The sequence below is a fragment of the Diplotaxodon limnothrissa genome, linkage group LG2 (assembly GCF_057381915.1).
Source record: "Diplotaxodon limnothrissa isolate DT_005_m linkage group LG2, D_limnothrissa_male_GT1.1, whole genome shotgun sequence".
In the NCBI taxonomy this organism is placed as follows: domain Eukaryota; kingdom Metazoa; phylum Chordata; class Actinopteri; order Cichliformes; family Cichlidae; genus Diplotaxodon; species Diplotaxodon limnothrissa.
In genome coordinates, this window is record NC_140597.1 from 4475352 (window position 1) to 4619530 (window position 144179).

General features: G+C 39.0%; 2 protein-coding genes across 7 annotated transcripts; both read right to left on the bottom strand.

The window, feature by feature from the left end:
- Positions 1-5829: 5829 nt before the first annotated feature.
- Positions 5830-72853, bottom strand: fam13b (family with sequence similarity 13 member B). 6 transcript variants are annotated; one of them, XM_085360151.1, is made up of 24 exons: positions 72621-72853; positions 56691-56838; positions 54978-55190; positions 49293-49505; positions 47715-47892; positions 46018-46162; positions 33317-33441; positions 19948-19992; positions 17316-17411; positions 16828-16975; positions 14422-14519; positions 13635-13686; positions 13208-13328; positions 12673-12744; positions 11821-12094; positions 11411-11552; positions 11064-11145; positions 10206-10400; positions 9372-9586; positions 8391-8474; positions 8194-8289; positions 7729-8099; positions 6958-7059; positions 5830-6177 (listed from the first exon to the last, which is right to left on the bottom strand). In XM_085360151.1, exons 3-24 carry the CDS (start codon positions 55141-55143, stop codon positions 6054-6056), a joined length of 3144 nt encoding a protein of 1047 aa, XP_085216277.1. In that variant the 5' UTR covers positions 55144-55190; positions 56691-56838; positions 72621-72853; the 3' UTR covers positions 5830-6053. The 6 variants fall into 6 exon arrangements, with proteins under 6 accessions (XP_085216277.1, XP_085216287.1, XP_085216268.1 ...); XM_085360161.1 differs by having other exon boundaries at positions 17331-17411; positions 56691-56843; XM_085360142.1 differs by having other exon boundaries at positions 56691-56843.
- A 2388-nt stretch (positions 72854-75241) lies between these two features.
- Positions 75242-84212, bottom strand: cxcl14 (chemokine (C-X-C motif) ligand 14). Its single transcript, XM_085366018.1, has 4 exons — positions 83906-84212; positions 82050-82155; positions 78380-78493; positions 75242-76524 (listed from the first exon to the last, which is right to left on the bottom strand). Exons 1-4 carry the CDS (start codon positions 83967-83969, stop codon positions 76509-76511), a joined length of 300 nt encoding a protein of 99 aa, XP_085222144.1. The 5' UTR covers positions 83970-84212; the 3' UTR covers positions 75242-76508.
- Positions 84213-144179: the final 59967 nt, after the last annotated feature.

A 144179-nucleotide genomic window follows, 5' to 3' on the forward strand; every position in this document is an offset into this window, starting at 1 on the left:
GCTGGGATTGAAATGATGGGACGAGGCGTGAGTTTCTCAAAATGGGCTCATTGAGTGCAGCACGGAGAAGATCTTGGAGAACGCACGGCTGCCGTGAACACTCAGAACAAGACCTCTGAGTGAAAAACTGGATTACATCTGGAGGGGCTAGCTCGAACAACACCTTTGAGCGCAAATTCAATCACATCTTGGGGAAGTGCACTGCGGTCGTGAGTTCTCAGAACCTGCTCTTTGAGCAAAAAGAACGACAACATCACAGAACGTAAGTTTGGATAACATCATAGAAAGCTCACGGCTCTCCAACGGGAGATTGAGAGACCAGTGTTGGACTGTTAGAACAGCTTTGAAATTCATGAGTTGTTCGCACTAAAGTAAAAAGCACCATCACTTCATGCAGATACCCTCCTTCCTTTCCTTCGGGGTCAACCTTCAGGATCAATAAAGTTTTATTGAATTGAATATTATATGATTTTGTCTAATCCACAAAGACTGTGCAGCTCCTTCTGGCCTTCTCTATGTCTCCATCATTACATCTCTTTGTGCTCTTTGCATGATGCCATCTTCCTCTTGACAAAGCAGCATATAAAACAAAACCATGATCTTTTTTAAGGGAAATTATTTCCTTTTATAAAGAAGCAAACCTTTAAGGAGAAAAGACATTCTTAATGTCTTAATTTCTTTTAAAGGTGTGCGTTTTAAAAGCAGTTGAATGAGTTCGGATGAAAAAAGAAAAGGGTCCATGTGGGCGTGGTCTTGGTTTTGTTGACAGGTGCAACGAGCCTAATTAGCTACGGTGCCGAATGTAGCAGTTGCTATTAACAGTTAGCCATTGAACTATTTTAATAATAATATAATTAAGAAAAAGGATTTATCAGGAAACGTGTGTGCCGCAAGAAGAGCCTAGCGGGAGGTGAGTTTGAATTAATTTTCGTTCCCGTCACTTGTTTCCTTCTCTACCATGCTTTTAACTTTAAATGACCACACCAGGTGGGATGCAGAGAGGCGCCGTATTGTTGCATACTGGAATAAATAAACAGACTTGTTAAGTACTCGTTTTAGTAGTTTGTAAGCTAAACCTGCTAAGCTAGCGCTAATGGCGGTGTTCTGAGAAACCATCCTACTCTGACAAAACGTCCTACCCGTATTATAGTTTGACGGTGACTTGCGACTAAACCTAACCATAAAGAATGGGTGAGAGAAAAAGAAGTTAATTTGGCGTTGGTGTTGTGCGCATGCGCCGCGTCTGCGCAGAAACATTGGGTAGGGTGTTTTTCCAGGTAGGATGGATTCACGGTGTTTTTTGTTTTTTTTTACAATTGGAGGACAATTTAAGCTTAAAAATATTGAAAATTATATTAAATGTCACTTAATGTTATAACGCTGTTATGTATAAATCAAATAATTAAGCAACGAATTACATTTGTTGAGCTCAGGCATCAAAGGTACATTTTTTATTTCAAAATGTCAGTGATAATATTAGTGTTTTCTCAAATAGATGCGAGTTGTGGGATCTCATAGGCTGTGAAACTTGGAGGACACAACTTCTTGTACTTTTAAAACATGTTTTAAAAACAATAATGGTTGACTGTGTGAGACGTCTCAACAAAATTAGAACAAAGGGCGGTATATAACTTATCTTAACTGGTATGTTTGACTTGTAGTTTGCAGGAAAAAGGGAAGGAAGAGTGTATTTGTGCAGCATATGTGTTCTCTAGCTTCCACTAGAGGTCACTGATTACTAATTTGTAGTTCACCTAATCAGGTTAAAAGGTTTCTGTGATAAAGGGTTGGTCAGATTTTTCAGTAATCAGATTACTAGTTTACTCGCATCTATTTGATGTTTTGAGAAAACACTAATATTATCACTGACATTTTGAAATAAAAAATGTACCTTTGATGCCTGAGCTCAACAAATGTAATTCTTTGTTTAATTGGTACCCAATCTCGGGTGGGGGTGATGATCTCTCCCCCTGACCTGGCGTCCTGGCTCCCCCTTGCCGTAGCATGTGTTTTGTACCTCGTCAGTCTCTAGCAGTGGGAGCAGTCCCTTCTTCCAAACGAACACTGAGAGCTATTAGTTGTTTTGCCATCAACTGTGGATGTTGGGTATTGAAGATTTCATAGGTCTAAGGTTATAAGATTCCCTTACTGTATATAGAATGGAACGGGTGGGAATCGAACTTGCAACTCCTGCTCCAAAGGAGTGTGGTCTTACTACTACGCTATCCATTTGTAGATGTATAGAGCATAGAACTACTTTTATGGGAACTACAGCCTGCAATTGGAGAACATCACACATAATGTTGAAGAAGAAAAATTATCAGAGACAAGTGACATTATGTCTATGCATCTGTTTACGCTATAAATCATATTTGCGTGATAATAAGACAAATTAAATACTTATTAAAGTAATTAAAAAAATTAGCATAGATTGATGAAAAATGGCTGCAGAGCTGGTTAAATTCTAATTTAACCTAGTACAAAACCAGTCTGTAACCTGGATGGGTTTTAATGCTAAAAGTGGTAAATGAGTCATCTTAAGGATTTGTTTGTTAAAAATGGACATAAGTTATTTAATATTCAGGGCAAGTTTGCAGGGGACATCCTGGTCCCAGTATATTTCATTTAAAAAATAAAACAGTCGGGAGAAGTGGTGTGGCAAGCTTGTAAATTTTATTTTCATGTGTAAATGTTTGTTACTGATTGTATTTTCTCATTTTCGTCAATGAAGGAACAACTGAAAAAGCATTCACAAAGTAAGAAAACAGTTACAGATGCATACGATATATTAATGCGTTAAAACGCATCACGTGTAGGTCGACTGGAGGAAATGGGAGGGAGCGTCTGATGCCACATCCCTCCTGAAATCTCGACTGAAGGAATTTATAGCAAAATCCCATCTCAAGGATGTCCTGAGGTTTTCTTCTTGACTTCAGACTGTTTGTAGTTAAAGGAAAAACATAATTTCTGTCTTTTAAACTAACTTCTGGACAACTTTTATTTAAATCACTTTAAATAATCAGTTAGTAAAAATGTGTCCAATCTCTAAAGTATCTCCAGGAGGACCTAGGAGACGTCTTTGAAGAGGAGTTTTGCTCTGAATTCCTGGTGTGTAAAACAACCATGCACGTCAGATGGGTAAGTGTGAGATGAAGCATACTGTACACTGACAGAATACATTTACATTTGTGAATTTTACCACTCTGCTACAGGCACAATGAAAAACAAGTCGACAGAAATAAAAGCCCTTCAGATATTGACGGTGGATCGCTTTTCTTCACTTTTTTGATGACGATAAAAACTGGAATGTTTTCAGATGATACATCTGTCATTGGCTTTTCAATCCCTGCTAGTTTCACAGACTTATTGATACGTTGGATTTCAGCAGTGCCGGCGTGACGCAGAGGTAAAAACACACTGTCCAACCCCGAAAACATCGTACCTCAAATGTTCACTCGGGATCAAACCCACAATGCTTTTTTTGTGTTAAAGAGAACACAAACATATTATTGCTGCTTCTTCATGGCACAAATAATGGAAACAATTTGACTTTTTTTTCATATGATTATGTTCTTGTTTGCCATGCAAGCTCACTACAGTACAGCTTCTATATTAGCTTATATTACACAGAGCAACAAAGTAATTCAGAAAACAGAGCAGGTTCATGTGCGTCTCGCCACAGTGCCAGACTAACGTCTACAGCTGGTTTTACAGTTAGTGAGTACATACAAAAGGATTATTATTGTCGTTACCACACAAAATAATGGTTATGATACTACAAGCAGTATTCATAATATTAATAATAATAATAAAAAACACATTCTCAGGGCATCACAAACAATAATAAACCAAAGGGGGCCAAACTTAATGTTTGAAATAATTTAAACATTTCTTTTGACATTCATTCCTTCGGGTATTTCTTTTTTTTAATTTTTTTATTAAATGTACAGTATAATTTCTGTATAGAAGTAGTGCTTCATTTCTAGAAATACAAATGGAAAAAAAATTATAAAACACAAAAGGGCTGCATTCTGTGAATGCTGTGCAAATAACATCTTTTTACATCAAACTTTTTAACTTCAACTGTCCCAACTTCTCACACTCCTAATAATCTTCACACAACACAAAAGGTTCACCTCATTCATAGCTTTGAATGCCCACCGACAGACAGACTGCAGCCTCCTCTGAACCAGGCAGAGAATTGTGCGTCAGCTTTGTCCTGTGCGCCTAAAACATGCAAGTGCAGATTGAAGAAAAACGACAAACAGCTGACTGACGAGCTCGCAGCTTAAAACCAAAATTCAGTGACTGTCGGAAACTTTTGTCCCACACTTTAAAGCACGCTGTGACGCCTCGACTCTTACTGGAAACAATAAAAGAAGAGCTCAAATCAGACTTTGTTCCCCTCACCTGCCCTACTTTGACCTGCCAGCAGGAAATCAAACTGCAGACCGGAGGTCAGAGGCACACCTAAAGACCGTTCACTCGTTAAAAACACCCTCAGCTCTCTCAGTATTGAGGACATCATGCTAACATACAAATGATCTGCTCAGCTTCAAATTTCAATTAAAACCTCCAGATTAGTCACAAGACTACTAATGCCCGCTGCCAACATGCTTTTGGATTCTCAGATGAAAAACAACACAGACCTATTTATCACCCATAACTCAGGAACTACAATGTGGCAAACTGAACAGGAGACGGATGAAACACAAGGAGCCAAGTCACAGCTGTTTCCTGTGAGCATCTTCTGTTTAATGAGGCCTTGGGAACTGTCGAAAGACTTAAAGCAGCATTTCTTTTTTTCTTTTTGCAAGATGCTCCCACATCACTGTTTTTTGAAATGCAAACAAAAAGTAGAAGAAAACGCCTAAGAATAGAAAATAACGAAAAGAATTAATACTTTTGTTGGAATAAATCTTGTACGGTGTACATCATCTTTTTAAAACAAAGCGGCTTTGAAATCTTGTGGATGAATATTTAAAATCAGTCAGAAGGTGAGGCATCCAGGATGTAAGGATGTTAGACTATTATTATTAAAATGACAAGTGAAAGAGGTTGAAGCGCAGTGCGAGACGTTCCAGATGAATCCGAAGTGTGTTGAGTGAAGAGTGTCTAAAATGCCAGTCCTCGAGCTGTCCGATGAGATTCCTCAGAAACGCAAAGATCGACGACAACAGTAATGTTCTTGAAATCAAAAAGTCAAAATGCTTTTGCCTTTTTCTTCCTGGTCAGAAAACCAGGAGGTGAGAGACGAGTGCAGAGTCTTGAGTCAAATTGGTGAGATGATGATGATGATGATGATACACACAGTGATTAGTTTCTCTTTGTCTTTTTTATTTAAACTGCTGTTTGTTTTCAGATGATATGCAGACTGAGGCAGCGGGGATGGATGATGGAAGTTGCTTTAAGTTTGACCAGCGGCCGTGCTGCATTCACATCAGGGGGAAAAAGTTGTAAGAACGCACATTTAACTTTAAAATGCTCAACTAAAACCTAGGTTTCAGATATTTGGCAAAGCACCTCGGTTTGGCCACACATTAAATGACGGCTTTACTTTTCCAGTGTTTGTCCTCACACACTTGCAGGCATTTGGCAGATTGGATCACTAACAAGTTTAAAAAAAACATTTGAGATGTCATTCCATTTTTTAATTTGAGGAAATGACACTTGAAGCCGCCCTAAAATATTCTTCTGTTTGATATGTGGCAGAGTCAGTTATGTGTTTCTCTTTGTGAATATTTTGGGTGTTTCTGTACCATTTTAATTTTTGTGAGGCTATTTGTAGCTTAGCTACACCATATGTCGTATTTACGATTTCGGTGGCACTTTTATTTTTTTACTTTTTAATAAAAGCAGTCAGAGCTGACTTAATTTCCCCATGATGTGGCTGCAGGGTACCAACAGGAGGTCATTTGTTGTGTGTTGGACTGTTGGCTGCAGTCTTTGTTAAACTCTCCAGGCGTGATGACAGGCTAGACGTCCTGGGCGTAGCGTCGCTGCAGTGATGACAGCTGATGTGTGCGGGGATAGCGGATATTTGAGGAAGGGGTCTAGATGGATTTGGAGGAATCTTGCTTGCTGATGAGGACCTCCAGCAGGCGGAGTTTGGCCTTGATCCTCTTGTACTCTCTGTACGCCTCCAGCATCGGCACCCGGTCCTCCTTCTGAACATTTCTAAAAGGGGAACGAGAGCAGACAGAGTTGTGAGGTTTCTGTTGTGAGGTTTTATGTTTTTATTTTTCAGCTCTCAGCACTTTTGCAGCTTCCATCTGAAACGCAGACTTTTTATTAGTTGAATTTCCCTGCCGTTCAGTTTGCTGGTCGCTTTCAGCCATGTCGGACCTGTTAAGTTACTGCTGAGCATGGTGAACCTGATCCAGCTGCTCCTTCACTTCAGCTAATTTGTTTTGGCAGGAAATGCAGTGTGTTTATTGCCAAGCAGGTGGAGCTTCAATAAGGATATTTTTCTTGACTAAAAACTGATCTCGGAGAAACTTCTGCTCTTTCTAGTCAGTGGATCACTGTACCGACAGTGAGAGGATGTGACATCTCGAACATATCATGAAGGTAAAAAAACTTTTTTTGCCTCGCTATATGGTTCTCACACCCCGCCTGGCTTTCATTTTCACAGCTTGGCCAAATTACCTGCCACACACAGGCTGAGACTGTTTTTTCGATGATCTATCCAGACAGACAAAGCTCTAACACAAAGACTTGCCTGTCAGAAGGTGTGGTATTTATTTTTTCACAATAGAGAAGCTGTGAGAGACCAGAAAAGAGCTGCATGGAATACAGAAAAGGGAGTCCGTCACAAATGTATACATCCTACATAAAGGTTGTCCTGATTCAGTGAATAAACAATCTCTGCTGAGTTTAAAAAGACAAAGCTGAAATCATTGAACATATGTGATGTAGCTGGACTTCATTCCTTAAATAAACGTGTGTCCCACCTACCTTCCATTATGCTGATAGAAATCTTCTTCAAACTCTCTGATGGTCTTCCTCAGTTTCTTCTTCTCTGCTCTGGCCTTCCACAGCTGTTCCAGCAGCTCTGGCCTGGAGGATGATGGGATAGAAGAGGATGCTGTAACCACACGTAACACTACAGTGGTGTGGAGACATGAGAACAGCTTTATTCTCAGCAACATTTGCTCTCTTTAACACTAATAATCACTTAGCTTATAAACCAGAAATTAAAACTTGAATTCAGAGAGAGAAGGTGACCAGTGTGAGCAGGAAGTGACCTAAACAGGAGTCACAACCTATAAGAAACACATCACAGTTGGACTCAGGAACCTGAGCTGATCAGAGGTGTGAGTCTATGTATGTTAATGCCAGGCATTATCCTGTGACACGTTAAACAGATTACACCTCAGCTGCTGAAACCTGTGTGAAAACTGTGTCACACTTCCTGCTTGTATCTGCACAGTTTGCAAAGCAGAAGGATACGTGAACATTTCCTCTCCAGGGTTTAGTAATGAACACAGCAGGCTACACTTCTCCTGTCTTTGAGATGAAGGCAGAGGCTCAGTGAACTTGCAGCTACACTGAGAGGAACAACTGTAGACCTTTACATTTGCAACAAATATGTATTCAAATTCACAATATCACCCAAATTCAGTATTTCTAAAATGATAAACAGCTGAGCAAAATTTCAGCGTAACAACACATCAGTTTTTAGGCCCTAATGTCGCATGAATGCGTCTGCGTGTGTTTTGCTCTCACATGGATGAGGCGTTCGAGCTGGACAGACGCAGGTCGAGCGCCAGCCTCCCCGATCCCTCCTCCATCTTTTCTCTCATTGAACAGTCGCTCTGTCGGTCAGACTGGTTCTGGCTGCTCACGGGCCCGTCACTCGAGGTCATTGGGTCGATGGCCATGATAACCTCGGGGCTCTGCATCTCACCACCGCTGCTCTCTCCCTCTTCCTCCTCCTCCTCCTCTTCTTCTTCCTCCTCATCCCTCTCCTCTTCTCCTCCACTTTTCTGCTCTTGCTCCTCCTCCTCTTCCTCTTTAATTTCTTCCCAAAAGTGAGCAGTTTCACCCTCAATGATTGGCTGCAGGGTTTTACTCCGCCTCTTACTAGATGGAGATACCTAGAGGAGGGAAAGGAAGGTAGATGCAGTTGATCCGTTGTCTGCTCCATGAGTGCTGCTAACTTTGTGTCTCTGGTGGAGATTGTGAACTTACTGCAACAGGTGTAATGCTGACTCTGGTGAGCATCTGTTTGACCAGCCTGTAGCGGTCGTACAGAGGTTTCACTACCAGCCGCTCCTCTCTGGTCACCTAGAAGGACAGGTGAAGCGACAGACCTGGTTAGAAGGGGTTTCTTTTTTGCTTTTTAAGGCAAAGACAAATCTTTGCAGAATTTAGGTTTTTGAACGTACCGGTCGACCGTGCAGCCCTTCGTAGTGCAGCAGATTCTTCTGCAGGACAGTCTTCTCACAGGTTAATTGCTCTTTTGTCATCTTCTACAGAGATGCACAGATATTTAACACTCAACAGTGTCTTTCCTGGTTTTAATATTACTAGTCATTAAATGTGAGGAAGGGGAAAAAAAGATCGACTAGTTTAAAACACAGAGACGTAGAAATAATGTACGTGTAGTTAAAAACATAAGAATTTTTTGCTGAAATGTAGGGCCTCACAATCAGAGCACAGGCCCGCGTCCACATGCCCGAGCACAATGTGCTTGCACATCACCGAGCTGAGGTGAGCTGTCGCGCGCTTGTGGGTCAGTTTATTCTGAAACAGCTTTCATACATTTGCTAATTTTCTGCATCAAAGTGCTGCAGAATCTTGCGTCGTCACTGCTTACTTTCCATCTTGCTTGTTTACTTGCTTGTAACTTCCTGTCGCAGTGCAGAGCCCTGTTAGTGGCTGATGGCCTTGCAACACCTCTGAACCAGCAGGTAACTGCCATTGTATGTTAATAAAACAAAAGTAATACATTTAACTAACTAGTATTTAAACTGGTGATGGGAGAAGTTCACAATCAAACTATTTAAATTACCCTTAAAGTTATAGTCAAACAATATACCAGCAGTTTGTAAGTTGTAGTCTATAAATTTTGTGCATGTCCATCAAAAAGATTTCTTCTCTTCCTGTAGAACTTAAAAGCATGAATTGAAATGTAAAAATAACGTTTTTGTCAATAAAACTGGACATGTTTAGTTCTGCTAGGTATGTAAACCTACACCAGACCTTTTCTAAAGGATTTCATGAACCCCAAAAAACTCTATAGGTTATATTCTGTTCTTTTTCCCCATCTTGACAACTATATATCTGATCCACATCCTTTTTATTTGTCCTGTTGCTGGAGCCCTGGATAAGTGCAGTGGCTCTGCTGGAAAATATCTGGTCCTTACCTTGATATCATCCGGCCAGCCGTCCTCCTCCCTCTTGTCTTTGACTCTGCATTGGATCAGCTCCAGTGTTTCCTCCCTTGTAGGCCGCGGGCCTTTGAGCTCCCCTGCTGCGTCATGAGCACTGTGATCCAGTGTGGATCCAAAGCTCTTGGGCAAGGTGTTGCTGCGGGGCCGAGTCTGAGGGCCGAGCTCGGTCTCTGCACGGTGTTTGGCATCTGGGGAAGGATGAACACATGAGGTTGAGGAGAGAGGAAAGAAATAAGGGCAGGGATAGAGAGAGAGGGAGAGACGTAGAAAACAGAGAAAGTCAGTTAAGGCATGCAGGAATTTATCCGTCACGATTACAATTAACCCATCAGAAATAAGGAGAAAGAAGACAGTGTGACAACACACAAACACACTACCACACAACATACAAAGCCAAAGACAGAGAGCAAACTTTTTCCAGACAGTAAAATCACTAAATTCAAAAGGCCCTGATGGCTGTAAAGGTGAAACACTTCTGCACCTTCAGCACCGCAGCATTCTTGTTTAAAGAACTGATACCAGCAGTTAGACATGTTTTTTTGCAGTTTGCCAACATTTTTAACATGTCAGAGACCCAAAATGTCTGGCAAAAAAGAGAGCTTGTTTTGTATTTTGAAATCAGAACCATAAATGTGTAATTTCATCATGATGCTTCACACTTCTCACCACCTCTCCATTAATTATCCCATGCCAACAAGCTGTTTCAGCAGACACCGAAACAAGGAAGCAAGATGCTCTCACAAAGCCGCCTCGCTGTGACTGTCAGTAGTGTTTGAGATGTCTACTTACTGAGGGGTTTGTACTTACTGAGGTGAAACGGTCTAGAGCTGAGTAGGCCTGAGTAGGGGTGGAGCGGGGGGGTGAGTATGTGATGGGGAGGTGAGCAGATAGAGGAGGAGGAGGAGGAGGAGGAAGGGGAGGAGGGAGCATGGTGGCATCTGTGTGAATGGATCAAAGCCTGGTGCCTCAACGTGCTTCTGGGCAAAAGGTGGTGCTGGCGTCCTGGTTGGCCGATCAGTCAATCAATCAATCAATGGGTCGTTGGGCAGTAGGAGGAAGGAGGAAAGTGAAGAGCGGATTCTCACATTATTGATTTCAGTTTTGATTTGAAACAGTGACAAATGTTTTGGCCGCTGCGTTACTCCATAAAGGAGAGCCGGCACCTCACAGGAAGGAGGTGGACGGGCGTCCTGCAGGGTTCGTTCAGTGTGGTGAAACAACGGGAGGAGAAACATCCGCCGGCAGAAAAGAATTTCTATACATTTTATATTTTAATATCTGATTTTGGACATGCTGACTGGCAGCCAAACCAAAAGCTTCTGCAACCACAGTTTGGGATTTCTGACCAAATATTTTCAAATACTTCCTTTGTGTGTTTTCCGCTGCTTCACCTGACTGAACTCACCCTGCAGGTAATGAATGTGGGTTCACAAGGACGCACCAGCACACTGTAGGGTGGGAGCCACGCATGTGAGAGCCACGTTGACCCTGAGCACGTGCATGTCTGCGTTATGTCTGTCAGACCAGCATACATGCCATGTTGTCACAAAAGGTCAAAGGTTGAAAGTGGGGTCAAAATGTCCAGCACAGAACAGGATGGCATACAGACACTCTAACCCCGTCAAGCACACATGAATGCATGCCGACAGCAAAAAGTAGTTGTACCTTTAATCTGCCTGCGGATCTTGGTCAAGTCAGTCATCCATTTGAGGACCTTGGGGTTAGCTGCCTTATCTGCATGAGAAGGCTGCAGAGAGGGGGGACACACAGAGACCAAGAGTTGGCATTTCACCGAAAACATCAACAACAGCTAAGACACAAATACAAAATTACATTTTCAGAATGTGTGACAGTGTAAGCAATTAAACAATGTGTTGGTGTTTCTGATGCAGAGGAAGATGACTGTTTGCTATAACAGCCTGAAGAAAGCAATAACTGACTGGCTCCTGCAGTTTTTTCTTCTTCTTTTTTTTAAATTACTACCTAAAAAACCATTAAAGTTCTGATTTTACCTTGTAGTTTCTCTCCTTCTCAAACTGCTCTTCAAACTGTTTGATTTTCTTCTTCAGATGCTGAAGCTTTTTGGTGAGCTGGTGCATCACCGAATCTCCTCCTCTCATCGCCTCTTTGGAACCAAACGATGCTCGCCTGGGCCTGAGGATAAATAGTAGACTGGTACTTGATGGCTCTTTTTGACTCCAGCTCAGCCCTTAAAGGGCTTTTTACTACAAGCCACTTTCACACACACTCTAGCCCCTGAGCCACAGCGACCCCCCCCAGCATGACAGAACTACCAAAAAAGAAAAACAACCCAAAAAAACCCTTCGGGTCTCAGACCAAAGATAACGATTTGTGGGTGTCATTATAACCATTAAACCCTCCCAAAACACCAGTCTTACAGTGAATAAGCTACACATCATACCTATGTACTTTGGTGGGTGAAGTGGCGTCCAGATCCTGCTGGAGAAATCTCTGGGCACCGTGCACACCAAAATCAAGAAAGCGCCGTGCCAGCAGGTGAGGGTGGGAGCGGGAAGAGGAAGGGGAGTCATCCTGCCCTCCCTCTCCCTGTTCCTCTTCACCACCCTCCTCCAGGGGGAGCGGAGGGAGAGGAACCATGCGACCGGCCAGCGGGGAGAGCTGTGCCTCTCCGCTCTCGTTGTCATCCTGCCAGGATTTAAAAGCTGGGACGGGGTCTGGAGAAGACGGAAAGAAATAAAGAGAGGAATCAAGCCAAGTAAAAAGAGGACAAGAAGGAAGGGAGAGGCCAGATGATTAATCCCTCTCTAGCAAGTGCATGAGAGAGAGAGAGGTGTTATACATATCATGATGGACAGATATGTACAGCAACATTTTATTTTGTTTACTTCCATACCTGCTGACTCACGCTAAGCCTGATTACCGGTGTATTTACAGTCAGTGCTATGCTGCCAAGTTGAATCGAGGAGGAAGAGAGAGTGTAGGAGGGGTCGTGACCAATAAGAGCAGCAGAATCAAAGTGTAAATTAAAAAAGTAAGAGGGAAGAGTGAAGAAAGAAAAAACAAGTTCGCCTGCTATCTCATGAAATCTGATGGAGGGAAGAATGTTACAGGGAAGGATTTATCACGATCAGCGTCACCACGCGCACATTTGAAAAGCCGAGGCTATTTTAATTATATTTTAATATAGTTTCTTTTATTGTTGTCACCCGTGACCACCATTAAAAACAATAACAAGGACGAGTGAAAGGAGGGAGGGGTAGACTGGTGAATGGGCGCTTATGAAATGACTTACCTTGGCCTTCCTTTTGCAGATGCATCAATGAGAAGTCGATGGGAGGGAGGTGGAGATGGGAGGGGGGTGACGCTGTTTGGATGGACGGAGGAGAAGTAGAAGGACGAGGAGGAAGAGGGACAGGGAGAGAGATAGCACAGAAGAGGAGCAGTGAGGTCATTCATAACTTCACTCACCAGCATTCATCCAATGTGTGTTGTGTTTAATTGCAAACAAATGCCACCAACGTCAGTTTTTCATCACTTATATGAGAGAATTTATCCAACTGAGCAGGTTTGAATTGAGATCTCAGCGACATATTTAAGCTTAGAGTAAAAATATTCCATAATTTTTATATTTAAGTAAGAGTAATTCATACAACAATCTAAATGAAATTAACTTTTCCCATTATGTCACTTTTATTAGATAAAATAAATTAATTTAAAGTTTTAAAAGTCTGTTCCTCTGCATAACTTCTCCAATGCCACTTTAATTTTCTATGAATATTTATGCTGCACTGAGCAAGCTGGAATTCCCAGGATATGATGGAACTCACCTTCCCATTGGTTGTTGGGAAAAAGCTGGAGGTGGGAGGAGTCTGGTTGGCATGGTGACAGGTGGTTCCTGTTGGGCTGGCTGGTGTTGGCGTTGTGATCACAGCAACATGAACTGGAGTCCTGGAGGAGTAAAAAAAAAAAATCAATAAGAGATAAAAGAAATAAGGAAAATGGACCAAATAACTGAAGGTAAATTTGCAAGTGTTTGAAGGAATGTTGGCCTAACGTGTTTAAACATTTTCCCCTAGCATCTGCTGGTTTCCATGGGGTCACTGACTGCTCTGTAGGCCCGTGTAATTAAGGCCTTAACAGATACTTAAAAGCTTTACTGTGAAGGTCCAAGCCAGTGGATGACATAACCATGGCTGTAGCCATTGTTTATATACAGTCTATGAAAGGTGTACATTTCCACATCCTGTCACTTACACAGCTTATGGTGACAGTGTGCTCCATCGTCACAAGAGGCTGATTGTCCTGCCTGAAAATGAAGATTAGAATGAAATAAAATTAGATAAACACTCAAAATTAAACCATAAAGGAGATAAACACATTAACACTCCACCAGGGGATGTACGTTTTCAGTACTCTTTGGTCCAATAACAAGAAGTACTAATATGGTACCCCTGTACAGACTCATCTGGATAAGTGTACTTTTATAAAAGCTGTCCAATCATATCACTCTCACCATATTTAGTCTTCCTGAAACCTTGCCTGGATAACAGCTGACGAAGAGTCACACCACAGTCACACAACAAAGAAATCTTTCCGCTGCACGAATAATTCGACGAGGAAAAAAACTCACAAAGCTGTAACCAAAATCAGTGCTTTGTGTAGTCAGTATTTTGCCTGTTTTAAATAAATAGGTGTGAAGCAGCATTTGTCAGTTTTAACACTGCATGCCACATTGATGGCGGTGTACTCACTACAGCTGTTAACAACAAGCTGGGGGTGTAATATCATCATATGACATGTAAAGATACACAAGAAGGAAGCAAAAGTGAATAAGTGTTGGGAGTGAGAGAGACTGAGATAAAGATGCGTTTCAGATGCAGCATAAAATGTGAGCTCTGGTTGAAACAGCGTGTCAAAGCAATTTGCAGAAGGCAAGTGTCTGATCAGCACGGCAACACTGCTGCCTCTCGTTTGCTTTGCATCGAAACTAAACTCTGAGGGTAAATCCAGGCAGCTGGTGTTTGTGAAGTAAACAGCTCACCTGGCAGTGTTTAAGTTGTTCTTTGCATCGGTGACAGACTCTGCATCCAGGTCCATTCCTGAGCTCTCCTCCAGGGTGGGGACAGAGTCCAGTGAATTCTGGAGGAAAAAAGACAGGACAGCAAGATGTTCTGTTTAACTTAAACAGGAATAAGCAGAGCACGAGACAGGAATGGGCAAGAACACAAACTGAGCTACACACTGGAGTCTAACAGAAATAAGTAAAACACTGTAATGCTTCACTTCCTCAGTTAATGAGACAACACAGAGATGTAGCACTCCAACAGATCAAATGTTCACAAAATACCCAGAATACAGTGAGGTAATCATAAATGCATTAAATAAAGCTCTTTCACCTTAAATAGTTAAGAATTTAATGCTCCTTAAAAATTAGAGGTTAAAAATGCCTCTGCTCATCTTCAACAACTCTGTAAACCTTGAAAAAGTTACTGGACTTCTTGAAGTTTGTGAGGCTTTTCAGTCCTGAAAACAAAAGGTGGAGAGTCCCACGTATTTAACATGGGGGTTGTTCTCTTTGGAGGTGGTTTGGAGAGTCGTTGACCCAGTATTAATCACGTCATGTGCATTGTCACGAGCCAAGGTGGGAAAAAAGGTGTGGCTTAATACCATCAGGGAAGTTAAGGGTGAAACTACTGTGAAACCTTGCCCCACCCTATCATGTGACCTACTGACTCACATCTGAGGTAAGTTGTGAGTGAGATTTGAAAAACCTGGGAAGGGTTCTCAAGGCAGGTTGGCTTTTGGCTCAGCTAAATACGTTTTTTAGGGTTTTCCACTAGCTGGTAATAACGGGTACCACTTCTTTAGTACCTACTCAGCTTCCGAGCAGTCTGAGGCGAAAACGTGACATTAACAGACCGCATGCCACCGATTGGCTAGTCAGTGGCATCACTCGATGAGTCATGAGAGCGACATGCATTTTTGTGTCAGATACAGAAGATGTCACAGGACGTTGCTATAACAACCTCATGCACATAAGTTGGTAATCAATTGTAATGGAAAATGACTGAAACCAAGCTGAGTAGGCGCTACAGGAAAAGGAAGAAAAAGCTACCATTTCTGTTCATAGATCTTTTTCATTTACTCCTCTTTCAAGCCATCTGTCTTTTCAGTCCAGAATGTGAACATTGGCATCGTTGAAAGAGAGTTTGGGAGTTTTGGATGAGAATGAAATGTCTTCACAAGCTTAAAGACGTCCAGATACCTTCTGTTTCCCCCCCTCAAGTTTCTAAGACTAGCATCACCTGAATGACTGAGAACCTATACAGACGACTCTGTAGGAACACAAAAGTCCTCATCATAAATGAGAAGACAGCGTGTATGTTATGTGGACATACACATATTGAACTCATTGTTAATAGCACATGGCACAACTATACAACTTTTTAAACATAAAACCAGTGTAAATACATGCATGTCTGTGATGATGTAGTACAGTGGAGCAGCTGTCATTCTTTGGCTCTTGGCTGATCTATTTAAGGACTTGGATCAAGATTATTGTTTCTGTGACAGCTTCTCCTCCAGCCGTGGCTCTCATCTCCCTGCCTACCATGTTGACCCCTCCATCTGGAAGCTAACATGGTTCTTGGGATAAAAGCCAGTAAGGCTGAATGGGGGGCACTAGTAACAGGGTTTTGATTTCCAATGAGACAGCTTCAATAAAAATGTATGTGATGTGCACAGGAATACAAAGAATATGTGCCGTGTATGTCTGCCTAAAACTAGATATTGAAAATAAAGAGAAACATTACTACTCTTCAGAATGTGTTAAACAGATAATGCATCTCAAAGCATCATCATCTGGATAATAATTTTATCAGTTCGTATCTATTCTTACCAAAATGTGAAGAAAGCAAGGTCAAGAATTTCCAAAGCCCTTGAAAGTAGCTCCTTGTTTTTTAATATAGCATCCTGGCATATGATAGGTATAAAAAGTGGCAAATGTGTTCGCCAAACCTTGAGAAAGAAGCTACTCAGCACTTTTTCCAAGTACAAAATGACCTTATTAACATTTAGTTATGACTAAATGTGTCTGCGTGTTTGTATTTGTTAAACAACCCTCTTGTTTCTCGCTTTCCCAGTAAATTTCCAGCTATTGTAGCGATCAGAGCAGAACAAAGATGGGCCTGTGCTGATAATATCAAACACATTTCGCCTTGGAATGAAGCGACACACTGAGATGGGAAGGAGGTTAGCTATGGGAAGCATGCTCTGAGCCCACACAGCAGCTTGCTACGATTTTCTTTTGTGTCTTATCATCTGATGTCACTTTCTGTTTGAACACAGGGGAGCTGCTGTTCGGCCAATGTTACAGTAACAGGCAGCGCGCGCAACTAAAACAAAGATTCCCTTTCTGGTTATCACGTCATGACGTCCCCCCACTGACCTGCGCTTCTCGCTGATTTTGTTGGATGTGCTGCTCAGGCTGTGTGAGTGGGGTACCCCCTTCTGTGTCGCAGGCACTGTCTTCAGGGTCAGTTTGTTGCTCCTCGTCTCCATCACAGCCCTGGTCTGCAGGCTCACTGGGACTCTCCCTAACATATCACAATGGAAAGATTAATAAAGCAATGAAAGTACCCTTATTTAAATATAAATTCATAACTTGTATCCAGGGGAATGCTATGCAAAGTAGCATAATGCTAAAGTAACCTCTAAATGTGTTTATCTGTAACGTGAACCATCTGGCTGGCTTTGTGCCTTTGTACATGAGATTTGCTATCTTGGAAATGCTTCTTTAGAGTTATCTGATGCCACTTTAAAACACTGAGCAATCATGTTTGTACCAACAGGTGCAACTACAAAGTGCAACAGACATTTAATTCATGCGTGCATAGAAACTTTGTGGTTTCAGGTCTGCCTGTGTTGCACTCTCACCCCTGGCTGTCGTACCTGCTGAGGTCTTGGTCGATGGAGTTTTTCAGATCAAAGAAGTGCTGCTCCACTGCAGCCCTGATGGTCCGCTGAATAATACTGGGAAACAAAGCAGAAATACAAGTTAAAATGATGTTTAACACTAACCACTGTCCAAAGAGTTCAGACTACCTTTAAAGAGGATAAGCAGAGTTTCCAAGGTTTACATAACTAATTTGCATGAGATCCAGTGACCATGTTTTTTTCCTGTTCATTCAGTGCAACAACTCCACAGAAAAACAAAAATAGATAACCTGAAAATAACATTATCCACCTGAAGTATCCACATAAAACGAGCCACAGCAATAATCCAAACACCCAAGATGCTGGGCATGTTTCTCTGACTTCTATCGAGCAGAGAAAAAGTCTGTGACGTCAACAACTGTTTTGATAACCAAAACGAAAATACTTCAACCATGTTGCAAATAGTCAAAGCTGGAGACCGATAAGTTCCATCTGTCGTCCACCTGCCAGAATCATGCGCACTATTTAGGCTTGTGTATGTATTTATTTCTGAACTGCAGTAGGACACGATGTATCAAAAACCTAAAAAGATAAAAACTGATTTGCAGAGTAACAACTACCCAACATTACAGCACTACCATCACTATTTTTTTAATCCTTCAGTTAAACATGTTTTTTTTTAGTGATTAGTATACATGCTTTAAAAACGCTCACATAATGCCTAAAACTGTTGACATCAACATGACATCCTTAGTTCAGTTATACTGACGAGGTTAGAGGGCTGTTTTTCCAGATTTAATTAAGATGTTTGTTTTTAGCACTACCTCTGTGTCTGGAACCTCTGCTGATCAATTAACAGATAAATGGCATTTATATGTTCATCTTTATATAGTAATTAGGTACATATAAGAGACATTTATTGAAGTTTAAGAGTGAATAATATTCATCATTTTCACTCAGTGCTTTTTTCCCCCTTCTGAGCTATTTAACAAGTCCTTATTAAGCCAATGGTGCGGCCCTGGTCTAAAAGGATTAATATGGAGTCAGGGAGAAAAAAAGAGGGGATGTTAGAGCCTATAAAAGGTAACATCGGCAGTCACACGCTGACCTTTTCTGCACCGACATGCAACGCCTGATCCACCGGCTCTACTGAGATTCCATCTATCTGGCTTCAATTACTGGACCATGTTTGTTTGATCATAATGTATTCCTCCCTCATTTACTCTGGCTTCATGCAGTCTGTGAGTTTTGTCACTGTTCCAGCTTAGACGGCAGCAGAGCCTAAGTTGAATGGGAAAAGACCCAACTCCCCCATAACAACTGTTCACTCACTTCATCTGCTTTCATCACGTGTTATTCCAACTTTTCCTCTATTTTTCTATCATATAACTTCTGCTCCTTAAGCTGATCCTCAAAGTAAATGTCCAGACAGTGACACCAAGTTGTCCCAGGTACTGTAGATACGCATGAATTTAACACATCGAGTACCTGATGCTGGAAAAATAGCTGTAGGGGATTTTCTGCTATGTCCATTTAAGGCAGAAACTCATAAAGCTACTGAGCTGAGATAAATGAAATGTAGGTGTCAATATATGAACACATACACTCAAACTTCGCCTCCACCTCCAGGAAGCTCTACAATAATAACTACACTGCACATCACACACAAACAGCCACTTCCAGAAATAAACACATAAGCAGTAAAAGATGATGCACTTGCACTCTTTCCTACTTACATAGACACAGAAAGAAGCACTTACACTCACACAGCGTCCAAATTTTTACCTCCCAACAGGGAAACTCGGTGGGACCTGCAGGGTCCCTCTTTTTAAATTTAAGGGAAACTTTTTTTATTGGCATGTGCGTTATGAAAATAGATTAAACTGCTTTTTTAAAATCTGCACAGCAAAAAACTGTCTCCCCATCTCCATCATCATGTGTTTCTTCTTCTTTTAAAACCATCTTTACTATTTTCTGTCAAATTGGTGGGCAGCTGAACATGTGACAATTTAAACTCCTTTGACTGCTGGTAGTGAATTCCAGCTTTTATGTTTAATTCCTCATTGTTTAAGTCTAATAAGTAAACCCACATTAAAGCGCTGTACAAAGAGAAATAATTGTATTCTGCGTCCATGCTGAGCAGCGTCGAAGAGACGGCCTGACTGTCATGTGATTGCAGTTCGTGTCCTTGAGACCGTCAAAGTGCCACGCCATGCAAAACGCTTTACTTTAGCTTCCTAATCAAAACACAAGGCCGGCTCTCCTCCTTCCTGCTCGTCTCTTCCTCTAAACCTTGTACAGTTTTTAAAACTCACTTGTCTCAGCAGCGGCTGCACATCAATCTCGATTTCTATTATTTTATTCGCCTCTTGAGAAAACGCTATTTGACTGCCTCATCACGCTTAACATATAATATGGCTCTGTCTTTCTCTTATTGATTATTTGCAGTTTCATTAATATTATATTCTAACATGAAATGCCTTTGCGGGATATAATATTAAGAATTATTGAGTACATATTTTATTACAGCTTATGATGTTTATGATAAGTTGTTGTGATATAATGCGTATGTTAGCGTGAGTTTATGTCTAAGTATGCCATTGAGAGTGTGTGTGAATACGTGGAGACTTACTCAGCAGAGTCAGCAGGCAGGATGGATATAGGGGAGAGGTGGGAGCTGTAGAGCCAGAGAGAGGAAAAGCACAACAAGGTTAGAACATCACGCACTCCTCGACTCCTGTCCCGCACTGACCTTGGAGGAGGCGGGTGTCGAGCCGCAAGAGTCAAAACAGGGAAGAAGAATGTTAGCAATGCTGTTAACAATGAGTATGTCTGTGTATTCTATACGTGCATTAGTGAGACAGAGCAGGGATCGAGCACTGAGGTAGTAGAGGTGAAATCAATGAAAAACATGTAAAAATTAGCACAGTGATGTCTGAGATGCCCTGAAATGACAATTTCAGCAAATGTATCACGCGCACAGTTTTAGTCAGTGGCGCCACTCTGAGTGGGCAGATTGTTATTTAGGCTACAGAGCTCTGCTTGACCCTGCTGATCAGATAGACAGTTGTGTATGTAATGTCATACTTGTTCTTCCATAAGCAGGGAAGTGTGTGCGTGTGCATGTGTACACGGCATGAAACAAGAAGTTGGCTGTGATGTGTCTCATCACTTGATTCACAAACACACCCACTGACAGGCACGCCAGGATTTATATAACACACACACACACACACACACACACACCTACCTAAGACGTGTCGGTGCTCTTGGACTTAATGCGAACGACCTTCTGCTGTGTGTGTGTGTGTGTGTGTGTGTGTGTGTGTGTCAGTCAAGGGGGCAAACTCGACTCATTAGAAAAACAACAGCTGACGTTATGCAAGCCTTTCATGTGTATGTGTGTTCTGGGTCTGTCTCTCACACACACACACACACACACACACACACACACACACACACACACACACACGCACTTAACGCTACAAGAAGTGCTCAGGTTGATCGATAATGACTGAATTATTAATGGCAGATAGGAAACCATAATGCCCTCTCTTTATTCTTCTCCTTCTTGCTACTTTCCCTCTCTTTTCTTTCTCTGGGGTGTTTGTCTTCCATTAGCTATGTTTTAAATCAAATCTGCTTCTGTTTATCACTCTATTGTTTCTTTTCATTCATGCTCACTCAACCCCAAAAAGCCTTTTTAGTTTCATTACTGCATCTCTTGAGCTCTCCTTTCTCTTCCGCTTTGCTTCTTTTTTTTTCCATCTTACTGACTATGAAGGCAGCAAACATCCGACATTCCCTTCCTGAGAATGTAGCCTTGATCATGAGTGAGTGTGAAGGCAGGACAGACAAAAAGGAAGGCGCTCATATTGCAGACACACACACACACACACACACACACACACACACACACACACACACACAGCTTTGCTTCAAGTAGTTGGATTAGAGCAGCTCCTAAAGCCTCGACGGCAGACACAGATAAGCCCTTAATAACATTTTAAGGAACCACACCTTTTACAGCTATTTGTTGGCATTAATACTCTAAACCCTTTGTTAGTGACCAAAGTATAAATAGTTCAACTTACATTTAGTCTCTACATATATGATGACCACTAAACTTTGTATTATTCAAACAGATTATGACTGATTTTTTTGATTTTACTAACTGCATTATTATCTACGTCTTAAAGGTGCAGAGACGAGCGCGTCAGAGTAAAAGGGATGCTTGCCAGAATCACTCAGATCAGGTTAATCTGCTGCCTCCTCCCTGGATCCCTCTGCTAGAAACATCTCTCCCGCAGCAGGGTCAGTGGACACAGTCCAACTTACACACCACCACAATTAGCACTCTTGTGTAAACTTTGTAGTCTTGGATATAGTAATCATCACAACTCAGCTCTTAACTTGATATAAATCAATATCAATAAATCAATATAAATATAAAACTATCATGTACGTTTGGCCATTTTTCTCCAGTTGGATTACATGGGTTTCCATTTGTGAAGAGCAATATTTATACATTCATAACATATTTACTGCTGATTTACCACCAAAGGATTATCTCAGTCAGCACTGCCACGGTCTAAACACGACTGTTATTTCCATCTGTGTTGAAAGCTATCCTTCCATTTGCTGCTGTGCGTGCTGCTGAGGTAATTCAATCATTATTCAACAAAGCTGTTTTAAAAAAATATCTCCTATTGGCTTTCAGTAATGGAGAAAAACTTGTAAGATTGAATATTATCTCGCAATCACACATTTTATACTTGCAGCACGGGGCGTGACCTTCAGGTATTAGGAGATAAAATCATTGAGAAATGTGGATGAAATGTGCAGTATTTACTCGACTCTATTTTGAGTTTGTGCAATTATCTGAAATCTAAAACATTACAGTACCCTGTGTGTATCACAAATTTAGGACACCGGTATCAGTTTTGTACAGATAAGAGCATGAACTGCAGAGGTGAACCACTGTGCTGTGTATTAGCGCCATCAAGTCAGCTGACTGGTGACTAAACAGCTAAAAGATTGTGGGTTACTGCAAAGTAGAGCAGAGGGACTTTGTATTATCAGTGATGACACTAAAGAATAAAATAACTAATCAGTTACCCACTTTTATTATTTTCAATGGTTCTTCTGATGCAAAGGCAAGAATATACGAGTGTGTGCGCGTAAGGTAAGTTAGAGGTGAGATATGATTTTAAAGATGTGCTGTTGTCAGCAAACCTGACTCGGCTCTGCTCTGGCTGGGAGGTAATAGTGACTGCAGCAGCCCCCGCACACACACACATACATATATATTTATATATATATATATATTTATATATATATATAAACCAGCATGTTCAACAAAACATAGCTCACTGCTTAAGCTCGTTACCCACTTCGGACATAAATACACCTTGCCTGCATAAGCCTTTCCTTCCTTAGCACAACCTGAAACACACACTCACTTGCCCACTCTTCTTCATAAGCATCATCTTACATCTCATAAACAGCTCTCCTGGCTGCGTCTGAAACTGTAAACATTTATAGTCCTTCGTGGAAGCGCCAAAAATCCGTCACAGATGTTTGTATTCAGATCGCAACCTAAACACAGACCAGGTCAAAGATGTAACATCTGTTTGTTTCACTGCCTCCATGATGCTCATTTGTTTCCTTCCATCATTTGCTTTGCGCAGCTCAGATTCATTCATTTTCTCTTAATTGTCCCGCAGCAGTTTGGCCATCAGAGAATACGGATTTGATTTTGGTTAAGTTGGCCCAACAAATCCTCCTCATTCCACCATTCACCAGTCACGAGGAACTGATGCAACATTGTTAAGAGCTTGCACATTTACAGATACCCTCACTGTTTTGATTATTTTACATCTAACTATGCATTATATATATTTTTCCATATTGATGGTTTAATTCACATTCTTTTCCATGTCAGAAAAAGCCAAAAATGAATCAATGATTATTTTCTTGCTAAATAGATTTGCTTGTAAAATGTGAGGTAACAGCATTAAAAAGAAAAAGCTCAAGGTCACATCTTCTAATTGCTAATCATTAGCTGAACGGCATCAAAATCCTTACATCTGAGCAGAAGGAAACAGGGGTTTGGCATTTGGCACATCAAGACTTGTTTTACTTTAATCAGTTAGCAAAATTTCTGTCGATAAACTTCCACACGCCTAATTACTCCCTACTAACTTGCCTTTTCTTTCCTTCTATGGTGCAAAAAGTGCTGACACACTGTCATCATGCACTCTTGTGTCATTTATATTCAGATTACATAACTTAAAAAAAATCTGCTGTCAAGTATATACTTCCTCTGGACTCCTATACAGCTCCTCTTTCTTCTCTCTGGTAAATAAAGACTGAGCAACAAGCACAAACTATCTTCCTTCCCCTCCAGTTTTCCATGTACAATGATGTTTTAAATTCCTAACATTTCCACCAATTCATACCTAAATCAAAACTTCAACTATTCTTCCTGCTGCTTCTTACAGTCATTTTCCCTCAAACAGTCCACAACGATCCACTTTTCCCCACCTCTTCTCTTTATTCACTTCATCAATCATCCAACCACATATTTGCTTTCTCCTTCATCCATCTATTCATCCATGAAATCTTTCATTCCAGTCAGACTACAGGAGTTACATAACCCCTGATGTTTACCTCTGCAGCAGAATGTCACAGGCCATTCTCATTTTCCCAGCGGTGTTTCCTCTCACTGTGATCTACTCTTTTTGTTTAGCTTTGGGGTTTTTATGCCACTGGATCAAGCCGGTAGGCGGTTCAGTTTCTGTCAGTTTCTCTGTTGAGTATCTTCTTTCTCGTCTTTCCACTGTACTCAGCAAGCCAACCTGTAGGTTATTGAAGTCCAGTGTGAGAAGCGAGCTTGACTTTTAGCCAAACTCTGCACGATCTCTGTGTTTCTCTTCTTTTTGCCTGTTAACCAATTGACACATCTCCTGTAGCAGCAGTATCCAGCTGTTAAGCTTGTTCTTCCTGAACCCTCAGTTTTTCCTTCCTTCTTCGAGTACCTGGCAGGTCTGTAGATCAACCTTGTATTCAGAGGTTATCCCAATTGAGCACTTTGAGGTGTCAGCGTCAGTACAAGCAGGTCTAGCAACAGAGCCACGGTGTCAGCAGGGTGCATGCTGTAGCGTCCTCTAAAACGGTGTGTGTCTTGAATTTATGAACAAGTGTGGATGTGTGTGTGTGTGAGTGAGTGAGGTTGCCTCACTCTGCACTCTGTCTCCAAAAGTGCTGCAGTAAATATCCAGAGCTCTGCTCAAATATATGAGCTTCTGATGTAACCAGGCAACAACCCCAGGAGGACCAATGGGATGGGAGGGGCTGAATTTGAGACCCAATTGTAAAGAGGGAAGAGGGAGGGAAAGCTATGTGGGCCAATCTTACGGCAGAAACTGGGAAGAGGGTTGATTTTTTTTGTCCACTCAGTGCCGAGTATGAACTCAGCAGTTTACAGTCAGCCCCGTGGGCTGTGTAATGGCGCGCACGCACAGACAAGATGCACACAAACTAACAGATGCCTGTGTCTTTTAAAACACCCTGTATGAGCTTTTTCCAAAAGAGAAGAATTAAAACATTTAGAAAATACAGACTAAAAAGGGACAGAAACAGTGTACGAAAGAAAAAGGGTGTGAAGGAACAAAGAGGCCAAAATATTTATACCAGTCAAAGAAGGAAGAGTTAAAAAGGAACAAAAGAGAGAACAAGTATGACACAAATGGACTAAAGGTGAAGACTCCTATCAGTGTGCTGATTCATTGCCTACAAATATCCCTGATAATCATGACTCAGACAAAGCAAGTAAAACTGAATGGGAACCGCTTCGATCAGAAATCCTAAAGAAACTTCTGTGGGTTCCCTCAAAAGAGAAGTAATAAAGACAAAAATATCCACTCGCCGATCAGCCAAACTAAACTGACAAAGTCAAAAATCTAAGAATTTTCCTGGATGGCTTTATCGGTTTTAGTTTTCTTTCTTTTAGTCTATTTTTTAGTTCAGTTAACTAAAATGTGTTTTTTCCTTATTTTGTTAATATTTTTGTTATCTATAATTACCATGGTTGTATATATTAAGTTATTAAGCTTTTTTAAAAGATGTATATTGAAGTTTTAGAGAACTTTCGAGTCTCGTAGTAAGAGCGGAGAAGGAAAACAATAGACTAAAACCATTATAGCCCCTGAGATTTAGAGGCACAGCGCTCACTAAGCATGACCTCAGCAGAAAGACAAAAATCATGAATCATCCTGAGCAAACAGCTGCTGGGTAAAAGGCAATACTAAATACTAAATACAAGACTAGGTACATATTTTACAAAAAAGAAAACCAAATACTGATTTTGTCTGTTTAAGCAAAACGTACCTACAAAAGTAACTACACTTAAAAAATAAGCATTTTCCATTTGGGAGCTTCAGTGTGACTATGAACACAGTGTGTTTATATCAGACAGTGTGCCTCTGTTCTTCTGTTCTGGACAAACTGTAAGGTGAAGCTTCTGGAAGTTTCCATAAAGAACAGTGAAAGTTAAAAGTTGATGATTTTACAGTTGCACAAGCAAAATTTAACCCTCACATACAGCAACTAGGAGAAGTTTGATCCAAATTTTTGTTTTCTGTATGATTTTTTAAAAGGAAGTTTCGACATATTAGATCCGTATTGACACTTTGTGTTCTGTGCTTATGATTCAACTGATCCTTCAATTAGTTAGCACAACTTCAATGATTACAGTTTGGATAAATTCTTTAAAAACTTCACTTTAAACTTGACGACTGGGTATTATTATATATAACTCTAACCGCCGTCAATTTGAAGACCATGGACTTGCAGATTATTGACAGACTACAAAAATTTAAAAAACTTTTTCATGACCATCATAGATAAGAAATGTGCAATACACCAAATCCGCTCAGTGGTGTACAAATCCTGCTAGTTCCAAACTTCCTAAAGGACCCAACTTTAGATTCTGTTATTTCCATGTGGGATACACCTGTCTACACACAACGTTCCAGGAATCTCTCAAGGGAAGAAACAGACGAGGAGAATGTGTAAATGTTATGAAGCGTTCTTCATGAATCATTAACACTACTTTGACTTTCAGCCTGCCTGGTATTACCGCTGACTTTGGTGACGCCTAAACTAAAACTTTATCTTCTATTTATAACATACAGACACAACAGGGGCAGCATGTTGACAAAGAAGCTTCAGAGCCAATCAGAATAACTGTTTTATCTATTGTGATTTAGAAACGTGAGCACTCTTTGGAAAGATAGAACAGCTGTCCCCGAACTGTGGATGAGCACTGATAGCACGTCAATGAGCGGTACAATCTGGGTCAGCTGGTATATCATTTTACACACTGTGCCCGAAGCTACTGCCAAGGCCACAGTCTAGAAACAAAGGGCGAAAGGACCAGGAGACCTGTTTGAACATTATTAATGGGTTCACTGGGTTGTACTGACAACAATTCACCAAGCCATAAGAAACCAGTCCCATCAACTTAATGCAGTGATATAGAAACATATAATTAAAGCCAGAAACACACTGCTGCTGAATGGCATGTGTCAAAACAGCAGCTTCTAATGTTTTCTATGTATAATTAGAAACCCTGCTGTGACTAGTCACACAATGATGTGCGTGACATTTCACACAACTGCAATAACCCTTCACCTACACTTATAAACTTGGTAAGGTGTGGCTCTGCAGACTGGCTCTACAACTAAGAAATCAAAGTTCAAATGGTGGATGCACATGGGATTTTGTTGTCCCTCACAGACAGGTTATTTAACGTGGTCCGAGTCACACTTGGCCGTTGTTCGTGTCACTTGATGCACATCATATGCCATGTTGCAGTGCTGCTGTGGCTGTGTGTTTTCTCCTTTAGGTGTTTCAAGCTGAAGGCTTGTGTTATCGTTTCCAGCTCACTCTAATCTCTGTTCCATGAGTGTCACAGTGATATAGATGCATGGAGAGTGGAGCTGACAACAACTGTGCAACAGCTTTCTGTCATTAAATTAACTGCAATGACAGTTTTGTTTAGCTCTATTTGATTGCGTTGTACATTTTTTTATGTCTCCTATTACTTTCCCACTGCCTTGACCTGCTGATCCAGCCCCCTCCATGTTCCAGACCTCTTTGTTAGAGTAATCCTCTCGTGCTGAAGAAAACACACTATGACAGTGTTGACTAGTTCTGTGTATCCTTTTAAATGTTTTGATTATGTACTGATCCCTCACTTCCTGTGTGCATTACACTCCTTTTGCTATAGAAACATACATCACAATTTAAAAATGCTAAAGAAAGAAAAGAATCTAAAAACAACTTGGTCTGTGTGCATATCTACCTTTTTTCTTTTGGTGTCAGCTTTTGAAAATAAAGCAAACATGACCTATCCATATACAGTCCATGTACAGGTCACGCAGAGATCTTATAGCCAACATATTCGAGTAATGGTTACCTTAAGCATGGGCAGGGTGCAAGTAAGGAAAACCTAACGGAGAACAGCATCAACACATGTCAATACTTACTGAAGGGTTGTTATTTATAAAATTTCTGGAAGCAGACTGCAGAGCAGAGACAGCCCAGAACAGGTTTACCTTATCAATTTGTACCAGGAAGCAGCAAAGCCCTGGGAAGCAGAGCTAATTATGTGTTGGATTTGAACACAAAAATCCGCAATTATTTTTTTCGCTTTTGAAAAACAAGACAGGGTGGTTTGAATTGGGACATTTTCTCTCCTTTTTATACATGATGTGATTCTTTCAGCATTTGTGATAGATCGTGCTATCACAAGCTTTCAGCTCTGGATGAGGATATAAAACTAACCATGGTTTCTGTCTCTTTCTGTTCCTCATGTGCAGAGAGTTTAAAGGCCCTTTTACACTGTGCAAACTCGAGGGAAGAATTGTAAGGGGACTGTGGTACAATTTGTGCCTGTTAATCCAAAACAGTGGCTATGAATTACACCTGATAAGGACTCCAGCGGTCAGTTTGGAGATCATTTTGGACCAGTGCAATATGGCATAAAACGATACAGAATACACAACCAAGCTTTCAACATCCAATTCACACAGGTAAAAAAGTAAGTGACTGTTTGTCTCGATGCATGCTCAATCATCCAGGTAAGGAAATCCCCAAAAGCTGATTCTGTTCATCTGAACGATGGGTTTTCAGTTGGAGAAACAGTTCATCACTCATCCAAGTGACTTCTTCAGTCTCAGCTCACTGCAGGTTTCCCAAACATATAAACAGTTCCTTTGCACATTGCCCAAAACTAGGACCAGACCAACACAGATCAGTTTCATGATTATTAATATCCAAATTGTTGTGACCATTGACAGTTTGGTCAAAGCCAGTGTAGGTGACCCAGAAGGGACGAGGTCAGACATATATGTGTGCGTGCACATGAAAATTGTTGGCACAAATGGACAGAACAAGGCTCTCCAGCCTGGTATGGTGTCCCAGTGAGATATACGAATCATTTCCACAGTCACACAAAATAATCTCACGTGTGATTTTTATGTACACAGATGTAATCTGCTTCACGAAGAGCTACACAGGTCAGTCACGCTAGACTGGTACGACGCTCTAAAAAGTAAAAAATTGAGGCCAACTTGTCTTCAAAGGTAAAATTGAAGACAAACGTTTGCTAATCTTTTTAAAATCTACTGTCAGGCTGACATTTTTCCTCCTGAGGTCTAGTATTGCATTATCACTTAGATTGAAAATCAATAAATCGTTCACAAGTAGGGACATTTTCCAGTTCTTATCTCACTGTGGCGCTTTTAGCTGCCTGAATCTCCATTCCCTCCATTAATCCATCGCTCTCCTCCCGCTTTTAGCCATAGACGTGCTTTCTAAGGGTGATGCTTCTCATGCCGCCAGGGTATTTCAGTGATCCCATGAAAAATACTTTCCACACATGGAGAGAGAACATAAGCAAGGGCAGAGAGGGAGGGAAGTAGTGATGGGGTAAGAAGAGAGATCAGAAGAGAAATTCCAGGGAATATATATATAGATCTGAAATGAGTAGAGGCTGTTGGAATCTAAGGTGTGTGTGTGTGTGTTGGCTGTCAGAGTCTATTAAGAGGGCACAGCAACAGCCACAGAGGACAGCCTTCCCTGTCTGTCAAGTCTAGACAAACAACTGAGCCACCGTTAACGCTGAATCACTAGATGGGAACTTACCTTTTTGGAGCCTTGTCAAAGCATATGGCATATACATATATGGAACAGCAAGCTCAACTCAAAAAAAGGTTTGAGGACAAAAAAACAGCCCAACCTGATTTTCAACAAAAACATTTCTGTGTATTTTAACAGAAAATTAGACAAGTCTCCAAATCTGATGTTAAAACTTCATGTAGTTCTATAGAAACGACACTGTTTATCGTCCACATCTCGTTGTGTTCTACCTAGCAGTGCTTATCCTTAAATGGTTTAGGGAGTTAGGTTTGTAGTGGGATCACTGGTGTAATTATGTGGCAATGATAAATAGTTAAAATGGCTCATGGATCTGTCAGGAAGATCCTTTGGCAGAACTTTGCTAAGGCCCCATAGAGGTCAGGACTGGCTCTGGATCAAGCACGTGGGTTAAATTAATAGACTCGACTGTAAGTGTTTCCAGCTTGCTTCCAAAAACGTGGTGGTTATAATCGTAGAAAACAAAAAACAAACCCATCCAATCATAACCAGTACCATCCTTAATGCTCAAATTCTAAACATTTATGCATTTAATTTAACAAGCCTATGAAAATGTCAACTCTGAAAACACAAAAAAAAAATTTTTTTCACATAACCAGACTCGAGAGGACTAAATAGGACTAGGAATTTAAAAAAAAAGAAAAAAAAAACAATCTCTAAATCTGTGCATTATTGAAATGGCTCTGCGGAGTACCCTGGATGCTCCATGGTCTACAAATACCACAGTAATCCCCCCCAGACCAGACAAGAGGTTAGTCGAGGTCAAAGGGATGATGGCTGCAGGCTAGCCACGGCTAACCGAGATTTAATACCAACTAAAATCAATCCCATGTGACTTCAGGATCAAAACCATCTGATGTGCATTGTTTAATTTAAAGAATTTACTGCATGTAATCCCCCCTTTGTTTTCACTGGCAGTCTGTGCACTGTGGTACAATAGCTGCAACCTTAAATCTTCCTCTAATAAAGCTCACATAAATATAAACACAGTCACGGAAAACATTTTGTATTGAACCACAAACAAAAAATTAACTGCTAATACCAAAGATACACACACTCATACTCCAACTTGATCCCTGCTGTCATTGCTGACCTTTTATACTATAACACAGTTAAATATGTTCACAGTGGGCTAAAATGGGACCACAGCACAAACAAGATATCATCCAGTTAACTTCAGAAGCATACACTGACCTAAATACATTGCAACTGCAAAAACACTAAATTGTCTATATTAGTACACATCAAAAGGGTCTGACTGAGAACATAAAACAGACTGCTTTCTTGTGTGGAGCAAACTAGAAGTAACTAATCTGTAGGCGTTACGATCCAGATGCTACAAATGTGCTGTAAAAGATGCCCATTTCTGCTAATATATAAATAAAAGAGGAACTGATATTTCACATGAAAGAAGTAGGGGTGCAACGATATTCGTATTGATATTGAACCGTTCGATACAGTGCTTTCGGTTCGGTACGCATATGTATCGAACAATACAATTTTTTTCAATTTTTTTTTTTTTTCAAATTTTTTTTTTTTTTTTGTGTCCCGTTTGGATCTATAGCCATCAGAATTGTTGTCTTGAGGCCAAGAAAGATGCCAAGAGGATTTATTTTAAGTGGATCATCATATTGGTCCATTTGATTGACCTTTATTATAATTATGAATTTATTTTATTTTCAGTTGCAAACGGGACAGACATGACTGTGGGATAGGACAGGGGGAAAGAATGAAAGAAAGAGGGGGAGAGAAAGAAAGAAAACCAAAGGGGAGAAAAAAAAAAAGAACAATACAAAATTTGTAATTTATTTTATCAACTTTCCTTCTGACGATGCTGTCTGTGTTGAGCGCTCAGTGAATCTGCATTTGACTACTCCGCCTAGGCTCGAGAGTGCAGCCTAGGCGGAGTAGTCGAACGCAGATTCACTGAGCACTCAACACAGACAGCATGGTCAGAAGGAAGAGCGCAGGGCAAGCTAGCGAGACAGAAGTGGACCTCCCCACCCTCATTCAGATCTGGCGTTTGGAATTATTTTGGTTTTCATGTGACATATGACCCTGAAGGTAAGCGAGTCATGGACTAAAGTAAAACAGTATGTTGGATGTGCCATGCAATGCTCAATTACATGGGTGGGAGCTAGTGTGTTAGCGCAGTTAGCTCGTTAACGTGTTGGCCGTCTAGCCCCTCTGTATAGGGTAGCTCGTTAACGGAGATTTGCCGTGTTGTGGCGTTAAGGTTATTTCAACGAGATTAACCTGAAAGCACTAGTGGGAACACAACGAATATGACTGCACATTTACACCGACATCATCCTAGTGCAAAGACAAAAACAACAAGCATGCTACTAACTTTAGCCGAGTCATTTAGACAGCTGTTAGCACAGGATTCTCCTTATGGAGACCTGATATGTTTAATATGCTGCTGAGAATATAGCCCAGAAGAAGCGGATAGTATAGCTTTTATTTTGGAAAGAGCCATTTCTCTGTAATAAACTCTCTTTTCCAAAGATGAGTGATTCCTCAATCAGATACAGGGCTCGCAATATCGCTAGCCCGACGTCCCGGGGCTATCTCTGCCCTGCCTGTCGGGCTATTGTAGGAAGGAAAAATATATGTCAATGCTTTTGCATTCTTTCAGAAATGTAGCTGGGTAATTATGTCATTGGGTGAGCCACTGTCAATATGTGACATATTGAAATCGTGTTTGAATTTGCGCTTGTTTTTTTGCTTTCACTTTGCAATCGCGCGAACTGTGTATAGAGAGCGACAGCACTGATCTGTGAGTGATGATAATTTGTGCACCAATTCCTCTGACATCGTCTTATTAATTGTTAGCTTACTATGCAAACATGACAAGTGAAATCTCCCGCAGCTTAAACATGTGAGAGGTTGATCGCGCAGAGAATCGCTGAGCTTATGTGAGTGCGGCAGGATATATATTTCACTACGATGACCTGGATGATTGATGACCTGGATGATTGAGAACCTTCACAGACAGATATATATTTTAGTTCTGCTGAGCCAAATAAGACAGGTCAGGGTGAAGAAGTGACAGCCAAAGAAAAGCTTACCACAAAACGGAGAAGTTATGACAAATGAGACTATAAGGCAAAAAGAAAGTGCAGCTTTATGGTTTCATGGACAAAAGAATTTCTGTGGCTGCAATATGACGAGCTAAAAAACAACACGCACAAGGGTTAGGGTTAAATTTAAAAACTGTACTTTTGTGTTAAAATATATATTTATAATTTTAATAAATGACAAATTAAAAAGGCATGAACATTTTTTTTGTATCGAAAAAATATCGAACCGTGACACCAAAGTATCGAACCGAACCGAACCGTGAATTTTGTGTATCGTTGCACCCCTAGAAAGAAGCTATTTTCCACATGTAGGCATGCAGGTGTGCCTTGAAAGTTTGGCTTGTCTTTTGGTGCGCCTTGGGATTAAAATATTTGTTTGTCTTTTTAAAAATCACTGTTTCTAGGGCATCATAAAATGAAATAACTCGATGAGTGAATGAGCTATTGTTCCTACACTGAGAGTCCATTACAGACCAAACAAAATCTCTCTTAATCAGACTGAGACGAGCAGCTGATAAAATGACCACATTGCTAGTTGGCCTGAAGGGCTGTCGAAAAATAACACAGAACTGGAACGTCTTGGTTTTTAATCCAAGACATGTCATGCCCTTTATCACATGTCATATCCTCTGCCTAATATGACTCTGACACATCATGTGATCTAATAACAAAGACAGAGATGTGTGACCGCACCTGACTGCGGGGTTGTCATCGGTGTGCGTGCGTTGCGGTGAATCTGAGGCAGGGCCGTCCTCCCCGTCCTGAGGCAGCTCTTCACATTCTGCCTCACACTTCTCATCATCCAACAGCTCTGTGATCTGCAGACAGAAATATAAAAGGATGTAAATGAGGAGCACTACAAGTACTAAAACAATTAGATTTAAAAACAGGATTACATTACGGAACAACAAAGGTTACAGCACAGGTAACCACCTGTACTGCGGGTGTAGCATAATCCAGAAATGTTTATCAAAGCGGTTTCTTAAAGGGTAATGCGATGCATGTTTATTTTGCAATAAAGATTTCGGGTAGTAACGTGAAACTTTATTTATCTGTATCTCATGCTGAGTGGAAATATACACGCTGACATTAACCAGCCTCACGATGGAGTCCAATGAAGACGGCCAACTTCACTGTTAGGTTTACAGTTATAAGAATAGCATGTGAACATATCCTATATTTTTATTTTTCAGGGACTTCCAGTGATTGCAGAGATAAAATCATTTCATATAAAGCTGTATATACTCTGTGTTTGCAAGGCAGAACCAAGATGTTACCGTTTGTTCAATTAGATATCCAAATATAGACGACGCTAATGAGTAACACATTGACAGCACAGATGTAGTCTTCAGGAGGGAGGGAAAAAACATTTCTTTGACGGACAGATGGAGGGGGCGATGAGTGGACAAGAGAAACGAGAAGGAGGGAGAAGGACGGGAACGAGGGTTTAAATTCGGGCTTGAGGATGTATCATTTTCTCGTTGACGTAGCAATGTCCCGATGCATGATAGTCACATTCCAAGACTGTAATAAGGAGAAACCAGACCACAAGGTATGCAGCACGTGGAGCTTTGCTGTTTGATATAAAATAAATTAAAAATTAACAAGTGAATGCATTTTTCTTCTAAATGGCAGATACTCAACCTTTTTTAAATGTCAGACTGCATCCACAGCTGTAAACACACTGAGCACATAGTTGACATGTATGATACGTGTGGGTCTGTGTACTCTGCAAATATAGAAAGGTCACAGAAATGGGTCAAAAATTGATTATTAATATAGAAAAATAACCACCAGAAGACATTTTATTTAATTGCGGAGGTTTCTGGATGTTAACTCAACCATATCACACAAACTCTGTGAAAAACTGAACACGCAACACACACACCAGAAGGAAAAATCACCGTCTTGTTTTTCCTTTGACTCACAGAGAGCACATGTCCTATTGTAGGTGCAGGAAAATCCTTTGATTGGCCTGCACGAGCCACATATTCAAAGCTTTTACAGAGAAGGAAACAGGGTGATGGAAAAAGACGAGCTGATGCTGCGTGTTTCTAGTGCAACCTAAACTCGACAACAAACTATTGAGTTTCTTTTGCCGCAGCTCCGGTTTTAAGGCTAAGATCATGTAAGAAGGTGTGAATACGATGAGGAAAAGGTCAAGCGAGCGAGCCGAAGGGAAAGAAGAAGAGTGATAATGAATCTGCCAGTAAAAAGAAAGAAAGGGAGACGGGAAGGAGATGGATGTAGGAGAGAAGGTGGGAGGGGGAATAAATATGTTGACAGAAATAACTCATCATCATTCTGGTAGGTGACAGCATGTGAACAAGCTGTACTTTATGCTCCAGTTCAAGGATTTCTTTTGTTGATTTAGTAAAACATGACTTTTATAAACAGATATTTTTTCCTGTGTAAAATCATCAGCTATGTCTTCAGGCTACACCTTATGCTCACATTGCATTAGACACAAGTTTGACCTCAACTACAAAAACCCAGAAAGGAACGTGGACTAAAAGGTTAAATCAGATTCACTGTCATGAGGAAACAACATCACCCTGTTTGCCCTTTCCTGTGCCTCTCTCCTTTGGTCTTCTCAGCATCTGCTGCTGTCACTGTACTGTCACTATGGAAACACCTCTGTTAAAAAAAGCCCTGATTGGCTGTTGGGAAATTCTTGCATCGTCACATGTGCAGACCTAGGAGGATGACTCACAAGATTCCCTGAAGTAAGAGAGCGTGTGTGTGTCTAAGTGAGACCAAGTGCAGAACGTAGACTTTTAAACAGCTTCAGTCTCAGTTTTTATGACAGAGCTTCAATTGAGAAGTGAAAATATCCTTTATCCCAGCATGCAGTTAATTATCACCCCGTAGCTCAGCTTATCTTTACGTGTAGGTGTGTGAAATACTGATTAAATTATATGGAAGCCTGACAGACAATTATTAATCTCCTGACCATCCTTTGCTATTAACACATAAAAAATACAAGTGATGTTAATGTTTCACAGGAGCTGGAAAAATAAGCAGCAGCTCAGCTCATGGTGATGTTAAGAGAGGACTCTGTTCATTTCTGCCTTTACATCACATCACAATCATACTTGGACTTTTCTAGAAGCGACCCTGAATTGGATACGTGGAAGAGAATGGATGGAAACCATGCTACCATCGGGAAATATTGTTTTGATTTATTAAAACTCCAGTTTTGGATGTTTATATATGAATGCAGAAAATTCATCTCTTATCTTAGACATTTATATATAAGAACCCAACTTTCCAGGCTTGCTTCTTTCAGCTGCTTTTCATTAAAACGTTCTCCGCTGACCCGGACATACACATAATTATCAACCAGAGAGCTGAAACAATAAATATAGAAACTGTCATTTAGTAAACACCTTCCTGATGTTATAATCCAAATCAGAATATTTTGAGTGTAAAATAATTTCAGATTATGTGATTGCCACAAACAGATACAAACACACACAGCAGGAAATCACAGAAAGACGGGTTAAACATTAAAATTAGGGCTGCTCAATTAATCGAATTTTAATCACGATTACGATCTGGGCTTTCAACGATCATTAAAAATGACTGAGCCGATTATTAGCCCCTCCCTCATTTATCCGCGACACCTTAAAGGCCGGTCCGTGAAAATATTGTCGGGCATAAACTGGTCCGTGGCGCAAAAAAGGTTGGAGACCGCTGATTAAGAGGACCCGAGGGAAGCTCGGAAAGCTAAGCAGAAGTTATTTGGAGAGTGACTGCCGTTGGTTGAAAAGAGAGTTTAAAAAAAAAAAAACTTCAGTGGTGTTGCACACTATTTTATATTATTTTTTTAAAGTCATTGTTAACCCTTTAAAGTCGGTCAGAGCAGCACGCTCCGTTTTGCGTAACTATTTTTAAATCCCTGTAGAACCTGAACCGTGTAAGCTAGCGCAATAATTTGTTTTGCATATGAAACCGGAGGAGTTGTACTTACATCTGATGCCATCAGCTTGTCCTAGGTCACGGTTTCCTTCCACATATAGCTTTGCAAAAATTGCATAAAAAGCGCTTGCAGGAACAAAAACATAATATTCCAGAAACACGCTTTGCCGATCCTATCAGCTGTTCGTAACACTTCCCACAGTGAAATGATGCACATGCTGTTTTCTTTGCAAATTTGCATCATAGGATTGTTTTTTGTTTTTCCTGCAGTATATAAAAATTGCTGTATCTCCAAAATAAAACTATGAAGACACTCAAAATAAATTTCCTGTGGTGGGAAACTATTTTTTGCAACTTTGTGGTATTTAAAGTTTTGAGGGATAAGCCTCTTAAATTTCTCCAAGTAGAAATATATGTAAACAAAACAAAAGCGATTTTCAATTTTTTTTTGTAGTTTATTGCACTTTTTTGCAATTTATGTAATTACTATGCACTTAATGCATACATATTATTAAAATATGGGCTATAACAGTTGTATTGATGTATAGCAACTTGAAATGCTCCCACAAATGGCACTACAGCATGTAAAAAAAATAATATAAGCTCTGGTGGACTTGGTTCTATGGTAGGTCTTAAAGGGTTAAATAAATATCGTCAAATAATCGTGATCTCAATTTCAGTGAAAATAATCGTGATTATCATTTTTGCCATAATCGAGCAGCCCTAATTAAAATTATGCAAAACTCATGAAAAATTCTCTGCACGAAAAATTAATATTGAATTCAATGAACATGAACTGGGATTAAAGATTTAACAGAAGCATATTCTATCCAGGCTGCTGGTCAGTGACATGGAAAAATTGGTGTGGATAAGCTTTAAATACAAAAGCCCCTGTGTATCCACATTAGCGGTTGACATCATGAACAATGAATCTTGATTGTATAACTTCCCCCTGGGCTAGATGTGTTCATTCAAATGGTATAAATGGAGTTATGAATATGGTCAACAATGTGCTGAGTAAGTTATCAGAAAGCATTTGAGGGGTTGTAACAATATTAGAGGATAAGAGAGGTTAAATCCCCCTGTCAAGATGACCTTGCTTGGTCATTCATTGGGTTGGTTAAACAGTTATAACCCCCCGCCCCACCCCCATTTAGGGCTGTGGAAATCTTTAATCGGGCTAACTTATCAAATTAATGTTTAAAAACAGAAGATGCAGTGCTTTTAGACATCAAGTCCCAGTGATGATAGACAAGTGCGCCTCTGTGTGGTGTGTGTGTGGTCGAGTGGGTGAAACGATGGGAGAGAACACTCTAGAACAAAAGGTCACGACATTGGCCCTTATTTAGCAGTCTAATCCAGAGTTTCAGGATGGAGAACAAGGAACAAGCTGCACTGACATCACTAGCTTGGCTGTCAAACTGTCTGTGGGCCAAGAACACAGAACAATCACAGAACAACTGATTGGGATGGGCATTACCGATCTCAAACTGTGGCCTACATTTGCGGTTTCCAAGGGGTCATTTGTACGTTCAGAGCGGTATGAGACTAAAGAGAACAAAGACGAGAAGCAGTTCTTTCTCATTTTCAGATTTATCTACTGCAGAGTGGAAGCTGAACTGTGAAGTGGACTTTTTTTAAGGTGCTGGAAGTGTAAAGGTCCAAACTGTTCAACTGAATCTCCTCTCAGTGCTTTATTGCTCATTCTTGCTTGCAAGACTGCACTGTTTACTTCCAGCAGTACCACTGGAGAACAGCCCTCTGGCCTAATGTTCCTGCAGTGAGTGGGCAGTGTGATCTAGATCTTAGTGAAAGTAAATAAATCAAGAATGTAGCTGTGTATTCATAAGACGTTATTGAAAAATCCGTAGATCTTTGTGTGTTCATACTATATATCTCTCCACAGCTATTATACATCTCCTCTACTGTCCAACTAGGCCAACAGATCCTCCTTAAATAACTCCACATTCAAACTTAAATAGGCTACCACTCAATAATTTATCACTCGTGTCAGAGGTCCAAGCAAGTGTGTGTCCTCCATCCTAAGCAGGCTGTTCACTGCTGCTGAACACCTTGATATTTATGAATTTACTACATCCACCCAGTTGGAGTTACTGTTCACAGTTCTGACCACACCTGTGCTTTCATTAAGACAGTAATTAAGTAGACAGACAAGTCTTTCATGCATGGAACACATAATCCTAGATTTTCCTAGGTTTTAAAATTATAACCTTTCATTCACTCAACTGCATGTATACACATTGCAGCTGCACTACAATGCAGCTATTGATTATTTTAGTAATAGAGTAATCTCTTCCATTCCATTTTACTTATACAGCACTAAATCACAACAACAGTCACCACAAAGAGCTTTATATTGTAAGGTAGACCCTACAATAATACATACAGAGAAAAACCCAACAATCATATGACCCCCTATGAGCAAGCACTTTGGCGACAGTGGGAAGGAGAAACTCCCTTTTTAACAGGAAGAAACAGGTTCAGGGAGGTGCAGCCATTGATGGATAATCTATTGATTAATGCATCAATTAATCGAGTAATCAGATAAGAAATACTTGTGATAATATATGGTCTAGTACACCCAACACCCCCCTTTAGACTCACCCCTGTTTGCTACAGGTATTGCTCCAATGTAAAACAGGACGGCTGCTTTCAGCTAGGGCTGCCACAAACGATTATTTTGATAGTCGACTAGTCACCGATTATTTTTGCGATTAGTCGACTAATCAGATCATCATCCATTGGACGTAAAACGTACAGCTTATTGCACCAGCAGCATCTGCTCTTATATAACGATCATTAGCTTACAGCTTTAAGTGTTTCAGGTCTGTGCTAACTAAAAATAAAGACAAGATGATAGTTTATTAAATTTTAATGAAATTTGCAGATTGTTTCGGTGAAGTTTAATAAACTCCTTGCTATCTAAAATATAACAGGACACCGGAGTAAATTCTCCAGCATCTCACACTTCTGATAATCAGCTGTCTGCTTGAAGTTTATTCAGCTGTGTAAAAACTATAACTTTAATCTCAGCCAAACCGATTTACTCAGGAACAAATAAAATACAAAAAAAAAAAAAAGCCAAACAATAACATTTTTAAGTTATCTAAGTGACTTATATATGTTTAACCTGAGTAGCAAAAGACGGCGGTGGATTTGAAAACGATTTGCCGGGAGTCCGGTGTTCTCACGGCGCTAGTGACCTTGCCCCCGGCTAGCTATCGAGCTAGTGGGTAACAGACGTCTCCGAAAACGACAGAGCGCTTTTGAAAATATGTGGTGTCTTGATAAACTGAGCAGATATTTGAGGTTTACACAGCTACATTCTCGCCTGAAAATATGTTAAACGTTTATTTTGTGACCCAGAAAGAAGAATAAGAGTAATATTAAAACTAACTAGCTGCCGCCATTGTTGGAAACTGTTGGTGTCACTACCCGATCCGTACTGGAAACCCGATCGGTACCCCGCATGCGCAAATCTTACGTCACTTCCTCTCTTTGTCAACATCCAGTTGTTCAGTGATGACACGACGAATCCTACTTCCGGGCCTAAAGTAGTCTGCGTTTATATCCCACATGTGGTCTCTTATTGGAATTTCTTTGTCAGTGACATTAACTGGAAAAGAGTATGGACAATTCCTAACAAGTATCTGGTAACGAATAAAGTGAAGGAAGTCTCATTTAAAATGCTGCATAAATTTTATCCTGCTAATCATTACATGACAAAGTTCAAAAGGGACATAAATGTGAACTGTGGATTTTGTGGAAGCCATCCTGAGACTGTGCAACACCTCTTCTGGATCTGTTCATACGCTAGAACATTTTGGAAAGACTTCAGTAGATTCATTGCTGGACATCTCTATAAAGACTTTACTGTGAAATGGGAAAATGCTGTATTTTGTTTCTTTCAAAGGCAAAAAAAGAAGATGTTTACTTTATAATAAACTTGTTAGTTATCTTAGCTAAATTTTATTTTCACAAATGCAAATACAGTAACAAAAAACCTAATTTTAAACATTACTATAATGATGTTTTATGTTACATAAAATTGATTAGTGGATCACTTAACAAAAAGGCTATGAAAACTATTACTATTTGTAGTAATTACAAATTATTTGAATGTTTGTAATTCTTTGTATTACACCCCCTGGCATATGTTAATTTTGTTCTGATTGTATACATGTTCTGTATATTGTTTCTTAATAAAGTTTAATATTTAAAAAAAAAGAAAAAGAAAAAAAGAAAAAAAAAGTAGTCTGCGTTTAATATGGCTTTTGTGTTGTTAACATGTTTAATGTTTTGTATTTTCTTCTATTTAATCTCAAAAAGCTCCTAAAACAGTCAGTGATCACTGTTGACCTCCCTCAGCTTTTATTACCAATAATCATTTATTTAAGCTCAGTTTTTAAAACCTTAGGATGTAACTGCAGCCCAGCCCATGCAGCAGTATATGAATGACTAACCTCGTATTGTGGCTGGATTATCTCAGTTGTTCTCCTGGCTGAAGTTTGGTCCTTTTACAGCATCCTGCCATGCGATTACATTTGTTCCTGACCACCGAGAACACTCACGTTGACTTTTATCGAGTGGAAAAAAAGTTAGCTTGTTTATATTATGCTAACATAGCTGTGTCACTAGCGGTCACGTAGCACATCATTATATACCAGCTAGCCAAACTTCAGTAACCCTACAAACGTCCCTGCTGTTTAGTTTTCTGTCTTCATTACACCTGGTAGAGCAGAACGCTGATCATTTTATTAAAGATGGAAGACTTTAGACAGTTTTTCAACTCTCAGTAATGCCATAGTGATCGTTTGATATATGGACCTGCAGCGGAGTTTAGGTCCAGACACGGCTAGTGACGTCAGACTGAACAACCGGATTGCGACATTCAATATATTTGAATGATACCGTTAGCGCCCAGTTAGCTCCTAGCATTTCTCAACAGCTCTGCCTCCTTTTCGACTGCCCGGGACATTTAAACAATGGACACCTCCGTATACAAACAAATTCATGCTTTTCTCCTCCACAGAGAGCGTCCCCCGATTGAACAACAGCGCCGTAAAATACGAAGAATGGCGCCTAATTACAGACTTAATAATATTGACTTAGCAATGTGTCACGTGAAGATTCATCAGCCGGATTAAGTGTTTACTGACAACTGACAGTGATAGCGCACATCATCATCATCACTATTCCAGTCAATCCTCTCCACACAGACAAGCATAAACACACTCGACTATCACTAAATCAAATTTAACACACGTTTGTAATGACGCCAATTCAGTTTACAATAGGGTTCATTCGCTCGGTCAGCAGGTCCCGATCCGTAACTATCTTTTTATTTTTCGTTTTTGTCTACATTGTTCTGAAATGCTTCATTATTGCAAACATTTTAAGATATACTTATTATTCTTAACATCTTAACAGATACTCTGACCCATAACTATCGTAAAATGCTACGACCGGAAGTAGACACCTTTCGCGCATGCGGGGTACCGATCGGGTTTCCGGTACGGATCGAGTAGTGACGATTTTGATAGTCAACAGTTCATCTGCACATTTTAATATACGTTAGTGAAGATTTTTTTGCTGTCTTAAAACAAACAGTGGTGGATGGAGCAGCTTCAGAGTTCAATTTTCCTCATGTCAGCGTTTGTTGGACTCTGCCAGCATTTTTCCAGTAAAGGTTTAAATGGTGATCACAGGAACAGCGCTGCTGTTTTGGATGCAAGTCTCGGTAATGGCTCCTCCTCTTTTCTTTTCGCGGTGTGTAAACAGCGTCCGCACTACACGTTAAACTGTGCCAGCATCATCATCACTGCTGCTGCTGTTGTGTCATCAGGGTTTTTGTTTAAAACTGTGTGGGCTTAATGTTGTTAAACTTTTTATTCTGCTCCTAAATCTGTTGGTACTGCAGGTCTGCTTTAAGTCGCAAAGCGCTCACGTTCCTACGATGACAACGGCACAAAAGCAGTCAAAGAAAGGAATTTGTATCGAGAATTTTTTGTAAGAGAATTATATGAATTACTCCATGAATCGTTGCAGCTCTGCATTAAACAGAAATGACACCTGGTGCAATTAAAGGGTCATACAGCAACGCAGCAGGGAGCAGAAAAGTAATAACAGAAACAACTACCCACATACTAAGTCTTCTCACAAGCTGCCTAACAAATGCATTATAAAACATCTGTTGCTGAAGCCTTAACTTATGTCCACTTCGGGCACAGGGGATGTACAAAGGGATCTGAGGTCTTATTGAGACATGAAACAGAACAATTATGTAACAAGAAAAGAGCTCAAGAGGAAAAGGTCTGAGGTTCAGCAGTCAAATTAACTTCAAGCCTACAAGCCTCATTTAATCTGCAGAAATATCAACTGTGGCCCCAGTACGCAAGGCACTGTGCATCACAGATATTATTATTCCGATGGGACAGTGTGCACACTTTTTATGTTTGTAATATTGGTACTGCAGTGTCGCTGTCTGTCTAAAAGCTATGAGTCACAACAGAGCAGCATTTTAGTGCCACAGGATTGTGGTTGATTAGAGCAATAATATATTTTCAAGCTGGTGTGTATCCAAAGAAAAATGTGGGCTAAGGAATCAAAACACACTATCAGACAGTCCAGCCAAGCCAAGCTAAGCTGCACCAAAAATGTCACAAGCCATCTCAGTAGAGAATCCAGAATATTTTTCTTTCATATTCCAAGCAGAAACCCTGAAACGAAGAAGTGTGAACTAAAAAACAAACCTTTTATTATCCTCGCAACAGCAACAAGCATCAGCGTACTCTTGTTGTCACCCAAGCAGAAATTCAACTGACTCCGATTGTGCGATAAACAAGCTAAAATCCATCTTTATATTCATCTTTGTCAGACCTATTCCCGCCTTGTTGTGCTCCAAAGGTGAGCACAAACACACCATAAAAACAACACCTGCCTTCCACCTTTCTCCGCTCATTATCGTTCATGTACTTCTCTGTTACGCTGCTTTTACAATGTCTCTCCATTTCTTAGGATGAATTGGCTCCTTTTATGTGTGCTAGCTAGGCTCGACCAAGCATTTTCAACTTACTCTTTAGTTTGTAACCAGGCTTGATTCAAGGTCTCCTGTGTGAAAGCAGGTGTGTGTGGGAGATAATCCCCTTCATGAGAGTCATCCCCGGTGTAGAGCAGGGACTGGAGGTGTGAGTTACATGGTTACATCATCCTCCTCCCCTGTCTCACCATCTCTACCTCCCTCCCTCTCTCCTTCCCTTCAGTTATTCCTCTTTTGTCTCTGCACTCTTGTCATTTCTCCCCTATCTTCCTGGCTGCTTTCTCTCCCCCTCCTTCTTCAAACCACCCACTTTTTTGCCCTCTCTATTACATAAGACACATGGATCAGTGCACAGAAATGTCTTTACAGATTTGCTTCTGTCTTCTCATTCTTCATCTGCTCTCACCTCCTCTCTTAGATTATAGTCTCATTCATCTGACAAATCAGACAATAAAACCGAGGTCAACAGCTAACAGAGGGAATGATATGACGTTGCTTGAAAGAACTTGTGCTTTATGTTGTTGTTGTTTAGAGCGCAATTACAATCTAATTAGTTGTCTTTCGCAAGGCAAAGGCTTTAAACTTTTCCTTGAATAAAAGGAAGGATTTGGCAGATAATAACTCCAAGGACTCAATATTACGAGGCAAGTGGAAGCAAAGTCTGCAGTGGTTCGGTTAAGAGCACACTAACTGTGTGAAGCGAAGAATAAAAGATAAGGAGAGGGGAGCAAACAAAGCAAGCAGCTGAAAGGTTTTGAATAGGTGACACAATGTAGATATATAGCAAAGTTTCTCTTTTTCTTTTTGTGGTCATACTTTCACAATGACAGGCTGCCCTTTCACTCCAACATTTTTAGGCTATCTTTAAAGAGTCCCTGCTGTGGCAAACAACGTACTCTTAAATTAAAGTAGCACAGCATTTGAGATACTGATCAAGGGTTGCCTCTTTATTGTTGTATTTTTGTTACAAGGGCACAAGGGCACTGTAAAGTTAAAAGTTAACTACGCCTTTCTTTGTACTGTGCACGACAGCAAAGAGAACGAGCTGTTAGAAAGCGGAGGAAAATGTTTGGTTTAGGCTCAGGTGTTTCTATAAAACTACATTCTTGTAATGCTCTGTGTAAAGTATGCAGGGGTGTGCCATTGTCCTTGGGCGGGAACACCAAGATCATTCGGAGAAAAATTTTGTTTACAGAAAAATGCTGTATTGTTTTCCTTAAACGCCACTGCTTACATTTCAACATTACCAAGAGGAAGTGGGTACAGCTGGTATCAGTGTTATTTACATTTCCTTACAGCAAAACTTCAGCCTGATCTTCTAGCTAATTAATAACTCCAGTTAGACACACTGTAGTTTTTGTACATAACAGGTTTGAATCAGTTAATGTGATGTCTTCTAGATTTCTAATACTGGAGTCAAAATAAAGCAGAATTGTTATTCTCACGTTAGCCTTTAAGGTTGATCATTTATTACATCTAACTTACTGCTGCTGATGCCAACAACAAAATTTAATTATTTATAAAAAAAAAAAAGACCCCAGCGCAAGACAGAACATGCTTGTTAGATGGAACAATCACTTCAAGCCTTTTTAAATTCTTTTATGCTGTTGGGTGACATTTATAAATTTCATCTTTCGCTTTTCATAAGATTTGACTGCTATCTCTGTGCGTAAGCGCTGAAAAACTTCCCCTCTGACCCTGGCACGGTTAAATGCCACATTTTACAGCCAAATGCCACCAGAGAGGACGAAGAAAACACAAAGAGGAGGAAGACAAAGAGGAATCTAACAGCTTTTGTGAAAGCACGCTTTTGTTCATATGTAACGATTGATGCCAATAAATTAACTTTTTTACAAAAGTTTTATTTTCTGCAAATAACTTGGCAAGAAATTTTAAATTTGTCTTGTTTTTCCATTTGATTATTTTGTACTTTGTTTTTGTTTGCAGATTTCTAATTATTATATCAGGTTAAGAAGGCATTTACCATCACTCTCTAGATTTAGAGACTGTGTTTGTTTGAGGATAAAAGAAAAGCTACAAAGACCCCTATGGGAGAATGACCGGGGTGAACAAAAAATAGATGAAGAAGACTTTATTGATCCCAGGGGGAAAATAATCTGTTACAGCAGGAGGGAAGACATGTGTGGGCTGGAAACACCAAAAACTGCATTAACGAGTAAGCTTGAAAATAGACGACCTCTCTGTGGACTGTGATAAAATGTTTTGCTACGACAGCACAAGCTATATTTACAATATCTTCACCATTCACAGTCATTAATAAATTCAAAAGCATTTGCAAAATCAAGTGTAGAAAGTTTGCTATGCTAATTATTGTCATATTATTGGACACCGACAGTACGCAAGGCAGAAACAACAATACTGAGAGGTGTGGTGTAAGAGAGATGGGTCGAACCTGTTCATTGATGGAGCTGTAGTCATTGGTGGTGGAGACATCATCGTCCTCTGAGTCAAACAAGCCCTCCTGATTGTCCAGCAGCTCTGCCAGGACTCTGCTGACAGACTCCTGGTCCCGAAGGTCCTCTCCTTCTGTTGACAGACTGCAGATGGAAAATGACAGAAAAGTTTGAGTTGGCTGCACACTGCTTCCCATGAGATTAATAATACTCCCATGAGAATAAACACCCCTCTTTTTTTAACTTCTGTGTAAACGTGTTCCTGCAAGTGCCAAAAATAAAAACTTCTTTCACTCTTTTAAAAAAAATAGATATTCAGCTGTCACTCCATTCTGTGGCTTCATTAAATGTGATGTGGTATATGGCTTCAAGAGTTTCCTTCCACGGACTTTACAGCTTTATAATCTGATAATTTGCACTTGATTAATCATTTCCACTGAAGATGTAACAATGAAGCTTTTGAATACAAGCAGCTAGGGATGCACCGATACCGGTATCGGCCTCGATACCACATTTTCTAAAGTACTCCTACTTGTTAAAAGTCCCCCGATACCGAGGACCGATACCACGGTCTGAGACCTGTCTATGTTTGAGCGGCATGTAAGGGGTTAATCACAGGCGCCGAGTGCCCGCCCCCAGGCCCCAGCTGCAGCTCAGAGCGGGGAGAAAGCGAGGCGAGACATGTCAGCTGTGTGGAACTATTTCAAAGTGAACGAAGACGCGAAAACAAAGGCGGACTGCAAATTGTGCTCAGCGAAATTGTCCAGAGGAGGCTCTAAAGGTAGCGCATTTAACACAAGTAATTTAATCAAGCACCTAAAATCCCAACACGACAACGAGTACAAAGAGTTTACCCACGCTTATTAGCACAGAGGAGCATAGCTGATGCTATAGCAGTGGGACGGAAAATAGTTGGGCATTTTAAACATTCCGCCTTAGCCTACTCCCGCCTCGAGGACATTCAGGGACAGCTCAACCAACCAATAAAGAGACTGCAGCAGGACGTACAGACGCGCTGGAACAGCACGTATTACATGCTCCAGTCCATCATTTAGCAAAAGCGAGTGCTGGGCGTGTCCGAGCACGAACTCCCTGACTATCTCACCGCTCACCAATGGGCTCATATGGAGACGACTGTTGCCATCCTCGCCCCCTTTGAGGAACTAACTAAAAAAGTGAGCAGCTACGACGCACTAGCCTCTGATGTCATCCCAGCTGTGACTGTGCTAGTGAGACTTCTAAACAGAGAAACAGACGAACTAATTTAAAATTAAATTTTGTTTTTTTATAATTATTTATTCTGTAATATGTTGCATACAACATGCTTTTCATTTTAAATAAATGTTCTTAATTCCAAACTAGTCCCTTGTTTGTTTGTTTTTTGTTAAATTATAGGACTAAAGCTGTTCCCTGCAAATTTAAATCATGTTTTTATTAAGTACTCGGTATCGGTATCGGCGAGTACTGAAATGCAAGTACTCGTACTCATACTCGTTTCCAAAAAAGTGGTATTGGTGCATCCCTACAAGCAGCAGGAGTTCTAAAACAAGTAATGTAGTACTGAATATATACTAGTGACATATCCACACCATCCTCATTAAGTTAAAAGTAAACATCTGTAAGATGGAGACGGTAGCTGTGTACAATGATCAAAATTACGATTCGAAATTCTTAAATAACTGCAGAAGAATCTTACTGGAAGATGTCGGGTCCAAAGACGGCGGCCAGCGCTCCGACGTTCCAGCTCTTTTGCTGAAGTGACGCCACGCTAGCCAGGAAGCGGCACAGGAAACGCAACAGACCGTAGTTCAACTGGGGAAGATCCTGAAGCAGATACTTCAAATTTCTACACACCTCTTCTTCGTTGTCGTAATCTAGCAATGTGAAGACGAAAAACCGGATATCATTACTTAAGCCAATATACATTCATTTCTTTGCTTAACCACTTCCGCTTCACCGTCACCGGGGCTGGAGCTCTCATTAGGCGAGAGGCAGGGGACACCCTGGACAGCTCAACAGGTCTAACAAGGCTAAGAGTATTTACACCTATGGCCAATTTAAAATCATCAAACAACGTTAGGTTTTTGATGGACTGTGCAAACCAGCTCCCGGGAGAACCAGCAGGTCGTACTTGCTATGAAGCACAGCTGGCGAGAGCTCGACCCCACAGACAGGATCTCTTATGTAATTATTTTATTTTTAGTTGAAAAGGGTGTAAGCTCTTATTTCAGAATCACTATTAGAATTTCTGTTGTAGTCTGTGTTGCTTTTAGAGCTTGTTCTCAAAACTAATGATAATGTGGGGTGAATTATGGGTTATCGGGTCCTTCTTGGTCCTTCACAGATAGCCTTAAAAAAATCTAATCAAGAGAAACTGCACACACAGATAACATTATGCTCATAACTAGGTGAGACGGAGGGCGACAGAGAGGAAAATGTGCAAAAAAGGCAATCCTTTTTCAAGTGCAGTGGTGCCATTACAGAATATAACACACTGAGAAATAAATGGCATGACAAGGAGTCTCGACAAACACACAGCCAGTCTTCTACTATAATCTGGATGACAGCAACCGGAACAACCATCATTGTGACAAGGGGATTAGAGCAGATTATCTGTGATAAAAACAGAGGGGAAAGAGGACAGGCCAAAGAGCCGAAACAAAAAAGGGAAATGAAACCCATGCCTTTCAATCATTTTTTACCCAAATACACAAAAATCCCTCAAAAATGAAGAATTAATAAGACAGCAGTTCTCTCTGGGACATTGTTAACACAACCTTAGATTTTGAATTTGAGAAGAGTGTGGACAAGCAGAGGCAGAAAGAATGAAGAAAGGAAAAGATAAAGGCTGTGCATCAGCGTAGCAGATATGCAAACATAGAGATAATTCAGGTTCTCGTTATGAAAGAGTTTGTTTCAGCCAGTTTTCCTTACATGCAGACCACCGTACTGTGTACTCACAGCTTATATAACCAGCATCAGCCTACATGGGCACAGCCTTAACAGCTTAAAACAAAATCAACTTGGATGAAGACCCAGAAATGATGCAGAAGAGTGTGCGCTTGTTTTTATAACAGCTATGGTCAACACTCTTTTCATAGGAAGTACATTTACGGACTGAGCAGAACAAACTCAAAGCTCCAACCGGACTTTAGGAGGACAGGGTGAAAAAGGAGGTTAACTGCATTGTACTGGATAAAAACAGACTGTGGTTGAGTGTAGAAGAAATTCGTAAAATAGCATGAGAAGAGGAAACACAGCCACGGTCACACACCTTGATAGAGCTGTAGTATACGTCCCTGTATAGCCGTTGGGATAACGGGCTCAGGAAGCTCCTGCAGGAACAGTCGGAGCAAACTGACAGCGGACGCCAGATCGGCCTCCTTCTCTAGCTTCACCTCCTCACCACTGTCATAGCGCTGACGCAACCAATCCACTCGCTCTGCATTGCCATTAACCAGGAAGAGCCCCTCAAAGTCCAGGTGACCTAAAGACACACATAGCAGCAGTTATGAATATGTTAATTATCAACTCAAACTACTTCAAAACCATTCATGTTAATATACAGTTCAATTTTCAGTATTTGGTTAACTTGGTTTGCTTATTCATTTTTACCAGGATTTTTTAAAATTATATTTATTATATAACAATCACACCTTTCTCATATTTGCATAATTGTTAAGATAACCTCATCAAAGCCCTACTGTGGTTCACAAACAGGTGTTTGCTTGCATGCTTAGGTCTTTAGAGGTCTTGGCAGTAGCTTAGGTGTGGCACACTTTTTTGCAGCTAAAGGTTTGTCAAATTAAGTCCTCTTGTAGAGGTGATCAGGAAGGTATGCCAGGCATTACAGTAGTTTTGCAAGTTATAATACCTACTAGGTGACAGTCTTGCTTTCTGTAGTTTGGTTTGCTTGCTTTGGATTAATTTTGCATGTAAGTAAATTTTTTAGTAGTTGATATCAAAAGCAGAGAGAAACAGAGACACTGGATCCAATCAATGAGCCCATTCACAAGCTCATGTCTGTCAGAGAACTCTTTAACAAAATCAGGCATTACAGAGTCCAAAACCGATGTTGTAATAACATGCTTATTGTCACCTTGTAAAGTGTAACAACCAGGTTTAGCACCAGGAATACTATTATATTGTCATTGGTGTTTTAAAACAGTGAAGATTTATATGCTTCCCCCCCCCACAGGGCATGTTTTTCTGACAATAATAACTCATAAAGATGCAACAAAATACAGCTTGGTCATGTTAGAGTTTCCAAATTAGGAATTGAAAATTACCAACCTGTAAGGGAAGTCAAAACTAACCGAGTACTGTAATTTTGCTGATGCAGAATGATTCAGATCCTTCACTGTTACACAACTTATATAAGATGAACAAAAGAAAGTACAGTGATGTGTGTGTGTGTGTGTGTGTGCGCAAAAACATTTGGTTATGTGGATTCTTCCCTTATCTATCAGAAAAAGCATGACCATACTGTAATATCATTCGCATGTGAGGCAGCATCACATGTGTTTGTGACAGAAAAGATAAACCAATCTGTAAATCTTGTCAAGGCTTTTTAGAGGACATTTTTAGAATAACCAACATTTTTCCCCCTTGTTTACCAAACATATCAGTTGATCTTGTAAAACAATATCCTGATGTTATGCACTGCGATGTCACATGAATCTGCTGCAAAAGATTTTTGGTTCTTTTTCTGGATGTGTAACAACTACTTGGTTGCAGCTACCTGACCAACCACTTGTAAGTTGTTGAAGTAGCGTGTAAGTTGTAAGTTGTTTATACAAATTTGCCAAAAAATGTACTGAAACATATACAAACAAAAGAAAAGGGGAATATTTGATAAATGCATTAAAAGCAAAGCTCCAAAGAAATACATTGACTGCATGCATTTTCACCTGAAAACATCTGTTTAGTGGTGAGTGTTCTAGATCTGATGACTTATCGCTATCACAAATGTGCGAAAATGATCCGTTTTTGACAACACAACAAATATATGGTGTGGAGAAAAAAACCAAAAAAAAACACACGAAATGCTTCAAACTATATTTAAGTGGTAATGGTTTGATGTGTGGATTACATTTGATTATAGCCTCACTCTCCAGTTTCTTATCTGTTAACAAGCAAGATAATCAACTAAGTCCAAATGATGACAGGAATCCCGTGGGACCTGCTCCCTTTTATATCTCCACAAAGCCGTCTACATGAAGAACACCAGAGGTACACCGAGTGACAGCAGAGTTACACTAAAATAAAATAAAACGGTCTCTCTGTCTTTGCTGATCCATTAAAACACTGGGCATTTGCTCAGACATGCCTCTAATGTTTTCAGCTTTTGGCAACTGTCTTCTATCAAATTGACATTTCACGTCATTTTCCTGCTTCAACTACTACCAGGCATCCCAGAGAGACGGAGGCCTTTTCACTGTCTTAGTAACTTCCTGACAGGCAGCACCGCTCTAATTATTGCACCAGCAGAGACCCTGGAGACTTATTGCATAACCTCATGTAGTCAAAGAGCCCCCAAGTTACACAAATCACCAACCTGCTTCTCTGGAAACAATTTGAAGTGGTACTTCATTTCAGCAGTGTTTAAAAAAAGTTCAGTGACAACTTTTGGGGATCCAGAAAAAGCGTATTTATTCAACACTTATTTACTTTAATGTGAAAATGTATCCAGCGTGTCCAGCGTCCCATTGACCTGCTTTGTAAGATCTCTATCAAAGATGAATCCTACTTAAATGATCAGGATGCTTCCTGATAATCTTTTTTTTATTACTTTAAACCATTTATTGTCTTCTCAGGCAATTCCTTCATTTTATGTGGGATATATTTACAGCTGTGGAATTGCTTTTCAATCTCTAATGATACAAAGTACATCAACTGATCTTTACATGCTCTGCAATTTTTTATCTCATGTGAAGTAATTTTGCACACAGTAAGGGTAACGACATACAAGTGTCTAATTGATATAACAAGGGTCAAACCAACAACATATCTTTAGCATACATAAGACTATCTGGCTGAGGTTTTAAAGCGCTATAAAACAAGTACTGATAGTGTAATCTAATCAGAACCAATATACAAGCCCAATTCAGATTTGGATAGTTTAAAACAACAAAAAACAAAACTTGGATCTGGCTAGTGAAACAGTCAGGCATTTTACTTCTCATCTTTCAGACTGAGCTGTCTTAACTGCCAACTTCCTTTTTGTAAGAACATGACAGAAGACTGAAGTTGCTGTTCTGTGATGCTCATACAGAAATGTTCTAGGGAGTTGTAGGAAAATCCAGGGCGAGCGCTTGGTAGGTTACTCTCCTCACTCTCTTCTGTTTTCACAAGTGAGGCTGAAGTTGACAGAAGTGTTATGTAACAGAAGGAAGCCAGCCGTGGAGCTGTCTGCCAGGGCCTTCAGAATTTATCTTATCAAAAACTGGATCCCACAAACAACATATTTTGGTTTTATCATGATGTAAGATACTGTAGCTCAACAAAAGCAGGACTGAAACATCACAGAATCTGATTTAGCTGAACATCCAACATTTTGTACTGAGAAATTGTTTAAATCTTTGGCTCGACGTGTTTAGTTAAATAAGCGGAATGACCTACAGGTGCAACCCCTCGAGTCAAACTACAGCTAAAACGGAATAAAAGGATTTTGACATCAGCCGCAGAGTTCTTTCTACATTAAGTAAACTAACATTAGTGGTAATTATGTAAGATTATGTAATGCCTGTATCCTGCTACAAATTAAACGTTCCATGTAAATATGACTCATAACTTTAACTGAGGGAGATGCAGCTGATCCTTACCAAAAAGAAATGAGGTGAAAGATCTGCTTCAGCCACATGCAAAATTTAAGGAACCTCTTATAATTTAAGCTGTCACTTAACCTAGCTGTCTTAGCTAATTATAGGCTATATTAAAGGCTAATAATCACCAACCTTATTGTTATCTCAAAAATTCTAGAACGCGTAGTTTTAAAACAGCTAACAGATCATCGGAAGAAGAATTGTTTATTTGTAGAGGTACAGAAACAGAATTAGTGAAGGTTACAAATGATCTTCTTATGGTCGATGACAGTGGGCTCATCTCTGTGCTTGTCCTGCTAGACCTCAGTGCAGCATTCGATTATTAATTATTAGCAATTAGAGCATGTTAAAGGTACTGCAGTGATTTGAGTCTCTCTAATAAACTTCAATTTGTTAATGTTAATGGAGAGTCTTCTTCACTAGGGACGGGTACCAGTATCGGTTCTGACATAAAGAGTAGTAACCAGACCGAAAAGCAGCGCACATTTCGGTGCTTTTTTTCCCCTAAGATGTCACACACTTTGGATTCTAGCCAATCACTTTACCTTTGCAAGCGTAGTAGGCGGGCCCAGGTACGTACATTCTTTTAGAGCAGAGCTACAGATTAAAAATGCCCAAGGCGAAGCGGTCAAAGTCTGGCTGTACTTCACAGCAAAAGATGCAAACTCAGCAAGTGCTTTAAGGTGATACTGTGCAAAGGAGGTAGCACCTCGAATCTGATGAAACACCTGGCGACGTATAGCATTTTGTTAAAAGCCGAGAAATGCACCGTATTTGATAGCTTGCTGCGAGACCTCACACCGTGCACATCTACTGCGGGTGTGGTGCCTGTTATGGGACCAGAGTTAGCAACATCCCCCAAAAACCCGAAGAGGAGAGTCCTGGCCCCTAGCCCTGCCAGTGTAGCAGAAATGATGACCGATGATGATGATAATTTACGTTGAGTAGGCTAACCACGTTAATAAATTAATGCACGTAAGGTGAACTAGCAAACACCGTCGTAGTTACATGCGGCTGTCTTCTTGTTTGATGGCAGATACTAAAATAACCAAAGAAAAGAAAAAGTGGGAAACAACTAAACATGAGAGGTTTTTGGACAAAATTGGTGTTTTTTCCATTGTTTAAGCACTGCTTCCAGCCAAGAGTGATACCATATATGCCCCATAGCTGCAGAAAAGGCTAACATTGTTATCTTTTTACAAAAAAACAGCAAAACATAAGAGGTTTTTGCACAAAGTTTGTGTTCTCCATTCTTTAAGCACCGGATCGAGCACTGTTTAAGCACCGGCACCGTTTCAAAAGTATCGGTTTGGTACTGGTATCGGATAAAACCTAAACGATACCGATCCCTATTCTTCACACACTAAGGTTAATTATGGAGTTCCACAGGTTTCTTTGCTAGGACCAGTTCTGTTTACGTTATACATGTATAGTATACACTTTCCCTGCTATGCAGATGATACCAAGCTCTATCTTTCCCTGAAGCCAGATGACACACTAATCAGTTAAACCGCACAAAACTGCAAGGTTTTATTAAAGACATAAAGACCTGGATGACCTCCAATTTCCGGCTCCTAAATTCAGATAGAAAGTGATATTATTGTACTTGTCCCTTCAAATCTTAGAAATATGGTATCTAACCAGATACTTAAGTCTGGATGGCATTACTTTAGCCTCCAGTAACACTGTGAGGAATCTTGGACCCGTTTTTGACTAGGATATGCATTTCAATGTGCATATTAAACAAATATGTAGGACTGAATTTAGGGCGACCGTGGCTCAGGGGGTTGGGAATCGCATCTGTAACCGGAAGGTCGCTGGTTCGATCCCTGGGCTCTCTGTCCTGGTCATTGTGTCCTTGGGCAAGACACTTTACCCTACTTGCCTACTGGTGTTGGCCAGAGGGGCTGATGGCGCGATATGGCAGCCTCGCTTCTGTCAGTCTGCCCCAGGGCAGCTGTGGCTACAACTGTAGCTGCCTCCACCAGTGTATGAATGTGAGAGTGAATGAATAGTGGTATTGTAAAGCGCTTTGGGTGCCTTGAAAAGCGCTATATAAATCCAATCCATTATTATTATTATTATTATTATTATTATTGAATTAAACTGAACTGAACTGCGTCTCAGTCACTCACCGTGCTCCTCAATGTAGTCGACAATATCTTTTACTAGTGCAGGAACCTCATGGCCGCTGATTGTGTGTGTGTGGGTCACATCCTCCAGAGGAACACCAAAAACCCGTGTGGTACTGGCTGAGCTCCCGCCCTCGTTGCCTGGCAACGGAGACACGCTCTTCCTCATGGCCTGCTCCTCCTCCTCCTCACCACAACCCCGCCAAGACCTCACGTCTTATAAAGGAAGAAATGGGTGAGATCAGACATAATGTGAGAGAAAGACAGAATGCAGCCTGGCTTAAAAAAAATAAAATCTTCATCCCTGATCATGCGGGCTTATAGATACCAAGAATAATTATTTAAAGGCGCCAGTAAACAGTCATGCAGGACATACAGGACTGTCTGGCTTTACTAACTGTTAAGTGCCAGTGAGTGGGAGGGGGCAGGGCCACAGCTACAGGGTAGTGACCTGCAAAGGGATTTTGTAAAAAGAGGGTAGGTGGGGGAGTAGGACATCTCATGTCAGTTTTGTTTACAGTCTTCCAAAGACTGCATAATCAATTTACCAATAAATAAAGAAACAATCATTTCTGAGAAGCTTTACCCTGCAAACATTCAGATTCCAATTTTCTTTGACTAAAATGTGTAGTCAATATTCAAAATAGCTACTGACTAATTGTCTGGTTTTCAGTTTGTAATACTGTACCAGTGTTTTTATCCTATAACAAATGTTGCATGACAAATTGCTTTGTTTGCTTCCTGCAGTCTTATATTATGTGTTCTGTGGTCCTCTGTAGCTTCTTTACAGGTGATGACATTCAGGATGGGATGAAAATCAATGCAAAATAAGCAAATGAAAAGTCTGATATTGACGTTGGTTGTTTGGTGAGTAATCTAAATGCAAACATCGACAGATGGTGTCCAGTCCACTCATCACTGGGGGAGGAACATCAGTTTATCAGAAATGTAATCTCAATTTGTTCCAGTGAAACTAATCTTACAGTATTATGTAACTAATGATAGCGGTCTTTTAAATGTAAGCAAGTAATCTGGCCTTGTTTACAATAATGACATACAATGCAATATAAATATAAATGACATACAATATGAGTACATATTTTAATAGTTTCAAACATCAATGTTAAAACATTTTGATTTTCAGGTGAAAATAGAAAAATATCAGCACTAATAATTTAAAATACGTTCAATGCATTCTTTGTAATGAGTAGATAAAGCTACATATATTCAGTGTGCTTCTCTTTTACTCTCTTGATATCCAGTTTGTTTTACAATATCAACAGCTACTATGTTTAACCCTACTTTAACAGATTGTTCGCATTACTAAGTGGATACCTTCATGTACCAATGACTGCTTATTTTACAGCCCTTGGCAGAGTTCATCGGTTGTAGCTAATTAATTCTTGGCTGTAGGATGATGTGCTCTTTGTATCCTCACATCTGGGCTCTTTATAGCACCAAGAATCATAAAGATAATAAAATGAAATCTAAGAAATAGTTTATAAGGAAGTGTGACAATGAGACATTATGATAAACTCGCTTTGGCAAGTTTACCACACTGTTGACTGTATTACATAAGTTCCAAACTGCTTAAAAAAACCCAGATGTGCATCTGTGCATCTGATCTGTGATCATGGCTTAGAAATGCACCGAGTCTATTTTCCCCTTCAATTACGGATGTGGCTCGGTAAGTGTTGTGTGTTTGTGTGCACTCACCGTGTAGCAGTGAAAGTGTGTTCTATCCTCTCCTCCCCTGGCCAGTAAACCACTGAATCATCTATGGCTGCTTCAGGTTGTGGCAGAAGATGAGCCGGTAGTTCCTCATTGACAGACCGCTAATCCCTCGAACAGGATTCCCTTCTAGCTGCACTGAGAAGAGAACCAGGAAGAGAAAAAAGATGGAGGGGAAAAGAACAGGAGATAATGGCAGAAGAAGACAGGATAAGGATGGAGACAAAAAAGATGGAACGTTTTAATTAACCAATCGCAGGTGTGTTGAAAAAGACAATTAGCTACTTCATGTAGTAACAATGGGTTTCATGTGGGCTATAGTTTTCCACTTCCAGTTTCTATTCTCAGGCTTTATATCCATACATTGCATGTTCATGGTTATTTAGTGATGAAAGATGCATTGGGCCCAATACCAAAGCTGGAATCGCAGCAATAAAAACCCACAACAGCGAGTTTCAGTTTTCCCTTCTCTTCTTCTAGTTTTTCTATGCTCCAAGCCCATTTTCTTTTCATCTTTTTTCATTAAAATCCTTTCTTTCCTGTTTCTTCACTCCCCATTCTGTTTTTCTGCTCTTCTTGCTCGCTAATGAAATCTTCAAGGTTTGAGATATCAGGCTGTCTAAAAGTCAGCTGGAGAGCTGAATACAATAATTAAACCAATAAAGATTGTTCTGGAAAGCTGTGCCATAGTGTCTTACAGACCTGTGCCTGCCCGTATGCACAAAGAGTCCCATTTAATGTGTCTATATTAGGTGTGTTCCTATTGACTTCCTGCCCCTTTAGAGTGTGCATGTGTGTCTCAATACTGCCATTGTATGAATGTGAACTATTATTTGCCCAGACAGGACATGGTTGCATGTTAGAATACGTGCAAAATGAGATCTAGCTGATGAGTGTACGTGTCTGAAAGTATATTAGGAGGAAAAGTTTACTTTTGCTTAACTGGTCAGTATGGAAATATGTACCACAAACTGTATTTTATGTTGATGAAGCAAAGGAAAGGCAGGTAGACCCATTTAGGCTCCAGACTCAATAAAACAGTGTATAAATGCACTTTTCCATTTCACTCCTTTCTTCCCTATCTTATTCACAGTTTTGGCTGTGTGTTACACAACCCACCTGGCCTACTTGGATTCAACAGTTCTACAATAAGAGAAGCGCAGTAGTAGAGATAAACAGGAACAGAAATTGGCACGACAGGAAAATACTGACAGATAAAAGATTTGCCTCTCTTTGCAAAAACAGTAAGATTTCAAAATTACAAAAGTACCTAAATCTCATAAACAGTCATCTGGATCATGTAAGTAAGACCATCAAACGGAGCCAGTTACAAACCTTTTTAAGAGCCTTGGCAACAACCATATGGAAATAAAGCCCTGTGCCATGTTATGAAAGCTACAATCTCAAATCAGGAAAACCATGAAAAAACTCCAGTGCACTGACTTAAGCACTAACGATAAAATGAGCTCTTTGCCATTTTTGGTTAATATAAAACCTAAATCGACCATCAGATTACTTGGAATCGAATTTCTGGGTTTTGTGGGACTCAGCTGAAACAGAGTTTGCATATTATAATTGTCAGGCACAGCCATGTTTCCTTGTGATGAAGAAAAGAACTGCAATAAACATAGAAACAACTGTTTTCAAGTTTGGTTTTTAAGGCAGCACACATAATTATTGTCTCTTGTACCATATGGTCTGTTTGGGGACTAAAGTTTTACTTACTCTCCTATCTGCCATTTTGTTTGAGTACCAGTGTTCCCATCTTACTGAACTGTTGTCCGCAAAAACTAAGAGAGTGATATTTAATATCAAAGCTTTCCCAATGACTACATAGGATATTTTACTTAAGTTCATCAAACTGACCTTTCAGTACCCTTGTGTTTGCTCACAGTTATTACTAATAAAGAGATTCTTCAGCCTCCAGTTTTTCTAAGGCCAACTGAACTGGCATTGCTAAGCCTCTTTAAAAGCCAGAGAAAATCCCACTGTTGCAGCTAAAACTCTTGTACTGGGTCAGAGCCCGCAAGCTACACAGCTTTGTTCCCGGAAAACAAAGTCATTATGCAATCCCTAACTACCGTTTCTGAATATTGTTAGATGATTATTAATTCACCAGGCTGAAAGCTTCAATAGCAGAACCAAAAGCTTGACATTAACAGGCAGGTTCAAAACACTTGAGCAATGTCAGACAGAGGAAACAGACAGATGAGGACAATCTCTAATCAAGAGATTAGACAACCAACTAAACCAAAGCCTTGCCTGCTATGAAAATTTACTTTAAAAGATCTCTGCAGTGTTTGGTCAGCAATAGAACTGATTTGTATGCTTCTATCTGATTGTCTTAAACCCATATACATTTTACAACGTCCTTCTAAACATTAAGGGGCATTGTTGAACATGATAAATTTTAAGTGTTTGAGGAGAGAAAAATAAACCTGAATAAGAACGAGGAAGGAAGGTGTTCAAAGAAAAAGACACACACCCAGAAAGGTGTACACAGAGACACACGGCTAAACAATAAGACGGTAAAAAGCCATGAGCTCACACATTTCAATTGGGAGGGACCGTGTGGTCCAGTAAAGAACCGGAATGCATGTCATTTGGGAACAGGCATATTCTTATTGTTTCCCTCGCATCAGCTGCGATAGAGGATGAAATGACTGGAATCGTTTGTTTCACATTTGCTTATTAGATGCCAAAACATCATACTGTTTTGGCATCTAATAAACCTCCAGACGTATGGCTATGGCTCTGCTAGTCTTCTGGCATTTTCCAATTGTACTTTATTGTCTCACTAGAATAAACACGGTCAGTTGATGTGCTAAAGAAAGCACAGAAGATAAGCTAAATTAACTGTTTCACCCTCTGAAAGTCAAACACTGCTAACGAAAAGACTTGGTTAATGTTTGACTATGAGGATTTCTGGTTTTTGAGCTTAAGGTGCAGAAGGAACAGAAACAAATTTGAAATGAATCACTTATGATCAGAACTTTCGAAGTAAAATACGAGTTTGCAGAAACTGAGTTAAGGTGGCAAGATTTTTTTTTCCAGGGACTATATTCACAACTAATCATGTGATTTGAGTCAGTTCAACTACACCTGCCGGGAGAATCAGATTCTGGATCGTGACTCTATCCTTGCCATGTGACTTGTATCACATTTCAGTATGCCAGCACCTGTGTTCACATAGATATGAAACCTGAACAGAAAGATCAGAGGTTCCACAATATGACTATGACCACACAGTTCACTGACATGGTCCAAGTGATAACAGCAGCAAAAAAAAGAGGAAAGAACTATGAGAACAAAAGACTTGTTAAGTTGAACCTCTGATGTGTAAAACAGTGTCTTTTCCATTAAAACAGAGTCCATGACCACAATGAAAATAAAATATTCACAGGGCATTATAAATAAATCAGCAAATTCTCCCCAACGCGCACCATGGTGTGAAATCTACTGAATAAAAGAGATCAAAGTGGTTCAATTCTGCAGTCTGTGATTAGGTGCCAAACTATCATGGTCCAACTAAATGAGGGAAGGACAAGGTGACAAAAAGAAGGTTGGAGGAAGTAGCTGGGCCAGGAATTCTCTTCATAAGAACAAACCCAGAAACTGCTCCTGTTTCCTGCATTTCAGTAGTTCTGTTTTTCATTCTCAATGATGTACTGTCTTAAATTTCTGAGCTTAAAAAAATACTTGCACAGATTGGCTTCCTGGATTCAAAATGGTTTTGTTTGCTCTTCAGAAGATTATATATAGACTTTGTCAAAATCTGAAGAATTAAAAAGGCTTCATTCTCATACAAAACATATACTCAATCTAAAAAACAAAAAAACCCAACTCTATTCTCTCAATTAAACATAATAATGGTATAAGAAATAGAGTGTTTTAATTGTCACTTAAAACAAAGTGCCTGGGAGTTTTTTTAGCATTTATATTAAACCAAAAACTAAAAAAGAGAGAAGCCCTTTGTTGTGCCCTGGTGGCCCACCTGGTAGAGTAACTGCACCTTGCATTAAGGATCAGTAGGCCTTACTGCAGTGCCCCAAGTTCAACAACAGCCTTTGCTTCTGTCTCCCTTTCAAGGTAATGATACAAATTTCCTGTGAATTCGTGTAATAGTTTATTGGAACTTGGGTGTCTACGTGACTCAACTGCCTCACAAATCTATTCCGAATTTCTTGAAGCTTGCCGCTGAACAATTCTTGCCAAGTATATTACTTAATCCCATTAAAGAAAAAAAAAGAAACTAAAGTAAATATTTTGATAGAATAAAAACCCAGTCTTAAAACTTAGTGAAACATAAGACCTAAGACATAACATAAGACAAAAGGTAAATAACAGAAAACTATGTAAAATACACATGCGATACATACATGCAAAGAAAAAAAATCTTCAGGAAAGAGATTTTCATTCTCCTTCCTGAAAGTCTTAAAAGGTAAACGTGAGAAGAAACATGAATCCCCTAAACTTTATCAACTTTTATGGTCTGCCATAAAACCATTATTATGGCCTCATATTTCCACACACACCTACTGTGTTAGGTGCGTTGGACTCAAGTCATTTCTTACATGTATCCATTGATTGTTAAGTCGATAGTGTTGGAATGACCAACCCCAACCCCCAAAAAAAGGTCTGTCACTGAAGGAATGAAGATGACACGTCACTTTAAGCACTCATCAAATATATCAGACATTGGTATTTATCATTCAGGGTGTGTATACTTAAACATTTTCTGTGCCATCTGATTTGCAATCTGAGTTACTGAGCACAAAGTGGCGGCTTTTAAATTGAGACTCGTTTACTCAGACACTACTTACAACATGTCACCTCACAGAAATAGTTTTAATTTTCTGCTACCTTGAGCCCAGTTAGCCATTCGTAATGTTTAACTAATTTGCAAGAACCTGCATAACACGAAGCATATCAAAAACCTGCTAAGCACAGCTAGTGATTATGTTGATCCCAGCAGCTAAGGTGTTTTTACATTACACACAGCTGTATCAGTCTCAGTATACAAAACATTAATAGATAGGGCTTCGAAAAATAAACAGTTTGCATGGGAGAGCCCGTAAAAGAAAGCACGAACACAAAGACAGGAAATACAACAGCTATTAAAACATATATAAATCAAAAACATATAGGTGGTGTGAAAGCTAACCTAAAACCTGTATGTGCACATTTTAAGCTGTCTGGTATTAGTGCAAAGTCTTTTCATTTGCCTTGTAGCACTAAGCCACCCTAACAATACACCCTGTCCCAGCAAAAGGATGTTGTTGTAATGTTGTAATAACTTACTTGTTTTCTTCTTCTTCATCTGTACATTTTAGTGACATGCTGTTAGCAGATAATGTTCACTATCCACCAGACTTACTTCTAAATGGGCAAAATGCATGAATGGCAACAACAGAGAGCAGGGATTTTGGTGAGAAATAAATACTCTGTCATTTAGATTCTCGCTGCTAGAATTACAAATTTGATACTTAATATTATTATTATTTGTTTTATTCTCAATTTGTACAATTTAAGAAAAATATTAAGTAATTTAAAACAATATATACATAGATAGCACTATCCTTTGTGTTAAAAAGCCTGAAGGTTGAATAGCATCTAATTATTACATAGACTGTTCATGGCAAGTGTATAAAGCAACAGAATAGAAGGATTACATATAAATAGATGTTAATATAAATAAATACATTTTCCTACTAAGACTCAAGTAGATACTACTATACTCTATCTAGCTTAATCTGTAGATTAGTTTTAGAGTTGAAGAGTATTATTTAGCATTCAGTCATTTATTAGTACAAAATCAAATATTTTGCGGATAGTTAACATTTTTAATTTTACGTTAAAGTTTTTTTTTATTTTACAACTTTGAAATTATAGTCTATTTCTTGGAGGCAGACAGCAGCAGGTCAAGTCAGGCTGAGAGTCTAAGATACAGACAGATGGGGGAATAAAGAAGGAGTAGAGTTATAGAGAATAAAAGAGCATCATAAAGAGAATGGCTAAACAGAATGGCTGAAAGAATAAGAAGAGGAAAAGCACACGGGAAAAATTGAGTAGTGTATCCACACAAAGACGGCGCATCATTTTTACAATTTGTTTGTTTTTTATTTTTCTTATGCCAAATGAGGAAAACTGGCAATTATCTTGCTCAAACAGAATCCAGTTTGCGTGCAGAAACACTAATGAAGTCACAGAAGAAAGGGCAAGTGAGGTAAGGAGGAGGGGAAAAAGGCAGTAAAGCTGGTGTTTGCCCTTGAATCAGCAGCAACAGCTCACTGCCCTAGCCTAGTTTAGCTGCTCCTTCTGTGATAAATTAATAAGCACATGTCTTTGGGGGACATCTTCTTTTCAGGCCTTGTTATCTCTTTCCCTCGAGGAACATTCACAATCTTCCTGTTAACTATTTTGAAGATGCAGGGGACATCTAATAAAAATAACCATTTCAACACATATTTTTATACTATTTCATGCAACATGTACTTTAAAAACTAGTACAATAGGCTGTCAAATGTTGGTTAGCTTGATTTTCTTTGAAGCTAGAGAATCTGATGAATATGACAGCTCAAGGGGGTGAACAGAGCTAAATCTTGTTTCATGTAACCAGCCTATGCAGCACGCATCATATCATTCTGGACAGTCGTTTAGAAAATGCAACCTACAGACATTTTTGGAAACTGTAACAGCAATTTTCTGATACTTTATACTGATATTTTATGGATAAACAACCATCTGATTTATGAAGGCCTTTGAATTAATTTGTCTTAAAATTTCATAGGACTCATGTGCCTTTCAAGGGAAACGGTAAAAACAAAAAACAAAAAAAAACAACCTTTCTTTGCTTCCCAGAAGGGCTTTGACATTGAAAAAAGCTCTAACGCCTACAGTGGAAACACAAGTGCAGCTCTGTGCAGCCAATGTGGGAGTGGAGGGAAAGCAGCATTTTGTTTGGGACATTTGCATAAAGTTTGATTGGTTGCCATCTGGGTAAACAGACATACAGAATTTATTTTTTAACACTTTACCAATAACCCAAATCAGATTTTTCTTAAACTAAAGAAATGGTTATGGTCACATTTTATTAAATATAACCATCTTAAAAAAGGTCATTTGCACACAGACTGTGCAATCTCCCAAAGAAGTCTATTATACAGTATACATAGTATATATTACTGTCTAAGCATTGGCTATATACTGTGGCTTTACTGTCATGAATTATGTCTGGATGACAGTAGGCCATCACTAACATTCAGCAATGTTGCATAAAAGATAAATGGGACTTTTGATAGTGTATTATCAACTTTTAGTGCAGCCTCTTTATCAAGCCAATCCCAATAGAGCTATTAAGTAGTTGAAGATTTTTTTGTTTAGAGGCCTTATAATCATAAACGTTTAATTATTTCCCTCAGGCCTTCAGAGGTGAAGACTGTACTTTAAATTGTCCCCCTAGAGCTCACACTAATATATCCTTAGAAAACTAAGTAATAATAAACCAGTGGTTTTTGATCAAACGATAGCATCTACAGCAACAAAGTCATGTGGAGCTGGCACATCTAAAGTAATTACCCTCTATCAAGAAAATTATGCAAAAGATTATGAACAAGAACATTAATTACTGTAAAAATGGGGTTTTAAGTCAACAGATCTATTTCAAACTTGTACTGTAAAGTAACTGCAGTAGTCATTTTAACATTCAGGTGTGGTTCACACTAAATTCAGCAGGTGTATAATCTGCGGATAGGTTTTGTATGGTGATATATATCTCATGTCTTGTATGCATATTATGTAAGTAATCGGTTATTTTTTTTGATGGTACTGATATCTATTAAATACATAGTAAATTCGATTGCTATGTCTTTCTTTTTTCTTAGTTGCCATGGTGACAAAATATGCACCACTGGTGTGAAGTACACTTCCTACTGATATACACGACCTACAAATTTGAAAGTAAATGTTTTGTTTCCAGAGCTTCCATATACCTCAACACACTCATTTCAGTTCACCATCAAAGCATTACAGATTAGGTGGTAGCCCGACCTTAGCAGAGCTTGGAGGAGTTACTGGGCCCAGCCTCCTTTGAGGCAGTGACTTTGAGCTTTTTTTGATTTAGCATCGATCTGTATCACCTCTTTCTCTCACTCGTTCTCACATTGATGGAAATTTCCAAATGTCTGCACTCCAACTTTGGGCCAGTACTCTGCCGGTATTTTACTTCACTGTTGCCTTTGTACATTGTGTATGTCTGGCATCTCTGTGAAAGCAGTGACAGTGCAATGGGAAAGTCAAACCCAAACAATGAGGAAGCCTGTTGTCCAGTATCACAGAATGAATATCCTTTGCATTACTATACAAAGACTGAATGAGGCTCAATTAACAGAGTAGTCTACACAGGATAGTACAAGTCTTGTCATTCCCATCTGTGTGTGAGTTCCTGTGTGTAAACAATAGATCAAAACACCAGCTGTGAGCATAAGCTGACAAATGAACAACAGTGACCAAGCAAAATCTGATACGAGTTCAAGCTATAGTTTCACAGAGAATAGAGGAAGTGACATTTTAATTATAGCTTTTGCTGCTGTCTTTTACTTCCTTTAACTGCATCTTTTTATATTTTGAACTTTTTTTAAGTGAACAAATCTACATTGTGGTAAGTAGTTAGGTTAATTAAGAGGGATATTTTAGCCATTACGTTTAGGCAGTTTTGCATTCTCACCAAAAAGGGCAGAGAAATGAGTTTAGATCAATGAGGATTTGCTTCTCAATTATTGCTCTGTGGCCACGAGTCAATGCTTGTTCTCCACATGCATCGAACACACAAAAGAGTTGCTTTTCTCTTCAAGATGCACTTGCTAAATTTTGTTTGCCATTTTTACTATGATAAGAACAGAGGTACAATAGATAATTTAAGTCAAGGCAAATGACAAAAAATGTAATTGAAAAAGCACCATTTTTTTACCCAACTAATTCCACGTGTGGAAAAAGGAAGAGCATGTACAAAAGTATCCAGAGTAATGATGTCATTTTCTTTTTGTAAGTAGAAACCCATCTGGGAAAACGGAAACGCACAACAGAATCTAGCAAGACTGTGTACTTATTAAAGTGTAATGTAAATAAAATATTAAGAGTGGGAAACAGTTCATATCATTGTTTGTAGACTTCAAGGGAACAGTTTCATGATATTATAATCACTTAATTGTTGTTCAACCTAATGATACTGATATTTAAAAACTAATATAAATAATTATTATAATGCAGTTTCCCATGCATGTCTAGTTTTATATAATGCATGGCCTTTGTGTACAACTTTAAACAGTTCTGTGTTTGCTATGATTTTTATAAATCTTTAAAAATATTTCCTTAATTTTACTGATTTATATGAACAGTAATAGAGAGTATCCATCATATTCATGTAACATTGTAACATAAACCCTTAATGTGCCCAGATGAAAATAAACCAAAGTACATTCCATTAAATGAGTTTCCGTGCAAAAGCCAATGCTGAACAAGTGAGCACAGCTGATCCCAGATCTAGGTAAGCAATGACTTGACCTGAAATGGCTCCAGAGCAGTGTTGAGAGGTTTTAATAGCTGAGTTTGATGCCAGCAAACTAACTTTACCCTTCAATCCAAGCCAAACAGCACTACTGCCAAATCAAGAGAGGAAAACTCACCTCTGAGGTCAAGGTCAAATTAATGCATTAGCCATTTGCAAAGCCTTGCTCTAGCTATCACAAGTATAATTCAAGAGGTTTGAAAGCATGCAGTAATAGCTGACTGACTGTTGGCTTTACTGATTCCAATTTGGCTTAAACGGGACTTAAAACAATTTTTACTGATCACCCACCCCAGTTGTGATAAGTCACTTTCATACATTATAAAGAATAAATTATCAACAAAAGTGAGTCACTATTTCTTTCTACAAATAAAAAAAACAAGGAAACTTGGGCAACTAAACCAATTCAGTCTTTAGTTTCGTATATATATATATATATATATATATATACACACACACACACACACACACACACACACACACACACACACACATCACACATACATATTATAGACAGGGTGGCAACTAATTATGCAAACCAAAGCTGAAAATAGATATAGAAACCAATACACTTAGAGATATTTAGCGACTGGGGCTTTCCAAAGCAGGAAGAAAACCACAGGCTTAATGTACAAAGGTCTGCAAATACTGTAGAAAATAGTGCTAAGAGTTACAAATATATTTTATGGTCGTTTGTCATGCTGTATTTACAGTTATATGACCTTGCTCACCAGGCAATCTCTGTGGTTGCTCGACACTCAGCAGATACTGTACGGCTAGGGCACTGTCCTTAAACCTACTGAGAACACGGTGTCAGCCCCAGATTACTTAACCCCAACCAGCTGCTCAGTACAGGATTTCTCCATCTGCCTAATTGAATACTGTAGCCCTCTGCTTTTCAAATGAACTCCAAACTAAAATTAAGAACTGCTTTCATCAAATAACTACAGCAAATAGAAACGAGATCAAAACCCGTGAGAAGTATACTGTTTATCTACTAACAGACTAAACAAAGTGAATTGTTTTAAACTTATAAATGTAATTATCAATTTCTGATTTGGAATTTTCAAACGTAAATACAAATTGTCAAAAGATTGTAACCACTCTCTATTGGCTCATTGTTGCTGCCCAAACAGTTCTGACCCACAAAGCCTGGAGGCTGCAAGGCCTTTTAAGGTATTTCGCACTCAGACATGAGCAAAAAGATCAGTCAAGTCCTTCAAAGTGCAATGAGGACCTTGTTTTACTTCCCCCCCCAACTCCATCTCTCTTTTTCATAGTTTTTCCCTTCATGGCACTCATCACTGATCTTTTAAAGATGATCAGTCAGATCTTTACACAAGACTGATTCTCTAGCATTCTCCAGAGATCAGTTTATACGTGGGACATTTAGTTTATACCAGACCCAAGTGCCATCTATCCCCCTCACCACTCTCCTTGCTGACCACTTCTGCAAAGTGTTATTTCATACCACAAGGAGCTTGATAACTTAATGCATTTTGTGTCAGTTTTTTAGAAGTAGTGACAAACTGTACTTTCACATGACTTCCTGATTTCATAATTGCCTGACACAGCGATTTTTACTGAGCTGTTTACTGTCATTGAGGAAACAGCGATAGCTCCATGTTTGAGAGCACTTAGCAATTAAATACATACATGCCAAAAGGATCATACTAGTCATACCTGTTGATGGAAGTCCTAAAGCATGTACACATGGTATTTATCAAACCAAAGGGTGATTTTCATCATTTCCATCTATTCTCTATGTACAGTTAAAGTTCTGATATTCTTTGTTATTCAAGGTAAATGACAAAATATGAGGAAAAAAGCTTCTATGAGGGTTTTTTTCCCCTCATGTAGAAGCTTTCGTTTCTATAGCCACCCAGTGAACCATCTCCATTTACACAGTCTTTGAGCCAGGTCAGTGACACACAGCATGACACTGCCTTCGGGCAGTTTTGGTTTAATTTACAACAGAGGGCAGTGCTTTGGATTTCCTCAGCTTGTAGCTACATACTTTGATATTGCTACTCCTTTTCATGGGAGTTTGTTGTTGTCCATCACTGAGTACTTAGCCTTGTGCTTACACATGACATACAAACATACAAATGGTGTTTTCACCAATTCTACTAGTTATAAGTTACAAAGCATATTTGCTATATACGTGCTAACATAAACCAAATGAGATTTAATTTTGTAGCTTTCTGGTATTGCTCCAGCTTTAGCAAACTTTGGGGCATATTTAGTTTGGCTTGGGGCCCTATACACAGCATTTAAAAAAAAAAAACATTCAATGACTAGGCAACAATAGTTTCACACTCCAGGCAGCTGTGTGATTTTGACACTGCTGTGTGTGCGTGTGTTTTTCCTTCCATATAAAAACTATGGGTCGTCTTACATGTATGTCTTATCTGACACTGTAGGAGGCTGGAGATTTCTGACTTTGTTGGTATGTGCATACGTGAGAGACTCCACATAAAGGGCTGCAGGTTCAGTTTAAGTACACTTAATGAGAATTTAATTTTTATTTGATTTCAGTATTAATAGTTAGTTATAAGTAGGTATAGTAGGTGACTAGAGGTAAAATAATTACTGTAATTATTAAATTTCCAGCTGTTAACATCTAGGCATCTCATGAAAAAAAAATACTAACTTATCCAATTATTCTTGAATGTGGCATATGGATCCTCTACTCAACCCAGTGAGCTACGCCACCACCCAGTCACTACTCATTCTTATTAGTGGATGACAACTTGAATATTTGAAATTCATACCGATTCCTGTCACAATATGACAAATTACTGCTTTTTCTCCTGTATTTAGGGCTTAATATGTTACACTCCACTCTAAGAGCCTCTAAGAGTAAGAGCCATTGTCACCATTTTTGGAAAATGTACAGTTTCATCCATCCATCTTACCCAACTTAGGGCTGGAACAGTTTTCATGTAGTGAGAGGTAAAGTACTCCCTAGGCAGGCGGCCTGTCTTTTGCAGGTCTAGCATAAATGGAAAGTCATCCCTTCATACTCACATACACACTTATAGCCAATTTAGAATCACCAGTTAACCTAACATGCATGTATATGCACTGTGAGAGGAAACCGGTTATTAAAATTGATAAAATTGATAAAATCACTGGAGGAGTAATAAAAATTTAAAATAGATTTTAACTGCAGTTCCACATTAAGTTAAAGTTAATGCAGCCCATTTCAAATCAATCACAATAAAATCATACTGATCAGTTTTTATTAGAGAGATGTTTGCGCTCCCATTATCTAGCTCATTTACACCAACAACTCCAGAACTCAACTCTAGAATGACCATAAAGCTGAATCAACACTTTGCTTAAACAGTTTCATCAAACATGGACAATTATAACCTTTATTAAGGTAGACTGTATTGGAGGACTGTTGTATAAGACCACTTGTAAAGTACTGTCAGATTAAATCCAAGGTGTTTTTACAGCAGCTAACTTTACAACTACTTTTATTTTTTCCACTGACCTGTATAGATCCACCTGTTGTTTCTTAGACACTAGTGTTTTGGTAACAGGTTATACTGTACTGAGAAGGCCTAAGACTAAAGCAGATAAAAATAATTCTTATTTTATATCTGAAGAGCTCAACACAATAAAGATTATCCAATCAGAACAGATTGGAAACAAATCAGAGGTTGCTTCTGTATTAAATTACTGCCAGGACAGTTTTGTGACATAAATAACATATAATCTAATTTTTTCAAGCTTTTAGTTTTTTAATAAACTAGTATCAAAAACAAAGATATCGTCTGGACAGCTTGTAACATAACTGTTAGAAGTCTTTCAGCCCTTTGTAACAATCCTGATATATATTTACCCATTATAAAATTTATAACATTGACTTCTGCAACTGATCAAGACCAATGCAAATGTTCTGTTGATATATTAGTATATCTCTAGTTATCAAAATGCCATCCCCATCATTTGGTTAGCTGATGATGTCACAGAACAACTCATTTTAATTCCCAATCAACTTAATCACATATATTTTCTAATGTAAATTTCATAAAAAGCTTTTCATAGCATAATTTGAAATCTAGTTAACTTGTTTTGTCTGACAAACAACAGAAATGTATCATTTACTACCAAAATAAAACAAAGCTTTTTATTGCAATTAAAAATCTCGAAGTCATAAATGGTATTTATGACTGCAAATTACGCAGTGCTGAGCAGTGTACCAGTCTTTCATAAATGCTGTACCAGTTAAAAGATACAACGCCCACCGTGTCCTTTCAAATAGCTTATATTATTATTTATCTTATTACTGCCATGGATACTGCTGAAGTGCATGAGAAGGGGGCTTTTATGACTGTACAGTCTTCTCACTCATAGTTCCTGTCCTATGAATCATACACATTATAAGGACAGCCATTACAAATCTGCAAATCTCTTCAACTGGGAACAATCCTAGGACACAAGTTGTCAAACAAACTATTTAATTAATAACTTCATATTTACACAATTATGCCGCCTAACAGCATACTGGGTAATTCCTCAAGGCTAAAACACTGTTTATCGTGACAAGTCCAAATGGAGTTTGTATCAAAGCTTTACAACAAAGACTTGCTATATATTGACTTTATTTAAAAACAGGGGCAAAGGTAGCATTGCAGCAAACATTTTATTTTGAATTTATTATGTACCATTTAAACACAGTTTTAAGACAGTTGAGCCCAACTGCTGATATTCAAGCCCCTGTTGATTGCCTATCAACTCAAAGCAGCTTTCTTCTCTGACCTCTGGCACAAACAAGGCTTTTTATCCAAAGAGCTTTTGCTCACTTGATATTTTCCCTTTTCCAGACCAGACTGAACTTCAAACTAGATTGTGAGAGCACTTGTTTTACTTGTGCACAGTACAGAGAGGTGTGTAGGAAAATACTCAGACTAGCCCATCTGGCACCAACAGTCAAACCAAGTTCAAAGTTATTGAAACCACTTTTCTTCCTCATTCTGATGCTAAGTTTAAACTTCAGCGGGTTGACTTGACAAAGTCTGCATGCCTGAATCCATTGAGTTGCTGCCATGTGACTTCCTAATTAGGTATTTGTGTTAATGAGCACTTTAAGAGGTATAACTAATAATTGTGAATGTGTATTATTTAGGTGCGCTGTAGTTTGAAATGTATTCAAACTAAAAGGGTTTTATAGAATTAACTCCTACAAGTCATGAAGTGAAAAAATTATTTGTTATTTTATATTTATTATTTGAACCTATATGGTAGGCACAGAAATAATATTACTAACAACATACCTGGATATACTGGTAAATTCCTCTTAACTAATGCCTTATTTATGACCTAAATTGGCCAAATATTTATGAATAATTGTGAATTACAGTCTAGTTTTCATACACATGGAAGTTCTTTTACTTATGCACACTATACAGCGTATGAAGACCAACCCGTCATGCTTCTTGACATGTTGCCGGATGCCATTATGCAATCACCAAGACTTCAAAAAGCTCAGAAATAAACGTCAGCCTCTCATTTCAATGTAACGCCATTGCTGACGCAATTATTGCACATATACATATCCTCATCTGGATCAGCACAGCTTCGTATCAAATCATGTGAACCTAAGCATTGGCGAACATTCCAGCACACACAGTTAAATGAATCCGAGCAGGAAGCATCTGTGTCAGTGATGAAGCTTTCCAGAAATAAACAGAACAGAAAACGAAACCATCTACAACTCGGGAGAACACGAATTCCAGGAACACAGATTTCAAAACGGTTTCCGTATAATCCTGTATAAAAAAACCCGTCATAACCGGATGATTTTAAACTATCCTACCTACTGCGTCTCATATTCTTGATGCACAAGCAATATCACACAACTCCATAATTTATATATATTATCAAATGTACACAAAACTTTTTTTTTTTTTTAAATCCATTGAGTGTTTTTTTTTTTATCTTGCGGTACTGATAAAAGCCAACAAACACTCAATTATTTAGGAGTTTCTTTTTCTGTCTCCGAATTAGCTTGCCGTGCCTGCGGAGGAGCCACAGATGTGATGGAACTGCTATTCGGTGCTATCCGTTAGCCACTAGCTCACAGTGACCACAAATGTAGTCGCAAACGGGTTTAAGCCCCGCTGTGCGCTTTAATATTAGCCTCTACGTAAAGACACATATAGAGCAGATATATCATATCAGGTATACATGAGAAAAAAATGATATAAACACATAATAGAAATGGTCAGACAGAGTTAGCTTAGCAGGCTAGCATTAGTTAGCGTTTAAGATGCTGAGAGAACCAGAAGAAGAGCTGTTAGCAAGGAAAGCTAATCAGACGCTCCGGGGTACCTTACCAGGTCAAAACAAACAGGAAAGCGGAGCGAGATGCATTAATTTCTTGTTTCGTTTCTGAAGCCGACTTCTGGTGAGACGGTAACTTTGACGAGATCAAAGCAAATAATGTAGAAATATCGTCGGGAACATTGCAAAGACACTCGAAATTAATGTGGTTCCTGTTTTTTTGCTCAGACTGGCTCGGATGCCCGTTCGCAGGTCGTTGCTTGGAGAGACTCGCACACATACACACACACACACCCTCCAGGGACGAACCTGCCAAATACTGGCCCCGCCTCCTTTACTGTGAGCGCAGCAGGAGACAGCTGCCAAATACTGACTCCGCCTTGCAGACAGCTGTAGACTAGCAGAGACATCTTAAAACGCATCTGTGGCTGATTTCTTTATCTACTTATAACAGTAATAATCCAGTGTCAAGTATGTGTTATATATATATGTGTGTATATATATATATATGACGATAGGAAATAGGTGCAGCGATTTACGCACAAATGTGAATGTGTAAACGTAAAAGTAAGTACAGTACAGTACAGTACAGTAAAAGTAAGTACAGTATGTAAGGCAAAAACACACTTGGGCTTATTTCTCTTTAGGAGGCACCTTGCTAGCGCAAAAACATTTTATTTGTGGCAAACTATGTTGTGTTTCACTTTTTTTGTATAACCAAATGTGTTTTTACAACATTCTGCTAGTAACAAAGTGACTAAAAATAGATTTCAAATTTGGTTTTGGCTATATTACACTATTGTGCAAGACTGGTTTTTCCCCTGAGTTGTGTGGCTTTTTTATACTTGAATGGCTTCACAAACAGTAGAAAATGTAAAAAATGCTCTGGTACAAGGAATGGACTGAAAATTAAAGAAAAAGCAGCCAATGTCTAAAGAAAGATTGTGAAATAATTTCAGAAAGCCTGGAGAACTGCTGCTCACTTTAAAATATTACATGGAAGTCTGGCTCCTTGGAAGCAAAAGAAAGGAGTGGCAAGAGACTTTTGCACAGTGCTGTAAGTTCAGTCTAATAATCTCTTTTTTATATTTTAGAAATAATAAAGTACTATTGCTATTGTATGCTTAATAATGCAAAGATTCTTTTATTATTACTTGCATGTTAGATATGTGTTTGTTTTGTTTGTTTTTTCTCTTCCAGTGTTTTTGTACATTGCTTCTTACAAATAAAACTAATGAATAAATGTATAAACTAAAACCTTTAACTACATATACTTTAATAAGCACCCCTTTTTTCATATGCTGGCAGCATAATAAACCTGAGCCTTTACAACAAAGTCCACCCCATAAACTATATGTGTAACAATTGTAACCTTAAGGTCCACAAGTGTGCTTTTTTTTCTCGAGCTTTTATCTTCAATTTGCTGCCTTTCATGGCAGATAGAGTTTGTGCAGTTACATAAAGATAGTTGCAAGTTAATTAATCATTAAATGAATAGTTTATGTGCCTAAAAATAAAACACTGAAGTAATAGAGATAACATATGCTGTTATGAAAACGTAACCACTTTTAGAGATTTGTTAAAGTGAATAAAAGAGCATTACACGTCTTTGATATCCAGCCTGCCTATACTGCACATAGTGACATGATAAATAAATGTACTATATTAGTTATGCATTATATTACTTAACATAAATGTATTTTATGTATAAATACAGTGGAGCAAAGTCACTTTCAGGATATTAAATGTGACTGAATGGGTATTTACCGCCACCTGGTGGAATAAGTTGTAAGAAAAAAGGTTTCTTTGCTGTTTCAGTTGAACTACGATTCAATAATTCAATTAAATGAATTAAATACAAACACAAGCTGACACAAGCTCTATAGACACTCTATAGACACTTTATTGCTGTGTTTATTGTTTAACAATCTAAGGAAGGTCTAACAGTGAGCTTGGCGGGCTTCAAACACACACCCTCCAAGAATCTGTTACCAAAACAAGATTTAAATAGCAAAAAACAGCTAAAATGCAGTAATACAACATACATGATGCTATAAAGTCTTAAGATGAATTTATTCTTTATTCTCAGTAACGTATAGGCTATATGTTTCCACTTCCAAAATGCTTCTTTACGAATGTATGTGTGTGTGTGTGCGTGTGTGTGTATGTGTATATATATATATATATATATATAATGTGCAAAAGGAATAATAATAGGAATAATAATATTCAAAAGGAAGAATGAAAGAATTGGTTAGGAGATACTGAAGTCATCCATATAGGACTATAGGAAAAAGAAAACCAATGAAAAAAAACCCATAATGGCCATACAGCTTAAATTGTTGTGAGTGTTGTCTTCTGTGTGGGCAGTAATTGTAATTCAGACTCTTGGAAGATTCAGCCAAATCGTCCCTAGCAAAGCATTACTTTTCCAATGCCTTTCTAACATCAAAATAACACAAACTCCATCATAAATGACAATTCTGATAACAGCCAACATTTCCTCCATCAATATATATATATATATATATATATATATATATATATATATATATATATATATATATATATATATATATATATATATATCTCATACAACAAAAAGAAGACATACAAAAGAAACTTTTTTCTATGTAACCAAATCTTGCTATAGATCATTCTTTTGTGCCACTGAGCTTCCTTATTGTCCATAAACTAATAAAAAACACACCAGTAAGCCAGACTATTTCACTGGGCAGAGTTTGAAACTATTGATAATGTCACTGTAATTTCCTTTTGCTTTACTGTTGTAGGTGCAGTAAAGCCCAGAGCACATTTTACTTCTGTCTGACAAATATTTCCTAAAATTATTCTAATTATTATTATTTTATATTTTCAGCAGGCGTTAAAGAGTTTAAATAGGTTTTAAAATCAAGATGCTGTCTACTGGTGCTATCGCAGGCCTGCCTCATCTTTTTAAGGATGCCACGATATGTAGGTCAGTTAAAAAAATATTTCAACCAGTGTGAAAATATGGAAACATATAGTCATTCGTCATAAACAGCTAGGATTCTTATATTCTTAGTGTACTTACTAATGACCTATTTGGACAATTTCCAATAAACAGACTGTAGCAGTGATGGCACAGATGACCTGTTTGATTTTTTTATATTTATTGAATGTGCACTCTGCAGGTTAAGTATGAGAACAGTTTGCAAAAAAAATCGATTCAGTTGTCCCTCTGAAGATGAATTTTTATTAAGATGGAAACAGTTAAAACACTCACAGATGCGTACACACACACACACACACACACACACACACACACACACACACTGACTGTCGGACCTCCATAATCTGTCTGAATAAAAACAACTTCTGTATAAAATATAATCACACACTGACTGACTCTCCTCTACAGATACAGAGAATCTAATTTATGGAGAACCTTTATCCCATTATTTCAACTGCACCCTTGTAGCCAAACCTTATACGCTGATTATATAAATATACCTGTCATACTGAATAGGATACGGAAAAGTGGAAACTGCAATGATTAAACACCAATACACTGTATTTTTAAGAGAAATATTTGCCTTTCCTCAGAATTTCTTTTTCTTGCACATTTTTCACCAAAGCCAAAACAAAACAGAAGCCCCTTTGAATAACAACCATACAACTGTTTGAACACAGATGGCGTTGTCCACAATTTGACAAATATAACTACAGTGGCAAAGACTGGAGTGGTGAGTGACTGTAACTACACTGATGGCCAACTAAAGCGAGCCCACCAGCCTATGTACAAATTGTAGATATCTCTTGATGCGCTTGACAGATCTCAGGCAGAAGAAGTAGAAGTACAGCTTCAATGCAGATTACATCTTGTACTTCACAAATGTAGTCCTGGTGGAGTTGGTGTCCTTTGTTTGTCTCACACGATCCTTGTGTTGAGAGCGACGGTGTTATGCTTCATACACCCTGTGGAAAACAAACATATATCTCTTACGAGATTTGCTCCTTTGGTTGCAAACAATGTAGGTTTTTTTTCAGCCTCCTAAAAAAGGTGTCTCTGTTTGAGTAGCGATCAAATGTTTACATGTAGTACGAACATGACTTTAATGCTTCTGTAACCAACAGTGTCCCTTAGAAATGCTGTTTTTGAAAAAATACGTCCAGAGGACTTTTGTCTAAGACCTGACTCTGACCTCTGAAGTTAAAAAGACTAGTTTTAACAAAACAAATCAATAAAGCATCACATCTTTATTGATAGCCACTGGATATGGTTTCAGCCCGGAGTCAGGGATAAAACTTGAAAAACTTTATGTGCATATGTTTATGAGTGGTTTATGCATTGCTTCTTAATGAAATGACAAAGAAGATATAACATGGTAATAATAATGGTGATAATGCTTTATTAGGTACGCCTGTTTAGGTGATTGTTAATGCATATCTAATAATATCTAATCAGCCAATCACATGGCAGCAATTCACTGAATTTAGGCATGTAGACATGTCCAAAATAACCTTATAATGCTCAAACTGAGCATTAAAATGGGGAAGATGATTGTTAGTGCTGGTGCGGGCTGGTTTAACTAGCTCAGAAACTGCTGATCTACTGGGATTTTCCCACAAAACCATCTCAGGGTCTGTAGAGGCTAATCCAAAGGGAAACATTCAGTAACAGTTCTCTAGGAAATACTGGCTTGTCAGAAAAGAATAGCCTGACTGCTTTTAGATGATAGCAATGCAGAAGTAAGTCAAATAACCATTAGTTACATCAAATGTTGTTTGTGAAGTTTTGTAAACATTTGACAATATATATAAGTTATGGAGCTGTGCGATATTGTAAATACATGAAATGTTCTTCAGATTCTTACTTTTATTTACTTTAACAAATCTCTAAAAGGGGTTAAGTTTCCATAACAGCATATGTTATCTCTGTTACGTCAGTGTTTTATGTTTAGGTATATAAACTGGTACATTTATGTAACTGCACAAACTCTATCTCCCATGAAAGGCAGCAAATTGGACATAGAAGCTAAAAAAAGTACACTTGTGGACCTTAACTGTAACACCGATAGTTTATGGGTTTGACTAAGCTAACTCTGTCTGACTTACGTATTTATATAATTTTTTCTCATGTGAACCTGATAGATGACCACTAGATGTCAGTAGAATGCAGATCACGCTCAACTTAATTCTGTTTTGTTACGCCTACCAATGCAAGAGTAAAATCCTTGCTATGGTGGCCTCCATAGGACAAACAATTCTAGCTGCTGTTTATCTGTAGTGAGTGTAGGCTGTCATTCTGCTTTCACCTCAGCTGACAACATGGATCTAACATTTTTGGACTGGGACTCTTAGCGACACTTTGTCTCTGATAAACAGAAGGAAATGTGATTTTCAGGGCACTCGAGCCTAACATTAGCTGGCATAATGTTAGCTTATACCCAGCTGCTGTTGTTTTTTTTATTCAGGTTGTTATCATCTGTCCAGGGATGGGAAGGTCACGTGTCTACTCTGCTACCATAAGTAAATGTGACAGTATTTGGAATAAATAAATGTGTTCATGCACGGTTTCGTTCAGATACAGGAAGAGGATGACATTTTATCTAGTCTTATTTATTTATTTATCTAGGCCACGTGTTTGTTCTGTGTACTATGAATTAATTGATTCTAAGTTTGTAAAATGTTTAGATGTTTCGGTTTGTGAAAATCAATTTGCTGAAATATATAATTACACATTAAATAACCTAACAACACGACTGACTGTACTTTTAACTAACATCACCTGATTTTTATTTATTTATTTATTTTGGTGTTAGGCTATTACCTGTGCTTGTCCTTCCAGATGCGGAACCATTTGACCAGGTTCTTAGTGCTCTGAAGTTTGGGATGAAGACAGTACTCCTGCCCCTTGAACCGAGACACATTCTCCATTGTCACACTGAGAACAGGAGCCGAGAAGAAGCAAAGGTTAAATACTGATTTTAAAAAACACAAAACATGACATGTAGGTTTTCCAGTCTGTATCAAGTACACATGTACTCTTGAACACTCTTATTTATTCCTATAAAAATTAAAAAAGATTTTTAAAATGTGCAAAAAGTTATTTTTGCACATGTGGCTGCCAGCTATTCAGTAAGATCGCTTTTAACATTTCAATGACTACATCACTTATGAAAAAAATAATATAGTGGCCCTAAAGGCCAAGCACTTACCGGAATCTGACTGCTATCATATCATGACAACAAAAATGGCTAGTGAGTAAAATAAGAACATTTCACAATGAAAGTTTTCAGTTTGACTTGGAGGGTTAAGTTCAGCTTAAGAACTCAAGGCACAACTTCATTGGAGTAAAAACACTGTTGTGAGCAAGTCAAACCATCTGAAAGCCAGTCTGAGTCTGCTGAATAGAGACTGGTTAAGGAGTAAGACATCTGACATGTTTTTGCCCCAAATTTTAGTGGCTATTCTAAGCTGCCTCCAATAACATTTCCACAGCTGAATGCCCTCCGAATTCAAAAGATCCGCTTGCACAGCTTTGCCAGCTTTTTTGGCAATGAAGCAATATTATGGAGCTGCCACTTAAAAATGTGACATCTAAGCTCATTGAATCAGTTCATCTGTCTGTTATGCTCTGCTTTTGGCAACGACAGAGACAGACTGCCTGTATGTGGCGTATTCAGATGAAAGAAGCGAGCGTGGTAAATATAAAAAAACAAAAGACCCACCATGCTAGGGGGCCTCACTATCCAGTGACACACTCAAAGGCTCAGCAAACCATGAATGCTAAATGACTTGACTGCAAAGGAACTTGACTTTTGATTCGAAGGCTGTATTCAGTGGTTATAAAGATTAAAGAGTTTTGCCTCTATTTTCCTGCCCATTTGGTTGTCCCTTTGTTTCACAATTGATGCCTTAGTTAGATGGCTCTGTGTTCTTTCTTTTGGAAGAACTGAGTTCTGAGTGTGTTTGATGGATAGAACATGAAACTTCCTGTGTATATTGCATTTAACCTAATTACCGTGATCGTTTGAGCTTTGGTTCCGACTCATTATCATTCACCTAGGTAGCTGAAGCACAGCCACTGACTGAAAACTTCCGTGAGTTATAAGGACATTAGAAAAAGGAAGGTGAAGATGAATGAAGTCCAGGGAAAAGACAGAAAATTGAGAGGACAGGTAGGAATAGGGAGATGGTATATGGGGCTCCTAGGTTGTGCATGTTTGTGGTTAGGAGTGGCTGCTGAGAATGCCAAACTAAGCGCTGTAAGCCAAACGACCAAAGTGGGGACTCTCTTGCTCATTTCTCTCCCACTCTCTTTCTTTCTGTTGCTTTCCGGAGCCTGCTGAGACTCATTTTTCACCAGGCACTAACGGCTGGTGGGCCCCATCTCATGCTAATAGAGCAACCTTGAATGATGACTGTGTGGCGCGTAACACCCTCACAGAAAAACAGACCTGTGAGGTGATGCAGACCAAATACAATATAATGCTTCTGACAGGTTTGCTCTTTTGGAATGCACACACAATTTATTTCTTGACTGACTTGATGTGTGACTATACATCATCCCTCCGCTTTGCAGCTGTATTCCTCCGCCAGCCAGTTACGTTGCAGTTCATGTATAAAATATGTAAGGTAGGAGTCATGAATTCAAATAGCCCTTTTCAGCCTTTATCATGAGTGATGACTTTTACAGAGTGTTAAATTTATTAGTATTTACAGTGTAAATTCTTGAGTTAAGCCCCAAAATGTTTTTTGTGAGGTTAGAGTGACCATAACCTCTGACCCTCAAAATGTAATCAGCTAAGCTAACATTTGGCTCAATTTTTAAGAAATTCCCTTAAGGCGTTCAAGAGCACATCACATTCATAAAAATATAACGTTCGGATAGATGGAGACAACATCTAACAGCTATTTTGTAACTATTCAGCACTTGAAAGGTGAAATTTTCAAATGAAATTTGAAACACTGATTAACACACTAAAATTTTCAAATATTATAATTTCTTTGCTGTACTCAACAACAACCGATTACCATAAAGTACTCATTTCGGAAGGGCATCTGTAATAAGATGAATGATTTTAATAGTATAAATGTACTTGGAGCTTAAATAAATTATTAATGATAAAACAAAAACAGAACAACAGCAAACTTAAAACTTAATAATCAATTTTACTTAATTAAAATTGCTATAAAAGCAGCAAATTGTGAGATAAGAGGACCTAGTTTTCTGTTTAAAATCAATTGATATGATAAACTGACTTAAATGGTTGGATATTATCTCAAACCTTTTGTAAAAAGTAGAATACACTTTGAGCATAAAAATCTGTCCACACATCACACAGCCTGTGTCCTCTGTGTTATATTGTAATGTGGCAGCAGGTGGCAGCAGAGATTGTGCATTGAACACCAAGCAGAGTCCCAGGAGGCTGACATAACATCCCCATCTGCTGTGCCTTCATTTAGCTTTGAAGCAAAAACTTAAAAAAAATGAAACGCACACAGCGTTTTATAGTTTTTTATTGGCTTGTGTGGGGCTTCATTCACATCAACTGAAATCATGTAGTACAGACTGTACGCATAATATGAATGTATTTATAAATTTCAGGTGAGAGTGTCTGTCTTAAAGCGCTACAGGTTACTTCTTTTGAAATATAATTCATAGGAGAAGAATCAGTTCATGGTGCATTCCTCAGTAGCTCAAAATGAGCATATTAGCTGTATGTGTGCTTGAACTTTGACCTGAAAGGTTAAATGTCTGATGGCAGAGAGAGGCAGAAAGATCAAGCACTGATCTGTGATTTAGCCCATTTTTTATTGTTTAAGTACAAATAGTCTTTTGAACACAGAAGCATTACATTATTCTTACATTAACTAGACTTTAATAGATTAATAGATAGATTAATGGACTGCATCATTATGTGATGCTTACATCTCACACTGCCCATGATGTCTGAATTTACAAATAAAAGTCTGGAAATGTTCATGCTTGAGTAATTGAACATTGTGGAATGTTCTGGAAATCGCTGCTTTCTTCATCCCCTCCTTTTCAGGTAATAAATCATCCCCACCTCCTGTCTACAGGGAGTAATTAAATTATCAGTTTATCGCGCTGCAAATCTTTCAGAGTGTTTTAGGCACCAACGAAAGGGTGTTCTCAAAATGTGAGCGCGGCAGCTGAATATGTTTACAGTATGTTGGAGTATCATTATGCTTCAGGAACGGCTTTAAATATGCTGGTAATCTGCTAATTGTATGATTTGTATTCAAAGCATGTGCAGAGTACACGCTGGAAGAAAAAGGGGATGAATAACCAGAGGAAAGGGGGAAAAACAGGGAACACAGGTAAGCAGGTAGGAAAATGTCAAGGGATTAAGCAAAAAGAAGAATGTAAAGTAGGAATAAGAACTGAGGAAAAAAGCAGAGAGAGAAACGAGAAAATGCAGAAATGACATATGGAGAGTGACACACTGAAAGAGAATCAGAGTCTGACTCACAATATCATCTTCTCCTGGCAGAACGGGTGTTTGGGTTTGATCTCCAGCTTCTGTACATCCTTGTATCGGATCTTGGGCCCTTTTCTGGTGCACCTGCACTTGTAAGCTGTTGAGAAATATAATGCACACATTACACTGCTAAGACACAAATCTAATAAACTTGTCATGCAAGCTCAATTACTTCCAGTCAGACTGACAGGTATTTAACTGACAGGGAAGTTAATTCTTTGCGATCTGACGGCAAACTGGCGTGGAATCACAACGAAGTATTCCCGCTTTATCTTTGAATTATAATTCAAAGGACAAGTGGGTGTTATCTGTTTCTATATTTATATCTGGCAACACACAGCTGAAATTCCATGCTTTTACTTAAGTCACAGTCAAAGGCACATTAAAATAGAAATATAATTTGGCATGCAGTTAGACCCCTTTTTATATTAAGCATGACTAAAATGGAAACATCTGTGTAGAGAGGAAATTGGCTTGAATTCCACACTGTACGAGTTTTATGCTATTGCTGATTGTTCACTGCACATCAGCAAAATTAAACATGCTGCATTTATCCCGTTAAGCTCAGACGATGCATGGGTTCCTAAAGGTCTTACTGCCTTGCACGAAGAACTTGAGACTTCAGCTATCCTGTATTTATCTCACTATCATGTTGCTTCTCTATCAGACACTAATTTTATAAAATTCCTGCACTACAAGCACTAAGGGAGAGTCTATGCACCTCTTTAATTAAAGCTACATGTCATCTTACTTCTGAAGCATACATATATATTTAATAATGTCTGTCCATCATCTTCTGATCAACTTAAAATGATGCCTGTTCAGGGCAAGTTTTCTAGCTGTAGTAGTGAATATATTACACAGAGGAAATTAGTTTTGCTGGGCTGTATATTTGTGATGGGAGGTGATGACCTGGATAGTCCAAGGTTTCCCTCATCCATCATCTGCTATCTGTCCAGACCGCCAGGCACTAAATCTGTCACAAGCCCCCACAGTGGAGCGCGACTGAGCACCAACATATCAGACAACAAAGGCCAATAAAAATGGGCAAACACTGGTGTTACTATATTGTCAAAGGCAAACAGCTTCACCACTTTACACACTGAACTGAAAGAGATGCCCGTTAAACCTGTTCTCAAATGATGTATATGTTTACTTTCATATATATATGGTGGGAAAGACGTTATACAAAAAGTCAGACAAAGTTTTCCCATAAAGTTTGACAGCTGCAGACACGAAAGGAGAATGAAACTATGATACAGAAAGAAAAATGCATTTTAAATAATTATGTAAAAACTAAAATTGGAATATTTTACTGTTAATTTAGTTACATAAGGGTGGCTTCGCTTGTCTTGCCAGACGCTGTATGTCCCAGAGGGCTGTTCAGGGTGCAAGGACGCTTGCCAACATAAGGCTCATCATAACAGCAGATTTCTTACACCAGAGTGGTATTCATTATTACAGTTCAGCTCCAAGATCTCAGTGTTTATGGATACTAGGAAACAAACAAAGTGCCTAATTGAGTGCACACTACTGCTAACACACTGTTTATGCCGACCTAAATTCATTTTTGGAGCACAGGCATGCAAGCAAACGCACCACTGAGTCCCTTCAGCAAAGTTGACTTCAGCTGTTGACTCTGGTTTCAAACAAACTCTGCACAGCATGAGTTGATTCCTCAATCTTTCCTTTCACGAACACAACACAACACACCAGGCGTTTGCTTTCACCTCCCACCTATTTTCCACCTACCGATAATTGTTCAGTTATCACAGCTTAAGCGCCGCACAGCCCATTTTGAAAAAAGTCCAAACTTTAACTAAGATAAACAGGAAAAAAGTGTTTACCTTCTGCGCTCAGGCAGCATAAGGCCACCACTAACAAAAGCAGCACCGTCGTGCACCCACGCATGTCTTCACAAGTCCAAAAAGATTTTTTTTTTAAAAAGAAGTTCCTCAAAACCCGAGCCTTGCAAAGCAGTAAATACTGAAATATCAACAAAAAGTCTTTCGATATGTAGATAGCATCCACTACTGGGAGGCAGACGTGAAGAGCAATGGGGATTTCAGCTTTTTGGGGTCCCTTTGGAGCACTGATTGTGCAACTCCGTCTGTGCGTCCCGAGCGCTTGGATGAATCTCCAATCACTCGTTTAGGTCTCTCTCTCCCCGTCGCTTGCTGTGGAGAGGCAGGCAGCAGCTCTTTTAAAAGCTGCCCGCTATCCCATTCTCATTAATATGCACGACCAGACAGCGAATCAAACACTTGTTGTGTCCTGCGAGGGAGAAGTGGAGAACGTGGAAAGGGAGGGAGGGCAGAAAAAAAAAACAAAAGTGCACGTATTGTTCACCAAAATCTGGAAGGATGACGTCTGCTGGTCTGTTCGTCTCTTGTCCTGATTTCAGGCTGACAGACAGAAAACTTGGTGGAATGAAGAAAAACGCCACAATGACAGCAACAACAGAGCCAAGACAAAGGAAAAGTTCCTCCTCGCTGACAGGACAGTGAAATTGAAGGCTGACGTGTACGAAAATACGTTACCCAACACACATTGTGGGTCAGTGAAGGCAACATTTAAGGATCAGAGACTTAAATTGAAGAAAAAAAAAATCCGTGTTGTTGGCTAAAAACTGACCGGTAAAAATCACATGTTTAAGAATATATATGCTCAAGAGATTCAATTCATTTGCTGATAGAAGACTGTGAATTTTTTTAAGCATACACGCACATTGAAATCGTGGAGTATATTATTTTTCTCATTATTTTTTCCTCAATCAGATATAACCTATAACATAATAAATATTGATCAGTTTAGAGAAAACATTAAAAAAGCTGGATTTCCCTCGCCTGACGTCAGCATCTAGAAAGAAAACTGGACTGATTCGTTTCAAAAGCCATTGTCACGAAAACGTAATGAAAGTCTTACAACCTCATGTCTGATCACATTTGTCACTTTCTAAAAGTCAAATTATTTTCTGTCCTTCTTGCGTTTTTTTGGATGTCACTCAGTGAAATTCAAAGCTGATATTGTTTCTGTGAATGCTTTTTGGGCTTATTCTGTTCCCTGCATATGAATAAATGCACTCATTGTATCTGGGGATGCCATCAGGCTGAACCTTTGGCCTGTAAGAGATAGCCCTGAGAAGAAGGTCTGACCCCTCCCACCTGGAACACTCTAACCACAGGATTAAACCACATTCATCACCATCCAGCGTAATAAGATTTGTGTGTGTGTGCGTGTTTCCCATACTCACTTCCCACTTGTGCTCACCTCTTTGCCCCTTGCACTGATGCAATCAGATTCTGTCATAACTCAAACCAGCAGCCATGAACTGTCTGTCCGCACGATGTACCTGTGTGCGTGCATTTGTTCATGTCTGCATGACCATATTTGTGGGTGTGTATCTACACGAGTTCTCGCAGCATGTACATCTGTCGCATGCTGCAGGATTACACGCGCGCACCGCCAAAACAGTGTGCAAATCAGCTGTGAACCTGTCTTAATATTACCACAGTTTCTTCTTTGTTCCCTTCACGAACAGCAGCGGGACAAGATGCCAGCTATCATTTTCAGTGGACTGTGACAGATTAGGATGTACGTGACCCCTACAGGGCATTGCAGCTGTGTGAATCTATCCCGTTTTTTGATCTCAGGATGAAAGACAATGGTCAGCTGTCTGTTTCAGTCTTCAGCTGTAATGACTGAAAATAACTTGGACATGAGTTGTCTTCATCCATTAGATCATTTTAGCTACAAGAAAGAAAGAAAGGAAGTGAAGGCAGCAGTTAAAAATACAGGAGGACTTTAGCCAAACTGAATCTGTCTTAAAAAGAAAATAACATCATTTGTCAGCCTTAATAAGCTGATGTTGATGATGCTTTGGAGAAATATTTTTTGAAGTTTAGCTAATGATTACTAACCAGAACATAATTAAAAACACTGACAATATATCAACATTTGATCTTTGTATTCACATAAAATGAACACTGGCAGCATTGGCAGTGAAGCAGAGAGCATGGTAATAGAAAATGTAATTAGCGGACCAAATTTTCCACAGATGCTACATAGCAGTTGGCTCAAAAAAACAAAACAAAAACAGTAATAAACTATGGAAAGCCTTCAAGCAGTTGTTGCCAGCCTTTCTTCTGTCTGGTGTAGCTCCACAGCAATATCAGAAGAATGCTACATAGCACATCCACATCAGTGCAATTCACACTCTAAACAGAAAAGCCCCAGCTGGACACCGTTGCTGTTAAATGAGTTTTTTTTAAAAAAAGACTAAATTTGTGAAAAAAAACCCCCATAATAATTCAACATTTATATGTTGTATTTCTTCTCATGATCGCATCAACTGTTTTCTTTAAGACAGCAAAAAAAATCATGTGTCATTTTAGAAGTAAACACTTCATATTCTGACATTTGTTTTCAGAGTAGAGAAAACTTTTCTTCACTTGATCAAGTAAGACAGCTGTTTTCTGAAAGTGGCTGTCAAAATCCTCCAGCTTCACTGCCTGCCTGCAGCTGTGGCCCTCTCTTCAGTTCTTTGGACTGGACTGAAGGACCACATGTATTTACACAGAACTGTACTGCTTGCTAGATTGTAAACATTTGTCTGTGATACTAAGTTGCACTGTGTCCATTGGCGTTTAATGAACCTGGCAGCGCTGTAAATGCAGAGCTAATCCGCAGGAAAACTGTAAAGTTTTACCCCAAGATTAAACATAGCAGAAGGTGGATATAGTGTAGAAGCTGTTTAGATTGGAATGATATGTAGTTAAAGAGGGAGAAGGAGAGAAAGAGGTAGACAGAGACACAGACACAGAATATGTTTATGTTGTTGGGAGCTGAGTGTCTCAGTTAAATGCAGGCTTCTGTCTGTAACCAAAAAGCACAGAAACTTTTCAGGTTCAGCACATCTGCCTGTGTATCAGCTGTTAAGCTCTACAGCTGTTTAAAAACTTGGGAACATGTGTTTTAAACTGTACAGGGTGTTTTTTTTTTTGTTTGCTGTCATCCTATCACACTACAAATGAGGTAATAAGCTGTTGTGCTTGTTATAGAATGGTGGACATGTACCTGTATAACTGTGGGGAGAGTTTCACTCACTCATATTGCAATAAGTCTGATCAGTTCCTGATGAGAGCTGGGCTCCACCAGGGCTGCTTTTTGTCACCGATTCGATACATAACTTTTATGCACAGAGATTTTAGGCTCAGCCAAGCAGCTGAAGATTTCTGGTCTTGTGGCCTCAGGATCATCTCTCTGCTTTTGATGATGTGGTTCTTGTGGCTTCATCAGCAGGTGTCCTCCAGCTCACTGTGGGGTGGTTTGCAGGCAAGCAAGAAGCAGTAGGAATGAAAGCTGTCAGGTCCGTGTCTCAGGGCATGCTTCTCAGCTGGAAAAAGATGGAAGGCCCCTCTGGGTCATCTATGGCCATGAGGTGTGGGTAGTGACCGAAAGAATGAGATCACTGATACAAGCTTCGCCTGAAGGGTTGGACTCTCCCTTAGGTTTATGAACATGCTGGTTAATGAACAAATGAGAGCGTGTATCTGTTTTTGACAGAAATGTGAAAACATACATCTCTTTTACTACTATATGAAAAGCACATTCTTGCTGTTTCAGGCACAAAACAATCTGGTAGATTTCTCCTTAATTGCATAACAAAAAAAATGCATCATAGCTGTGAAAAGTGGTACTTTTATTGGTTATTAATAATCTCTGTCTTAAAAGGGAGTTTTTCCTTCCCATTGTTGCCAAGTGTTTGCTCAAACTGGGTTCCATGATTGTTTATAATATAGGGACTTAACCTTACAATACAAAGCACCATGAGGAGACTGTGATTTGGTGCTATATAAATAAAATGTAACTGAATGAAAATACTGTTCCAAGTGAAAAAATTCCCCTGATCTTTGATAAATAAAGGATTATCTTCTAATCTTTACCTGAAGGGATCAAGTTGCATCCAACTGGCTGCTCAGTGTCCACATGGCAGCCAGTCATGTGAATGTGTATGAAAAATTTCACATTATCCTTTGGAGTAAAACAACCACAGCAACAAAACAAATGAATGTAAAGCGCAGTCCATTCACCGACTGTCCCCTTAATATAATGTGGAAGTCATAAGTGAATCTCGATCTGCACTCTTTGAGGCTTGACCTAAAATAGCCCGAGCTTATTCAATAACTCTAACACTGCAGACATTTCCAAAACATTCTCAAACTGAATTATTGCTTTTGTAGAGTTTGTCCTTCCTAATACAGTCCTAAGCTTAAGTGAATTTTATGAATAGCTTATGCCTCAATGACATAAAATGACCTGCTGAGACATGAAAAAGAACAGAGGCAAGACAAGCACACCATCTGTTTCAGGTTGTTTGAATTTGCATGGCTTTTACAAGAGAAGCCTTCCACGAATATAAAAGTCTGTAAATTCTTTTAGGGGCTGGGAGAGCATCTAGCAGGTGTGTACTGTCTTTCCATAAAAGTGCATTTGGGATTGCTTAAATTAATGTCACTTGGCACATAAACAGACTAGGCCATTAGTGCATAGCAGAGAGACAGAAAGACTGCTCATCTGTTTTGACATATTTCTGCAGAGAAGTATGTGAGTACTGCAGCGAAATCTTTCGCCTGAAGCCACAATGGTGAGGGTACGTGAGAGGTCACAGTGGGAGTAAGTATTTTAGTGGAAATTCTGTATCACAAAGACAGACAAAGAAAAATAGAACTTGAAAGGATGAAAAAATTATCTGACAGTAATAATGCAAATTTGGTGTGTAGGCTAAATATGTACTGAGGTCCCCAGTGACAGGAATGGTAGGTGAGTGGGAAAATTCAACCAAACTGTCATGCACTTGCTCGAACTTGTATTCAATTCACCATGGAAAAATCACATGTTCTTTCCCAGGACATGTCCTATTATGAGGTATTTAATGACACTGGTCATGGCTTATGTTGGTGTTACATCATATCAAGGTCAGTTCTAAAACATCACTCACAAGTGAATGTCTCTATTTAAAAACAAACAAACAAACAAACAAACAAACAAACACAAAACTCATGCTGTGATATTATAGTATATAGTATATCAGAAATCTGTTCACTATTTTTATTACAAATGATATCAGTAAGGAAGCTGACTAAATATTAACTGATAATTTATGGCAAAGGGGTGGGATTAAATAAGTGTGTGCTTCTTCCAACTCCCTTTCAACATGTAAATCAATCAGAATGTTTTTTTGTATGTAATTTGTATAGTATTTTTTTCTCTCTTATTTTCTTTTCTAAATGTACTTGTATATTGTTCACATGTTGAAATAAATTACCAATCAATCAATCAATCAATCAATTGTACTTACATGGGTCACAGACATTTCATTTCCTGATATTCTGCCCGGTCTTAAGGATGTATATGGACATATTTTGCCCCCCCCCCCATTTTTTTCTTTTTACAAACATGACATTGAATTTAATGCATTTTAGTTAGCAGATTTTTTTTCCATCTTGCACCACCTATATTTTTGACACTCCTCAGAGTAGAGATGTTGCCATAGCAACCAAAAAAATCACGGGCAATATAAAAGATGGATGTAGCTACCGTGTTAACCATTGGTATCTGAAGTCCTGTTTTGAAGCCTCCACATGGGCATTTTCGCTGTCACCATCTTTCTGTTTTAAAACTGATTTTGCATCTGACTGTGAATCTTCATGCTCACCGGTCAACATAATATGACCAAGATTTAATTTTATAAATCTTGGTCATATTATGTTGACCGGTGAGCATGAAGATTATTTATTATTATTTATTTTTTTATTCAAATTAGTGACAGAGTCCATAAACTTGATAGTAAAGTGCTTACAGAGTTCAAGTCAGCAGGCCATTTTCCTATAGACTTCTATGGAACCAGATGTCACAGGTATCACCCCCTTGTGGCCATTAAAAATAATGCAAATATTTGCAAGTTGGCTTCACATTTAACAGCTACGTCCATCCTTATTTTTTTTTATATTGTACTAATTATACTGATAATATACTGATTATATAATACTATACTGATTACTTTTACAAAAACAAAACAAAAATACAACTGATATGTAAAAGCAATCCATCCAGCCATCCATCCATCCAGGGCTGATTATCTGGGTCTGGATAGCAATTCTGACATGCCCAAAACATCATGCAAGACTTTAACTGTCTCTGGCGTCAGGGGCAAAATGACCAATGCCATAGCTAACCTTTCTATTAAAAATGTACATTGACATAGATACACAGATACAAAAGCAGAGCAATTAAAAATTGCGGGAATGTAACCCCCCCCCCCAAAAAAAAAAAAAACCCAAACAAAAATCAATTACATTTTGAAGCTATTTTGAAAACTGCAATGTGATATTTCTCCTCTAGCCAGTAAAAATTAAAACCTATATGCTGAATTGCAATATCTCTACGTAACCAGTACAAAACAAAGTGACATCAAATCTAGACTTTCAGATCAAAGTTAGATTTTACACCAATCATAACCCAGTTTTATAGCCTGTGATCTCAGCCTTCATAGATTCAGTCTGGAACTCCACTTGATCAAGTTTAACAAAATGCTTGGCTCAAGATGTTTATGTCTCCATGGGTCCATGCTTGAGGGATCCACAGCAAATTTAAACCCAGTAATTAGGCTTCAGCAATACTTTATTTTTGGTTGCAAAATCCCCTTTTCCTGTTTGACCAACACATGTTTCAGTAAATCACATTTGTACGCCACTACTCAAGTCAATGAGTTTGTGTACATGTTCAATGTCTATACCTGACAGCCATCAGCTGTAAAGTCAGATTTCTAACTAGGGAAAACCTACTTTCATTCACTCATTCACTCACATGCAGTCATAACAAATGGAGGAGGCTACCGCTGGGTAATATGATTTGGTATTTCTAACACAGTCATTATAAACCCCAAGCACTAATAATTCATCTCTTGGCTTGCAGCTTCAAACTTGTCCAGGCTTGATGTTTTCCAGGTTTCTGTCATAACTGTGTAAACTTCCAACAAAAACAGATAAATAAATCTAAGGAACAAATCATAAACCCCTAGATAAAATAAAAACAGAAAAATGATTTATCCTGAGTGAGGCAGCAGGGTTATATTTCATTGAGCGGACAAAGCTCAGCCTTCATAAACCAGAGTAAGCTGAATCTGTAGTTCTAATGTGATATAATCACGGGAACTGAAACTAGCTTTAAGTACAGTATCTTAGCGGTCTAACAAATAAATCCAGTCTCAGTGTGAGACTGAGTTAAACAGATAAACAAGAAGAAGATAAATATATTCATACCAATTATATTCTCCCCAAATATAGCAATATGACTTTGCTGCTTTAAAATACAAAACAAAAAACAACAAAAATAATTAAAGCTAATTGTAGATGTAGTTCACCCCACCTCCCCACTTGCTTTTCCTGCTGAGGCAGGAATATATTCCTTAGTATGGCTCAAGATCAAAAATTGCAACATCCTATAATCTCCATTATGCAACTCTGTAACACTTTTAGATACAAAATATCTTGTTTTCTCTTCCCCCCTCTTTTTTTCCAATTTGTAAACCAGGTTTTCTGTTAAAATGTATATTAATAAAGTCTAACCTCATTCTCTCCTAATCTCTGGCTCATAGACACCTGTTCTCACAGTGCTGCCACTGACAACTGAAGTAATCATGCATAAAATCTGCAGAATTTCTCCTCGAATCTAAGCCACGGTAATGATTAATCTTAGCGCAACCAGCCTTGGTGTGATGATATAATATAAATCTGAAGGTCTAATCTTGTAAAACAACTCAATGCAAAGTGTAACTATACACCGTCAGTACCGATATGAATGTGACAGGATTGCAGCCAAAGGAGAAAATACAATCAGTGTTTGCGAAAATGTCCAGTCCACAAAAAACCATCATGACTCATCTTGAAGTTGGAACTAAACTCGACTTTACATCAAGCGAAGGGAGCATGAAACTTTACTTCATCGTGTTACCAAACAGTGTATCTGCCTTATTTGGTTCTGCTGACAGTGTCGCCTCACTGTCTACCCTCCTGTGTTGAGAAACAGGCAGTCTGGGTCTAAAGACAAGCAAATTGTCTGAAACAATAACTTCTCTGCTGACAACATGTTATTTAACCTATAAGAATCTGAAATCCTTGGATACCTCAGAGCTGAAAATATCTGAGGACTTCAAACCTACCCGAAAAATTTACACAAAAACCTGTACCCAAATTAAAGGTGTAAAATAACAAATGACTCATAGATCATTGAAATGGATCTAATTCATCATATATAATAAGAAATGAGTTTTCCATTTGTTTCCCAGTTAAATCCTTCTTGGAAAATTACTTGCTGAAAATAGAAAAACTCTGTAATTATCACAATGAAGTGAAGAGTGTGCCTATCTTGCAAAAGAGTTTCTTAGAGTATCAAGACTGGTTAAATAAAGGTTTTTCAATATATATGCTTAGATTCATTGTATAAAAATCTAAACCTTTAATCACCTTATAATATAATACATATCTGTTTACTTCATGTCTTGTCTTGTTCATGTCTTTACTTTTTTTCTCGTGTTCCCTTTTCTCCCTCCTCCCGTTTCCAAGTCAGAAGGACAGTTCAATAAACAAATGTGGGAGAGATGTTATCCATGTGTTCCCTGTGCAACGGGAAACCTGTGCTGTCCTAACATGAACCACTTTGTTCGTCAAAACACCTGGTCAGGAGGTTTCATGTTTAAAAATCTATTAAAAATATGTTTTGAATGAAGAATAACTTCAATACACCACCTTGTTTAATGCGGATAAGACAGAACATGTTTGAATTTAACCACAAGATTTTGCGGACAAAGCTGAACGAGAAGATGGCTGGTGTACAAAAGAGAGGTGGAGAGGTGAGATATTGTTTGTATGTTAAATAAAGGCTTTGATTTGTCTGTCTTCACAAAAAAAGACACAAGTATGGGTTCTTTGACATGTTCAGGTTGCACCTGGAGTGTTTTTTTAAAATGTAAATTGTCTAGTGAATGAAGGAAAGCTGGAAAGAAGCGCAAGGCTCAAAGTAGCAGTGACGGTGTTAAACAGCGCCTGCCCCAATCTTATCTTGGAAAAATGTGGTCAGAGTTTCTAAAGGTATTCAGCTATTGGACAAGCATGCTTTTCTGTTTCGTTAAGTTTCTCCTTTGAGCTATTTCACACCTGTCTCACATCTGGTAATCGAATGATCAAGTATGAAGGATATCCAGACTTCAGGTTGCAGTTCTTTTCCAAACTCTCATGGCCAGTATGGTGAAGATTAGGCCACCTGTGTTACCTGCTCCTAGTAATCATTTGCTTTTGCTCCTTAGTGCACTCTTCGATACTCAGGTACCTCCTGGAAAACCTTGCTTTCCTGGAAACCAACTCACCTGCTGCATGTGGAAATATCAGGTTAATCATACCAACTCCAAAACCAGCTCTCCATAACCTATCAAAGGAAGGACTCACCTGGTCACCTGCCTTCCTGCTCTCGGCATCAACTCCTGGAATTCCACCAGCTGCCCACCAACTCGCTCCAAGATTCTTAACCCTGCACACGAATAAGACTGATAAGATGATTGAGAACCATCAGGATTCTTCTTACAATTCATACTCATCTCTTGGGCAATTGCTAACTCCATATTTTCTCCCCTGACAGAGCTCAGGAGTGTGAAGCTGCAGTGCTGCTGACACCCATCCTATAAAATCCCTTCACTATTCTTTCTTTGTCAGTAAACACTAAAAACCTGCCAAATGTGCCCCGAGTCTGCTCCTTGAGCCTGTATTTTGCAAAAACACGACAATCTAGGGTTTATGTTACTGGCCTTTAACATGCCTCATGGTGATATACAACTGTGACATTATTTGAGTTACAGTCATTCTTGAATAATCTGCTTGATGGGTGAATAGAAGAAAAAGGCACATGATCAATAGTGGCCCAACAACCCTCTTAAGGGACAACTCCTACTAGGTCTTAAAATCTGGGACTCTGCACAGATTGGTTTTAGAGCTGAAGAAACTTCTTGGATGAGAGGTGAAATGTTTTCAAGAAACTCAAACTGTCTTTTCCTTCCAAGCCCTTTAAAGCCCTGCTAATTTGTTCTAGTCAAATGAATCCATGTACAGGATAAAAATTGTGGAGCAATTTGTTTTTATTGCCTGAAAAGCCAAGAATGTGAAGAATGATGATAAAGTGCAAACTGTGGGCAGGCTAGGAACAGCTGCTGATAACAAGGCATGGACCCTGTGCAAGTATCTGCAAAGACAACATACTAACACAAAGCCAGAAGTGAAGAATCCATAGTGATGCTAAGGCTGAGTGTATGTTGACCTCAGGAAAGCAGGCAGAGCCTTAGTGTCTGTTTACATTGTAGAATCACAAAGTGCTGTTTGGCTGATTTTCACTAGTTTTCCTATTGACTTTGTGTTCATGCAAGATAGAAATTCTTCTGTGTGTTTAGTTTGCTGGAAGGGATGTTTTTTTCTAAAGTTTGTGCTAACTTCAGGTATAAATCTTTGTATAATAAGGCAAACAAAAATGTCTCCCTAACCACTGGAAATTTCTGCTGATAACTGTGGAGAAGCTGCACAGTGAAAATGATATCAGAATTATCTGAGCTGATGCAGACTGGAACTACTCAGATCATGCTGGTAGAAACAGAGAGGAACAAATCAAAGAACTAAAAATGTAACTGGCTGAAACCTGCGGGGAAGCAGCAGCAGTTATCTAGGTTGTATGTGTCTCGAGATTATCAACACTTCTTCCAGAGATAAAACACACACACACACCTGAAGATGCCTACATGTGGCCAGCACAGTGTGCAGTCCAGTTCCTCTAAACAGCAGTTAGTGTCTGATGCTAATGTAGTTATTGAGATGCAATTTCGCTAATGTCCTCTGAAATGAAGAAATGTAAATACTTTGTGAAACCACAACAGGTTTATTGCACCTCCTCCCTCGTATTTAATTGACCCCGTTTGGCTCGTCATGTCACGTTCGTACATGAGAACATTAAGGCAATAAGTGACCCGTGGTTTTTATTATCCTCCACCAGGTCTCCGCAGGAAGGTGCATCAATATAATTAGAAAAATATGAAAGCGTGCAAATGTCATTTTCTAACCCCAGTACTGAGATGTGTACAAATTCAGTTGCTTAAAATTACATTCATTTGGGAAAAACCTGTGGATAATGCTCCATGTATAACAACAGAAACTAGGGCTGAAAGTAATAAATCTTCACAGTTGTTTTACTCTTTTGTCCTCTCTCCAACATGCATATATTCATGTAAAAACACTTTTGCATACAAATTGCAGTAGAACAGTATCACTGCTTATTTTTCTATCTGACTTGAAAATGATTTTATAAGTTCTATGATAATGGGGGTTTATGGTGGCTCAAGTCCATCATTATTGGATCCAATTTCTGAATTATATCCATCAGCAGAGAGCTGTGGTGCTCCTTTTTTAGGCTGTGTCTATGTCCTGTACTTATGATTCACAATGATTATTCATGATTAGAAAGTAATTTTGGTGAGGTAATCCCAGCTATGTAAAAAAAAATCAAACAAAATTACTTCAAATTTTCTCTGACTCAGGAAATCATAATATCCAGGTGCTCATTACACAGTGTACCTCACAGAAGAACAGCTGTGTTAGCTTCCCGTGTGAAAGCTGAAGGTCACATCGTTCCCAAGCTCCTCTGAGTTTGTGTCCAGTTTTTTCCCCAAGAACTAACCAAAAGAGTCCATGAACATATCAGCCAAGGAAACACCTACACGGCTGGGTCTTTTGTCTTCTGCCAAAAAAAGGAAAAGCAGTGAAACACCTTATGAAATACATCATAAAAAATAGACATTATGATAAAAAGAAAAAAAAAATCTAATGGAATACTAAGAATTTAACAGTCACTATAAAAACTCCTTAATTAATAAGTCCTTGTTTGTACCCAAAGGGGAAAGAAAACACTAGGCAAATTTCACTATTCCTCAGTTTGACCCACTTTTGCCTTCAGAACAGCTTTAAACCTGTGGCATAGATTCAGCAAGAGATTTTGGTCCATAGCATCACACAATTACTGCCGATTTGTTGGCTCCATATCCAATATGTGACCCTCCCATCCCAGAGGTGCTCTATTGGATTGCAATCTGGCGACTGTGGAAGCCATTTCAGTACACTAAACTCATTGTCGTGTTCAAAAAACCAGCATGAGATGATCTAAGTTTTATGATGTGGCACGTTGTCCTGCGGGAAGCAGTCGTCAGGAGATTGGTACACTCTAGTCATAAAGGGATTGAAATAGTCATCAAATCAATTATACAGGAAGGTTGGTGCATTTAAATGATCACCAGGTAATTCTAAGGGGTGTAAAGTGTGCTAAGAAAATATGGCTCACACCATTACACCACCAGCATGTCACACAGCGTTTCTTCTCATCTTGTCCAATTTGGTGAGTTATAGCCTCAGTTTCTTGTTCTTAGCTGACAGCAATGACACCCGGTGTGGTCTTCTGCTGTTTTGTCTGCGTCAGGGTTCAACATGTGTGTTCAGATCTTCTCTTCTGCATTTCTTAGTGGTAATGAACGGGTATTTAAGTTATTGTTGCCTTCCTATCAGCTTAAAGCAGTCTTGCCATTCTTTGACACAGTGAGGTGGATATTTTCTCTCTTTTTGACCATTCTTTGTAAACCCTAGAGGTGGTTGTGTGATAAAATCCCATCCTGAAATACTCGGACTGCCTGGCAAAAGGAAGCATATCACATTCAAAATGACTGTCATACACTAAATCACCTGGTGTATTTTGCCACACAACTGGATATGCTTGTTTCCACCCAATAGCAATCTTAATTAAAATGTATATATTTTTACGATGACCACGATGAAGCCCAAAAGCTGAAATGCATTACTTAAGTGTAAGTGAAAGGTAGTACTGGAGGTTTTTTTTTCTTTACTGGTCCATTTCCTCTCCATGTACCTGTAAAGTAGGTGAATTTGTGACACAAATCTCTCCTCAGGTTCTCAAAAGTTCCAGTTTCTTTCAAAACTCCCCAAAGAGCCATCACTGGCAATTGCCAGACAACATAATCTCTCTATTCCTTCTCAAGGAATAAAACGGTGTTTTGCATGAGGAACTTTTTCAGTCAGATCATACTATATAATTTTGTAATGTGAGGAATAGTTACCCCCTCCACTTATTATCAAGTAATCCAGAGAAACGAATATCCTCCAGTGTTTTAGCACCATGTGACTATGCTGGAATAAAACTGAGAGTGTAAGTCTTGGTGTGTCTGGGACTGTGTTTAAAATGACCCCTCAGTGACAAAGAAAGCATTTTCAAGCAATTTCATGCTTGTAGCCAAACATGCCAGAGTCTCTTGTTACCTTTGGAGGAGCTTAAATGTCATACGTCAGAAGCTAATGCTTTGAGCTCAAGCTCAAACATTTCTTCTGTTAAAAATGCTTCCAGGAAGTTCAGCTGAATATCAAACTATGTCAGTGTTTGGTTATAGTCTGAGAAATAAAAAAGGTTGTTTCAGGTTCGTGGTATATTAACGGGGAAAAAAGAAGAAATAAAAGTGTGATTGTCAGTGGTGGAGGCAGACAGTTCTGACAGGAGTGGCCAGACTAAGGCATTTATTATACTGAGACAGAAAAATTGTCAATCTAATTTGTTTTTTGGTCATTTGCATTGTCTGCTGATACAAAAACAGCTGTCATGTAGATGTACATCATTACAGCTTTTTAAATGTAGCATTAAGTAGTTAAAAAAAAATCTGGACAGTTGCTGTATTTCAATCCATTCATCCAGTCTCTTCCACGTATCCTTATCAGAGTCACAGGCGACGGAGCCTATTCCAGGTCCATCACAGGGCCAACACAGAGAGACAAAACAACCATCTGGTTGTTGCATTTATTGTATTGTAATTGTTGATAATTACATTTTAAATGGATGTATGTGCTGTTAAAATGTGCTGATATGAGAAGTTAAGCTGTAAAAGTGATTCTATGAAATGGCCTCACTGGCTGTGTTGACACGTTAGTATCCTCCCATTGTTGATCTTGATCTTAGCTATCATTGATCATTCTTGCCTTGGTGAGGGGTGGTTTCGCCAGGAAGTCACTGATTTTGACATGTCAATAATCCTGCATACAGCCTCTTTTTTAAGGATTAATCTGATTACCTAGCTGCTATTACCACAAGAGCAAATAAGTCTAGTGAGGTGTATTTAAAGTTTTATAAGAAAATTGTGCTTAACTTAAAATCTGACTCCATTTGGTTGCAAATAACTCACAGTAGCTCATAGTTATGCTATAAATAACATAGTATCATCTCAGAAATGATATCTGCAACAATTTGTTATATTCCTGATATTTAAAAAACAAAGGGAAGCGCTTTGTCAAGAGTTAGTTATCCCTTCTGGAAACTAATACCCAAAAAAATAAAATCCAGTTGCCCCAGATGCACAGACATATACTGTATGTTAAGTAAAAACAAGAGATAAAAAATATCTTCTTAACCAACAAATTCTGCAGTGGTTTGGTTTATTTATTTTGGCCTGTGATTTGTGCTATTTGAGAACATGCTGGTGGTGCAACAGGTGAACAACACTGGCAGATTTAATATTCATTCTAGGCTGTACATTAAGGCTGAGACCATGATGTAGGTCACCATGCTAATGCTGGCACGAAATGAGGCGGGGCACTCTTGGAAACGTGACCAGACTCCTGAATAATTCACATGCCATGTAAAGGGACACCACAGACCTCACACAAAGAAAAGCTACTTGCTCTGGAGCTTAAGGACATACATTGTGGTGTTGGTAAAGCTTGGTAAAGGCATGGATACAATTACCCACGTTAGAACATTAAGATGTGATTGTCGTGTATTTTCTGAAAATTATTTAATTTGAAATTTTAATGACGAACAAAGAATAGAAAACAATGAACTTTGTAACAATGGAATGAAATAATGTGTCCATTTATGGGAATCTGTAGTTCATGTTAAGCAACATGAACTTTAAAAGCTAAAATGAAGCTTCTTTATAAATGAGTAAACTTTAGACAAAAGATACAAAAACATCTTTCATATCTTTGTAATAATATTTTAGTAATCAGTAAAAACTATCCAGATATCCACACAAAAGGCTTGCACATAACGACCTGGGCCTTAGCCCTACACGTTCAGATACTGGGCAGTGACCCTGCTTGCATTTTCTGGTCAAAAAATGCTTATTCCCTGACTGCTTGGTGAGTGGTTGCTGGTTGTTACTGGGTGGTTCACCAAAAATCTCCTTGTGATTGCCTCCATGGGAGCAGATTGCATGAGTCGATTGTAGTTGTATGTAAAACGCCGACTCCAAAAACGGAGAACTTTCGCCTTCAGTGTAAAACCTGTGACTTACTCTCAAAAGTTATGTTTCAAAAGGCTCAGCTTTTACTTTGAAGACCAACGGTCACCGTTTCCAGTTTGTGTTGCACTCTTCACAGTAGTTGTTGGGACAGCAAGACCGTGTCTTCCATACAAACTACAGGTGATTTCGGGGCTAGCAACCAGAACAATTAAAAGGAGGTTTTCAGTGTAACAAAGTGTACCTCACTGCAACTAATTTTACCCAGCAACAGCAAGGATCCTCCAGCAACCACTGGTCGGGGAGTACACATTTATTTTTTATTTTTTTGACCAGTGTTTAGGGGACTGACTGGTTTCCATTAATTTCACAGTGGCTGCCAGCAACCACTTGCACCCAGTCGGGGAATACTCCCTTTTCCCTAGCAACTGGTAGTTGACAGGCAGTTGCCAGCCAATCTCCTGGTGCCACTGGGAGCTCAGTTGGCAACTTTAACAAACAGACAGAGGCATATGGGTCCTACACAGAAAGTCATGTCCACTGAGGGAAAAACACCACAATATGAAGCTGAGGGCTGAAACATGAACTTTATCTGGCTAAAAATATCACATCTCACTCAGACAGATGATTAGTTCAGCTCTATGTCCACTCAGCTGTTAGAGGGCCTGTGTTAGCTTTCTTTTTTAGTAAGCTGCTGTGATCAACTCTTTAAACCATCCACATTCCATTATAATAAATAAAGTCAAAATGCAGCTTAATTAACATCTGGATATTTGGACTGGACTTCAGTTCATTTGATGCTTACGTTTTTTTCAGTGTGGCAGCTTTTAAAAACTTACTTCTGGGTCTTTTTACACTGTAGTCAGTTCATCTCACCACACTGCAGCTTCCTCTGTGTTTTTTCACTTGGAGAATTCACAAGGAGGCACTTTGATGTGGTACAAAGTCTACCAAGGCCATGAACTGTTTTCTTCTCCTGTCTGGATGGGACTTAACTGTGCCAAGTCTCTATACGACTAAACTTTCTTTATGTGATTTCCTAACATCTTCCAAATCTGCCTCAGAAAATATCTGATCCTGTTTCGAATGCTTGCCTTCTGTGGCTAAGCTGCATGCGACTGCATTTGCATTTTGTTCATCAACAATGAATAATTTCTGTTTGTTCTTGTTGAATCTGATCATAGTGATCTTAAGGTGCATGCGTCACACAATGATCTCACTCAGGACCTGTCAAACACGTGTGTAACTCACACATATATGCTTAGACAAAGCATGCAGGTAAGTTTACTCACTCATGGAGGGATACAAGTACACTGACACCTGAGCCTTCCTTTTAATGTGTTAAGCCACAGATAAGCTTCTTGTCTCTCCCGGAACTGAGTGATTCTCTCCGTCATCCAGCTTCTCGCAAATTCAACTCTGGACTTGGTGAAATGCCACAGACAACAAAAGAAAGCAATGTTGTTGCCTGCAGGGGCGGGTAGGATACACAGTTACAGTATCTGCTTTTGTCTATATGACTTAACTCCTTCCACTCACGCAACGCCATTAATGAACTGGTTCACACAGGCCAGTAAAGCAGGGCACACAAAGCAGGAGGTGGGGTGGAGGGTCTAATTTCACTTTATGAAGAGACTACACTCACTTTAAATGGTGTCATCTGTTATTTCCTTAGTTGTTTTATTTATTTATGTATTTATTTATTTTTTGTTGAATTAACAAATTTTATTTGCTGAAATCATCCAGTGTCTACATTAGAGACTTTATAGCAGAAGCTTTCAGGTTTTGTTTTAATTAAAATAAATAATGCAACACTTAAACATTAGATAATGAATAAAATATTAAAATATTCTTGATAGTCATTTGATGGTGGATAATGCCCTGAAAGATATCCTCCCAGACCTGGATCAGGGCATCAGTGAGATTCTAGACATTTTGTGCTATTATTTGGCAGCATCAGATGCACCAATACATAATATCTCAGAGGTTCTCTCTTGGTTTCAGGTCTGGAGAACGTGAGGACCAGTCACCCAGTGTCTACAAACCCTGACCAAATGAGAAATGAGGAAGTCAGGTGTGGCAGAGAAGTATGCGAGGGTGGTACCAGACGTGCATGATGACAGCAAGACAGTGGGGAGGTGTGTGATTGGACTGACAGATGGGTTTAATGTGGGGGTTCACACATCAGGTCAGGAAGCAGGCTCCATGGGCTATCATGTTTGCAGAAGACTTTGTGATCTGTGATGAGCAGTGTTGGTCAAGTTACTTGAAAAAAGTAATCAGTAACTAATTACTGATTACTTTACTGATTACTTATTTTCAAAAGTAATTGCTTAGTTACTTAGTTACTTTTTAAAAACACGATTTACAACCTGAATAGGTAATAAAACAATAGATCTTTCAGCCCAATTCTACTTTTTCCTGCATAATCCATCATACAAAATGTAATCAAATGGAAAAGTCTTTTTTTTTTTACTTGTTTTATCAGTTTTAATCTTTTAACTTTATGCATCAAGCAAACAGGGGGTTAGGGTTTAGGGTTAGGGTTACAAGTAACGCGTTACTGCCCATCTCTGGTGATGAGAGTAGGGATCAGGTGGAAGACGACCCAGAGAGGTGGAGGTATGCTGTGGAAAGAAGAGACATGAGAGTTTGCAGAAGCACAACAGAATACATATGTGCAAATGACAGGGAGACAGGTGTAACTATGAAGATCTGAGGAGGAGAGGTAGTGAAGGTGGATGACTTTAAACACCTGAAATCAATCATTCAGAGCAATGGACAGTGCACAAGAGAGGTAAAGGAGGAGGTGAAATGGTGAAGGCAAATGTCTGGGCACTTTGTGACAGATGTATAGTAGCATGGGTAAAAGGGAAGGTTTACAAAATGGTGGTAAGAACTGCTATGATGTATGGTTTGGACATGGTAGCACTGACAAAAAGACAGAAGGTATAGCTGGAAATGCTCAGTTTCGCTGGGAGTGACCAGAATGGAGAGGATTAGAAATGAGTACATCAGAATGAAAGCTCTGGTTAAGTGATTTGGAGATTCAAGGTGCAATGGAGGGATATTGATTATAGAGCTGCCAAGCATGAGGAAAAGAGCAAGACATGGATGCAGTGAAGGAGGACATGCTGCAGGGTGGTGTGACAGATGAGGATGGTGGGATAGGGTGAGATGAAGGCAGACAATGTGGTGCAAAGAGAAAAAGTTCTAAATCCCGTTTAGCATGATTCATGTTACATACCGAAAATAACCAATAAAAATGACAAGCAGATGGGTTTTAAACTATGGTTTAACCTACTAGTTGCTTCCAATTACATTTATGTACTTGTCCACTTGCAAATCTATGTATGCAAAAAGGTAAAGGTCAAGTTTTGATTCTATATTGTTTCAAGGGAAATTGCAATCTATGGCCTTTTCCATCAGGACTGAGCAGCAGGTGGTAGTTACACACGATGCAAAACTCCTACACACTCACTTCACACACATCACTCATTCACTGAAAGAGAGAAATGCATGTGCACACACAGCCATGGACATGCATACAGCTCACATACATACTTGACTTTTCCAGCAACCCCAGCACCGCTTGCTGTGCTGAGAATTTTACGAAACACAGCCACCTTTAGCCTAAGCGCAGTGTGTGAGAGTATGCATGTCAGCTGGCACGCAAACCTGACCAGCATCCAAACAACTGCTGCTGACCTGCAGTGGAAACTATTCGTGAGTGAAATGCCAAATTCTAACACACACACACACACACACACACACACACACAATTTTTATCTAAGACATGCAAGCAAAACTGCTTCTAAACACTTCAAATGAGAAATGCTGTCATCAGCACTCTGGCTTGGCTACAAACACCACAGCATCCAAATGGTTGCGTTTCTTCCGACACTATGCTTTAAGTGCAAATGCACACACACAGACTTTTGTCCTGAGACTGAGCCCTCTCAGCAGGGAACGGGGCACTTTTTTCCCCCAGTCCATAAAAGCAGCTTTGTGTCCAGACTATCTGTTAAAACACACACACACACACACCTAATGATTGTGTTCACATTTTAAGGCAAGGGCGCACTCACGCATCAACACAGAGACCAGCTGCTTTGTACCCTCATTATGTAGTTGTTAGGCTCAGGCTACTTGGGATTACAAACACGGGCCAGGCAGATGTCCACTGGCCTAATAGTGCTACCGGCAGTGACACACACACACACACACACACACACACACACACACACACACACACACACACACACACACACACACACACACACACACACACACACAAATGTACTGACACGCTCTTCCCTCTGTCCTGTTTGCTCTTTAACCAGATCATTTGGCCTTGTTTCTAATATCTGCAACCAGTTCGATTTTCCCCGGTGAATCCATGTACAGGGAGTGCAGAATTATTAGGCAAATGAGTATTTTGTCCACATCATCCTCTTCTTGCATGTTGTCTTACTCCAAGCTGTATAGGCTCGAAAGCCTACTACCAATTAAGCATATTAGGTGATGTGCATCTCTGTAATGAGAAGGGGTGTGGTCTAATGACATCAACACCCTATATCAGGTGTGCATAATTATTAGGCAACGTCCTTTCCTTTGGCAAAATGGGTCAAAAGAAGGGCTTGACAGGCTCAGAAAAGTCAAAAATAGTGAGATATCTTGCAGAGGGATGCAGCAGTCTCAAAATTGCAAAGCTTCTGAAGCGTGATCATCGAACAATCAAGCGTTTCATTCAAAATAGTCAACAGGGTCGCAAGAAGCGTGTGGAAAAACCAAGGCGCAAAATAACTGCCCATGAACTGAGAAAAGTCAAGCGTGCAGCTGCCAAGATGCCACTTGCCACCAGTTTGGCCATATTTCAGAGCTGCAACATCACTGGAGTGCCCAAAAGCACAAGGTGTGCAATACTCAGAGACATGGCCAAGGTAAGAAAGGCTGAAAGACGACCACCACTGAACAAGACACACAAGCTGAAACGTCAAGACTGGGCCAAGAAATATCTCAAGACTGGTTTTTCTAAGGTTTTATGGACTGATGAAATGAGAGTGAGTCTTGATGGGCCAGATGGATGGGCCCGTGGCTGGATTGGTAAAGGGCAGAGAGCTCCAGTCCGACTCAGACGCCAGCAAGGTGGAGGTGCAGTACTGGTTTGGGCTGGTATCATCAAAGATGAGCTTGTGGGGCCTTTTCGGGTTGAGGATGGAGTCAAGCTCAACTCCCAGTCCTACTGCCAGTTTCTGGAAGACACCTTCTTCAAGCAGTGGTACAGGAAGAAGTCTGCATCCTTCAAGAAAAACATGATTTTCATGCAGGACAATGCTCCATCACACGCGTCCAAGTACTCCACAGCGTGGCTGGCAAGAAAGGATATAAAAAAAGAAAAACTAATGACATGGCCTCCTTGTTCACCTGATCTGAACCCCATTGAGAACCTGTGGTCCATCATCAAATGTGAGATTTACAAGGAGGGAAAACAGTACACCTCTCTGAACAGTGTCTGGGAGGCTGTGGTTGCTGCTGCACGCAATGTTGATGGTGAACAGATCAAAACACTGACAGAATCCATGGATGGCAGGCTTTTGAGTGTCCTTGCAAAGAAAGGTGGCTATATTGGTCGCTGATTTGTTTTTGTTTTGTTTTTGAATGTCAGAAATGTATATTTGTGAATGTGGAGATGTTATATTGGTTTCACTGGTAAAAATAAATAATTGAAATGGGTATATATTTGTTTTTTGTTAAGTTGCCTAATAATTATGCACAGTAATAGTCACCTGCACACACAGATATCCCCCTAAAATAGCTAAAACTAAAAACAAACTAAAAACTACTTCCAAAAATATTCAGCTTTGATGTTAATGAGTTTTTTGGGTTCATTGAGAACATGGTTGTTGTTCAATAATAAAATTATTCCTCAAAAATACAACTTGCCTAATAATTCTGCACTCCCTGTATTGGGGCTGATAGATCGCAGGCTACACTTTTAGTGAAGAGTGAAACTGTTTTTCATGAAACACCAGCAGGAAGAAATGTGTAGTTGTTGACAACAATTACTGTAAAATAAAATAAATCAGTGATTGACAGACATGAGAGAAAAATAAATTAAGCTTCAGCTCCCTCGCTGAGATCGAGTGTGCGTGCAAAATGTGTATGCTTTGTGCACATTCAGTCTCTGGTTGATTTCCACAAGGAAGTCCAGCTGTTACTGTTATTTATTCCCAAACCTTCATTTTTTTCTTTGCAAATGTCCCTGCAGTAACGCTAAAAAGTCTAGAAATGACTGAAAACATATTGCTCAAATTGAAGCATGTTAAACTGAATAGGATGGATTGCCAGTTCTGTGCCATCCAGAGAAAACGCTTGTCACTTGTGTACGCTTCTGCACATTGACACGCTGCCTCTGAAATCCAAGCTTTTGAGGAGATGTAAACAGACACTGATTTACTCCAGGCAGCGTGAATTATGTAGAAAATGCATCCAAGAGTTGGACATTTTTCAACACTAGGGACAAATTTACGCTTATCCCACCACTGGTTGGCTTCACTTCACAGATGTAAAAAAAAAAGAAGAAAAAAGAGACGATGAATAAAAAGAACATGTGTAGAAAAACACAAGAAACAGCAGAGAAGAAGTGGGTTTAACATCAGGGAAATTATATTGTAGAAGGTAAACCAAGATTAAGTGAATAAAATAAATCAAAGAACATCACTAGTTTTTTACTGAAAATGTGTCAAGGTTGCATTATTTTCACTGTCTTGTAAGATAAAAGATTTTCATCTGGTTAAAATGTCACCTGATGTAAACACTCCTTTGCTGAACCCATATATGAACCCACGAGCTGCAAAGAATACCGATGGATGTCAGCCCCACTGCAGATTGTTAGGAATAAGTTGCATTACTGCACATTTGATGAGCAAGAGTAGCAACAACAATGCAGCGTTTTCTTCCATCGCTGACGTTCACAATCGTGTTTGTTCATGAGTCATTAGAGGGCAAAGAAAACTACAAAGACGACTGAAGAATGGGAAGGAAGCACCAAACATTTATCTTCTGTGTGGAGTCAGTGCTCTGGTATTTCTTCTTTGGAATAGCTATAATAGTTGAATATGAATCTCTAAATCTGCGTCACTCGGATGCTTTCATGTGGCATCAGGCATGCTGGAAAATAACGCAAAGTTGAACAAAGCGTCTTTTTATTTCCACCCGTGACAATTGTTCAGAACAACTGACGTATGCCAGGATTGTCTCACACCCACTCGGCACGCATAGTTTTTCAAGGCACACTTTTAGCTGCTTACTGCGTGGGTTTTTATTTCCACTGGAGTCATTTGCTATCTTATCTTTGCATACATTTGTACGCACACTCGAGGAACTGACACGTCAGGAAGCTGAGGAACTCGACCCACACGAACATGCGGTTCTGAGTAATCCTGCAAAGATTCTTGCATGCGAATTTTATAGCAGGACATACAGGTCAGCTTCAACCCACTGAATTCAATGTTGAAATGATGAAAAACTGAAAAAAACCTCCTGTGTCATAATGGTGTCCTGCCCTGACCAGATACAACTGCAGGTGTATCTGCCTATCATGTACTGAGATACACCCCCTTAAAGGGTTTGAGGCTAAGGTCAAAGTAAATAGAGTTTTGATGCTTGTGGATGCAGTCATACATCATGTTTTCCTCTTTGGTGTTATACTGCGCACCATACCTCTGCTCTGTGCGATCTCTGTGTTTGATCCATCTACTGTACATGGTGGTTTCAAAAACCATGAATTCTAACAGAAGGCACCTTAGATGCATCACTGCTTAATTTCAAAGACACCCCAACCGCCTGTGGGAAGACGAGGCAAGGTGAAAGAAGACTTCAAACACTGGGGAGACGACAGCATGATCCATCCTGGGCTGCTGTCCCATGAAAGGGCACCACGGGCTGCTGCTGGAGCCAGACAAGACCTAATGTGCTTTTCTGAGGCATCTGTGAAAACACAAGCATGGACAGACTGTGACAATGACATTACACTGTTTATACACTATGCATTTGTGTAATCATTTAATATTGTGACACAAAAGTTCTACTGTATTTTTGTTTTAAAGGATTATTTCTTATTAATGAGCCATACTAGTAGATGTTTTTAAATCACTTGACAAAGTAAATTTCTGCTTACTGCTGGTCAAATTCCACATTGTTCTCCTGAGAATGGAGCCAATTCACAGTAACACCTCCAACAATCTAAAAATGGCACCTGTTATCTCGACCTTTTCTATTGACAACACAATGAAAATTGCCAGTAAAAACATTTACCCCCACAGCGTTACATATTTGGATTGCTCCATAGGACCCCATTTATTCTGGACTGTCATGTGAGCATCCAAGCATGCATCAATGGATGCATCTGTCCATTCTCAGACCTCCCTTACTTTAGCCACCTCCTCCAGCTATTCCAGGGGAACTTCAAGGTGGTCCCAAGGCAACAGAGAAGCATAACCTCTCCAGTGTGTCCTGAATCTGACGAAGGGCCATCTCCTTGTTGAAAATACTCCAAACACGGCAAGGCAGCTTACTTAAATGCTAGAACCACCTCAGCAAGCTCAACTTTCGTCTGTGACCAAATGAAACACAAACACACGGAATAAGAATCAGTTCTTAATTCAGTGTTGATTTTCCACATGATGAAGAAAAGGAAAAATGAAAAAAACTTAGAAGAGGTATCACTTGGGAGGCAGGTAATAGTTTAATTTCTTCAAATAAAATAAAGTAGGCAAGGAATTACATGACTAATCTTTGGTAGACACACACACACAGACACACACACACTCTTGCACCTGTGACATATCCTTGTTTAGCATGGTTATCTTTACAGTGACAGTAACAACACCTATGGGCCCGTTTTGCCCACAGTCTCCTCACATTTTTTGACTTGTCAAGAGACCCAAACTCTACCGCACTATCATGCAAGCTGAAAAATGATGCTAAAGAGGTGCTCAGTCTGTCACAGTCTGACGCCCATGGATCCTGACCAAGCATCAGTATGTGATGAGCTGGGAGTCAGAAGAGGTTGTTAAAACTATCGGGAGAGTCCAGGACAGCCTGGCTCCAGATGGCAAAACCGAAAACTGACACAAACCCAAACAGAAATCTGAGATCCCATTAGCAGCAACTTCATTGTGGAGCGTTTAGGGTGAGTCAAAACAATGCAGCTTAGCTGGCTTATCTGGTGCCAGCTTCAGGCATAAAATATAGCAGCAGTAGATGGAAGACAGCAACTGGAAGTCAAAGTTGTCACATACATAAAGTGCCATGTAGCACATTTGCTGTCTTCATTAACAGCTATTATTGATAATGTTTCTTATAATTTTGGCCGACTACATTTTAACCACCACCAGCCAATTTGCAAAAATTTAAAAAAAATAAATCCTTAGGAAAAAACCTGATTTGCTGAGGGGCAACTTTTAGACGCAGATTAACAGCAACATGATGTCTTAGTGGCATGTATGGCAGCAGAATGGTATTTTAAAAACAAGCCACTACTGTGGCCATTTATGCATCCAACCAAAAAAAGTTTGAACAATATTGATTTTTATTTACTTACTTTTTTAACCTACAATAAAGAAATACAGTTTTACCCCATAAACAAGATGTGCATGCTGGACACCTGTGCACTCTATGCATACTCTGTGCATACTTGCAATCTGCACATTTACAAATTATGGTCTTTAAACTCAATGCAATAAAAAAAATTAAATAGAAAAAAAAACCTTGAGAAAATTTACATCCAAAAGTCATCCTGTGCCCAGAGGAGAAAAATAAAAGAAGGATTTATGAGCACACTGTACATTCCCTGAATAGTGATTTGCAGATATCAGTCTTTTCCTCTCAAGTAATCCTCTTAGTGACGAGATCTGAGGTTTCATTTCCCATCAGAGAGATGGGGGAAAACATGCACAAATTCAAAATTACATACACGGTGTACGTCACAGCCTGAGCTCTTATGTCAGCTGGTGTATGCCTGGAGAATATGGCACTTTGTGCAACTATTTTAGAGCATTTCACTGTTTAATGGTAGTGCAATAAAAGGTTTCAGCCATTTGGACTGATTTAGAACTTGTTAGCTACGAATACTTCTTCCTCATATTTTCAGTGTATTGTTTATGGTACCACAGTTTTTCATTGAAAATAAGAGGACAATCACTTTTATGTATGCTGTTTATTATGTTTAGTGCTGATGTTTTCCCCAAAACAAAATTCCCCACGGGGACAAATTCAAGCAAAATATGAAAATGTTTCTAAATGCCAAAAGTTTTATTTAAAAGAAATACAAATAAATGTATGAATATGAGCACCAAGATTCAGCCCATACGTTCACACAGATGCCCTCAGTCAGTAATCAGTGAGCTGCAACTACAACAGACACACGCAAGCAGTACAATGGGACATTAACAGTAAAGTATATCTTTAATAATGTTGTCAAATGTTGCTTCCACGGCTTGATAAATGCACACAGATCTCTGAAACCAGACGGCCTGTTGTGAAGATCTGCTTGGTTAAATGCAATTCGTTATCAAAGAAAAAAAAAAAACATGGAAAAACACAATCATGCCTAAACCAAGACACTCCTTAAGTTAGAATATCTTCATAATGATGGCATGTCCTAACTGGACAAAAAATGCCTCCACACAGCAGCCTACATGTTCCTCAGGACATAGTTCAACTGAGATGAGCAAGGTGTTTTCACACGCTCTGTTAGTCAGGCAGGTGCACGGGTGTTGATAAGTTCTCCAAAATCTTTTACTTTGAAAGTTGTGCAATTCATGTTGTAAGCTCAAATTTGCTGAATCACTTTCATATAATCAGTATTAGAGATATAAAGCAGAAAATGTTGAAAACATATAAGGTAAGCCCAGTCACTGGCTTTAACACACATTTGTAGTCAGGTTGATAATACAGTTGACTTTCATACTTTAAACTTGATGTGGTTGGCAGTGGAAAATTTCCACCCAGCAGTTAGCGTGTCTGTGACGAAATTAAGTTAATTACAGTTCCACTATGCAGAAATTCTTTGTTTGTCTCATGTAAGTGGAGAGTAAGAACATTTTAGTGAGGCATAAACACCTGTGCAAGATACAAGAGCATGAGTGCAACATGCAATTTAACGTCTGTAAAATATTTAATAATCACAGGTACGTTTTTGAATGCTAGTGCAAAACATGCATTTGTGCATTTCTATATATCATTATGTTAAGCTAAAAGAAGAAAGAGAATCAGTGACTCATGGACTTACAAGTAAACATGTATTTGACTGTAAAATGTCACTGTGGTGAAAACACTATAAAAGCCATTTCCATTTAAGGTCTTTTACTAGTCCTTATCCTTGCACTCACCTAAATCTGAATAGATCAGCTCTATTGGGTTAACAAATGCCAAAGGGTATCTTCTAACTGCCTGTTGCTGAAACAACTTGACATGCACGCACATGCTTGCGTGCAAGGAGTTATTTACTAAGATTTCTAAACAAAAAGCCCATGCTTCAGGAAATAATTATGCAACGTGCCATTTTCTTGGGCAGTATTCCTGAAAAGACTTAAGAATCGTACACGACGAACACTCATTACCATAGTATCTCTAAGCATCTGTCAACACCAGATACTTTGTATGCCAGAGAGGTCTTCTGAGTCATTTACTTTGTAATAGTGAATTTGTGCAGTGCGTGTGGAGCACAGATCTATTAATCTGCCCCAGGCAGAATAAAGATAACGTATTTACTTATAGTGCAGTAAAGGTCACTTACAATAGGCAACAAAATAGACAAGTGAAAACTGTGTGTTTGCGAGTCTAGAGACTCTTTTTCCTTCTACTCTCAGAGCCATTTAGGTGTTTCATTGTCAGTGTTTCCCACATGATTTCAGAAAATATCCTGGCATTTCAAAAAAATTGGCCATTATCATAATGATGTGTGCTCCACTGCGTTCCTCAGAAAATTCAAAACCTTCTAAATTTTTCACTCACTTAAGCATGGTTGCACAAGGTTTTACAGGACAAAATAAAAATCATCTATTCTTATTAGGTCTTGAAATTTCTCGAGGTAAATATATCCTCAGATGAACAACAAAACTTGACAAACACTCTGTCATTATTTATTTTCAGTCATGTTAAGCAGCTGGATTTGAAACAAGTTTTAGAAATATGTCAGGGGAAATTAAAGCAAATTGGAGGCACCTGTGCTTCAAAAAGATTTTACAGCGTGAAAATCTGTTATTGTAGTATTTTAAATGAAGTAAATTAAATTTCAATAGTGCTCAAATCTGGCTTATATATTCACACGCATACGGTATATTAGTAGCATTTCTAGCATAAAGAGCCTTATCGCCTTTCCTCCAGCAGAAAGTAGATCAGGGCCGCTTTCATCCATCCTTTCTTCATGCGCATCCACATTTATTAGCTTCTCTTCAGCCCCAGGAGATCTCAGCTTTGTGTGCACGATCATCAAGCTCACATGTTCATGCCTGCACACGCTGCTTATAGATTATTGCCTGAAAACGTGTCAATTATCTCTAAGCACACCCCACGCAGGCTCACGTGCACTGTGCTGAGCCTGTCCTCATCTTTACCCCCTCCAGCAGCGACTATAGTGGAAATACCACAAATTTTTTCTCATGCCGTTTGGCAGTCTGCTCAGACCTTCGCCTCCTCCTTGTTAGTGTCTTTTCTACAAATGTTTTCTATTTTAGTGATTCGCCTTCTCATTCCATGTCAGGATGTCTTGTCAACAATCAGAGTGGTAAAAGGAAACAGCATTCCTTATCACATCGTGAAACTTGAAGCTTGTCATTGGTTTAGCTACCTTTTTTTGCTTTAGTTATTTCAAAATCAGGTATTTTGGACCATAAAATGTGTTGTTGTGGAAAACAAAAGTGCTGAGATTCATTTCACAGATGTCATTCAAGAAAAAAATTTGTCTTTTTTAGATTTTTGATTTATATTTGATAAATTGCAAAATATTGTTAAATATGTTGAGATAAATATTGTATTCAGGCAGACGATTGGTTAAAGTGGTGTATTTGTTCATACAATGGGCTGGTCCAATTGGGATTTTTCCCACACAACAATTGCTAGGTGTTACAACGAATGGTCTTAAAAAAAAGGGAAAATATCCAAGCACAAGGTCTTGATGCATACTCAATCATCCAGGTAAGTAAATCTCCAAAAGTTGATTCTGTTCATCTGGACGTAGCGTTTTCAGTGGGAGAAACATTTCGTCACAAGAAGTCACTTGGATGAGTGACGAAACGTTTCTCCCACTGAAAATGCTACGTCCAGATGAACAGAATCAACTTTTGGATATCCAAGGACGAGGTCAGAGGAAAATGACACGGGTGCCTCAAGCTGATAGGAAGGCAACAGTAGGTCAAATAACCGCTCGTTAGAGTGTCTCTGGCCATACAACACGCCAAAACTTGAAGCAGATGGTCCACAGCAGTAGAAGACCACACATGGTGCCACTCCTGTCTGCTAAGAACAGGAAACTGAAACTACATAGGTTCACCAAAAGCTGTGTAATGGTGTGGTGGCCCCTTAGCACCAACTGCAAAATTTAAATGCCACATCCTACAAGAGCATTGCTCCAAACCACATTCATCCCTTTATGACCACAGTGCATCCACCTTCTGATGGCTGGAGAACTCCCAAATCTCCAGTAGCTGGATGATGCATCATGACAATATTGAGTAAAATCACTGAGGAATGTCAGCATCTTGTTGAATTTATACCAAGAAGAATTGAGGCCATTCTGAAGGCAACAAGGTAGTAGGAAGGTGTACCTAATAAAGTGACAGAGACTCAGAGTTCTGACTCCTTTAAAGGAAGGGCAATGATGGAAAGAAGAGCGTGAATATCAAAGTTTTCTGGTTACGTCTGGTCACATACATTTGTGATACATAGACATGCACAAAGTGCCCCCCCAAAAAAAGCAAAAAAAAAAAAAAAAAGAAGCAGACACCGGCTGTAAACTTAGTTGAAAGGAATGAGTTTTTTTTGTTTTGTGCTTTAATCAAAGCCAGATTCTGTTTAATTATTGTCCGATTTGCCTGAAAGCTGATAGGAGGAATCTTTGAAAACCATCTTGTAAAGCTTGATTGTTTATCGACGTCAATTGGTTAAGAAAGTGATCTAATCCAAAAGAACGCACAGAATCAATTGCAATTCTCTGTCAGTCTGTCATGTCCAGTTTGGGAGAAAAAAGGAAACATTTAAGCTCATTGCCTCGTTGTAGATTAAACAGAGGTGTTAAATCGAAGGCAATTTTTAAGAGTTTCTTTGTTCAGGGTTTTTTCCCCCCACATTTTTATTTTTTTTACTTATTTGAACCAAATGATATTGGAAATCTAATCGTCCTGCTTCAAAGCATCCAGACCTTAATTACTTTGTTCATTTAAAGCTACACTGGGCCCAGCATCAGTTTGTATTCCCATCGGCTCATGTGAAGCATCCTTTTAAAACAAAGCACTGTCAGTTAGTTTGCTGCGATCCTGTAGAGCTTGCCCTCTTAGCCAACAAAGTACTTTGATGTATAGTTGTAGGGAACATACGAGTCTAGTTAATTAGTATCCCAAGCTACCACACAGTGCTCAGCTGTAACCTCGAATTAACATTTCCTCTGGTAATGATTAAATAGTCAGTAAATGAGCAATGATGCATTTAATTGAGGACAGAGGCAATTAACACCAAACTACATAAAAATAATATTGTAAAGAGGAGATTCAAAGACTGTACGGTAAGTGAAAGATTCCAGTACCTGGTTATAAACTAAAGGAAACACGTAGTGTCTAAATGGCCGGATTTCCCTGCATCCATCACAATAATGTCTAATCTAAATCAAGTCAAAAAAGTTTCTTCATTTTCTATCAGTTAAAGTCAAATTACAGGGAGTAAAATAAAACGCCTGCTGCTAGGAAAACAGGCTTTCATTTAATATATATTAAAATCTGAGGTAGACAGAAAATCCACTGAGAGGTGAAAAGGGACTTGTGGTTGTCTGGATGTATTTGCTTTGGCTACACTGAAGACGATTAAAAACTACCAGAAAGAATAAACCGGAACCTCAGGCCCTCCAAGGTTTGGAGGCCTATCTCCACCCACCACCACTTCCCCTGCCGGTGGCGGACTCCCTCAGGTGTCGGTGTGTTGGTGGTTCTTTGTGTCTGGGGGTGGGCGTCCGGGTACACACCGGCTCACTCCTTGGCGGCCGCTTGTCGGGGCCTGGGGCCTGGGGCTCGCTCGGGCCCCCTTTGGAGGTGGGGTGCCCCCGGCCTCTCGGCCTAGGGCTCGGTCACTCAGGCGCAGCTGGGGGCCGGCGGAGCTCACGGGCGCGTCACTGCAACCCCCCCTGGCTTCTGCTCCGCGGCTGCTGAGTGAGCCCTCATCTGGGACTCTCCTCAGCTCTTACTGGAACAGTGGCGCGGCTGCCCCTCTGTTGGTCTTCCATGGTCTTTTGTGTTCTGGGGGCCTCTGGATGTCTGGAGTTTTGATCTCCTCCATACCCGCTTCACACCCTGGAGGACGGGGCTGAGGCCCCCCCACACTCCCTAGCAGATCATTACATGGAGAAACCTTTGGAATGCAAGCATGCTGATCCACACAGGTATGCACACATGGGTATTCACAGACGCGGACTAAAGCTTTCTTGGCTGCTGCCTCAAAGCACACTGTGCGCTGTCTATCTTGCGTGCTGCACAATATTGTTTATTACTTAGTAAATACTGATATCTATGACTAGCTAGTTTATTGTGATGGTGCTTTGTTTTCTCTATTATTATGTTGCTCTTTGTTGTTTGCTGTCTCCTCTGTTTGTTTGTTTGTTTGTTTGTTTTTTTTTTTTCTCCATACAGGTGACCCAGGAGTTTTTTTTTTTTTGTCTCTCTTCCCCCCCCTTCTCACCGTCTCTTCTCCCCTTTGGTTTTCTTTCTTTCTCTCCCCCTCTCTCTCTCATTCATTCCCCCTGTCCTATTTATTTAAAAAAAAAAAAAAAAAAAAAAAAAAAAAAAAAAAAAAAATGACAAAGGATGAACTGAAGCTCTGCCATCACGTAATGTCGCATACTGCTGTTTCTGATGTCATTTAGAAAAAAAAAAAAAAAAAAAAAAAAAAGAATAAACCGGAAATATGCCAGAAAGAAAAATCACAGACAAGTGGAGAATCAGTGGAGAATATGAATGAGACTGAAAACAAAGACAGGTGAAAGATGGAAAAATAGCCATGCATCTCACGCACACAAAGCATAACAGCGGACAGGTTTGTTTTGATGTAGAAACAAAAGAGCTTATCAAAAAGTATATGCAGCACACATAATCACACACAAACAACTGAGAAATAAAGTGAACCTCATCCCAAGCCTTGGTGCCCTTTCAAGATCTATAGCACTGTGCAAAAGTCTTGAGTCACACCCTCATTCCTTTATATTTTGGCTGGAAAATAGGAAATATATGCAGTGATTTACTGAAACGCTCAAACATGAAAATACACAACACAAAAGCTTCTAATAAGCTTGAAAAACAAAATTTGGTATAACTATCTTTGTTCTTCAACATAGAATTTCTCAGACAAGCTTTCTTTTAACTTCTTTAAGTGATTAAAGAAATTAAATCAGTAATTTCACCAGGAATAGCTCTCCAGACAGTTAAAGCCACTTCTTCTTTTGCCCTCTTTCTTTCCAGTTTCTTCTTCAAGGACGAATCGCACAAGCTTTTTATTTCATAGCTTCACCAAAAGAATGCAATGTGGCATTCAGTGTGGTTTCACTCATTGCGGGAAACATTCAACACACAGCACTGCAAAACAAGGGAGATCGCTACAAAGGAAAAATGGAGGCAGAGACAACATATACACAAGAGATGACACGAGAAAACGCAACAGGTGAACAGAATCGAACTAAATAGACAGGTGACGTTAAACTGAATGTGGCATATACAGGACAAGGACCTAACAAAGTAAAACAGGAAGTAACTAACACAGTGGCCAAAAGGCATACTAACTTGACAGAACTAAACAGAAAATAGAGACAGGACACTGAGACCACCCAGATGTGGGGACACAACTAGCAAGACAGAGGGGGAAACAACAGACTGATTTCACAAAAGGACCAAAGACGGGGAAGAGACACAGGAAACAGAAAGGGAAATATCAATGGGAAAGTACAAAAGGCAGAAGGAACTGACACGAGGGAAAGAGAAACATTAAGGAAGGAATAAAACTAAGGCGACGACCAAGAACAAGACAAAATTCACTAAGTAGTACAAAAATAAGAAACAACCTAAATACAACACAAACCTGGAATCACATAATATTGAGATTAACTAAATTAGAAAGCCCAAAAAAACCTCAGGAAGCTGTGGAAACAAACCCAGGACCATGACAATCTTAACAAACAAAAAGAAATCCTCCCCTGAAAATGATCACGTACAAGGACTGGAAAAAGCCTTTAGAAAGCCTGCTGAACTGTTGCTTTAGACCACTTCACAAAATTACAAGAAAGTCAGGCTCCTTTAGTGCAAAATGTAAAATAATGAAGGCTGTCTCAATACTTCTGCACATTAATAATAATTCTGTTAAATCAGATTATGATGTATTATGATGTAAAACTGCAGTTCAAACTAACCTGACAAAAAGATCCAAATTTATTTGAATGATGATAACAGTAATCAGTAAATAATTATTTAGCAACCATATTTCTACTTTGCTCTCACATCTCTTACAGAATAAAAACAGCTGTGGAATTATTAAATGTAAAGCTCTGGCCAAACAGAGCATCTGAAAGTCATCATTCTCTATTCATGGCAGATGCATTTTGATAGATATTTCTTTTCCCCCCGCATTCTGTGGTTTGGCTAAAATTACAGGCATGTTCTGCTTTTTTAAACTCCTTTTCCGGACTATTAGAAACACAGTGTGTGGTCAAACTGTGCAGGGGAAATGTGTATGTATGCACAGCTTGAAAAATAATCCAAAACAAATACTGCAAATGAAGGTGGAGATGGAGCTGTCTGTTTGAGTTTGAATGAATGAAAGAGTCTCGAATGGGCTTTGACAGCTGCTCTGTAATCCATCAATAGACTACAAAGCAAGTCCTTTATTTTTGAAACATCCTTTTTAAAAAAACTTTTTTCCTCTACTGGCCCCAAACTGCAAGCCTGACTTTTTAAAAGAACAACCTGATGTCGGCAGGCAGGCGCCAAACCAGAAGCTCAGCAACACTTTTGCAGGCTGTGCTTGTCCCAGCTTCCTCATCTGCATTTATAAATCCTAGTGGATTTTGTGCCATTCAACATCCAGGAAAAAAAATAATAAAAACACACGACAAAAGATAAGAGTAGAAGTCAAACAGAAAAAAACTCCCCATGAAGCAATACTTTAGAAGAAGCAGTGCAGATAAATGTGGGGATTTGTGTCATCATTTAACTATAAATCCCTTTCCACGTGGTGACAACAGCCTGACTCTTAATGGAATAACAACACTTATAAGAGCCGGAGAACCAGTTATGTAATTCATCATCCAACTTGAAATGAGGTGGTTAGATATGACACTGACGTGCTGAGCAAATGCTACGAGACTAACCTTCTTGTGATGTCAACGAAAACATTTTGGGAAAATTTGCTCGACATGCTGTTGCACTTCAAATCCTTAAAGAGTAAACATTCCAGCTTGGGGCATTTGTGTATATTAGCAAAAGGATGAATAATTTGTGACGGAGCTTAAGGGCTCACCACTCTTCCCTGTGCTTCTGTAGCTTAATATAATCTATCATGTGATGATTTTCTTTCTCTATCTTACTTTCTGAGAAAATATAAATGTTCCTGGGATTCTGTGAACTAAATAAATAAATAAATAAATAAAATCATAAAAACACAATAAAATTAAATAAAAAAAACAAAACAGATGATTTAAAGTCTTCTTCATGTGCCTAATTTAAAATAAGGAACTATTATAATCAGTTTCCTGTATGTGAATGACTTGCATAGTAATCTGATGCTGTCAAGTGCAAAGAAATGATTAATGCCTAAAAAAGAAAATAAGCAAAATGGCAACTTATGTGAACATTAAACAAGATTTTAAAGACAAAGGAAAACATGACAATGGCACTAAAATGGAAGGGAATGAGTCTCGAGCACATCACCAAACTCTGGGACTTTGATACAAGGCATTAAACATGGTGCACCGACATCCCCTCTATAAAACCAGCTCTGTGTTTGCTTCTTTCATTTAAATATTTATTTAATTCTGGTCATATGAGATAGTCACAACTTTTAGCTGACCTTTCCTCTGGCATTTATAGACAAACACCCAGAAACACCATGGTGCTTCATTGCTGACAGAAACATAGCGCTGGTTCTGCCACTGGCACGCATTAAAAGTAATCTACTCTGGTTTCACAGCACAGATTCATGCTCAAACATGCACACATACACACAAATAACACAATGGCTTTTGTCTGGGCCGTTGCCACACACTGCTATAATTAGGTCTGTTTTGTGCTGATAGAGAAGCAGTAATGTGATACACATGCATGCTTCTGTGATTAAGGACAGAGCCCGACAGTAAAACAAGCAAGCAAACAAAAAAACTTAAGGATGGGCCAAAAGTTAAGCTACAAAGAAACCATGAAAACTGGACTTGATGTTGTATTTGATATACTATATACAGGAAAGGGAAAAAAATATACCAAAGAGCAAATATACATTTTTGTCTGTAAAAATAAAAAAGGTCCCCCCCAAACTTTCCTTTTTGAAATAAATATAACTTCACTGTAGAGATGCTTTTAAAACATTGATGAAAATGGATTTTTTTTTCACAAAATGTAATATTGTGCACAAATGGAAATGAACACGCAATCTGGGTGTGTGACTGGTGGCGGCGGCAGGGCCAGATGGCAGCGCCCTGGGGAGAGAAACAGAGTGCGAGATAGAGAGCTGTCATTTCACTTCATGCTGTTAACTTATGTTAACACTCTGCAGCTCTCCTCCTCTCTGTGCTCCCTTCAATATCTGTGAAACTGACACACTGCGAGTGATACATAAGTGAGTTATAAGTGATAAATAATAATTATGACAGCACAAAAAGAAAGTTATTTTAAATGTGAAAGAAATCATTTCGATATATGTTGATCCAAAGTAAGTAAGAAGTGCATTACCAAGTCAAACTGTGCAGATAGAGTCGGTCAACCATTTACATTGACATTTATTTTAAAGCACAAATAGACCAGATATGCATGGTTTTGGATTGAGGAAGGAAGCTGGATCTCTGGAAGCACATCTCAACAAAGTAAGGCTCCAGCAACACAGCAGATCATAAATTTCATTTTCAATTTCAATTTCTTAATTGTCCCACAAGGGGAAATTAGTTTAGCAGCAGGATATAAATAAACAGAACAATACTATAAAATAATAATGACAATAATAGTGATAGAAGGTCCTAGGACAGTTATTTGCCATTGAGGAGACAAGATGCAGTGGGGATAAAAGAGACCTGGAGTCTTTTAGTCTTCCTCACAGGTACTCTAAAACGGCGGCCGGAAGGCAACAACTCAAACTCACTGTGAAGTGGATGGTTCAAACAATTAATAATAGAATGAGCCTTTCTAAGCACATTTCTATTGTAAATGGCCAAAAGTCCATCTTGCCAGCGCCCTGAAATTTTGCTAGCAGTTTTTACCAGAAGTCCCAACCGATTCTTATTCTTCACCGTCAGGTTACCAAACCAGGCAGCGATACAAAAAGAGATCACAGATTCGATAAAACTTCCATAAAACAAAGACAACATCTCAGATGAGACATTAAAAGATCTCATTTTCCTTAAAAAGAACAGTCTTTGTTGAACTTTTTTAGTAGTGGCATCAGCATGAGATTCAAAACACAGTTTATGGTCAAGTACCACACCTAGATATTTATAACTCTCAACGATCCCAATATCGGCAGTTTTAATGATAGTGAGTGATGAGCTATAAGAGGACTTCCTAAAATCAATAATCATGTCTTTAGTTTTTCACACATTAAGTGAAAGGAAGGACTCATCACACCAATTCACAAAATCATCTACAACCTGTCCATGGCCTGACTCGTCCCCCACTAGAGGACTGACGATCACTGTGTCGTCAGCAAACTTCAGGATGTGACTGTTTGTGAAATTGCTGCGACACTCATTCGTGTACAGAATGAACAGAAGGGCAGAGAGGCAACAACCCTGGGGTGATCCAGTAGAGGAGGAGAACACATCAGAAAAGACATGATTTACCCTCACACATTGTGACCTATTAGTCAGAAAGTCTGTCACCCAGCCGACCAGAGTAGTGTCAAGCTTGAAATGATTGTAAAGCCTGTCAGCAAGTAAGAAGGGTTGAATTGTATTAAATGCAGATGAAAAATCAGCAAATAATAATCTTGCATGGGTGTGGGGGGCCTCAAGATGCTTATACAAGAGATGCAGGAGTGTGACAGCAGCATCCTCCACACCTCTCCCTGCTCTACAGGCGAACTGGAAGGGGTCAAGATGGTGTTCAACATACATTAAAATCTCCTTCTTAATTATCTTCTCAAATGACTTCATCACTAAAGAAGTCCGAGCCACAGGCCTAAAATCATTCAGTACCTTAGGAGAACTGCCCATAGCAACAGGAACAATGATCGCATGTTTCCAAATCTCAGGTACTGTCTGTAGCTCTAAAGAAAGTGAGAAGATATGGTGAAAAATCCCACTCAGCTGATCAGCTCAAGTTCTCAGTACCTGTCCACAGATGTTGTCAGGTCCAGGACTCCTGCTTTTAGTGTGTCTAACAAGATTAGCTACCCCCCTCTCATCAATACAAATTGATGGGGGAGTGATAGTCTTTTCCCTCAGTGTGCTGGTCTGCCTAGAACAGTCAAAGTTCTCAAAACAAGAACCTCCTTAATGTGAGACAACAGAGCTAACCTCTAAACCTCTGTGCTCCACAAATCAACATTCAAATAAAACACAAGAAGCATTAACAGACCAAATCCTCCAGTGCCAGTGAAACCTGTCTATATACTGTAGATTATTTATCATGTGCATATATTATAGCAGCTCAGTAGCTGGTGTGTGAGTGTGTGTGTGTTTTTATCTGGGAGCTTTAACAGCAGGTCCCGAGGCTACGAACGTTTAGGAGCTCAAAGGGTAAGCTCGGAGGAGGGTTTGTTTTGCATCAGGAGAGAAATAAGCTGTGGTGCAGGTGTGTCTACATCTGTTCCGGAGTATACTGGATAGTGAGACAGAGAGAGAGAGCAGGGTTTGGATCTCCCAAAAACAGAAGAACATCTTGTGGAAGGCTAAGATGTTTTGCAGCAGGCCAGCGCCAATTAATTGATGAATTTTAAAGAATGGTGTGGCAACATTAGCTTAAAAGGCTTCCCTCTAGTATAGGTGGTGCTGAAAAGTTTTTATGAGGAAGACAAACTTCTTATATTTATGAATTATCTTAAATAGATAATTCAGCTGCTTGTCAATGCAGCTTATTAGCTCAAACCAGTAGAGCATGTTTGGGAACAGCAAATTCACATCATGTTTCACAACAAATCTGCAGCAACTGCATGATGCTGTCATGTCAATATGTCCCCAAATCCTCAAGTCAAATGTGTACCTAATAAAGTGGGCATTGGTGCATGTTTTATCTGAACTGCAGTGTAATAACACAACCTGTTCAAACTAATGACAGTGTTTTGAGTTCAAAATTTCCCCTTTGATCCACATTCAGTCATTAGGAGCAGAAAAGAACTGGGAAGTAACAGAGCAGCAAAGTCTTTTCCATTAAAGACATCCATCCAAAATACAGCTGTACAGCAAATATATCAGAGTCTGATCGTTTTGCACTGAAACAGTGAGGGGATAAAGCTTTGAACATTTCTCTTCAAAAGGACATCAAAAGTGTCTCTGTGGACATGCAATCTGAATATCAGCTTTGTGCTTTTGTTTATTTTGAATTTAGTGTCATTTTACTTAAATGAATAATAATCTTTTTTAGGTTAATAGATTATTTGCTGCAAAGCTGTGTTAAACTAGTGTCACTTCTATTTTCCGTTAGTGTGTTTTCTAACTTTAGGAGGAGCATTGGCACTTAAGGTCGTTCCTTTTCTCTAAAACAAACAGACACAAACAAACAAACAAAGAAAAAAAAAGGAAAAAGCAGGAAGTCCACCTGTTCCCAGTGAGACGAATCAGGGCAGAGAATTCAGAGAATTGGCTGTGGTGTCATGGAGCCCCAAGTAACCAGGAGGACAGTTGACAGATGACAGCAGCTAATTGGAAAACTAATGAGGTCCAGAAACCCAGCCTGGACTCTGCTGTGTATGTTTGGAGAGTGAGACAGAGAGAGTAATGAGGTCCACAAAAAAAGGGACAGAGTGAGAGGTCAGCCATGTCAAGAGCAGATGCTCATAAAACAAACAAAAACCCAGTCTAAGAAAACTTCTGCGTCTTTTCCCTGTTCTTTCAGTCGAGACCTTGTAGACTCATCCATGTAGCTTCTTATAATGCAGCTTATAAGTCTCCCATTTGGGCTGTCCTTTTATTTTTTTAAAGGAAGGAGAAAAAATACAATTTTGATTATCAGTAAGCAATACAAGTCCTGGAATATATCCTATATCATATCATATTATATCCTTGGAGAACATCCAGAAAACAACATGAAATTTGGTGACAGCTGAGGGTGCCAAATTCTGTCCCATCCTATAGTGATGATACCTGTTTTTCAGTCACTCACACAGAGGAGACATTAATTCAGAAGACCAGAAGGATATACTTTACAATAAGTAAATTACTGAAGTACAGGTTTAATGTACTTATACTTTAGATTTTCTGTATCATACTACAGTCTGCTTCTTGTCTACATTACTTTCTGTATTCTCTGTGTATTCTTACTCTCTGTATTATTCATTATTAAGATTATGTTTCTTCTTAATTGCGTTACTACAGATCAAGCTCAAGATATCAACACAGTTTGTATGATGAAAATATTTTACAAAATGAATGTGTTTATTTTAGATGCTTAAAATAAGTTCTTAATAACAACTTGAAGACTATTAGGAAACTTAACAAGTGCATATATGATGCTTTTATAGACAACAGACACTGGATGGTAGAGAGATATTGTGAGAGCCACTGAATGAAAAAATGATTTCAGTGTTTTATTTTGTTGCCCTTCCTGCAACCTGAGTTTTACTGGCATAACTACATGAAAAAATGATTTCCATTAAATGCGCTTCTTTTGCCTTACAATTTTCTTCCTATTTTCTCCTAAAATATTCATTTATCACAAAAAAACAAATCAAAAAACCCCCTGAAAAAGTCCAAATTTATTGACAGGAACAGATATTCGGCCACTTGGCTGTGTCAGAGAACTATAGGATGAGGACTCAGTAGGAAGGGAGTGTAAAGAAAAACACACCTTTTTTGTTAGAAAGTTGAAAATAACCCAACAAACAAAAAAAACCAAATAAAAATCTAAAAGAAACAACAGAATTCAGGCAGAATGACTGGGTGTTAAAGGTACACCCAGTCAAAAAAACAAGACAGGGAAGTCAGCATTGTTTGGACACACGACGCACTAAAGGATAATCAGGGAAACTAGACACAGGTGCACATAATCAAAACAGGAACACACAAAAGTAACTATCAAAATAAGACAGGAAGTTAGAACTGTTACTAGACCAGGAACCACAGATACATAAATAAACTTAAGTTAAGGGTCGAAGCTAGACAATGACTTGAAAACAGAAAATGCTAGAAATCACTAATCATTCAAAATCAAACAAGAACAGCTTATTTTGTTCTTGCTGTTAATATCAAAACGACATGACATGTTATTTTCTGGATAACCTAAGATCACAAAACTAATGGGAAAACTTTTCACAATGCTCAACATATTTATGGTTTAGCTTATTTAGATCTAGAGTGTATATGGCTAATCCGTGCTCCAAAACTCTGCATATCATCATTCTTCTTGTAGGAATAGAATAGAAGCAAAGTTGTCTGTTAAGCAGAATAAAAGTAAAAATGGAAGAAAAGAGAAAGATAATATGAATAAAAGGGATGAGGTAAGGATATATGACCCTGACCTTGACACAGATAAAAAGTGCCACATTGTATTTATTATTGAAATATTATTGTGACATTGAACCAGCAGAGTAATAATAATTAAAAAACAAACTCTCCTCACCTAACAATGAAAACTTTACATGCACAAACATTTTCAGCTTATCTTATGCACGAGGTAGGAGTTATCCATTGGCCATCAAAAGGCCTGCAGCCACTTTCCACTTTCAGGCAGAAGAGGATTACAGAAAACACAAAGAGTGCTGACGGGAACAGGCAGGAAGATGGTGGTGCAGAGAAAGAGGATAAGCAATGTGATCGAACAAAAAAGGACAATGGTGAAAATGAATAACGGGTGGAGCGGAAAAGTCATCACAGGCATGAGAGGAGAGAATGACATGAAGGGCAGAGAGGATTAGGATGATAAGAATCATTATCTTATGTGCGTTACAATAGTGATGGAAGAAGAGTGTGAGAAAAAGGAAATGATTACTTAAGGGCTCTATCACAAAACACAATCTTAAATGTTGCATTTATTGTTGCAGTCGTTACTTTACATGTACAGGGTCTTATTTTAACATGCGAGTCCTACCCTTTGAAATGCAGTTGTTTCTTTATCTTTATTCAAGTTTAGTTAACACTTTAAACTTTTTTATTAATGTGAAAGCAGAAATTGTGTGGTTGCTAATAGTGAATTTGTTTATGTAACATGTAATGTAATGGACCGAATCAAGGATGATTGATTGATTGATTGAATCTTTATTTTGAACATGTTGAAAAAGTACAACAAAATAGAATTAAAAGAGACAAATGAACAAAGCAAAACAAAAGGAAAACGAGCAACCGCAACTCCAAATAACTTGCATGTTCAAAAAGGAGCAGGAAGAAGCATAAGCTATGATATGAAGGCTGTGAATGTTACACCAGAAGACGTCCTTGATAGGAAGAAGTGGAGGAAGGCATGCAAGATGGCGGACCCTGCGTCGCGGGATATAAACCGCTAGGAAGAAGAAGAACATCTCAGAGTGTAAAAACTGCTAGAAATCACACACAGACACCAAATACATCTACATTTAACAACGGCCAATTTTACCTCCTTGCCAGTCAATACAGCTAATTAAAATCTGCAAAAAACCAAGAAAAAATGTTGTCAACTACTTTTATTCATGGCTGCTGTTGTGAGATAAGGCGCAAAATGAAAAGCGGCAGCAGATAAGGGCAAATCACTCCACAGCCAATGAGACAAACAATTGCTAAACTGTCGCTACAAAATCTCACGCAGAGCTCAGAGTTTACATGCATCTTGTACACAGGTGACACCCTGTTTGCTGTAGCTAAACATTTTAGATCTGGCATTTGTACAGGAACTCTTGTGGGTTTCCCAGAACAAACATTCTCATCACACCTCTCACCTTCTCCCCTCCTCTGCCGCCTAATCTTGTTCAACAGAGCTATCGCTGGTCCAATTTAATACATTCATGAGGGAGCAAATACAATCATAATGATAAAAATCAAAGGAAAAAAAATTTCCACAGAGCCACGGCGTGAAATCTCTTTACTGTGGTGGTGTCTGACCTGTGGGAATCTGTCCAACTAATCAATCATGTGTGTCACAGTTCTGCAGCCTTTTATTGCTGAATACAAAAACACACTTTAAAACCCAGTGTTAGCCACTGAAATGTGCTGTGCTGCTGGCAGTAAGTGTGTGCTTGAGCTTGTGTGTGCATTGCTGCTAAGAGGGCACAAGTGTGTGTGTGTATGCGTGTGTTTTTATGTGTGTGTTGTAAGCTCTGGGTTCATGCAGAGTGTCATACAGAGCGTGGGACTCTCTTCTATATGACAATAACATCAAAACACCGAGGCATACTCTTTGATTTCTCTCCTCCTTTCTCTCCCTCACACACACACACACACACACACTTTCTTTTTGAGAAGTTGACTTTGCGTGTGTGTCTGTCTGTTCCCCTGTGCTTTAATCTGTGGCAGCACCTAAATGATGAATGACGCCCAGCCTCTCATTTTGTCTGCATTATGCTCATGTAACAAAAAATAAATGAAGCACTGAGAACTTGTTTCACATCATGATATATTAGCTCCAAACTAAAGCAGCATCTGCCTCTAATTAGCCGACTTGTTCTTATTATTAACAATTTGATATTGCTGTTCAATTTCATTCTATGAGCACCAACGCTGCCAGTATTCATGTGTTTTAATGGAGATTTGTGAAGAGAAAAGTTCTACCAAGTAATACAGGTCAGTTATTAATTCTATAATCATCGATGAACACTGGAAGAGAAAAACAGACTTAAATGGAGTCACTGATAATCAAAACAATTATTCTTTAAATCTTTACAATGGTCCGGCATACACCCTAGCCCCGGGTAGGTTGACCTAGTTGGCTGTTGAGTACATGAATATGTCCCATTAAATAAATCAACTCTTTAATAAAAAAATGTAGGGCAATGAACTATAATTCCCATATTTATGTCTATACCTGTCATGGTCCTGGGTCTAGCGAGCCAGTGTTTATGTTTTTGATTATTTAGTGTTCTGTGATCTAGCCGTTTCTCGTGGTCTGATCTGTTAGATTTTTAGCTCCTTTAGTATTTCTGGTTTTTGTTAATGTGCCTCCTCTGTGTTCTGTGTTACATCTAGTTATCCTGGTTTCTATATTTGTGTATTTCCAATGTCTACTCTGTGCCTTTCCCGTGTCCCACGTCTCTATGTTCCCTGTCTCCCCACTCAATAGGGTCACTATGTCGCAGTTTGTACTCCGTGCCTGTCTTGCGTTTCCTGTTTTACTTTGATAGTCTTGCGTCCTGTGTTCATTGTTTTCAGTTTTGCTTCTCCTTTGTCTTGTTATGTCAGATTAGTCCCAGCCGTTATTCCCTGTGTTTTCCTCTGTCCGTTGTCTCGTTGTACTGTCATGCACCCTCTCCGTGCCCCTTGTTGATCATCCTCCGTGTACTTTGAAGTCTGAGCTGCAGCAGCAAGTCCTCCGTCCAAATGATTACATACGTTTTTTTCATCTAGACCTAACAAAACACCTTGCTACTACCTTTTTACCTTCTGTCTTAATAGGTTCAACAAGGTGCTAGAAAGATTGGTTAAATTTTATTTAAAAATACATTTATTAACAGATTACTGCGAACTAAAGTAGCACAAGGCTCAACAGAGCTTTGATTGCTGTGAGCTGGCTACAGTATTAAAAAAGGGGTTGTTCCTATTCTTCTCCATCAGTGACAAATACTAAGTAGCCCTAGTGTCATGTTAGATGAAGTACTTCTAAATTCCATTTCCTTTCCAGCTTATGGATTATCTGCTCGGTGGTCCATGTTTGTGAGGTTTACTAGGGAATCAAAGCTGTCTGATTTCTTTATTTGTTGTTTATTTGAGTCACACTATGTTGTGCCACATGCAATGAGGCTGCAGCACTATTAACAAGAAGAACCACTTCTGCAGAAATGTACCTGTTTGTTTAGAATCCGTCCCCCTTTTTCCAGTTTTAATGACTCAGGAGTTCGATTATGAGTTTGGTTTAATGATGGTTATTAGCTCAGTGATAACATCCTCTTGGTCTTTTGGCCTCTACATGGTTTGTGTGTGCCTGTGTGAACATGTAATAGAGGCAGAGATGAAGAGGAAGAGTCATTGATGGCGTCCCAGGCCTGAGGGGCTGCCAAGACAGCTTGACTGGTGAGAACAGATGGCAACCCAACTGAGTGTGAGTGTGTGTGTGCGCAAGCAACAAAGAAACAGTGCTCACAAGAGTGAGAGGGGGATTGTGTGTACATGCAACACTAGTTATATACAATAACCTATGTGTACGTACATGTTTCACGTGTACAAGGAAACACGCAAACACCTGCGAACTATCTAATTCACACCTAGACCAGATTCCTGCTGACTAAAGCTCGAAAGTTCAAACTTTTTGATCATTCCTCATAAACACACACAAGCACACATTTCAATGAAATTTAGATGGATCACATACAGTTACTACAGTCAACAGAGACTCTCATATGAATATGATGAATATGGCACATTTAAGCAAACAAGATAAGAATTTTAATTGAATTTGAACGAGTTTTTTCTCATCATCTCATCAATTTCAATGACAATCATTTCTAACAAGGCACAAATTTCTTTCCTCCCAGATGAGCATTTGCTTTAAGCAAACTAGACAAAATGATAAAGAAAAAAAAATCCAGATGTTGTAATAATGAAGTTATCCTGGGGCAAGCCTCTGGGATCTCTCTCTTTCTTTCTCATACCTCCTTTGTCTGCTTCCACACTGTTCAAAAAGCAAAAATCAAATCAAATCAATAAAAAACATAAAATAAATGAATAATTTAAAAAATAACATAACATGACATACACAAATAATAAAACTTGAAAAAAATGCCCTAATCATCCTAATATAAATTGCCATACTATATTGTCACCATACTTGAAAAGTCCAACCTGGAGCTATGTATAGATGCAGATAAAAATCTGCCCTTGTAATAAATGGATACTAGTTAACACTATAAGTAGAGAAGAAAGACAATTTTATTAAAATTGGATTCAATTCACTGTGGTGGAACAAAAGCCATAAAAATAGTGTTGCAGCCTCCCTCCAGTTAAAATCTGACTGTTTACTTTTTATTCTAATATTTTATCCTGTTTGTTATTTTCTTTTCAGTCTGCATACAACCGCAAAAAGACAGAAAGTTCGTGTCCCTTCCTTGTTCGTGTCTTTTTTGCTCATTCTTGACATTTCTAGTTCTGTGAGTGTGTGTATGTGTGTGTTATTTCACAGCCTGACCTTGCATATTGGGCCAAATCAATTGCCACACTTGTGGAGCCAAAGCCCTGAGGCTCAGCTGTGGCTCTGGACTCTCTCACACATCAAAAGCAAAGACAGAGAATTATGCAATGGGCTTACAGGCAAAGCTTTGGAGTTACTGAAATAACATATTTTACTAGGAGTCATTTCTAATTAAGCCAGAGACTTCTACTGTGCGAAGATAAAAATACACAGATTCAAAGTGACTGAGAGAGATTGCACTGAGGGGAAGAGGAATTCAAGATCCAGCCTTATGAGACTTCCACAGTTATAAGTGACATACAGTAAGGCACGTAGAAGGTTAGCTATATATTTATGTTTTTAACAGTCAGTCAATCTCATGAGAACATAAAGGTATGTTGGTCTATTTCTACTTCTGGTAATTAACACAAACAGTGTGTACTTTTACTTACCTTTGTTGGAATAAAGTGGCTAAGTAGTCCTCCAGTATTTCTGTTGACATTCGTGTCTGCGTTCATTCCTCCAGTGTAATTATCGCTTTCATTTTAATAAGTAGTACACTTTAAACACACTTGGTCTCTGTAAGAATTCTTAGCAGTGCATCACAATAAAGACCCCACTTAGCCCCCCTGTGTACACACTACAGAGCAACTATGTGGACCATAGCTTGTTTATGTATTTCTGAATAATAAGAAAAACATAAATATCACCAAGGTTAGTGATAGGAAATGTGCCGACAGTCACACCAATGTTTTCTGTACAAAAACAGAGAAACCCATAAATCAGTGAGCACGGTGCTTGTAACACTGACCAATGTTCCCTCTAAGTTGCGTGAGTGCGCAATTGTGCACTGCTGGCACGGTCTCTGCGCAGAAAAAAAATCTGCTTTGCGCACAAAAACCAAAAATCTAACCTGAATTGAAATGAAAGTAAATACGTTAACAATTGTTTTGCAGTGTTAGTCAGTAAGTGACTGGCTGCTCCAGTATGGGATTAAAACGATGCCACCTTATCCCATAGTCCAGCCAATCACGCGATTCACATTCGTATATACGCAGCTAATCAACGTTGTTGACAGGCTACGACAGCGTCCTTATGTGCGACACCGGTGTTTTAGCAAAGCGGCTGATGAGGAGTGAAGCCACGTTAATGACAACGACTACAACCATTGGAGATGTGAGCAGGACAGACAGAACAATTGACGGAAGAAGTGTGGACTTTATACCAGTTTTTAAATTGTGTTGATCGGCCACGTAAAACCAGAGTTATGATAATATCTGCAATGTTTGGTTTTCTTCCTGAATACTATCGTTGTTTATATTTACTGCGGGAAGAAACAGTAAAAACTGAGTTTTATAAGGAAAACGCTCAAAAGCACTCCCCACCTGTGAGCAAAAACAAAACCAAAAATCCCCACCCTTTCCAATCAAAACATGGCATTTAGTTGTTTAGGGAGGGGGGACGTTTTAGGAGTGACGCCGGTGTTTTGAGATGTGAGAGATTTGCGACGTTTAGCACAAATCTTGTGTAGTTAGTGTGTAGTGTAGTCAATAATTTTGTTGTGTGTGTCAGAACAATGAGGCGACTGCTGAATGTTACAGGTGTTACAGCAGTGATACATCTGCTGTTGTCAGGCCTGCAGGTATCAGGCTGTTGTTCTCCTTCATCTCATAGTGGACAGAAATTATTTTGTGGAGCGGCACAAATAATTTGTGTGGCATCAGATTTGATGCAGAACAGCTGATTGTTCTGTAAATAGTTTGAAATAGTTTGAAATGCCTTGGCTGCATTTTTAGGTAAACAGCTGCAAAACACTTTGTTTGCAAAACTCAGTTACTTTTTTGAAGAAGTAACTATATAATTAATTACCCAACACTGGTCATTATATCCTGTATTTTGCAGACAGAGAGTTACAGACTCTCTCCCAGACCACAGACTCAGACTCATAATACAAGTCAGAGCTTTATTTAAAAAAAAAGAAAAAAGAAAGAAAGTTGTGTTTCAAGTTATTTTTACTTCCAATAGTGTTAACATGCTACACAGGTCATGAACATGATTTTTTTTTTTAATTTTCATTGTAAGTGGGCTAAAGCAGTTAGTTAAAAGTAGTCTAACGTAAATGTAAATGCTGTAATTTGATTATTTTTATAAAACATGTAACTTGGATGGATTCAATGTTGGCGTGACGACAGGGCACACGTCTAATGTTGCTCACTGTGGTCCAAGCGACCGCTCAGAGAGTTTGTGTGTTTGCTCAGACACATGAAAAATTATAGGGAACATTGACCCTGACAACATGAACATGAAAGCATCCATCTCTGCAAAGTTACATTTAGCTGCATCTGCATAATGCCTGGAAATGTGCATGCATGCGTGTACTTAAATCATGCCTGTAACTGCTGGTGCCAAGGAGAAGCTAGTGGAAGTAAGCCGGAGTATTTTCTTTGGAGTTTAAACCAGAAGCATCAAACTAAAGAGAACATGTGAGTACATGAGTTTAAACTCATCACTGGCTCATCAAGTATGTTATGCTTAAATGATTAGAAAACACACAACACAGATATAAATGAGTGTTAAATAAATGACATCTTTACATTGAACCCCAGGCAATCATATATGCGTCTATGCTTGCATGTGTGTGAATCTGGTCCAGGCACCATTTGGGCACCATCTGCCCCTGTCGGTTCTCATGGCAACTATCACCAGTTGTGTGGTGGAAAACGTTCACTTCCCACACTGCCTGTCATACTCTGCCATCCACACACACACCTGTTCTCTCACACCCCATCTTATCCCATGGCTCTCATACCAAATCACTTCAAGGCTCATTAGTGTGGGTTCCTAGTTGATCATTCAGGCTAGTTTGTGATTCACCTCTACTGAAAGTTCCAAGGTTGAGTACTTTGTAGTCCTTTGGCCGGTAGCCATGCTTCTACTGGTTTCTCTTGGTGATGCAGATTAGTTTGTAAATATAATTGAGCGTGACAAACAAAAACACACGCGCACGCACTAACACATCCTCCAACCACACACACCCATATTTTGCTCAATTGCGGTTCATTTCACACCTCAAACATTTAGTAAACAATTAAGCAAATACAAGTAATCTGCAGGTAGCAAGAAAATAAACTCTTTTACGCTACGTCCGCACCTACACGGGTATTTTTGAAAACGCAGCTGTTTCGTCCACACGTAAACGGCGTTTCGAATCACTGAAAACGGAGATTTTTTAAAACTCTTTTTTTGCGTTTACGTGTGGACGAGGAGTACAGAGTTCATCACTCAACATCAAAGGTATGTGCCTTTTTTCACGTCAGCTGTGCGCCACGTTATTGTTTACATGAGAGGAATTGCAGAATGGCAGATAGTCAGATTAACAGTATTTTGTCTCTATCTTCAGGTTTTACACGCTTACAGATAAACACGCAGTTACTGTCCCCCTATTTAGAAAGGCAGAGGCGTCACGGTATAATTATTTTACATGCCATTTCAAAAAATGCCTCTCTGTGCAAAATAGGTTTAAAAACATAAACAGCTGTGGGATACTGTTTGTCCGTGATTTAGACAGGGGGAACAAATCGTGGCAGGATCAGCCTGATATTATTTGTATCCCACTCTAACTTTACTGTATAAAGAGCTAACATCTCCAAAATGTCAGGAGCAGTTAGTCATTACAACAAGTGTTTGTGAACTAAAAATCAAGAATGTGGGATCCTGTTTGTCCGTGATTTGGAGAGCCCAGCACGTGCTGTGAAGACCAATTCTGCAGGGGAGACCTACCTCGGCACTTGTGCAGGTGAAACCAAAGGGCAGATATGCTTCACCATATTTTCTAGTCTTTGGCTTAGAATGAAGTTGGTTTGGCCGCGCCCCCCCTGCAATGGCTCTGTGCCCCCTCTAGGGGGCGGGCCCCACACTTTGGGAAGGTCTGTTTTAAGGTATCCTGTATTGAAGGCAAAGCGAGGCAACATACTATAGTATAGCGTCCAAGAGATGTTGGTTTGTGCGACACAGTAAAAACACAGATGGACTGATTCTCTGTTCTGCTATTATATATGACTACACAGATGGAATTCAAACTCAAAGACAACAACAGAAGTAAATTTATCAAATATCATTGTTCTTCTCCTATCGGCTGCTCACTCCAGCTTACCCTATCCCTAGCATCCTGTTCTCTCACACCAGTGCTCTGCTTGTGCTCCTTGACAACATCCATGAATCTTTTCCATGCTCCCTTTCCCTCCTGGCTGGCACCTCTCTATTCAACAAGATTATTGTTGAATATTGTTGAATGTGTAAAATTGACCGAGAACCAAAGAAATCACCTGCTTTCAGTCAGTGTGTTGTTGCAGACATGTTGTTAGTCTCTGCTTTGGCCACCAGATGGGAGCCATGTATTACCTAAACGTCATAGATCTATAGCATGCAAAATTAATAAATTCATCATCCTCCTTCTTTTTTTGTGTTGTTTTGCTTAGCAGCAGACAGAAACAGCGCACGCACATGCATACACATTCAAGATGTATCTCTTCCTGTCATTCTGCCTCCGTGTTACTATGACAGCAGGAGAAATTACATGGTCTCTTTGTCATTGCAGCACAAGCAGAAACAAACTTTGCTTCTGTGTCAAGTAAAATTCCTTTTAGATTTCTTTCTATATCAGTTCAACTGGAAACTCTCCACCAATATATTGGACATAAATCCCCTACTATAAAACTGGGTGCACATAGCATATGGATTTCCTCGCACTAAATAACTAAAAATGTGTTTATTATCTATTTTGCATTACAATTAAAATGGTATAGATAACATACACTAGTAATTACAACATCAAGTGACCAAAATATGTTACTGCAGCTTTAATCATGTGAGCAAAGCAAGGTTATTCGAAACTCTTGAAGTCGAAAGACACAAATATCAGTCAAGCTGGTGGTGCAGTACGTATAAGTCAGCGTCCAAAAACGTAAGAAAAATGCCAAAAAAAATTACACATTTCAAATGCCATCCGGATAAGTAGGAAAACGTCCAATCAAAAACTACTACTCACTAAAATATGATTTACCTGTATTCTTCCTGAAGCATGAAATAAACTCCTAGTGAAAAATGAGAACGAGTCAAAGAGAATGGCAAAAATGTTTATATCGGGGCAGAGGGACAATTTGGTTTAATCTGGATAACTTGCAAATACTGCAAGAGCTATGACTCCTGCTCTGAACGGTGAAACCACCGATTCTCTGCGAGCATGAATATAAAACATTTCTTTATAGCTGCAGTTGAGGTGTAAACGGGTCACGTGCCAAGGCTCACATCTAACTTCTATGACAGGAAGAAGTAGAAGAAATTTAAGTTTTTTAATGGCTTTGTCAAAGTCCAGACCTGAATCACCCTGAATGCTTCAGGTGTTTCAAACCTGAATTTCATGCCTGCTGGGTCTAAGTTCTGAATGAATGGTGTAGTCAAAATTAATCCCATCCAGTATCCCTGCTTACTGAGACTCTATTTCTTTATATTGGGTAGGAAAAGAGAGACAGTTTTTAAATATGTTAAATTTTTATAAATGTGGAACTATGTTGAGGGCAGTGATGTGTGTCTAAACTACACCTGCTGCTGTTGCAGAGCAGACTTCACTTTAAAACAACATGAATCATTTAAAAATGCTATGGAGGAATGTGTGTTCCTCCTACTTTATGCAGAAGAATTCAGGGCTGGTGACAGCAGAGCATTTATAAGAGCAACATTAATTGGTATTTTCTTATTACTGATGAATCGAATTTGAACTGTAATCTGACTACTAAGCGCTACTTTTTGTCAGTTTTGGCTGACTCGATTTGCTTTATAGCTAAAACCCCCCACAGTTTTTAATCAGCCTTAACACTCATCAAACTAATTTCCAGTCACAGCAGGGTTCTGTTTTTAGCAGAAAAATCTCAAATAAACCCACTGTAAGCTACCTGCTCAGCACTAGACAGCATACTGACAAGGTTTGCTATTGTCTGGTGAACATAATGGAGCATTTGGCAGCAAAGAGCCAGATATTCTACTCAAAATGAATAGCAACCTTGCTCCATGTCTTCTGGAAATGTAAACATTGCTGCTGAAACAAAAGGTCGAACTATGCTTTAGCTGATCAACAACAAATAAATAAATCTTTGAATCTATTTGGATTACTAATTATTTATCAAAATATCTTTTTCAGCATTATTAATAAAGTGATTATCTGATACCTTTCTTAGTTTTTTATAGCTGTACGCATTTGATTAAAAGCTCTTACAGCTCTTTTTTTCTTTTACTTGGCCTGGCAGAAGCCGTGTTCTGCTGGAGGTTTCTTCCTGTTAAAAGGGAGTTTTTCTTTCCCACTGTTGCCAAGTGCTTGCTCACGGGGGATTGTTTGATTGTTGGGGTTTTCTCTGTATTATTGTTTTTCCTACAGAAACAAAATGAATTCAACTGATTTAGTTCTCCAGAGTTTCTGAAGTTTTTCTTTGGACTATGGCTGCTCATTCACTTTCAGTTCAATCCTTGTACCTGACACGTTTCACAGGGATGTCTCCTTTTGTTTGTTAAGTTAATTAACACTGACCTATGAGTCATTAAAGTACAAAACCGTTTGTAAGGCATAAAATAGTACAAGGTATTATTTTAGGCTATTAGAATAAAACTTGGCATATCTCAGCACAAGCTGCAGTGCATCTGTAAAAGAATAGAAGAAACCACACAAGGGAAAGACAAAGGAAGAAGTGCAGGCCTAAAAATCTATCTACAGCAGATGAATAGTATCTGAAATGTATGTCCTTAAAAAAAGAGAGAGAATCCAAAAACCTGACAGGACATCAGAGATGCACCTGACCCTTTCATTGATCCATCTACTGTTTACCAAAGCCCCACTGGAAATGTTTTCAGTGGAAGGTGGCTGTGGAGAAGTCTTTCTTTAGGAATAGAAACAGGGAGAACAGGCAGAAGTGTGCCAGAATGTACAAGAACTAGACTGAAAGTCAGTGGCGTGGGTTTTATGGAATTCAAATGTGAAAATTGTGATTGTCTTCAGTATACAGAGGAGGTAACGAGAGAGGTTCAATAGTAAGTGTCTACATCAACCTGTAAAACACAATGGTAGCTATCCGATGATTTGGAGCAGCTTTTTAATCAGTGGCGTTGGTGATCTTGTCACAATTATTAGAATTATGAACACAAGAGTACTGTCAGACTTTTGTCCTCCATCCAGTAAAGAATGGAAAGCATCTGACTGGGAATGGCTTCATCTTACAACATGATAATAATCTCAAACACACCGCCAATGCGGTAAAAGCAAACCTGGAAGGAAAAACACATAATGAAACAGTATCAGTCATGGATTGGCTCTGAGGAGGCCAATCCATGACTGCTGATGCACTGTGGGATCATCTTAACAGAAAATGGAATAAAACCCAGCCAACATCCAAAGATGCCTGTAATGTCCGTCAAGAAGACTGATTAACTACTCCTATTAAGACTCAGCTGACGAGGAGAGCTTTGGATTTTTAAAAGAAGTAAAGATGGTCTACCAAACATTGATTTTTACATTTGTTGGAATTCTTGTATACTTGTTTACTATACTTCAATTTATTCATTTTTCATGTTTTACAAAAATATAAAGAAAAATATAAAGAAACGGAAGGTAACTCAAGACCCTTCTACAGCACTGTACATGCAGTGCATATCAAGTTAATAAGGCAACAATTCCCTTATGGTGGATCCTTTTTTGTTAACAACCAATATAAGTTCATTGTTTTGAAAATAATTTCTCCCATTTTGCCCATTTCCACTTTTATTTTAAACAAAAGAGCAACACTTAGAGATGCTATAAAGGTCTAAATGCCTCTATAATGCACATCCTTTTGACTGTATCACGCTCTGGGAAACACTGAAATTATCTAAGATCAAAGAAAATTTTATCCATAGGGCATGTTTAAAGAAAAAGAAAACTGCAGGCAGTGTAACTATTTAGCGGCACATTGCTTTTCTTTAAAAACCAAGCTAGAAATGACACCCACAGCACACTAGAAGGGGCCACTACATTCTGTTGTGCTGCTGTGTCACTGAGACCCTCAGATCTCTGTGCAAATTATGCATTACCCTAAATACATTTGACTGCAGCTATTAAAGCTAATGTGCTGGTTGTGCTTTTTTATCCCCACAACTAGAGGCTTAATTTAAGTTGGCACTTATATCATATTTAATGTTGGTGTTGAAAGCTAGCCCGTGTCATCTTTATAGTCTGAGGAGAGGCACTCTTTACTCGAGGCAGCTTTAAAAACAGAAATGAAACGAGGTCTGAACTGACAATATTAAACTGTCAAATTGGATTAACCTGCTGTACATTTGCAAATTAAATTGTGTTAATGAATAAAAAGTAAAAGAACTAATTAAATTAATGAACAATTAATTACCATTCATTTATTGAATAAGAACTTCTAAAGGAAGCTCTTATCACTATGGGGGGCATTTGGAAGATCTAGTTCAAAGCAGACAAATCATTAATTTTGTTTATTTCATTGTTGAAAAGTGAACTGTTGATCACCATCCACAGATACATAATTAATCCAATTAGGATATCTAATCACAACATTTCTGAAACTTGCTGACTGCTGATTTTGAACATTTGGACTCCAATTTAAATAATAATAAGTGGAGTCTTTTTTTGTAAGTTTTGTTTATATGGTTATTGACTCTAAACCATAGTCCACACAGTAAATGATAAGCAGCAAATTGGTGACCTGAGACCATAGCAAATCGATGACACTTTAAGCCACTTCAAGCGACAACAGGAAATGTAAGAGCTGGTGACACAAAGAAGACAGGACCTGAGTTCGGTCCAAGGCAAATCATTGAAACAACAACCATTAAAAGCGATTGACTGAGATATGACGGGATAATAAATAGAAAAGCAAAAGAAGTTTGGAATTTCTGTTAGTGCCCAACGATTGTACTTCCTGTGTAGCTTGAACTATAAGCGGGTGTCCACACAGGACCAGAGACCATAGAAAGTCAGTCATAATAAGCAACTTTAACCAATTAGGGGGAAATAATTGGTGAAGCCAAGTGGGCAGGACCTGAGTTAAAGATTTCTCAACTTTGAGGCAAGCAATTGAAGCAACTACCAATCACAACGCAGAGTGATAAATGCATTAGAGCGTTACCTAGGCAACGAGAGCCTGGAATGTTAGCTAGTGATAAAATACCAGTGAAAAAGGAATCGCTCTGCGTGCAATTCTTCTAACTCCAATGCAGGTGTCACTGGAGTAACAAGCCTTGTGCCTGAGAGCATCATGCCATGAGAGTAGTTATCCAACCAGAGGCCTTATTTATTGTCAATTTTACTGTCTAATGGACACATCAACCAACGCCTGCAAAGCCCATCAAAGTAGGTCTGTTAAGCCAATTAGTTGTACTGATACATTCCTCTTATTTACAGCAAGAGACTGTCAATTATTTATTCTGTATCTAGTTTAACCATTAAATGTTAAAGTCTTCCTGGAATTCGTGTATACAAAGACACAGAAAAAAGAAGTGGTTTTGTTGTTAGGATATTTATAGGCACTGGTTAGACTGGTCTGGCCAACTTAACATCAGATTATGGTGACTGATGCACTAAAATGAGTCTGACACCCCTTTTCTAGAGGGTACAGCAAATAAATACATGCAGTTCTCTGAACAGTCTCATAAATCCTGGATTTAAGCCTTTTTGGTTACATAACTACATCACATGCCATGGATATTTACATTTACATACATTAAATTACTTTTTTTTTTGTTCTGGAAAGGAATAATTTAGGTTTGCTACTCCTCCACATATTCTGCACATGAATCATAATGTAGGGTACTGATTTGTATTCAAAAAGTATAAGTCACGGAGGAACATTTTCAGCCTTCAAAGTGGTGCTCTTGCTCTCGAAGTCATCTCCTCAGATTCTGCATATGTCCCCTCTGCGTTAAAGGGGAGAGTTGGGAAATTTGTCAGTGCTGTGCCAGCGTGTGTCTGTCATTATTATTAATTTTTGTACTTTTTGTCACTACAGTTTACCTCAGCCCAACAGATGGTTTTGAACTTGTCACAGAAGGCTTTCTCTGTTTAATCTTCCTCACTGTGCTGCTGTCCTCGCCTGTCACTTCTTTCTAGCAACCGCAACAATCAGAGCGGATGCTGCTCAAATTTACCTGTATGGGAAATGTCGAGGTAGCAAAGGGGGGCTTTGAGACCTGCTAGTGCTGGAAGCTGCATATTGCCTGAATGCAAGTCGCACAGAGAATTGTACATCTGTCAGCTTGTCTGTGTATAACAGCCAAGCAAAGCTGCCGTGAGATTTACAGTGGTAGCTAAGCGCTCTAAAGTGACAGTACATATTTATTAACCTTGACATGTACAACTAAGTCAAGCTGTGCGTTATGTTTGGCTCGAGCTTTGCTCTGTTACACATAAACTGTACATTACACCAGAGCTTCAGAGCTAAACATTAGTTGTTCTATGTAAACTGACAAGTATTTCAGTGGTACATATGACGCCCTTTCTTGATTTGTCTTTGTTTAAGGCATTTTGATACTTGGAAGAATACTGTGCTTCAGGTTCAAAGTGGCACAGCACAGTCTGAAAACTGTTCCTGCAAAGTGGTGAAGATGCTTTACTCAAGTAAATAGTACAAAATTTTTCACTATGCAGAAGTAAATACATTCGATTATTCAGTAATGTTTATATGACTTTATTGTCTTAGCTGCAGATCACTTGCATACATTATACTGCTAGGTAGCTTTATCTATAAAGACACACCATAATATTAGTAGATAATATATTTTAGATCTTAAATATATTTAAATGATTAAAACTTTAATATGGTTAACAAACTGCAATATAGTAGGGCAAAACGAAACCTTTATACTTAAGTAGTAGGGGTGCAACGATACACAAAATTCACGGTTCGGTTCGATACTTTGGTGTCACGGTTCGATATTTTTTCGATACAAAAAATTTTTTCATGCTTTTTTAATTTGTCATTTATTAAAATTAGAAACATATTTAGTATTTAGTATTTATTTATTTATTGTCATTGTCAAGAACAATGAAATTGCGTTTGGGGCTTCCATACAACCCAAAAAAAGAGAAGAAAATAATAAATACCCCTTAAAACCCAAGTGTACATATTTAACCCAGTGTGACTCCAATGCAATAAGACAATCCTTAGCAATAATGTTCGTAGAAATTCAGACAAAGACCTGAGAAACATGACAAAATATTTTAACTCAAACGTACAGTTTTTAAATTTAATGTTGCTGAAACAACAAAAGGGATAAAATAACAAATCTATCTGATCGAGAAATCACTTTGGAAAAGAGAGTTTATTACAGAGAAATGGCTCTTTCCAAAATAAAAGCTATACTATACGCTTCTTCTGGGCTATATTCTCAGCAGCATATTAAACATATCAGGTCCCCATAAGGAGAATCCTGTGCTAACGGCTGTCTAAATGACTCGGGTAAAGTTTGTAGCATGCATGCTTGTTGTTTTTGTCTGCTTCCACTTGTCTTTGCACTAGGATGATGTCGGCGTAAATGTGCAGTCATATTCATTTTGTTCCCACTAGTGCTGTCAGCGTCAATCTGAAATGACATTAACACCATAACACGGCAAATCTCCGTTAATGAGCTACCGCGGATCGCCCCGTGCTTGGAGCTGGACAGCGTGAACACGTTAACGAGCAAACTGCGCTAACACAGTAGTTCCCACCCATGTAATTGAGCATTGTGTGGCACATCCGACATACTGTTTTACTTTTGTCCATGACGCGCTTACCTCCAGGGTCATACATCACATGAAAACCAAAATAGTTCCAAAGGCCAGATCTGAATGAGGGTGGGGGAGGTTCAATTTGTCATGTTGCAACGAGCTTAGCTTCTGTCTTGCTAGCTTGCGCTGCGCTCAGTGGATCTGCGCTCGACAGTGCAGCCTAGGCGGAGTAGTCGAGCGCAGATCCACTGAGCTCTCAACACAGACAGCATCGTCAGAAGAAAAGTTGATAAAATAAATAAAAAATTTTGTATTGTTCGATACATATGCGTACCGAACCGAAAGCACTGTATCGAACGGTTCAATATCCATACGAGTATCGTTGCACCCCTATTAAGTAGTAATAGTACTATAACTTAGTACAAATGTACCAAGTTATAGTACATTTACCCAAGTAGGTTCATTTAATACACCACCAACCTCTTAGGGACTATAGATGAAAATAAGATTGTGTGGCTAAATGATACATGTTTGCATAATGAATTTAACTGCTCATGTTAATTAATCTGCATTGTTCATTTAAAATAAAGATAAACATACTAAAAGAAATGCAAAACCTCCTCTGACTATATAAACAGTCACTTGTCTGCACAAGGACTGCACAAGTATCCTCGTGTGTTGTTGAGAAATCCTTCCTGGATGAGTGCACCCTGATGACCATGTTCACCCAGTAAATCCCATGCATGTTTAACAGGAGAGATTTTGGACTGGTTGGCTGCTAGTTAAGCACGAGTGCACCAATAGCACAAGAACAGGCTGAAAGAACATTTCTTGGTATCTTTATCCAGTCAAATTTCCATCAAGAACAATAAGATCATAGGCAGTGTTTATACAAGTAAAGGATCCAGCATGCCAGCATCCTGATTCTGGTCAACTTTAGTGTGAGATGCTGGATTAAAATATGCTTATGGTGCTTATGTGTTGGAGAATGAGGCTTGTAGTAAGAAGGTGTTCTGAAGCATTTCTCAGGTGCAACCTAGAAGTAGACTTCATTTGTGTTTGGTAAACCAATTACCAATCCCTCCATTGACTAAAACTGATAAACCGAAATCACAAAAAAGCATATTCTTAGATTTTCTGAAAAACTAAAAGGTTTACTGGAAAATGGATTTAAAACAACATCATAAAACTGGTCTTCTCAGTGCTTTTATCCGCTGATGTCAGGCATTGTAAGATTAACTCTGATCCAGTGACATTGGCATGTGGGTGGTGTAGAATTGTCACCCTCTGGATGTGCCCCCAGTTGTGTCACTGTATCACACAAGAGTAATTTCAGTAATTAATGCATTAGTAATTATTTCAATCACTCTGAAAACTCATGAGGAAATGATGTGTGATACTTCTTGCAGAATTCTGGCCCAAGGACAGCTGTGAGTTGCTTTTGTGTCCTTGAGTGAACTTTCAAACTGCCATTAAGTGTGAGCAAAATTACAGATCGTCACACTGCAGATGCTCGCGGCACACGATTGTATCTCGCAGTGATGCTCGCTGTCACTGAAAACATCAACTGTGATTTTTCTTTTCAAACAAACAGAATGGTGATCTTTTTTTTTTAAGGGAAATGATGTAGCTTACAATGAAAACAAAATAGATAGCAAATGACTCCCGCCGAATGTGAGACAATATGATATAGACTAAATAAAAATCTGAACAAAAGCTAAACAATGTGGAAGAATCTCAAGAGCCAAGTTCATTTTTACATCTCGCATATGTACAAATATACCACGTTATTTTATATTTCTTATGAAAACTATTTCGCACTAAATGGCATGTTTGTGTTCTTATTATTATATTTCCTTGTCTCAAACACAACTCTATGTTGAGTCAAACTATTATATATGCTAAAAGAATATAAAACAATGTTATGAATAATGGCAATGGAAACAGAAAGAACAGCATAGAAAGGCTAGCCTCAATCAAAGGATAAACTACTAGAGGCAATGAACTACTGCAGCGGAAACACTGGGAAAATCTGAAATTACTTTATAAGTGAAGCGCCAACAGCAAGAGAGAAAAGAGGAAAAAATAGCAGAAAAGAGACACCAAAAAAATTCACAATAAAGGGAAAAAAAGTCCAAAATGAGAATGTGAAAGCTTAACTGTGGGAAAATAAGGATGAACACAGCAGATGTGGAACTACTGAGGAAGAATACTGAATGAAGTAAAAAAGAGAGAGCGAGGAATGGTTGGAGGAAAAAAAAAAGTTTTCTTGATGACCTCAAGACTTCAAAATCTTCAAAAAGATGAAAGAAGAGAGGGATGAAAAGAATAATAAAAACAGAGCTGAAACACGAGCTAAAGAAGGCGGCTGAGCAAATGTAAGGGATGGAGGGAGAGAAGTTTGGGTGCGGTGAAAGACGACAGAGAGGGGGGAAAACATGCAGATGGAAAATGGAGGAAATGAGGGAGATCTGTGAAAGAGAGGCTAGAGATGAAGAAGAAAGAGACCCTGATGAAGGCGATTCTCATCGTCATCGTTCGAAAGACAGATGAAGCAAAACTTCGAAAGACAGGTGGAGGAGAAAGCAAAGCAGAGAAAAAGTTCTCGCCTGCTGGAGGAGGCCAAACGGAGACCGCTAAGAAATAGAAACAACAAGCAGCCATGGAGCAGGCTGAATATCAAAGGAGGACTGATTAATAATTTATACATGTAACTGTAATTAAAAGTGTAAGTAAAAATGACTTTGCCTGTGATTTCCACACTAAAAACAACTCCTCCGCCATATTCAGATTTTACTGCTAATTCACGCGGCATTACTCACAACTGTAAACCTGTTCTATCTGAAAGAGACATCAAAGGTCACCACTTCAGAGCCAGTTTTTTTAATGGAAGGAATTGTAATGCTCAAACCTTTAAACATTCATTCCTTTTGAGGATTCTTGATGCCTTGAGACAGAGACATTTATAATACGTGCGTCTGAGGATGAAAGTCAATATACCTCTTTTTGATTAACCTGACAAGTTTCAAAGGAGCACAAGGAGAGGCTGTTTGAAAACAGGAGTGGTGGCAGGTCGATCATTCTCCTGGTAG

Coding starts and splice junctions, on each gene's coding strand:
- fam13b (XM_085360151.1), bottom strand. CDS start 55,143: ATGAGGAAGAGCGTGTCTCCGTTGCCAGGCAACGAGGGCGGGAGCTCA. Junction 16,976..17,315: donor AGCAGGTACGACAGCCAGGG/GTGAGAGTGCAA, acceptor GTGATATGTTAG/GGAGAGTCCCAGTGAGCCTG. Junction 7,060..7,728: donor AGCTCGAACGCCTCATCCAT/GTGAGAGCAAAA, acceptor ATCATCCTCCAG/GCCAGAGCTGCTGGAACAGC.
- cxcl14 (XM_085366018.1), bottom strand. CDS start 83,969: ATGCGTGGGTGCACGACGGTGCTGCTTTTGTTAGTGGTGGCCTTATGC. Junction 82,156..83,905: donor ATGCTGCCTGAGCGCAGAAG/GTAAACACTTTT, acceptor ATTTCTCAACAG/CTTACAAGTGCAGGTGCACC. Junction 78,494..82,049: donor TGCCAGGAGAAGATGATATT/GTGAGTCAGACT, acceptor TCCTGTTCTCAG/TGTGACAATGGAGAATGTGT.